The sequence below is a fragment of the Astyanax mexicanus genome, chromosome 1, assembly GCF_023375975.1.
Source record: "Astyanax mexicanus isolate ESR-SI-001 chromosome 1, AstMex3_surface, whole genome shotgun sequence".
Lineage (NCBI taxonomy): Eukaryota > Metazoa > Chordata > Actinopteri > Characiformes > Acestrorhamphidae > Astyanax > Astyanax mexicanus.
In genome coordinates, this window is record NC_064408.1 from 3,714,536 (window position 1) to 3,840,025 (window position 125,490).

At 38.1% G+C, this 125,490-nt stretch overlaps 1 protein-coding gene and 1 long non-coding RNA gene across 8 annotated transcripts; both read right to left on the reverse strand.

The window, feature by feature from the left end:
• Positions 1-11,993: 11,993 nt before the first annotated feature.
• nup214 (nucleoporin 214) lies at positions 11,994-116,860 on the reverse strand. Of its 7 annotated transcripts, none has more exons than XM_049465804.1 (37): positions 116,639-116,860; positions 113,876-114,071; positions 112,382-112,533; positions 110,764-110,962; positions 109,571-109,641; positions 109,415-109,475; positions 106,109-106,212; positions 105,072-105,178; positions 103,383-103,449; positions 98,334-98,460; positions 95,817-95,975; positions 94,032-94,506; positions 92,895-93,016; positions 92,119-92,222; positions 91,024-91,104; positions 88,692-88,841; positions 87,507-87,665; positions 84,800-84,903; positions 81,771-81,971; positions 79,939-80,024; positions 79,594-79,677; positions 77,811-78,056; positions 75,825-75,974; positions 74,132-74,237; positions 59,395-59,461; positions 55,576-55,630; positions 51,649-51,817; positions 48,843-48,913; positions 45,556-47,217; positions 38,353-38,420; positions 37,404-37,572; positions 35,297-35,449; positions 31,417-31,588; positions 24,759-24,907; positions 19,829-19,941; positions 16,182-16,215; positions 13,358-13,412 (listed from the first exon to the last, which is right to left on the reverse strand). In XM_049465804.1, exons 1-35 carry the CDS (start codon positions 116,678-116,680, stop codon positions 19,844-19,846), a joined length of 6,186 nt encoding a protein of 2,061 aa, XP_049321761.1. In that variant the 5' UTR covers positions 116,681-116,860; the 3' UTR covers positions 13,358-13,412; positions 16,182-16,215; positions 19,829-19,843. The 7 variants fall into 7 exon arrangements, 6 of the variants coding, with proteins under 6 accessions (XP_049321768.1, XP_049321761.1, XP_049321763.1 ...); XM_049465806.1 differs by having other exon boundaries at positions 37,404-37,569; positions 91,024-91,107; XM_049465808.1 differs by having other exon boundaries at positions 24,759-24,889; positions 91,024-91,107.
• Positions 116,861-119,105: 2,245 nt separating this feature from the next.
• On the reverse strand, positions 119,106-124,624 carry LOC111191421 (uncharacterized). The gene is made up of 2 exons (XR_007425020.1): positions 121,044-124,624; positions 119,106-120,709 (listed from the first exon to the last, which is right to left on the reverse strand). It is a non-coding gene; the product is annotated as an uncharacterized LOC111191421 (long non-coding RNA).
• Between the last annotated feature and the right edge of the window lie 866 nt (positions 124,625-125,490).

Sequence of the window (125,490 nt, forward strand, 5' to 3'; positions counted from 1 at the left end):
AAGAAGAAGAAGAAGAAAAGAGGAGAAAAGAAAATTTGAGAAGATTCAGTGAGACATCATTTGTGAAGATTTGACACTATTTGAGAAGAGAAGATTTAAGGAGATTTGAGAAAATTTGAGCAAAAAGAAGAAAACAAAAGATTCAAAAAGAAGAAAGAAGAAAGAGAAGAAGAAAGGATTGAGAAGAGATGAGAAGAAGAAGAAAAGATGAGAAAAAGAGGAGAAGAGAAATTTTGAGAGGATTCAATGAGATATCATTTGAGACTATTTGAGAAGATTTAAGGCGATTTGAGAAGAAGAGAGACTATTAGAAAAGAAGATGAAAAGAGATGAGATTTATTAAGACTTGAGAAGATTTAAGAAGATACAATTTGAACAGATTTGATAAAAGAGTTTTAAAAGTTTCGAAAAAGGGAGGATTTAAGAAGAATCTTTGCAAATCTTCGCAAAAAAGATAAAGAAAGAGATAAAAGAGACACTAAGATGTGAGATGGGAGTGTGAGAAAGGAAAGAGCAATCAAAGAGCAATCCTAGAATAATGATTCAAGAAGGTAAAGTTTGAGAAGATAAAATTAGAAGAGAAAGAGTTGACAAAGAAACAAAACGAGAAGATTTAAAAAGAGAAGATTTGAGAAGAGAAAGTTTGTTTAAAGAAGGTACTTGATTTTGAGAGATATCGAATCCCGAATAGGACCTGAATTCATCGCTTTAAGAATATTTGAGAATATTTGAGAAGATCTAAGAAAATTTGAGGTGTGAAGATGAAAAGAAAAGAGACGATTTAGGATGGTTTGAAAAAATAATATTCTAAAGAGATTTAAGAAGAGAAAATTTGAGACGAGAAGAGAAAAGAAGATTCAAGATGGTTTAAGAAAAGAAGATTTGCAAGAGATTTGAGAACAAGAGATTAGGGAAGAGAAAAATTGAGAAGATTTGAGGCTGTTTGTGAAAAAAGGATTTATTGAGACTTGAGAAGATTTAAGAAGAGAAGATTTGAGAAGATAAAATTTGAAGAGGAAGAGTTGACAATGAAAAGAGAAGATTTGAGAAGAGATTTAAGAAGAAAATGTTTGTTAAAAGAAGGTTTAAAAAGATTCAATAAGAGAACATTTGAGAAGATTTGAGACTATTTGAGAAGAAAGGATTTAGTAAGATTTCAGAAGGTTTAGGAAGAAAAGATTTGATACGATTAGAAAACATTTGAGAAGAGAAGAGAAGAGAAGAGAAGTGATGATTCAAGAAGGGAAGTTTTGAGAAAATAAAATTTAAAGAGTTGTTGAAGAGTTTTAAAAGTTTCGAAAAAAGAGAGGATTTAAGAAGAATCTTTGCAAATCTTCGCAAAAAAAGATAAAGAAAGAGATAAAAGAGACACTAAGATGTGAAGAGAGAGAGATAATGAGAAGTAGTGTAAAGTGTGAAGGTTTTCTGAAGATCTCCGGGACGCTCAGGGTCACGGTCTCGCTCCCGCGCTGGCAGAGAGACGGATGAGCCGGGGTTTGACTGCTGCCGGGAGTCAGGCTCCGTCCCAAATCCTACAGCCGAGGCTAAATCGAGACGCTGCCCCACGGGAGCCTTTCTTAAATAGGTTTACAGGCTCATTAGCATAAACATCGGCCATGCCGTGGCTCTGCACTGGTTTAGGATGAGCTTTATTTAGAACAGCAGTTGTGTTTTCTAAATCTAGAAGTTCAGTGGCTCCAGAGTGAAGTTATAAATGGTGGAGACGTTCCTGAGAAAGCCTTGCGTCCTTGATGTGTATGTTGTGTGTGGACGAGCATTATCCTGCTGAAAAAACGCCAGTTGAAAGTTCTCATCGCTCAATAGCAAAGACAGGATTGAAGTGCTCACCCAAAGGCCTCCATACGTGATTTTGAGAGTTATCAAATCCCAAACAGTACCTGGATTCACCGCTTTAAGATGATTTGAGAAGATTTGAGAAGATTCAAGATGGTTTGAGAAAAGAAGATTTAAAACGAGATTTGAGAAGAGAAAATTTTAGAAGATTTGAGACAAGAAGAGAAAAGAAGGTTCAAGATGGTTTGAGAAAAGAAGATTTGAAAAGAGATTTAAGAAGAAAAAAATAGAGGATTCAATAAGAGAAAATTAGAGACTGTTTTATTAGTAAGATTCAAGAATTTTTAAGAAGAGAAGATCCGAAAGGTGATGGTTCAAGAAGGGAAGTTTTGAGAAGATAAAATTTGAAGAGGAAGAGTTGACAAAGAAACAAAACGAGAAGTTTTAAGAAGAGAAGATTTGAGAACAGAACGTTTGTTTTAAGAAGGTACTTGATTTTAAGAGTAGATTTGAGATAAGAAGATAAAAAAAGAAGAGAAGATTCAAGATGGTTTGAGAAAATAAGATTTGAAAAGAGATTTGAGAAAAAAAGAATTGAGATTCAATAAAAGAAGATTTGAGAAGATTTGATTAATTTTGAGAACATTGGTTAAAAGAAGGTACTTGATTTTGAGAGATATCGAAAGCCAAACAGAACCTGAATTCATCACTTTAAGAAGATTTGAGGTGTGAAGATGAAAAAAAAGAGAAGATTCAAGATGGTTTGAGGAAATAAGGTTTGAGAAGAGAAACTTTGAGACGAGAAGAGAAAAGACGATTCAAGATGGTTTGAGAAAAGAAGATTTTGAAAAAGAGATTTTAAAAAAGAAAATTGAAAAGTGATAATTCAAGAAAGGAAGGTTTAAGAAGATAAAATGTAAAGAGGAAGAGTTGACAAAGAAAAGGAAAAGAGAAGGTTTTAGAAGGTCTGAAAAGTAAAGATTTAAAGAGTTTTGAGAAGAAAACGATTGAGATGATCTGAGACTATTTGAGAACAAAGGATTTAGTAAGACTTGAGAAGAATTAAGCAGAGAAGATCTGAAGGGTGATGATTTAAGAAGGGAATTTTTGAGAAGATAAAATTTGAAGAGGAAGAGCTGACAAACGAAAAGAGAAGATTCCAGAAGGTTTAAAAGAGAAGATTAAGAAGAGATTTGAGAAGAAAATGTTTGTTAAAAGAAGGTTTGTGAAGATTCAATAAGAGAACATTTGAGAAGATTTGAGACTGTTTGAGAAGAGAGGATTTAGTAAGATTTAAGAATTTGAAAGAAGAAAAGATCCTAGAAGTGATGATTCAATAAGGTAAGATTTAAGAGGATAACATTTGAAGAGAAAAAGTTGACAAAGAGACAAAACAAGAAGATTTAAGAAGGTTTAAAAAGAGAAGATTTGAGAAGAGAAGGTAGTTGATTTTGAGAGTTATTGAAAGCCAAACAGGACCTGGAATCATCACTTCAAGAAGAATTTTTAGTTGAGAGGAAGAAAAGAGAAGAACAGATTCAATGTGGTTTGAGAAAAAAAGTATGAAATGAGATTTGAGGAGAGAAAATTTGAGAAGATTTGAGACTATTTGAGTAAAACTTGAGAAGATCCAAGAAGTGATGATTCAAGAACTTTTGAGAAGACAAAATTTGAAGAGAAAGAAAAGTAGAGATTCAAGAAGGTTTAAAAGAAGGTAGAAGAAGAAAAGAGAAGAGAAATTTCAAGATGGTTTGAGAAAAGCAGATTTGAAAAGAGATTTGAGAAGAGAACATTTGAGAAGATTCAAGACTTTTTGAGAAAAAAGGACTTAGTAAGACTTGAGAAGATTTAAGAAGAGAAGATTTGAAAAGTGATGATTCAGGAAGGGACATTTTGAGAAGATAAAATTTGAAGAGGAAGAGTTGACAAATGAAAAGAGAAGATTTGAGAAAAGATTTGAGAAGAGATTGTCTTGATTTTGGGAGATATCGAACGCCAAACAGGACCTGAATTTGTCGCTTCAAGAAGATTTGAGATGATAAGAAGAAAAGAGAAGAGAAGATTCACGATGGTTTGAGAAAAGTAGATTTGAAACATATTTGAGAAGAGAAGATTTGAGAAGATTTGAGACTGTTTAGTAGTAAGAGAAGATGTGAGAAGTGATGATTCAAAAAGGGAGGTTTTAAGGGAATATCAAATTTAAAGAGGAAGAGTTGACAAAGAAAAGTACAACAAGGTTTTAAAAGGAGCAGATTTGAGAAAAGCTTTGAGAAGAGAATGTTTGTTAAAAGAAAAAGGTTTGAGAAGATCTGAAAAGATTTAGGAAACAGAAGATGACCTGGTTCCTTAATCACGACTGCTGATTAGCAGGTGATGATCTTTCACCAGGAGGTGCACTACCCAAAAGTAGCCTCTGAGAGAACCTTTACAGGAAGGACTTGTTTAACATTAACTTGACTGCCAGGTATTACAAAAATCCCCTCCAGCATGTTATAAAATTCAAACAATGCACATCCATGCTTCCTCAATCCTCAATCCAACATCAACAACATCAACCCTGATCACCATTAATAAAACATCACCACTGATTTATCTCATTTCTACTGAACCCTCCAGCATCACACGGATCAGGTTATCATCCGGACAGGGATTACAGAGATCTGGAGGGAGGTGAAGGATGGAGGGATTTACAGAGATCTGGAGGGAGGTGAAGGATGGAGGGATTTACAGAGATCTGGAGGGAGGTGAAGGATGGAGGGATTTACAGAGATCTGGAGGGAGGTGAAGGATGGAGGGATTTACGGAGGAGGTGGGGGCGGGCTCAGCAGCAGTGGTATACTGTGTGTAAAACGTTTAATGTATATTACAGCGGTTTAATCTAACAGCAGATTATCCTCATATAAAACACTGTATATACAGCTCAGAGTTTAGAGCTCTGATAGTATTTAATAGAAGCTCAGTTTAGTATGTCTGTACTGTACTACGCACTGAAAAACTAGAAATCACTTACATTTAAACTAGAGAGACACTGAATATTTGGCAACCAAAAATTATTTTGTAACTGATATAATTTGCCAATTTAAATTATTCGGTAACTGACATGATAGAGCAATCAAATTTTTCAGTAACTGGTATTATGCTGTAACCGACAATATTTGGCAACCAAAATTATTCAGTAAAAGTATTTTTCGGCAACCAAAAATATTTAGTATGTGAAATGATTTTTATTTTGACAATTTTTCAGTAATCAATATTATTTGGCAACAATAATTTTTCAGTAACTGAAATTATTTGGAAATCACAATTTTTGAGTAACTGAAATTATTTGGCAACCACATTTTTCAGTAACTTATATTATTTGACAACTAAAATTGTTCAGTAACTGATATTATTTGGCAACCACAATTATTCAGTAACTGATATTATTTGGCAACCTCAGTTTTTAATAACTGACTGGTTTTGGCAACTAAAATGATTCAGTAACCAATATTATTTGCAAACCACAATTTTTCAGTAGCCAATATTATTTGGCAGCCACAATTTTTCAAAAACGGATATTATTTGGCAACCAGAGTTATTTAGTAAATGATATTATTATTATTTGGCAACCACAATTTTTCAGTAACCAATATTATTTGGCAACCACAATTATTCCGGTAACCAATATTAATTGGCTGCCAAAATTATTTAGTAACCAATAATATTTGGCAACCAGAATTTTTCAGTAAGCGGTATTATTTGGAAACCACAATTATTTAGTAACTGATATTATTTGGCAACCAATTTTTTTTTAGTAACCAATATTATTTGGCAAACACAACTTTTCAGTAACCGAAATTATTTGGCAACCAAATGTATTTAATAACTGATAGTATTCTGCAACCAAAACTTGTCAGTAACCAACATTATTTGGTAGACAAAATAATTCGGTAGACAATATTATTTGGCAACCCAAATTATATGATAACCGATATTATATGACAACCACTATTAACCAGTAAGCAATATTATTTGGTAACCAATATAAATTGTCGATTTGATTTATTCAGTAACTGACATTATTTGGCAACCAAAATCTTTTCAGAAACCAATATTTTTCAGAAGCCAACCAAAAATATTTGGCAACCATATTTGGTTTAAAAAAGACTGAATAAAAAGACTGAATATTTTATGAGTGAATATGTTTTTTTTTTTTTTTTTTTTTTTTTGAAAGCAATACATTTAGATTATTTATTTTATGAAATGATGAAAAACTTTGAAATGTTTTATATATATATATATATATATATATATATATATATATATATATATTGTGTTATTGTGTTTATACATTTATAATATTACAATAGTCATGGAACAATAGTACATGAATGGATTATTAAATGTTACCTTAGGGGACGACTTTGCCTGTATAAGTTGTGAGGTGTTATCTTGTGAGTGAAGTTGAGCACTGGGGTCTATTGTAACTAGTTACTATTTATATGGACAATTTCAGCCAGAAGCCGCCTGTCACCATCATTACCCCCACTGTACTATTCACTGTGAGTTTCTACTGGTATAATAGATCATCACACAGTGGAAACTCAGTGTATTATGGGCAGAAAAATCAGTATTCCAGATATTTTTTCTGTAAGAAATGGACTGAGAGCTCCAGACAAAGATTTTCAAAGTCTTTTCATAAAGAAAAAAAATACGACTGAACTCGACAGGGTTTTCAAAGAAAAACTACATCCAAGCATTTAACAGTCAGAACAGAGAGAGACGCTGGTTTAAAGCTGAAATATCTGCAATAATTCAAAGCTCTCGACTGACAGGAGTGAATCTGTCTTACTCAACTGCTGTCAGAGCGTCAGGTGATGGATGGGTAGCTTTTACAGACCTGCAATATATATATATATATAATATCTGCTCTATCAGTTTTAGTTTATATATGTAACTTTTCTGTTGGTTTTCACACAGATGTGTCTCAGATATACCCTGAAATTAAAGCTCACAGTCTACACTTTGAACTCTGGTGTGAAACGGACTTGGGTTGTAGTGAAACGTGATAACAAGTACAAACTTTTATCAAATAGCCTCCACCTCCATTTACTCCCAGAATTCCCAAATAAAGCACTTTTAGCCGATGCTCCCAACAGGCTTACAATACTACTGATAGGAGCATAGAGTTACCCCTGCAAATAAATCACAATTTTTACACCATTAACAAACTCAGAGTAGCTCCACACTTGCTAAAAGACAATGCTAAAGCAGATGCTGCACACATTACAGAAGCACGGCTGTGTAAGGAGACAGTAGAGGAACTGGACTGTATTTCATATATTATTAAATTAAATTAAGTTTAAAACAGATACAACATCAGATATTTTTCTTTAAACAGTCTGTAATGCATATTATTAGGCAACCAAAATTATTTGGCAACCAAAATTTAGTGGCAACCAAAATTATTTATTAATTGATATATTACTGAATAAATATTTGTAAACAATCATTATTTGTAAACTAACATTTTTCAGCAACCAATATTATTTGGCAACCAAAAATATTGATTTGTCAGACATTGTGCTGTTCACACTACATGACTGATCAGCGACATGGGGTCACAAACTACAGGATTTCTCGTAGTGGGAAATCACAGATTCACCTCACAGCTCTCCAGAAACCCGTTTATCACGAGAACTCACCAGAACTAAACACACGAGAACTAGCGACACCAGGTCAGAGAATCTCTATAGAGGAGAATACGCACTTAAAGTGAGTTCAACATGAACGAGTTCATATGAAGCACCTGAGTAAAATCAGAGTTTATAAATATATGATCAGTTTTATACTACAATATATATTTATGTCCTCAACACAGAACTATATCACGTTTCAGCACTGCAGACATCATTATTTATCATCTTAAACTCCAGTTATAAACTTTTAATCATGTTTTACCTGTATCTCCATTATCACCAGCTCGCCAACCAATCAGCTCACAGTATATGCTTTCTCAGTTTTTTTTAGTTTAGATACATTATTCTACTTTCTAAAATGAGTTTAACAGTCATTTCATGATCTAACAGGGGAAAAGGAAATGGTCAGACAGGATATGCAGGAGATACAGGAGAGGGTGGGTTTTGGACCTGTGGTTCTGTCTTTCTCTGTAATTCCATTGGCTGTCTATATAGCCGCTGCTCCTGACTCCCAGTCTCCGACTGAGTCAGATATCTAGCATGCTAAATATTTGCCAGGTGTCTGCAACTGGTCGATGATCAGTCGGCCATGTCTCGACAAGCTTTTATTTATGTGGTGTAAAAAGTGTTTGCACCTTTCATGACGTCTTATTTGTGATTTTAGTCTTGGAATTCTCCCATGGAGACCATTTTCACCCATTTGTCTCTTTATTCTTATTATTGAATCATTAACACTGCTCTTAACTGAGGTGAGTGAGATCCTGCAGTTCTTTAAATGTTGTTCTGGGTTCTTTTTTATGGATCTCCTGGATGAGTTCTTCATGCCCTTTTGGAGTAATTTAGTTCGGTCTGCCGGTCACTCCTGGGAAGGTTCACCAGTGTTCCTTTTGTTTTCTCCATTAGTGATTAATAGTGAATCACTGTGGTTCTCTGGAGTCTCAAACCTTTAGAAATAAATGACTTTATAAACTCAGGTGTCAGAAACCACAGTTAAATTATGTAATAATAATAAAAATCTTAATTTGAAACCCGCATTTTGTGTTGGTTTTTATTTATTTGGGTTTAAACTTGTTTATTGAGCTAAACACAAACATGCAAAAGATCTCTCTGTCTGTCGGATTTCAGTGTAATTTAATGTAACAGTATTATATTATAAACTCGGGTGGAGCTGGAGTTATCTGGACGTGATGGTCCGGTTACGTCCTCTCCAGACTCTGGCCTGTGCTGACCGGTGGTCTCTGATCTCTGACTGTCCTACTGTATACAGCTCTGGATAAAATTAAGAGAGCACTTCTGTTTCTGAATGAGTTTCTCTGATTTTACTACCAATTAAATTCCCAAAAAGATACAGAGCTTTCAGACCTCAAATAATGCAAAGAAAACAAGTTCATATTCATAAAGTTTTAAGAGTTCAGAAATAATCAATATTTGGTGGAATAATCCTGGTTTTTAATCACAGTGTTTTTTATGCATCTTGGCATCTTGTTCTCCTCCACCAGTCTTACACACTGCTTTTGGATAACTTTATGCTGCTTTACTCCTGCTGCAAAAATTCAAGCAGTTCAGTTTGGTGGTTTGATGGTTTGTGATCATCCATCTTCCTCTTGATTATATTCCAGAGGTTTTCAGTTTGGTAAAATCAAAGAAACTCATTATGTATATATTTATTGCCATAAATTTAGAGAATTTCTATTGGTACATAATGAAATTCTAAAACTAAAAAAGTTAAGGACAAAATCAAAATTGTAACAATAAAATATGTTAAAACTTTACACAAAAAAAGATTGTATTTACCAAAAAGCATCTTCAATCTACTCAATACATGTTTTTATTAAGATAAATACTGTAATAGTTTTTATTAAAATTTTAAATTAAGTTTAACTTTTAAGAAAATGGAACATGATTTGGATAATAAGTAAAAATGTGTACCAGTGGATAATATTAAAATGTATATGATAAATACAACATAAAATAGTATAATAAGACAATAATGTGAATAAGAATGCAAATGTGTGTATGTAATTAAGTGTTTTAGGAAAAATAAAAATAGGTTATTTTAATATTAATATTAAAATTATTATATTAAATATTTAGAATATTTAGATATTTAATTGTTATATCTAACATAATTATTCTGCAATTTGAGTTTTTTTAACTGCAGTATTTCTTTAGTTTTATTGAGGGACAGTAAATGAGGATCTGCTGGACTGAAATAGCTCCTCCTTTCAGTATCAGCAGAACAAAGCATGTGATAATCAGTGGTGATAATAAGGGACAGGATGCTCTATCAGACGCCTGAGTGCAGAATGTGGAGCCATGTGGAGAATGCGCTGGAGATACGAGGTTTCAGCAGGTCACTCGAACTGGCCGGGACATTCCTGTCCGGCTCCATATTCCACACCAGCAGCAGCAGCAGCAGCAGCAGCAGCAGAGCGGCGAGATAACGACCCGGGTGATGAGGACATTCTCCATCACCACCCTCCCCCACATCCCCACAAACATCATCAAAGTCCTCCAGATTATAAAGGAACACATAAGGAATCATGTAGAAACTTAAAAAAGTGTTAAAAAACAAACTAAACTTAACTTTTAGCGGTTTCTGAGGCTGGTAAATCTGATGAATTTATCCTGTACAACAGAGGAAACTCTTGCTCTTCCTTTTCCTAGTTTAGATTTTTTCATTATAGTTTAATTTAATTTCGTTTTCTCTTTTTCTCCTCTAACTCAGTTAGTTTTAAATCATTTTTATAGTAGGTTTGATTAATACTTAGTTTTAGTTAGCTTTTATTAATTCTAATATTAGTTTTATTTATTTTTTTCCATATGTTTTGTTCAGAGGTGGAAAGTAATGAATTACATTTACTCACGTTACTGTAATTGAGTAGATTTAAAAAAAAATTAAGTAGTTTTTAAAATAGGTAATTTTACTTTTACTCAAGTACATTTTGACACAAGTAATTTACTTCACTACATTGTAAAACTCCTCATTACTGAGTAAAAAATAAAATGCTGGGGTAAAAAAAACTAATTGTCTGAATTAAAAAAAGAATTGAGTTTTGTTCTCCATGGCAGCGCAGCTGAACTTTTCCCAGCAGTGTTTATTATTAAGGTTAGCTGGAGAGACGCTGTGTAAATCAGCTGTGCTCGGGGGAACCGGTGTTCTGTCGAGTTATGCTACCCATCAATATGTGCTTCTTTACGGCACTGCGCATGTGCAGACCAACAGTTTTTTTTTTGTATGTTTTCATGTTTTTCATAATAATTCCTTAAGTTTTTATTGGAAACATTAAACAACCTGCTTAAATGTTAAAAAAAACATGTAAATAGCAGTTAAAGCATAGCAATGGCAAGTTAAAATATAATAATGACCTGTAAAACTATAAAAATACAGTTTATAGTCACATATATGACCATAACTTTTTTAAAAGTAAAGAAAAATAATGGATCATTAAAACCTATAACACGTGTTCTTGAAAATGTTTTATTGGGGGGGGGTCTGAACAAATACTGCCTGAAAGATCCAAATTATTATTTGGAATAATAGTTCATTAAAATATTTAATTTATGATTTGTACTTTTTTTTTACATTAAATAATTAAAAGTAACTATGTAACTTTTACTCAAAGTACATTTTAAATTGAGTACTTTTTTACTTTTACTCAAGTAGATTTTTAGATGGGTACTTTTACTTTTACTTGAGTAGAATTTTAGCAAAGTAAAGGTACTTTTACTTAATTACCATTTTCAGTACTTTTTCCACCTCTGGTTGTGTTATATTTGTGAGGTGCTGGATTCAAAAAGGTGTTTTTTAAAAATAAAACTCAACAAAATAAACCTTAAAAAAAAAAAAAAAAAAAAAAAAAAAAAAAAAAAAAAAAATATATATATATATATATATATATATATATATATATATATATATATATATATATATATATATATATATATATATATTCAGTTAATGTGAAACAACCAACCAACTGTCCACAAAAACAAGCAAGATAATATAAAACTCCTGAAGACAGAGCTCTAACTCCTGAAGACAGAGCTCTTCAAAGAGCACTTACTCTCCTAACACCTCTAACAAACTAACTAATTCTAACCTCATCTCCTTCTTCCTCTTCTCTACTCCTCTATCCCATTATTTCCCTCTGACCTCCTTAAGGCCCTATCTATAGATGCTTTATTTTTAACTTCTATTATTTTTGTACTTAACCTCTTCTATTATTTGCACTTCAATATTGTAAGTCGCTTTGGACAAAAGCGTCTGCCAAATGTAATGTAATGTAATGTAATGTAATGTAATGTAATGTAAAGTAATGTAATGTAAAATACAAAACATATTATGGTTTGTTTATAAATTTTGAATTGAAAGTGTGTCCAAACATTTTTAGCTGATAAAACATTAAATATATTGGGTTTATTCTGCCTGCAATCAAATAAAAGTCAAATAAAATCAGAAAACAGTGAAAAAAATAAAAAAACAAAATAAAAATAATTAAATAAACAGTACCACTGAGATTAATAGTAGCAGAGTTTATTTCCTCATATTTAAAATATACAGCCTGAACCAAAACATTCAAACATATCTGCGGCAAAACTCCTCCCATTATTATTTTTCAGCTCATTCTGTGTAAAAAATACACTTCTGTAAACCTCAAAGCTTTTTTTTTTTAAAAGTAAAGTTTTGGCTTTTTTTTACATTGAAGCAGAAACAAAACCAACCGCAAATCTCAATTTCCTAAATTGCAACTTCACAGGATTTTTTAATTTAGTGAAAGTTAATGCAAATACATTTTTATCCCATTTTATTGACTATTTTGGAGCATTTCTATTGGTCCGTTCATCGTGAAATTTGAACACAGCGTTAAGAACACTCAGACCAGCATTATGTCAAAAAGTGAAAGTGAAAATAATGGCAAAAATGGAGATACAAGGGTTTAGCAGGACAGAGATGAGAAGTAAACCTTAGCTTTTGAAAAGTAAAAAAAAAAAAAAAAAAAAAGCTCAACCATACCTTCAAAAAAATTGCTAATTGCTAATATTGCTAACAGCTAACGAAAGCACTAGTAAGCACTAACTAGCATAGCATTGCTAGCACAATGCTAATTAGTGCACAGTTTTCACATTTAACATTTGTGGCAAAAAATATTAAAACAAAATATATAGAGGAAAAAATATATTCTCAATATATATTTTTACGTCATTGCATCCAGTGTGGCCAGAATCAGCCATAACATCAAAACCACTGCAGGTAAATTGGCTAAAACTGATGTTTCAGAAAACCCCATCTTTTCTAAATATATTGACAAACATATGAAGATCTACAGAAATATATTGAGTAAATGATGAATATGAGGCAGGTGGTGCTAATTTTATGGCAAATTGGTGTGATTTCAACTAATATGGTTAATTAAATTAATTTTCGGCCGAAAGTATTACACATATATTTAGACATATAAAGATGTGCATAACACAAATATAGCTAAATACATTTTTGGCCCTAATTTGGTTGAATGAAATGTTTTTACACAGAGAAAGATGAACAGAAACAGGTTGTAAAAGTAATAAATGTTATAGTACTAATGTTATGGCTGATCTGTGTAATTATCTAGTCAATTAAATAATTGATAATATTGATAATATTCTTAAATTTTTCAAGTATTATAATGAGTTTAAGCAAAGCAAGAGTTATGAATGATCTTTTTATAAGCTTCCATTAGCTGTTAGCAACATTAGCATTTTGTTTTTAACTGAATTAACTACTAGTTTAACTATAAAAGTCCAACATATCGTCTTTCTGTCTGTTTTTCTGTCCGTTTACGCTGATTTTCGTCTATCTCTAAATGCTAATAATGAAGTGTGATGGTAGAAAGGGAGGAAACTGGCAGGTTGGTGAACATCTAGCTTCTCCAGCCTCCAAACGTCTGAGAGCCGGATCTGATATAATAAAAATAGAGAGAAAATCATTAATAAACACTGCTTTACTCTCCTTTAAGGTGCACCTATTGCTGACTCACAATGGCATGAAAAAGTTTATGCCCCCTACAGATTAGTAAATATAAAAAGCACTTTTAAAAAATGTAATTTTATTTATTAAAGGCAAAAAAAAAAACTGTACAAACCAATCTAGCACTGTGTGAAAAAAGTTTTTGCCCCCTAAATCTAATAACTTGGTTGTTAACTTAAAAACGAGTCTTTCACATTTCTGTGAAGGAATTTAGTTCCATTCTTCTTTACAGAATTGCTTTATTTTAAGATAATGTTTTCCTGTTTAAGATCATCCACAGCATCTCAATCATCCAGACTTTAACTAGACCTTTAACTCCAAAACCTTCATTTAGTTTTTAGTGTTTAATCCATTCAGAGACAGTGAACTTTTTTCTTGTTTGTGAGCTTTGGGTCATTGTCCTGCTGCAGAACCCAAGTAAAGTACTCCTGAGCTTGAGGTCAGTAAGGAACAGATGGACGGATTCTGATTCTCCTTCAGGATTTTCTGATAAACAGCAGAATTCCTGCTTCCATCTATTACAGCAAGTTCCTATTCCAGCAGCTTCAGATCATCACACACACACACATACACACACTACCACCACCATGTTTTACGTTTTAGTTTAGTATGTAAAAAGCAGTGTTTTTATCTTGCAATTCTCCCATGGAGACCATTTTCACCCATTTGTCTCTTTATTCTTATTATTGAATCATTAACACTGCTCTTAACTGATGTTGTTCTGGGTTCTTTTTTATGGATCTCCTGGATGAGTTCCTCATGCCCTTTTGGAGTAATTTCTGTCGGCCGGCCGGTCACTCCTGGGAAGGTTCACCAGTGTTCCATGTTTTTTTCTCCATTAGTGAATAATAGTGAATCACTGTGGTTCTCTGGAGTCTCAAAGCTTTAGGAATGACTTTATAACCTTTTCCAGACTGATAGATGATCAATGACTTTACAGTTTTCTCATCTGTAGTTGAGTTGGTTTAGATAGGGTATAATAATAATAATAATGTGTTGCTTTTTGTTTAGATCTATTATCTGCTTCATGTTGTCAGACAGATTCTATTATATAAGTGATTTCTTGATTCTACAGGTCTGTAATCAGTAATCAGGCCTGGTTGTGGTTAGTAGTAAAATTTTACTCAGCTTTACCAAAAGTGATTAATCACATTTAATTTATATAGGGGGAAAAACACTTTCACACAGGCAAAATTGGTTTGGATAGTTTTTTTCCCCTTAATAAATAAAATAATCATTTAAAAAGTGTTTTTTTATATTAACTCAGGTTATATTTGTTTGATATTATATATATATATATATATATATATATATATATATATATGGATGCAGGTTCATGTAAGGGTTCATGCTGTAGTAATACTACTAATAATAATAATGGTTAAGTGGGTAATCAGCCTCATTTTCTGAACTGAGAATTAAGGGCACTGCTGGAGTCTGGAGGGAATAAGTGTACTTACTGCAGAGCTGTGGGGAAGAGGTGTGTGTGTGTGTGTGTGTTGCACTACAGGCATTTCTGGTTCATTTACATGTATAATTGATGCTCTAAGTGTAAATAAGTCACATCCTCTATTGAGACACACTTACAGAAAGTTAAAAGTTTGTTAACCATTTCCTTTTTCATTTCATTTTCTTAATGTGATCCTAAAACTAGTGGCCCTAGATATTTCTGAACTCTATTCCAGCAGGACAATGCTCGTCCATATGCTGCTGCTGCTGTCTTAAAGGAAAACTCTGGGGTAAAATGGAGTTTTTACTACTTTTGTTGTAGTAAAACATGATAAAAGTACTTACTTTTGTTGAAAAGCACACCTCCGTTCTCCCACAGCATTCTGAGATACAGTGATTTTGTGCTTTTTGCCCAAAACTCTTTACAACAGCCAATTTGGGGCATAATTTACCCTGATAAATCGCTTTTTACACCGTTATCCAGCTCAAAGTAGCTCTAAACCTCATTGGTAGAATCCGGAGAGCCCTAACATTTAAAACGAGGCATTAATGACTTAAAAAGTGCTTAAATTAAGCTTATTAAAAAACAATATTTACACCGCATAACGCTACTAGCTTCAGCTCCGAGCGCCGCCATCACTGTACTGATAATGACCTAGACATATATATACATACATACATAGACTCCTCATAGTCTGCCTCCTGGCTTTGTTATTATTATAAGTGTATTAAACACCTTCCTCACTCTTAATAAATGCACTGGGTGCCGGCTGCTACGCCAGGAGGCAGGCTATGCGGAGTCTATGTATATATATGTCTATGGTCATGATCAGTACAGTGATGGCAGTGCTCGGAGCTGTAGCTAGTAGAGTTATGGGATGTAAACAGGTGTTTTTAATAAGCTTCTTCTGCACTTTTTAAGTTATTAATGCCTCGTTTTAAATGTCAGGGCTCTCCAGAATCTAGCAAGGAGGTGTGGAGCAATTTTGAGCCTGAAAAACTATGTAAAAAGCGATTTTCTGCCCCGAAGTGTCTGTTTTTAAGCATACTATTGCGTAGGGCTATTTAAGGTAAGTACTTTTTATCATGTTTTACTACAACAAAAATCACCAAAAGTCATTTTACACCAGAGTTCTCCTTTAAAAGCTTGCATTGAAGACACAGCAGATGCCTAAATTATAACCATTTATTGTTCCTGCAAACTTTTATCGTTAAATACTTGAGAACACACAAGTACGGCTGGTACTTACTGATTGGTGTTGTTACTTCCAAATCCTCCAAAACCTTTAAGACAAAAAAGCAAAACAAAAAAAACATACATTTCATTAACATTTTAAGAAAAAGTTCAACCAACAAAATGAACAAGGAAACTCAAGACAACAGGAACCAGAATAGATGCTGAAGATGTCTGTGGCAGGACTCTGAAGCAGAGCAGGAATTAATGACGGTGTGCAGAGCCAAATTACCAGTGTAGAGATTCACCCCGACACCAGCTGACACATCCCGCAGCATCACCCTGGCACAGTACCAACCCACCGTTCTCCAGCTCTCAACAACATCCCCAAACGCGAGGCTGTGAGCTGTACCTGCGTTCAGTTGTTATGAACACTACACAGATATGCTAAAATCAATGCTGATCAATTATGGGAGTGAGGTCCCATGTGACCAACACGAACCAGAGAACGAGAAGGTTTTGCCAAAGAAAAGGAGGTTTTGTTACAGAATGAAGAGGCTTTGTGAGAGAACGAAGTTTTACCAGAGAACCAGAAGGTTTTGAGAAAGAAAGAGGAGAACGAGAAGGTTTTGGCAGAGAACCAGGAGGAGGTTTTACCAGAGATGGAGGAGAACAAGAAGCTTTGCCAGAGAACGAGGAGGTTTTGTTAGAGAAAAAATAGGTTTTATTACAGAATGAAGAGGCTTTGCAAGAGAACGAAGTTTTACCAGAGAACCAGAAGGTTTTGAGAAAGAAAGAGGAGAACGAGAAGGTTTTGGCAGAGAAAGAGGAGGTTTTGGCAGAGAACAGGATTTTGCCAACAAAAGAGGAGGTTTTGTTAGAGAAAAAGAAGGTTTTGTTACAGAATGAGGAGGTTTTGCCAGACAACGAGGTGTTGCCAGAGAATCAGGAGGGTTTGCTAGAGAATACGGAGAACAAGAAAACAAGGATGTTTTGCCACTTAACAAGAAGGATTTGGCAGAGAACAAAGAGGTTTACCAGAGGAGGAAGTTTTGCATAAAAGGAAGAGGGTTTTCTAGAGAAAGAGGAGAAAAAGAAGGTTTTGCCAGAGAAACAGGAGGTTTTGTTAGAGAAAAAGGAGGTTTCGTTACAGAATAAGGAGGCTTTGCAAGTGAATGACGTTTTTCCAGAGTACGAGGAGGGTTTGTATGGGAACAAGGAAGTTTTGAAGAGATCAAGAAGGTTTTTCCACGAGAACACGAGAGTTTTTGATAAAGAAAAAGGAGGTTTTGCTAGAGAACGATGAATATGTTGCCAGAGAACGAGAAGGTTTTGCTAAAGAATAAGGTTTTGCTAGAAAACAAGGTTTTGTTAGAGAATGAGGAGCTTTTGTCAAAGAACCAGTAGGCTTTGCAAGAAAAAAAACCCCAGGAAATTCTGTTCGAGAACGAGGAGGATTAGCCAAAAAAGGATTAGGTCTTTGCTAGAGAAAGGTTTTGCAGAGAACAAGGTTTTGCCAGCGAAAGAAAAGGTTTTGCTAGAGAAGAGGAGGCTTTTCTAGAGAATGAGAAGGTTTTGCCAGAGAACAAGGAGGCTTTGCCAGTTTTTGCCAGAGAACGAGGAGGCTTAGCCAGATTTTGCCAGAGAACGAGGAGGCTTTGCCAGAAAACGAGAAGCTTTGCCAGATTTTGCCAGAGAACGAGGAGGCTTTGCCAGATTTTGCCAGAGAACGAGGAGGCTTTGCCAGATTTTGCCAGAGAACAAGGAGGCTTTGATAGAGAACGAGAAGCTTTGCCAGATTTTGCCAGAGAACAAGGAGGCTTTGCCAGAAAACGAGGAGGCTTTTGTGGAGAATTGAAGGCTTGGGGAAGAACAGCGAGTGGCCACACCTAGCATGCACATAAAGCCCATTCCCTTCATCCATACTACTACTCGCATTGCAAGCTCATCACAAGGATCAGCATCCCAGACCCAACCTCCACCAAGCTCGATTCTCAGGACTCACATGCAAAGCAGCCTGTTTCCCAAAATATTACACTTTTAACACACTGCCCTTTCTCTACCAAACTACCAAATATTCACCATGCTACACTTTTATCCACATATATTTCTTACCTACTCTCAGCCCTTCTTAGGCACAACCATTGACTGGATCTTTTGGTTATCTCCAACAACTCCTTCACGACCACCCTCAGCACACAGCCTCTAAATCTATATTCAGTCAGAAATCATGTGGCAGAATTTGCTATAAAACCCCTAGCACATACCTCTACTGGTCCAATACATGCTTCCCTCAGTTCCTTTCACGCATCTTCAAACGGAACAGCTAGCCCTATAAAATACACTATCAAGCCTCAAGGTTGCGACTGCAATGCACTTTGGGACCTGTAGTTTACTGCCTACATCTACTAAAAACCTCCACTCACAGGTGTTAGCCAATTTGCAGGCACTTTTCGAACACAGTGCTGGTTCTTCTTTATGCTGCCTCTTACGCACAAACATAAATACCCTATTAAAAATGAACAGGCATGTTACTAAATGCCCGATTATGTCTCCATGTGTAGAGCCTCTTAGATAAACTTACCTCACATGCCGAAAAGTTGTGCTTCAATGTGTCTATTCCTGCAGAGAGCCTATAAATTCACCCACCCACTCGCCAAGTTTTGTGGCACTGGAAGAACATTATAAGTAGATCTTCGTAGAAACTTTGCAAGACTCTCACCAGGTGATTATCCTGTACTCCACACTTTCCAATTTCATCCACTATCCCTGTTAACTCTGCCATACTGCTTTTGCTTGTCTTAATTCCACCTCTCATTCTCGAATAAACCCTGTAACCGTACGCCTTCTCTCTAGTGATGTGGCCTTGCTGAATGTTTTCCACAATTTACCTAATTTACTTCAATTGCCCTCTTTGCATCTCCAAAATTTCCCAGATCTTAGAAAGTCTAAAAATTAGCTTTAACTAGCCGTGCAATCTTACTATTTTAATCTGCTTACTATTGAAATCATGCTATTGTTCTCTATACAGCCGGGAAAAATGAAATTGCTGCCTTTATTACAGATATATCAATTTACTTATTTCCTTTCAGCTATGCTGCAAGCCTACATGCAACCACACTAAACAAGATCTTACCCTCCACACTGAGCAAGCTTATGGGATGAAAAATATCTCAATGGCCACATAATCCTTTTGGAATAAAAACTAAACTAAAGCCATTCATTTCCATTGAAACTTAAAAAAAAATCTGGTGCACTTTTATATACTCTATATGGAACTCCATTTGGTCCTGGGGCTGAGCTTGCTTTTGTACACCATACCTTCTAACCTCACTCTACATAGGGGAGCTAACATCCATTTTTTCACCTACTCCAGCCTGCTAGCCCCGTCCTCCTCTGTGTAAACATTCTTAAAGTGCTCCTTCTAACTTCTTCTTTCTTAAACAGATCTTTTACAGCACACTTCTTCCTTTACTTTGTAGATTCTGCTCTCCGCAATTTTACTAACTTACTTTTCAACTCCTCCTGCAATAACTCAAACTCAATGCCCTCTCTTTCTCCTCTCATTTCACCACTTCCACTGCTTTCTCAGTAGCCTTGATTCCTTAACACATTTTTCACATCTTGACCCTTTCCTTTCCTCTGTATTATCGATAACTTCACCTAACTTTGCTTGTTCCCTTTAAATCCTCCCACATACCTTTCAAATCATCATCAACACACCTCCATGCCATCTTATCATTTGCATCCCATCTTCCCTTGGTGAATCCTTAGCCCTTGGTATGTTGTGACCTTGCTCCACCCACACACATTGCACATCCACAACTGCTTTGCCCCTATAAAGTAAGAAAAATGCAAAATGTGATTGCTTTGTGGACAAAGAAAATAATGAGGGCTGACGGTGGACAGCGATGGCACTTGAAAAAGTTTCTCCAAATACCCAGAAGAAAGATACCCATATGAGAAAGGCAATCACGCCAAAAGAAAAGTTTTTTTATTGGCATATTTGCAGTGAGTATTGGGAAAACAGGTTGTTACGTTAAGAAATCGTCTCGCAAGACTCAAGCTCACACTGTGAGAAAACCGATTGTTCCTCGCGTCCGACTGCTCATTTGCATCTTGTTTGGGCAGTTTATTTTGACATCAATTCGCCTCTAACTCTGCACGACAAACGATGAAGCTAAAATTCGGACATAAAGTTTGGTTCATAAGATGGTTCAATGACTTGTCGAAGGGCACTTCCCATAGAAATGCTGACCAACTCTTATCGAAACTGACAAAGGTATGAAGACATTCCTGTACACTGAACTTTGAAAGCATTACTGAACAGGCGTCGGGAGGAGTGCACTTCCAATACTGCCCCCTTCATCTCTGGGGAAGCTGAACTGAACTACTACACACTGCCCCCAGTTAAAGCTCAAGACTACAACAAGGATTTAACAGCAAAGTTCCACTGCTTGGTCTACCAACCCCTTCAGCTCCTCGGCCTCAAATGACTCCAGGTCTCCAGGTCACCAAGCGCTGGCTATAGCCTGACCTTTTGGGCGTAGAGGCTATACTGGAACTTGTCGCAATTGACCACTTTCTCCAAGCACTTAATGCAGGGCTACAAAATACTGTGGGGGCTCAAAAAGGACCCATCACCAATGGACCTAGCCTGTAACCAAAAGGAACATTCGATCGTTCTCTCGATTTGCACCCAATTCCTCCATCCTTGCCTCCCAGACAAGCCAGACCCTTGTTGAAGTGGAGCCCAGAGGACGAGCTCAGAGGCAAATCCAGGCTTCCGAACCTTGAAAGCCCTCTTCACATCTGAAACGGTTCTGAAAAACCCAAACTTTGAAATCGTCAATAATCTTTGACGATTTCAAAGGTTCTTTGAACCAAATAACCTAGTATTCTTTAGTTCCCATTGTGAAGAAAGTTCCTGGTTACAAAACCTACTTTTGCTGGTGGCAACGCAGTGAACCGATTCAAAATTAGGTTTGAGAACCAGAATGGTGTCAGTTCCACGTCGGTGGAAAAGCGCTAAGAGAACGTGTAAAATCTTCTTGAGATGCAGTTGTTGTTGATTTCAAACTCAATCTTTGACTTTTCTGACCTTTTGAGCTTAAAATAGAATGTGTCCTGCAGGTGTCACATACGAAATACTGTGCAGTGAGCGCTCTCCGGATTCTAGCAATGAAGTGTGGAGATACTTTGAGACTGGACAACAGTGGAAAAAGTGATTTATCTTCCCTGTCTTACTCATTCTAAAAGCTTGTTTGGGCAAAGTGCACAAATTACTGGGTCTCAGAAAGCTGTGGGAGGGCTTGACCTCAAAGTATAACAGAGAGCTCTTTTCCACCAAAAGAACTGTGTTTTTTGAACTCAGTTTCGTTCAGGTTTATAAGAACCGTGGTGTTTTTCAGCGAACCAGCACATGTTTCCACTAGTTTTAGTGTAACCGTGAAAACTTTACATCATACATCATTAACAGAGGGCGTTGCAGAATGGTTGTGCCCACAGATGTCGTCACGGTTTGCACTGAAGAACCTATTATTCTTCGTTTCCCACTGTGAATGAATGTTTCTGGTTACGGAACCTACCTTTGTTGGTGGAAACGCGTCAAATCAGTTTAAAATTAGGTTTGAGAACCAGAACATTGCTGGTTCAAGTTCGATGGAAAAGTGCTAGGAGATGATGTAAAACCTTCTTGATCTTTAACTATTTTTTGTCCTGTTTGATCACCCATTCAAACAAAAAGGAAAATAAGACAATAACAGGTATTATTTTAGAGAGTATCCACCATTATCGATTTATTGTACAATAAATGGACACTACCTAAAAAATATTTGATAATCCAAATATTGTCCATTGTGTTAATTTGAATGTTTGTTCACATACATAAGAGTGAACAGTATAGCATAACATGACCAATGCTTCAATAAATAGTGTGGACTGCAGTAGGTGAGGAAAAAATATGTATTTTTCAAACTATTATACTATTAACATTTTGTCATTTGAATTTAAATGGTTTAAAAATGACAATAATATCGTTTATCGCAATAATTTCTGGGATGATTTATCATCTACAAAAAAATGTTATCGTGACAGGCCTACACACCACCTAGAAAGTAGTACTAATGGTAGAATAATGGTAGAATAAGGGTGAATAAGGGTGAATAATGGTAGAATAAGGGTGAATAATGGTAGAATAAGGGTGAATAATGGTAGAATAAGGGTGAATAAGGGTAGAATAAGGGTGAATAAGGGTAGAATAAGGGTGAATAAGGGTAGAATAAGGGTGAATAAGTGTGAATAAGGGTTCGTAACGTGAATTTTCAGGTTTATTCTCCACACTGTGTAAAATGGGCCAGCCTGCAGATTTATTCTGGGCTGTGAGCTCAGGGCCGGAGCTGAATGTGGGTTAATAAAGAAACCCACACTTAGTGCACTTCAGATATACAGCCGAGCGAGAGAGACAGACAGGGAGAGAGAGACAGAGGGCATGTTGGGTAATTGATATTTACTGTAGGCTAATAGGAAAAGCAGCGAGGCTTGCCCGGCTGTTCCTTTAGGGACTGGGCTATTCCTCTGGCAGAGCTTCACTCATGCTTATTATTTGTTTCCTCCGATTGGCTCATTACTGCTCGGCACAATGGGAGGCGTGAGAGTCGAGGCCGAGGCCAAATAATCCATAGAAAAATCTCTTCATTTAAATGTTGCTGAAATATAAGGGATGGAGGCTGTGGCTGACTCGCTATTCTACTTCATTTCCTGTGATTGATGGATTTAAACATGATGTAATTCCTCCTAATTACTGCTTGTATTTAAAAGGTATTTGTTGATGAGGTTTGTTTCCCAAATAGAAGTGGTCTCAGTTTGGATCTACTAAAACATGGTCTGCAGTGTGAAGACTCTTTTGTTCAGGAACAAAACAAAGATCAGGTTCAGACCAAATAAACAATAGAAGAAGAAAAAGAAAAGAGGTGTTGTGCTGAAATCCGTCTCCCGTTGGTGATGTGCAGGTGTGTTATGCAGCAGTATGGGTGAAACAGGTGCTGGTGATTCTGTATCTACTGTAACTGTAGATTAACTCTTACTTATAGACAAAAATAACAGGAATCCAAGAGGAACCTCTTTCTGTGTCTCTCTCAGTGTCTTTCTCTTTTCTGTGTGTCTCCCTCTGTTTCTCTCACTTTGTTTGTCTCTTGTTCCCTGTCTCTCCCTGTCTCTCTCTCTCTCTCTCTCTGTGTTTGTCTCTCTCTCCCTCACTCTGTTTTTTTGTCTTTCTTTCTTTCTGTGTCTGTAACTCTGTGTGCGTCTCTCTGTCCTTCTCTCTCTGTGTCTGTCTGTCTCTCATTCTGTGTCTCTCCGTCCCTCTCTCTCCATGTCTCTGTTATGTCTTTTTCTCTCTCTCTCTCTCTTTTTGTGTCCATCTCTTTGTCTGTTTCTTTCTGTTTTACTCCCTCACTCTGTTTTTTTGTCTTTCTTTCTTTCTGTGTCTGTAACTCTGTGTGCGTCTCTCTGTCCCTCTCTCTCTGTGTCTGTCTGTCTCTCATTCTGTGTCTCTCCGTCCCTCTCTCTCCATGTCTCTGTTATGTCTCTCTCTCACTCCATGTCTCTGTCCTCTCACTCTGTGTGTCACTCTATCCCTCTCTCCGTCTGTCTGTCTCTCTGTGTTTCTCTCGGTCTCTGTTTCTTGCGCTCTCTGTGTCCATCTCTTTGTCTCTGTTTCTCTGTCTCACTCTGTGTGTCTCTCTCCCCATGTCTGTGTCTTTCACTCTCACTCTCTCTCTCCATGTCTGTCTCTGTGTGTCTCTCTCTCCATGTCTCTGTCTCTCTCATTTTATGTGTCTCTCTCCATGTGTCTGTTTCTCTATCTCTCTTTCTGTGTCATCTATTTGTCTCTGTCTCTCTCTGTGTGTCTGTCTATGACTCCGTGTATGTCTGTGTCCCTCTCTCTCTCTGTTTCTTTCTTTGTCTCTCTGTTTCTCGCTCTCTGTGTGTGTCCATCTCTTTGTCTCTGTTTTTCTCTGTCTCACTCTGTGTCTCTCTCTCCCCATGTCTGTGTCTTTCACTCTGTGTCTCTCTCTCTCTCCATGGCTGTCTCTGTGTGTCTCTCTCTCCATGTCTCTGTCTCTCTCATTCTATGTGTGTCTCTCTCCATGTCTCTGTCTCTCTCATTCTATGTGTGTCTCTCTCCATGTCTCTGTTTCTCTCTCTCTCTCTCTTTCTGTGTCCATCTCTTTGTCTCCGTCTCTCTCTCTGTGTCTATCTATGACTGTGTATGTCTGTGTCCCTCTCTCTCAGTTTCTTTCTTTATCTCTGTTTCTCTCTCTCTGTGTCTCTCTTGGTTTCTCCCTCTGTCGCTGTCTTTCTTTCTCTTTCCCTCTGTCTCTCTCTTTATGTCTGTCTCTCTTCCTTAATGTCTAAATCTAAATCTAAAGAGAGGCCAAACTAAAAACTGATATTCTACAAACCAATCAGTGTTGAGTATAGTAAGACTCCGCCCATGTAGGTGGTGATGACAGGATGTAGTGAAGTTGTTTAGGGTCTAAATCACTAAAACTGAAACTAACCGGATTAAAAACAGTACAGAATACGACGTAAAACGTATATTAAACCCCCGGTTTGAGACTTGAATAAGTGATAAAGCTGTAATACTCACCTCCAGACGAGCCGAACGCTGAGAAGCCCACATTCTGGTTCTGAGGGGTCCCGAACCCGGATCCCTGCTGGGCGATGCTGCCGAAGGACGGGGCGGAGCTCTGGTTAGACATGTTGCCGAAGGAGGGGGCGCTGGGTGGGGAGGCAAATCTGCAGGTTAGAAAAACACAGGATAGGACGGTTCTAAAGGCAACCGAACACTACCTCAGTCAGTAATACAGCACTTTACTATCCATCAAATTCAAAACAGTTACAGGTTTACATCAAACAAACTAATAAACTATTCATTCATTCAAACACTTCATACACTTTTTAGGATCCAGTACGGTTTATTCAGTTCAGTATTTACCAGCTTCTACTATACATGATTCAATGACTACTGGACGTCTAACAGTATCAGAAATTCATCCCAATATTAATATTTTAGAATCCATGTATCAGCATTTTGTATTTTTATATACAGTACCAGTCAAAAGTTGTTTTTCATTGTAGATTAATATTAAAGACATGAAAACAATTAAAAATAACATGTAATAATTATGTAGTGAACAGTAAAAAAAAAAAAGTGTTATTCCTCTACAGTCCCCTGATCCAAAGAGAGAGAGAGAGAGAGAGAGAGAGAGAGAGAGAGAGAGAGAGAGAGGAAGAGAGAGAACAGCAGAGAGAGATAGAGAAAGAGAGAGACAGCAGGATACAGACAGACAAAGAAAGAGGGAGAGAGAGAGAGAGAGAGAGACAGATAGAGACAGCCAGAGAGAGAGACAGAGAGAGAGACGGACAGCAGGAGACAAAGACAAAGAGAGAGAGAGAGAGAGAGAGAGAGACGGAGATAAACAAAGAAAGACAGAGAGAGAGACAGACAGAATGAGAGATAGAGACAGGAAGAAAGAGAAAGACAGAGAGAAACAGAGAGAGAGACAGATAGAGACAGACAGACAGAGAGAGAGAGACAGAGAGAGATAGGGACAGCAAGAGAGAGAAAGACAGAGAGAGAAACAGAGAAAGAGACAGAGAAAGAAACAGGGAGACAGACAGAAAGAGAAACATAGAGTGACACAGACAGCAGGAGAGAGAGATAGACATATACAGAGAGAGAGAGAGAGACAGACAGAGAGATAGAGACAGCAAGAAAGAGAAAGACAGAGAGAGAGACAGCAAGAGAGAAATTGAGAGATTATAATTTTAATTTATTATAACAAATTTCTGATATTACTGATTTATTCCTTACTATTAAACATTTATTAAGTCGATACACACTTTTTTTTTACTTTTATTGAAAATGATCATTAATAATAATTGATAATAGTGTAAATAAAAATAAGTTCTGATGTTGGTAATTGTATGTTATCTTTCTTTTATTTTTTTATGTTTTCTGTTATTTGCTTTGGAGAGAGAGAGACAGAGAAAGAGAGAGAAAGAGAGAGAGACAGAGAGAGCGAGAGATCAAATGGAGTCAGGCGGCGAGGCTGGACAAAAATACCATTGACCTCTGACCCCAATATAGGAGCCAATATCTGTCTGTGACCTTGCTGTGTGCTGCCGGTCAGAGCGGCGAGTGCTGGAGCTAAACAGGGACACGGCGCTAAATCCAGCTGCACTGCTGATATCAGAGTGACGAGGACAGTTTTCCACCCTGTACTCGTTCAATACACAACTAAAACTGATTATACATCACTAACGACACGAGACACTTGACAAAAACTGCCCTTTTATACTTTATTCCATTATTTACTGTGATATTATAGTGATTTCTGCTCTAAATACTACTGTTTCAGGTCTTAAAGCAGCACTATGTGAGAATTGAAATCGTTTGCTCTTGGACTCCCCCTACAGGTGGGGTGAAGTTCCTTCACTTTCACTTCACTGTGGTAAATACAAATCACACAAATATAAAAGTGCTTTCACAATAACAGAACTTTATCAACATTCTACTCACACTGATCTGCATTCACAGGTAACTTAAATTAATAAGAGGAGTCATTTAAAGCAGCACTAGGTAGGATTTGCTTGATTTTTGAACTTTATAAAGAAGTAAAATTACAGCTTTAATCTCTCTGCAGCGCTGCATTGAGGTGTAATAGGAGGAATAGCGGTGCTCTCGTGTCTGTGCCGGAGCTCCTCTGAGCTCAAACCAGACTCTGTAAGTTTTCCGAGGCAGCCGCGACCAACGCTCACGAGAACTGCGACCTGCTTTCCGACCTTTAGTTCTAACAGTTCTACAAGGACTACTGGTTCATTCTTTACAAACTAACATACAGACACTCTAGCAGAAGCTGGAAAGAGACCGAATATGTCTGTGAAAGACAGAAAATGAGAAAGAGAAACTAAAATGCGCCTGAAACATTTATTACACTCTACAACTGCAGGGGGAGCCCACGAGCACAAAATCTCAATCCTACCTAGTGGAGCTTTAAAGGGACAGTCTGTAAGTTTTAGGAATTTGTGGATTTGGAGCCCTCTCTGGTGAGAATGTGTAACTGCACAGAGCATGTCAAAAAGCACTTTTGTTTTAATGCAGGCTAATGTGAATAAATTGCTTTGTTCATTTTGTTTATTCATTAAATATTGTCAAGATATAGAAGGCAATTACTGTATTTTTCGCACTATAAGATGTTCTTAAAATACTTTAATTTTCCCAAAAATTGAGAGTTCACTTCATAATCTGGTGCAACTTGTGTATAAATTCTACTAGTCAGGTATTAAGGAGCAGTTAAACCACTCTGCCTGAAGGAAAATCATAGGGACTTCTGCTTTAAACTATATTTTCTTACAAATTCACACTAAAACAACTAAAGCCTGGAGCTACACTAGGTCAGGAAAACACCCAAAGCCATTTGTGATGTTGCCATTTCACAGCCTTACAGTGTAGCACAGATAAAGTAGTTAGTAGTGAGAAGTAAGTACACCCCTCACATTTTTGCGAATACTTTATAATTTATTATTTACTGTATTTTAATGAGACATAACCACAGGAATGGAACTTAAATATACAGTAACTTATATCAGCTGACTCAGCTTCGACCCTGGGGAGGCCTGTTCTTAGAGAGAGTTCTTTGCCATGAGGTGGCATGTTGACTGTACTCACTTTTGTTTGATAATGTAGGGTGTTTTCGCTTGTGGTGAGAATGTGATACGGTCTTGATCCGATAATGCTATCAAATATACTCCTTTTTTATTTGAGCTAAACTGCTGATTAGGCACAGTTTAATTTGATATATTAGCCAGATAATATACTGTTATGAACAAACGCTGTCTCTGCTGCTGCTCTATGCTGTTTACACACTAAGCGTGTGGGATGTGCTGCGTTCACTGCTCACATCTACGCTACTCGTTCCATTGAAAACACAGAGCAAACCTACAGCCACCACGTGATACCACAACAACCACCTTGTAAAAATTTTTTAGTGAAATCTAGCAAGACCACAGCAATCATCTTGCAATTACCTTGCAAAACCAAAGCAACCACATGGGATACCGTATCAACTATCTTGCAAAGCCTATTATTGACACAGAAATACCATAGTAATCATCTACCTTGCAAAACCATAGCAACCACGTGGGATAGCATCACTCAATATAGCATCAAACCATCCAGCAAAATCCACAGCAAGTCCACAGCAACAACTTTGCAACTACCTTGCAAACCCATTACTACTACCTGGGATACCACTTTAACCATCTAGCAAAGCCTAGCAACCACCTAGGAATACCATAGCATTCACCTCACAATTACCTTGCAAACCCACAGCATCCACAAATGATACAATAGATACAATATCAACCACCTAGCAATACTAAAGCAATCAGTTAGCAACTACCTAGCAAACCCATCACAACCACCTGGGATACCACTGCAACCATCTTGCAACACCTAGTAATAACCACCTAGCAACACGTTAGCAGCCACTCAGTATCACTATACCAACCACCTTTTACACCACAGGAACCACAAAGCAACACTAATGCAATTTTACCTCAAATCAAGTCAAATATTTTGCTAATACTGATTGTTAGTCATTTTTATTGTATATTTATTCTCTAAATTATAAAAATGAATGTATTTAGCTTTCTGTGATTGTAGTATTTGATTCTGATTAACAAGGTCCCTGTTTGATTAGATTTCCAATTCGATTAGATATGGATTAATTTAGAGAAAAAAAAATAGAATTTAAGAAACTGAAACACAGAATCTGCTCACTATATTTCTTTCTGGCTCCCGTGTCAGACAGCTCTGACCAATCAGAGGAGCCGATGTACTTTGTGCGTTGGTTTATACGTGCGTTTAGGTTTGTGCCTGTGTGAAAACAAACCAAACATAGGGATAAACGCTCCAAATAAAAACTCATCAACTGATCCGGAACATAGAAACCATAGAAATGCTGTAGAAGGTCTGAATATCTGGATTCAGGCTGTGTGCAATCAAACACAGGCCTCCACAGACAGTTTCTTATCTCTCAGTGTGCGAGAGGTGTGTGTGTGTGTGTGTTTGGGCTGTAATCTGGGACCCCCTGCAGTACGGGGCCTGTGCCAGCGTAATCTGCAGTGCAGCCGGGCAGCACATGACCCTGGGATTATCTTTTTCTATAATCTAGCCCCCGCACCCACTGCAGCACCGCGGGCGGGCAGGACCGGCCCGACGCCTTCACGTGACCCTCCGGAGCGCCAGAGACGCGGATCAGAACCCGAACCAGGAGAATAATCCACTCCGGGATAAACAGCAGCGTCATCCTGGGGTTAAAAGGTCACGCTGTGCTCTGAAGAGGATGTAGGGGACGGGATAGTTACAAAACTACGCCTAGGTATCGTTAATAAATTTATGGTACCAATACCAAAACAATACTTTGAATTCACTGAGAGAGCTGAGAGAGAGAGAGACAGCGCAAGAGTGGGAAAGATTTTGCTAAATTGTTTGCAAGGTGGTTGTTATGGTATCACATGGTAGCAAGACCACAGCAATCACCATGTTAACCAATTAACCATGTTTCAGAGTCTATCCAACCAAGTGTCATAGCAATCACCTACCTTGCAATTACCTTGGAAAGCCATAGCAACCACATCGGGTACCATATCAACCATGGGATTGAGCAAGACCACAGCAACAACCTATTAACTACTGAGCAAACCTACAGCAACCACATGTGATACCCCTTTAACCATGTAGCAAAGGCTAGCAACCATCCAGAAATATTATAGCAATCAATTCATAATTACCTTGCAAAACCACAGCATCCACAGGGGATACAATATTAACCATCTTGCAAAGCCTAGCAACCACCTAGCAATACCATAGCAATCAGTGTGCAACTATCTAGCAAACCCATAACAAACATCTGGGATACCACTGCAACCATCTTGCAAAGCCTAGCAACCACCTAGCAACACATTATCGACCACCTTGTACACCACAGGAACTTTCAAGCAACATTAGTGCAATTGTACCTCAAAACAAGTGAAATATTCTACAGATATTGAATAAAAAGGAATGATAATAACAAGCTCTTTAAATTTAGCTTTTTAATGTTTGTTTAGTGGTATTGTTAGACATATTTACTGTCTAATTTAGTCTCTAAATTATAAAAATAAATGTCTTCAGCTTTCTGTGATATTTGATTCTGATTAACAAGTTCTCTTTTCGATTTGATTTCCAATTCGATTCGATATGGATTAATTTAGGGAAAATTCAGTTAAAATATCAGGTTTTCAGAGAACCAATAGTTTTAACTGTAGCATAATTAAAAATATTAGTTTTTACATGAAGAATTAATTCAAAGTTTGTCCCAAAATAGGCTAATTTTGAAGATCAATCTCAGGTTTATAGGAATGGAAACTGGATAAATCAAAATGAAGATCAATTTCAATTTAAAAAAAGCTATTTTTTAAACACAGCATTAGATTATTTCAGTACTGCTAGTATTTCAGTATTTGTACACACAGTAATAGTGGCTGCAGTGTGGTAAGTAAGCTGTTCTAATGAAATACTAAGGGAAAAGTGAAGATAAATATTGAAAATGGAGATTTAACACTTCTACTCAAATACCTGCCCCTTTCCAGACCAAAGCAAAGTAAAAATGATTGTTTAATAATCTGCTGAACACAGAATGTGTCAGTGCTGCGGAGGTGGAACAGCGTTCCTGCTGTTTTCATGTGGATCACATGGATTCTGCTCTCCTTCATAAGAGGATGAAATCCCGTCCTAATACATTTGATTTACCTCGCCATTTGGCCCGCTCTAAAACTTAATAGGCTTAAATTCTTAAATTCAGATTTTCCCTGCAGAAAAAAAACTAAATAGAAAAACAGAATGAAAAGAGTGCAATAATAAACAAAGTAACATTAAAATAAATTATAATCAAATATAATAATAATAATAATAACTTTAAAAGCCAATTTTCTGGGGTTTATGAAGAGAAAATAATCAGGATTTGTGTATTCTGGCTGTTTTTGGCTAAAGAAGCAGTGCATACTAAAATATTAAAATGTTGAGTGGAATTTTTATTTTACTCAGATTTTAAGGACTAGAAAATTCCTAATACAAATTTTAATACACTAGAAAATCTTTCCTCAAATGTGATTTGATTGAAGCATTGCAATATATTGAGATATACTGAATGTAGCCCCTGTATCTTGCCTAAACACAGTCCTACTGATGCATCATTTACCCGAATCCTCCTACGCTGGCTGCTGAGGTTCCCTCTCCGAACACTTTCCCCGGGCTGGCTCCCATCGGGTTATTAAAGCCTGGGCTGTTGCCGAATGTGCCCGTGGCGCCGAACGCAGGAGAACCTCCGAACGCCGGGGGACTGCCGAACACCGGAGCAGCTCCAAAACCACCTGCACAAACAGAGAACATGGCATAGTTATACATGATCTGGAATAAAGAAACTGCACCCAAATTTGAGACGTGGCTTTCTGAACTACAGTAGTTGGACAATGAAACTGAAACACCTGGTTTTAGAGCACAATAATTGATTGTGGTGACGGACAGTTCTGGTGGAAACAGGAGAGTTGAGGTGCACATTGAATTCTGCGTGATTTGATCAGCCGTGGTTTTATGTCCACAGTTAATCCTGTTGGATGTGGTTGGTCCTTCTTGGTGTTATGCTGACATTACCCTGGATACCGTGGCTCTTGATGCATCACAAAGACTTGCTGTCTTGGTCACAGATGCTCCAGCAAGACGTGCACCAACAATTTGTCCTCTTTTGAACTTTTGAACTGGTATGTCACCCATAATGTTAGTGTGTGCATTGCAATATTTAGAGCAGAACTGTGCTCTTACCCTGCTAATTGAACCGTCACACTCTTACTGCTCTTACTGGTGCAATGTGCAATTAATGAAGATTGAACACCAGGCTGCTCCAATTTAGCCATGAAACCTAAAATTCCACACTAAAATGATGACAGGTGTTTCAGTTTCATTGTCCAACCCAGGTATATAAATGAGTATGTATATAAATGAGCTGAGTCAGGGTGGCTGGGTGTCCTTGCTGGGTGAGTGCAGGGTTGGGTCCTGTGGAGCTGAATGGACGCTCGCGGCGCTGTGCGGTAGCGAGACGTCCTGTCGCTGTGTATTGACCGCTAACCCCATTCATGCCGGTCCCAGAGGGGAGGGGCTGTACCGAGCCGCTCTGAAATTACAGCCAGCATGGCGCACTCCCCCCCCCCCCCCGCACATCCCGGTGAATAATTGATCGAGCTAATGTAATTGGATTACATTCTCTGGAGCGCCGCCATTAATGGGCAGAAACGAGAGTCTGAAACAGCCATCAGCTGAGAAAGATGAGGATTTATAATGAGAAGAGCATCACAGCAGAAACACGGCTTCCCATAATCATCAAATAAATAATAAACATACTTCCTGATGTGCTGAACCTCACTGTTTTAGAGAATTTAACTGTTTATATTACATAAATTATTACTGATTATAACTAGCTGGCCTGTACTGTACCTGTTAGGAGTGGGCGATATGGCCATATCATTATTTAACATGATATTTTAGGATATTCCAGTTAGCTAGCTTGCCGCTAACATTAGTATGTTAGCTAGCTCGCCACTAATGTTAGGTAGCACGCAGCTAACCTTAGTTTTCTCCCCAGTAACAATAACTAGTTTGCCGCTAATGTTAGCTAGCACTCCTCTAACCTTAGTTTTCTCACCGTTAATGTTAACAAGCTAATCACGAATGTTAGCAAGCTCTCCGCTTACCTTAGTTATCTCCCTGATAATGTTAGCCAGCTTGCCGCTAATGTTAGCTAGCACTCCGCTAACCTTAGTTATCTCCCTGATAATGTTAGCCAGCTTGCCGCTAATGTTAGCTAGCACTCCGCTAACCTTAGTTATCTCCCTGATAATGTTAGCCAGCTTGCCGCTAATGTTAGCTAGCACTCCGCTAACCTTAGTTATCTCCCTGATAATGTTAGCTAGCTTGCCGCTAATGTTAGCTAGCACTCCGCTAACCTTAGTTATCTCCCTGATAATGTTAACTAGCGTGCTGTAATGTTAGCTAGCTCTTCTGTAACCTTAGTTATCTCCCTGATAATGTTAACTAGCGTGCTGTAATGTTAGCTAGCTCTTCTGTAACCTTAGTTATCTCCCTGATAATGTTAGCCAGCTTGCCGCTAATGTTAGCTAGCTCTTGTGTAACCTTAGTTATCTCCCTGATAATGTTAACTAGCGTGCTGTAATGTTAGCTAGCTCTTCTGTAACCTTAGTTATCTCCCTGATAATGTTAGCTAGCTTGCCGCTAATGTTAGCTAGCTCTTCTGTAACCTTAGTTATCTCCCTGATAATGTTAGCTAGCTTGCTGCTAATGTTAGCTAGCTCTTCTGTAACCTTAGTTATCTCCCTGATAATGTTAGCTAGCTTGCCGCTAATGTTAGCTAGCACTCTGCTAACCTTAGTTATCTCCCTGATAATGTTAGCTAGCTGGCTGCTAATGTTAGCTAGCACTCCGCTAACCTTAGTTATCTCACTGATAATGTTAGCTAGCTTGCCGCTAATGTTAGCTAGCTCTTCTGTAACCTTAGTTATCTCCCTGATAATGTTAGCCAGCTTGCCGCTAATGTTAGCTAGCTCTTGTGTAACCTTAGTTATCTCCCTGATAATGTTAACTAGCGTGCTGTAATGTTAGCTAGCTCTTCTGTAACCTTAGTTATCTCCCTGATAATGTTAGCTAGCTTGCCGCTAATGTTAGCTAGCTCTTCTGTAACCTTAGTTATCTCCCTGATAATGTTAGCTACCTTGCTGCTAATGTTAGCTAGCTCTTCTGTAACCTTAGTTATCTCCCTGATAATGTTAGCTAGCTTGCCGCTAATGTTAGCTAGCACTCTGCTAACCTTAGTTATCTCCCTGATAATGTTAGCTAGCTGGCTGCTAATGTTAGCTAGCACTCCGCTAACCTTAGTTATCTCACTGATAATGTTAGCTAGCTTGCCGCTAATGTTAGCTAGCTCTTCTGTAACCTTAGTTATCTACCTGATAATGTTAGCCAGCTTGCCGCTAATGTTAGCTAGCTCTTCTGTAACCTTAGTTATCTCCCTGATAATGTTAACTAGCGTGCTGTAATGTTAGCTAGCTCTTCTGTAACCTTAGTTATCTCCCTGATAATGTTAGCTAGCTTGCTGCTAATGTTAGCTAGCTCTTCTGTAACCTTAGTTATCTCCCTGATAATGTTAGCTAGCTTGCCGCTAATGTTAGCTAGCACTCTGCTAACCTTAGTTATCTCCCTGATAATGTTAGCTAGCTGGCTGCTAATGTTAGCTAGCACTCCGCTAACCTTAGTTATCTCCCTGATAATGTTAACAAGCTAATCACGAATGTTAGCAAGCCCTCCGCTTACCTTAGTTATCTCACTGATAATGTGAACAAGCTAATCACGAATGTTAGCAAGCCCTCCGCTTACCTTAGTTATCTCCCTGATAATGTTAGCTAGCTTGCTGCTAATGTTAGCTAGCTCTTTTCTAACCTATCTCCCTGATAATGTTAACTAGCGTGCTGTAATGTTAGCTAGCTCTACTGTAACCTTAGTTATCTCCCTGATAACGTTAGTTAGCTTGCCGCTAATGTTAGCTAGCTCTTCTGTAACCTTCGTTATCTCCCTGATACTGTTAGCTAGCTTGTTGCTAATGTTAGCTAGCTCTTCTGTAACCTTCGTTATCTCCCTGATACTGTTAGCTAGCTTGTTGCTAATGTTAGCTAGCTCTTCTGTAACCTTAGTTATCTCCCTGATACTGTTACCTAGCTTGTTGCTAATGTTAGCTAGCTCTTCAGTAACCTTAGTTATCTCCCTGATAACGTTAGTTAGCTTGCCGTTAATGTTAGCTAGCTCTTCTGTAACCTTCGTTATCTCCCTGATACTGTTACCTAGCTTGTTGCTAATGTTAGCTAGCACTTCTGTAACCTTAGTTATCTACCTGATAACGTTAGTTAGCGCCATAAATCAAATAAAGTAACTAAGTACTGAACTGAGCGAAGTGAAGCTGCAGTACAGGATGGAGGTGGAGGTGATGTGGGTGGTGCCGCTGTGTGATTGGTCAGTACCTGTTTTAGCCGGGGTGGAGAAGGAGCCGAAGCCCTGAGCCGCCACAGATCCTCCTCCAGCGCTGAACGTTCCCGAGGGCTTCTGTTCTCCAAACGTATTCGACCCGAACCCGAAGGCCTTCGCTCCACTGTTCCCAAACAGACTCGTACTCCCTGCACAAACACCATACATATATACACATATATATTTAATAAACCAGCATAAAAATACAACTTCTTACAAGTGCAAAAACACAAATACAAATACATCAAGCAAAAAACAGTGATATTTCTGTTTTCTTCCCAATAATTTATTTACAGATTTCATTCAAAGTGATATATATATATAACCAACTTTTATCTTACTGCTGATTAGGGGTGGGCGATATGGCCCATAAATTTAGATCACGATATTTCATGGTATTTTTGCGATAACGATACTCTTGGCAATATGACAAAACACTGAAGTTTTTTAATTTTGCATTTTGTTAGATTATATGAATTGCATATTAAAAAGTCAAATGAGTGCTGGGTGTTAATCTACACAGATTTCTCTCCTGAAAACTGTTTATTTAGGCATTTATTTACAGTTATCTTAGGTTCCTGAATTTCTCCAGCACTAGGTTGGAGCATAAGCATTAGCGGCTAACCGCTAGCATTTAGTGTGATTGTCCGCGCATGCTAATACTGCTGCAGCAATGCTAGTGTGGGTTAGCAGCAGGCTGCAGGCCAATAAAAATCAACTCCGAATAGCAAAAAGCTAACAGTCAGTGACTTATGCTAATACTGCTCCAGTGTCAGTGATGGAGAAACTTCACTAAAACTCCTTAAAACCTGACTGGTAGAATTCATACATAAGAAGCATCGGATTATAAGAAGCACTGACCATTTAAAAACGTTATGTGCACCTTATAGCATGAAAAATATGGTAGTAATACAGAATATTTAAAGTTACAGTTAATATTAAAGTTTTTTTTTTGCATGCGTCCCTTATGAGGTCAGATGAGGTGCAGAAGGAGAAATGAGGAAATGTATATTAATGTATATAAGCAGAAGATGATCACTCTGGGATTTGATGCTGCTGTTAGATATGAGGAGGAGTAATTTGAGATACAGTCTGAATGAAGTATTTAATAGAAAAGCTGATCCTGTGGAGAAAATCTAATCTTATGTGTTTAAAGCTGAGAAATTACTGCACATAATGACATCACAATGCAGGTGATAATCCTGCTGTTATATTGAATATTGTGATCATGTTTTGGTAGCAAGTCGACTTTACAACCAATATAGTGTCTACAAAACACTCAAACATGATACTGTACCAGTCAAACGTTTGAAAAGCACCTCAAAATCAGTATTTTTTCATTATTTAAAAAAAAACAGAATATGGTATATATATATATTTTTTAATATTCAAAGTAGCACCTCTTGCTTAGATTAGACAGTTTTGCACATCTCTGCTGGATTTTCTCAGTCAGTTTTATGAGGTAGAGTCACCTGGAATTCAGGCTTTCAGTTAACAGCTGTGCTGAACTCATCAAGAGTTAATTACTTGAATTTCTTGTCTCTTAATAAAGTGTTTGAGAGCATCAGTTAAAGTAAAGTAGTGAAGAGGTAGAGTTACAGGTATACAGTGAATATCTGAGTAATGTTCTAATCCAGATTATGACAAGAAGGAAGATGGGAAAAAATGCTATGGTGGAACTGGCACTCATCAGGACCGCTCCAGGAAAGGAAGACCAAGAGTTACCAGCCTCAGAAGCTCCCCAGATAAGAGCACCTAAATACTTCTTCACAGAGTATTTTAGTTTGTTTTTATCACTTTTAAGTTACTACATGATTCCTCATGTGTTCCTTCCTAATCTGGATCACTTTACTATTCATTTACAATGTAGGAACTGAACACCCACTCCCAAGCTTCACAGTTGGCTAAAAGGGGCATTTTTAACACAAAAAAATCAATATCGATATCCTATGAATCTAAAAATCTTTAAAATTAGTTTATTTTAAACAAACATAAAGCTTTATATAAAATAATTAATTAGACCCTACTTAAATTAATCTAACTAGAGTTAAAATAGAATTGAAACACATCAATTGAGGTAATCTCTTTGTGAAATCTCCTCACCCGGTTGGTTGGTTTGGCCGAACCCGCCGGTTGGGTTGGTTCCGAATGGGTTCTTGTTGGCGGCGTCTTCACTGGGTTTTCCTCCCAAACCACTGAAAAATCCTCCGCCGGTGGGGGCGGGGTTACCGGGCCCGGAGCCGAACAGACTCCCGCCGGACGAGGGCTGCTGCTGGAACACAGAGAGAAGTAGTTGCATGCTATGGTATCTCAGGTGGTTGATATGGTGTTTGTAATTGTATCCCAGGTATATTCTAATGCAACTGCTATGGTGGATACTCTGCAGTAGTTCCTAGGAAAACACTTGATACTTGCTTGTTCATGTGGTGTTCCTAAGCAGCTAAAATGGTATGCCAAGTGGTTGCTATGGTGTTGCTAAGTGGTTGCTAGCTGCATGCTATGGTATCCTAAGTGGTTGTTATTATGTTTGCAATGGTATCCAAGACAGTTGCTAAGGTGGGTAACCAGACAGTGGTTACTAGGATAATAGTGGATACTCTATGATTCTGGTGGTGTTCCACAGTGGTTGCTATGGTGTTGCTAAGTGGTTGCTAGCTGCATGCTACTGAATCCCAGGTGGTTGTTATGGAATTTAAGGTATAAGTTAAGGCAGCTGCTTAGTGGTTACTAGGATAATTATTACAATAATTGATACAAGGTGGTTTCTGTTGTGTCAGGTGGTTGCCATGGTGTTGCTAATTGGGTGCTTGTATGGAATCCCAGATGGTTCTTATGGTATCTTAGGTATATAAGGTATCCCTGGCTGTTGCTGTGGTGGGTACCAGGCAGTTGGTACTATGTAGTCCATGTGGTTTTCGCAGCTACTGTATTCCAGGTGGTTGCTATGGTGCAAGCTGCTTGATAAGGTAAGTGCATTTATTTGAATAAAACTCTGATTGATTGATTGATGTATTGATTGATTAATGTTGGTAAAGAACGTTCAGGGCGTTACCTGGCCGAAGACGCTGCCGCCGCTGGGCTGCTGCCCAAACACAGAGGGAGTTGGGGTGCTGCCAAACGCTGTGGGAGAAATTAATAAAAAAATAAAACAGACTGAAAATGATCCAGGAAATGAACTTAAAATGTATCTTTAGATTAATCTGCAGCAAAATGCTAATTTTTACCATAATGCAAAAAATATGGTATATACAAAATCAGGTGTCTCATAGATGATTTTTTGATTTCTAATGAACGTATGAAACTTATATTCATACTAAATAAAACTTTAAAATTAATTTTAAGAATATACAGCTGCAACAAAACAAAAAACATATATTTCTGACTATAAGGCGGACTATAAGCGACACTAGTAAGGGTGCTACATCGAAGTGAGCAAGGGTGTCGCCATGTTTCCCTTCTAATGGGGAAGCTGGAGGAAGCGTCTTTAATAACAAAACTGTAATTTTTAAAAAAAAAGGACATTTTCTGTTAAACGAGCTGGGTGTTAATCTACACAGATTTTTCTCCTGAAAACTGTTTATTTGGGTGAGTGAAGTGCTTTCGTTTATTTACAGAATTCCAATATTTTTTCTAAGGGTGAGTTTTCGGTGAAGTTTCTCCAGCACTAAGGCTGGGTGCCGCAGCAGCATTAGCATTAGGAGCTAACCGCAGTGCTAGCAGGACGTAAACGCTGCCCGATTGCGATACACTGAGGAAACCTGAGTGTTCCAGGTTTGTCTCAAGTAGCTTGTTTGAATGCGGTAAATCACCTCTGAACGGCAAAAAAGCTAGCGCTGCAGTTAGCGGCTAATGCTAATGATGCTGTACCCAGCCTTGGTGATGGAGAAAGTTGATTAAAAGGCGCACTGACAATTTAAAGGATTTTAAATGCACCTTATAGTCCGACAAATACTACATTAATGGTTATTTATTGTCATATCGCCAAAAATATTGATCGCAAAATTACCCTAAAATATCGTGATATAATTTTAGGGCCGTATCGCCCACCTCTAACCCTTATCAGTCTATTGTTCTTGGTTCTTGCTAACTTTTACCATCCTTTTAAATAACATTACACTCAGACACTTCCTTCTGGTTGTAGTGATGCTCTTATCTAATATTGGGCGATTTCCAAACTTTTGAATGACACTTTTGAATGTATGCATATAATACATAAACAAAACAAGCAACAGATTCAAACTAAACAGATAAATAATGCCCAGCTGTCTCCTCAACCTGCGGGAGAGAACGCCGAGAGAACCTAAATCTCTGTTAATGCAAAGAGGTGAGGAGGAGCACGCTTCCACAATCTGGACTAGAAGATAGTCTGAACATGTTTAACACTTTATTCACTGAACGGTTCCAAAACGTACCATTTCTAAAGCATCCCATAATATTAAACTGTTATAATCTTGGTTTGGTTAAACAATGAGAGTTCTGTATAAACCATAAACACCAAACAACCAACAGCTTACACACAGGCCAATTCCAAAACCCCAAAACTGTTACATCACAGTCTTGAGGGTGAATAGGTTAATAGTATGACCAACAACCTTAAGCATTGAGGAGGTTTTAGGGCATAAGGAGGCCGACTAAAGCAAGCAGCAACGTTGTTATATGGTGGTTGCTATGGTGTATGTTATAGTATCCCAGGTAATTGCTAAAGGGGTTGCTATGGTATATACTATAGGCAGTGATTACTAGTATAATAGAGAATGTAATCTGTGGTTCCTGTGGTGCTTCTAAGTGATTGCTTTGGTATGCCAGCTGCTTGCTATGGTATCCCAAGTGGTTGTTATGGTGTTAGTTTTAGTATCCAAAGTAGTTGCTAAAGGGGTTGCTATGGTATACACTAGGCAGTGGTTACTAGAATAATAGTGGATACTCTGTGATTCCTGTTGTGCTCCCAAGAGGCTGCTATGGTATGCCAGATGGTTGCGTTGGTGTTGCTTAGTAGTTGCTAACTACTTGCTACGGTATCCTAAGTGGTTGTGACAGTGTTTGTTATGGTATCCCAGGTAGTTGCAATGGTGTACCAGGCAGTGGTTACTAAAATAATTGTGGATATTCTGTGGCACCTGTGGTGTTCCTAAGTGACCGCTATGGTATGCCAGATGGTTGCTATGGTGTTGCTAAGTGTTTGCTAGATGTTTGCTTTGGTATTTCAAAGGGTTGTTATGGTGTTAGTTATGATATCCCAGGTTGTTGCTAATGTGAATACCAGAAAGTGATTACTAGTATAATAAAGGATCAAATCTGTGGTTCCAGATTGGTGCCTTGGTATGCTAGATGGTTGCTATGATGTTGCTTAATGGTTGCTTGATGTTTGCTATGGTATTCCAAGTGGTTATTATGGTGTTACTTATGGTATCCTAGGTAGTTGCTAATGTGGATACCAGGCAGTGATTCCTAGTATAATAGTGGATTTCCTAAGTGGTATTCCTAAGTGACTTCTATAGTATGCCAGAAGGTTGCTATGGTGTTGCTAAATGGTTGCTAGCTGCTTGTGATGGTACTCCAAGTGGTTGATATGGTGTTAGTTATGGTATCCCAGGTATATGCTAATGTAGTTGCTATGGTGGATACTCAGATCCTGCAGTTGTTCCTGTGGTGTTCCTAAGTGGCTAAAACTCAAGCAAGCACTAACACTGTTATATGGTGGTTGCTAAAGGGGTTACTATAGTGTACACTAGGTAGTGGTTACTAGTATAATAGAGGATCTAATTTGTGGTTCCTGTGGTGTTCCTAAGTGACTGCTGTGGTATGCCAGATGGTTGCTATGATGGTGCTAGGAGGTTGCTAGATGGTTGCTATGGTATCCCAAGTGGTTGTTATGGTATCTTTATGGTATCACAGGTATTTGCTAATGTAGCTGCTATGGTGGACACTCAGATACTGCAGTGGTTCCTACATTGTTATACATCTATGGAGTGGCTAAAAACTCTAAAACGCTACGCAATGTAAGCTCAGCTCATCATCAGTAGCTATTCCCACAACAGAGAGCTTATGATTCATTCGCTGTCCTCACGGATATGCCTGTGTTTCCCTTCCATCTGTCATCTGACACTACTAACACTCGCCATGGTGTCTGCAGCATGATAAACATTACCCCAAAACTGCAAAATATAACACACTATAATGCTCTATAATGTTTATATCATCCACACGCTTATTCTGACAGACTGTAATACACTACAGTAAGAGTAGGGGGCGCTCTATAATGCTCTATAATGTTCATAAGACCCACACGCTCATTCTGACTGACTGTAATTCACTACAGGAAACGACAGGGGCGCTCTTTAATGCTCTATAATGTTCAAATGATGCACAACACGCTCATTCTGACAGACTGTAATACACTACAAAAAGGATAACGGGCGCTCTACAAAGAATTCACAATAAGGAAACCTGCACCAACCCCTTAACAGAGCTCTGCCCACTAGATCAGTTAAAGAAGCCTGCTGGTTGAGAAAATCAGACAGTACACAGCAGCATTAGCCAGCAGACTTCATCTGAGGGAGGGATCTATACCTACTTTTCAAATTTTCAAATAGTTTTTAGATTCAATGTTTTTATTTAGAAGCATTTTGTTTTCACGAAAAATTACATTGCTTACAATTAAATTGCTTTGAATGATACAAATGCAATGAAGTGTGATATAAAGCATTAATCATAATCCAACTCAACTAAAACACATAAAAAGCAAAAACATCCCCAACCCACAACCCTCCCATGAATGCTGCATAAAAAAGATGGATGTACAAAATAGATCTTGGTTAACTTTAGTCTCCTTTGAGGTATAATATTAAAGGGGTCCAAATCTTGTCAAATAATTTAAGTTTATCCCTCAGCATGAACCTAATTTTCTCCAACTGTAGCGTATTTGTCATTTCTGCAATCCACTGCTTAACCGATGGTACTCCTGTGTGTTTCCAGAAATTAAGAACAAGTTTTTTAGCAGTAATTAAACTATAGGAAATCAACTGCTGCTGAGCTGAGGAGAGCTCTAGTAATACTTCAGATATACCAAATATGACGAGAACTGGGTCTGGCTCCAAGTGTACCGACAACATATCAGATAAGGCTGCAAATATGTTGGCCCAAAAGTTATAAATCTTAGGACATAATACATAGCTATGAGAGAGGGTGGCCTCCGCTACCTTACATTTATCACACAAAGGTGATATATCTGGAAACAGTTTGTGCAGCCTAACCTTTGAGTAATGTAGCCTATGCAGTATTTTAAACTGAATTAGACAGTGCCTAGCGTTAACAGAGCAAGAATGAATGTGTTCAAGACTAGCTTCCCAAACATCCTCAGAAATGTTTATGCCTAATTCTTCTTCCCATGCACTTTTGATTGATTCCATGCCAGGAGACTTAAAACTCTGAAACATGCTATACAGATAAGAAATCACCCTATTCATTCCTATTCCATGTTTCACACATTGATCAAGACTATCCAATTTTGCTGTAGCATAATCGGGCAAATACGATTTGATATAATCTCTAATCTGAAGATATTTAAAAAAATGGTTTCCAGGTACATTATACTTCTCTCGCAACTGCTGAAATGAGGCAAAAGTCCCAGATACATATAAGTCTCCAATCATGCGTAATCCCTGTTTTTCCCAAAAATTTTCAAATAGTTTAGAAAGTTTTGTGCTTCTATCGCAGTTGAGCATGAACTAGCCTTTTTGTGTTTTGCCATTCAGCACAAGCTAACACTAACATAATCTTATCATGTGGTAAATGCTCAGCGTGAACATGGGGTGTGGCCAGCAACAGTTTATTTGCATAAAAGTATCAAAGCCCTTAAACGGCTTGTTCTGAAACAGACTGAAACTGGTAAGAATAGAAGCTGGTGAGATGTATTTAAGTGAGTGATTTTGTGTGGAAAATGTAAATGCAATCCACAAGATACATGTAAATGTAATCCGACGAAATGAAATCCTGTGCTTTGTGATTTGCTTTTAATGGATGGATGAATGGACATTCACAGCTCCACACAGTAGAATCCAATGCTGTTGAGCTGATTGCATTTTAAGTGTAATTCTGTAACAAATTCAGTGTTTAGTTTTGCAAATGTAAATTCTTGTGTATTTTTTTTTTTATATATAAAGAGATCAAGTGCAATGAAACGTAATGCAATAGTAGTTTTGCATTAATTTTGGCATGTATTTTGCATCTTAGTGAGGAAAAGCTATGTATCTTGTTGATTGCATTTACATTTTTTCATGGTAGTGTTTGCTTTTTAATTTGGCACCAATTCCTCTCCTATTTTAACTTGTGCAAAAACGGGTGTAATAAGTTTTCTTAAAAAAAAAAAAAAAAAAAAAAAAAAAACTCAATTTGGTCTAAAATCTGGAAGAAAATCTCTTAGTTTGGACATTAGAGACTCTATAGAGTAACAAAAGCAGGATCAACTCTTTTTAAAAGCCTTGATATCTGAATAACTTTTCTAGTTTATCCGTAACTATGATAAACTGCATTGATTCAGTAAATCTGAGAGCAGAAGCATTTCCTCTACAGATCTGCATAATATTTCAATTAGTGAATTCCTCAGAGGACAGAATTCGACCCCTGAGGACCCCCGAGGACCCCTGATCTGAGAGTAAACAGGTGTAAATGGGTCTCTGTGGAGCCGCAGACAGGAAGCTGATGAGGCTCAGTGTCTGTCTGCTGCAGATCAGCTGTTCTGTGGGAGACACCCCCAGAGAATTCTGGGAATTCGTGGGAATGGACGAGCTCATCAGAATGCGGTCCACGCCCTCAGATTATACCCCCCCTGCCACCCCCGAGATAACACCCACAGCTGCCACCCTGCCGGAGGAGCTGGCACCTGCTGACCTGATATAGCCTGCATTCCCCAACCATCACATTCAGCACATAACTACAGCATACATTACATTCAGCCTTTAGTCTTCATCAGTTCATATCAACACACTAATTACCTTCATTAACCATTAGAAACAATGCCAAGAATTTACCCAAATTAATAAAAGACATGCATAGAATATATATGTGAATAAACTAACAAAAAGCTAAATGTTTATACCCTCAGTAAATCACTAATATAAGAATAAATGCAAATAATAGTTATAAAAATAAATATTTTTTTTGCAAACGATATTTTGTCGCAGATATTATGGCAAAATAAACAATATTGCTGGCATTTTAAGACCATTAAATGGCATTAATAAATATATAACATATCATAAAGTTGTGGGTATTACACCCATTTAAAGACAATAAACTTTCCATTCCTGTTCACGCACCTAATTTTTGAACCCGAAAAAGTTCCCAGCTTGAACCAATATATATATTGTTTACATTGCATTTATATATTGCGAAGTGCGGCGGCAGGGGAACTGTGGGTCCGCCCCATATCATGGCATGCAGCCCTGGTCTGTCCCAGCTGGTACACATTGGACCAGCATTAAGACCCTGCCTCAGCCTTCATTTGAGAGATACGCTGATGGTGACAGGAAGGTTGAGGCAACACGAACCTAAGAGACTCTTAGTTAAGAGTTAAGACTAGAGCCGCATTGGGCCGTTAATATATTTCTTTGAGTTGTGGGTATTAATGGAGGGCATTTTTCCTAATAAAAGGTACGTTCTGAGTTCACTCACTCCCTGTGTCTGTGTTTCTCTGTGCTTTTACACTAATAAGTGAATTTTGTGAGTGCAAACACAATGGACGATATCACGATGATTAAAATGATTGAGGTCATGTCGATGACTTAATTATTGTGACAGGCCTATAAATATATAATAAATGTTTTACACCACTGTTTAAACTTCGTGTAATTTTGTGATTAATTTTTCATCGAAAAGTGAAGCAAAAATACATTTAGGCTTTTTAAAAATGTATTAATTGCTGCAAAAAGTGGAATATTATTAAAAAAAATTATTTATATATATATATATATATATATATATATATATATAGTGGTATGGCCTATTAGAAGGGAAACAATAGACGTTCATTGGAAGTCCAAAAAGTATGGTAAGTTAATTGTAACATCTCAGTCCACATGCTTCTTTAACTACAGATTCTGCTTCTGGATCTCTCAGCTTGTCCAGAAATGCATGTGTAAAGTGTGTCCCAAGCGTAAATTACACTTCCCAACTGTAGGGGGAGCCCAAGAACAAGAATAAGTTTCAAAGATCTTGCGACACCAAAAAAAAACCAAAACACACAAATTCCACTTACCGGCTTGCTGTCCGAAGCCAAACCCAGACGACGTGGTGGTGGTAGTGTTGCTGCCGAACATCGACGGCTGTCCGAACCCGCCGCCTTGCTGCTGCCCGAACGCCGGCGCGGTGTTCTGCCCGAAGAGGTTGGTCCCGGTACTGGCTGCAGAGCTGGTGCTGCTGGCGCCGAAAGAGAAGGAGCTGGCACTGCTGGTGCTGGAAGATCCGAACAGTCCTCCTCCTCCTGCTCCGCCTCCTCCTCCTCCAGCGGCGCTGGAAGCCGGAGCGTTAGCCGGCGGGTTCGTCTGTCCAAAACCTGAACTCGCACCGAAAGTCGACTGCCCGAAAGTAAACCCGCTGGCGGAGCCAGCAGATGCCGCCGGCTGTCCGAACCCACCGGAAGCGCTGTGTCCAAAAACGGGCTTTCCAAAGCCAGAGGTCGTGGAGGCTGCACCAAAGGTGGAGGTGCCGAAAACTGGTGCGGAAGAAGTAGTGGTGGTGGTAGTGGCAGTGGGGGCGACGGTGGCGACGGTCCCTGGTTGACCGAATATTGGAGCAGGGGCTTGGGAGGCAGTACTAGGTGCTACCGGAGTGACGCTGGTGGAAGATGGTGTTGCTACACCAGCTGTGCTGATGACCGGAGTAAAGCTGGTGACGGATAACGTCGTACCATTGGTGGTAGTCACGATTGCTGGCTGGGCGAAGATGGAGCCGGGTGTGGTTGAAGGTGGCGCTTGAGCTGGAGCCAGAACTGGTATGGCAGGTGCGGTTGTTGCTGCGGCAGACGGTGCAGGTGCTGCTGCCGCTGCTGCAACTGGCGCTACCGAAGGCGCCACCAAAGCTGGAAAAGAAGCTTGTTCCAGATTAGCTTGGGTGGCTATTGGTGTAGGTGCTGGTGTAGACATTGGTAAAGGTTTAACTTCTGGTACCAAAGTCTCAGCAACAGCTGCTGGTTCTGCTAGTGTTGGAGGTGTTGGCGTGACGTTAAGAGCTGGTACAACTTGAGTCGCCAATCCATGGGTCGTCAACTGTTCTCCAGTTTGTGCTGCTGCCGCTTGAGGCTCTGGTTGGGAAGGTACAACAAAAGCAGTTGCAGGTACAGGTATAGGTGCGAGTTCCTCACCGACCAGTACCGGAGACGGCGTGGTTGCAGCTGGAGGTTCAGGGCTTGGTTCTAATGGACGTGCCTCCAGTTCAGGTGGAGGGGAAGGTCCAGAAGCTTGGGGTACCCTCGGTTGCTCGTTTGTAGACGGGATTTCCGAGGGCAGCGGAGTGGCGAGGAGGCTGCTGAAGGACGTAGGTGGAGCCGGTGAAGGTCCACCGGTGAAAGCCGGATTGGTGGTTAAAGGAGCTGCAGGTTCAGGTGGTTTTGTGACGTCAGTTGCGGCAAGTGGTATCGAACTTTGCCCGTTCCCAGATGCTGCAGGTTTTTGCTGAGGTCCGAACGTGAATGCGGCGCCATTGCCGGGAACTCCGAAGGTAAATCCCGGGAGGGTCACCGGAGCGTCACGGGCCTCCTCGCTCTGGCCGACCCTCAGGCAGGAGAAGCTGCCCAGGGTTTCCCCGCTCACTGCAGCCCTGGAGGAAGGTCCACCAGTAGAGGAAGCGGGAGGTTTTGGGCTAAAAGAGAACGGTGCTTCAGAAGAACTTAGGAACTTGCTTTCTGGACCCACATCTTTACCTGGGAAAAGATGGTGAAAAAAAAAACATGGTCTGAGATAAATTATATTATATAGAAGCAAATATATAAAATTTGATTTTTAGATCCAATAACTATCCAAAAACGTGGTTCCTGCATAAACAATGACCGATACAGAATAATAATAATAATAATAATAATAATTTACAGAGATTATTAGATAAATAGTATATACTTCAAAAACAGTACATAGTTAATACTTAACAATTTGTAGTAGATTCCAAATAATTCACAGTAGACAGTGAGTAAGCTATAGTAGATACTACATCACAGTTGACAGTACTTCAAAATGGTTACCGAACAATTTATAGTGGATACTGAATGATTCATACTGGATAGAGAACAATATATAGCAGATACTGAATAATTAAAAGTGAATACTGAATAATTCATACTGTATAGTGAATAGTGGATAGTGGATAATGAACAACTCATAGTGGATACCAAATAATTCATAGTGGATACTGAACAATTCATACTGGATAGTGAACAATGTATAGTGGACTCTGAATGATTAATAGTAGATACTGATCAATTCATAGTGGATAGTGAACAAATAGTAGCAAATTGTGTATAGTAGATACTGAATAACTACTAATAGTGGATAACTATTCATACTGGATACTGAACAGTGTATAGTGGATACTGAACAAATGGTAGCAAATTGTGTATAGTAGATACTGAATAACTACTAATAGTGGATAACTATTCATAGTGGATACTGAATAATTCATAGTGGATCCTGAACACATATTAGATAGCACATCATGTATAGTAGATACCGAATAATTCATAGTGAATATGGAATAATCCATATTGGATACTAAACAATCCAAAGTGGATTTCAAATCATTAATAGTGGACACTGAATAACTACTAATAGCGACTGAATAATTCATATTGGATACTGAATAATTCATAGTGGATACTGAGCAAATAAAAGTAAATACTGAACAATTCATAGTGGATACAGAACAACTACTAATAGCTACTGAGTGATTCATATAGGATACTAAATATCAAGTGAACAATGTAGAAAGCGGATACTGAATAATTCATACTAGATACTTAACAATTCATAGTGGATACCAAACAAATCACAGTGGATATCAAATTATTCATTGAGGATACTAAATAACTACTAATAGGTACTGAATAATTCATAGTGGATACTGTAAAACAATGTATAGTAGATACTGAATAATTCATAGTGGATACTGAACAAATCATAGTGAATACTAAACAATTCATAGTGGATACTGAACAACTATTAATAGCTACTGAGTGATTCATATAGGATCCTAAATAATTAGTAAACAATTTATAGTGGATACCAAACAAATCACAGTGGATATCAAATTATTCGTAGTGGATACTGAATAACTACTAATAGGTACTGAATAATTCATAGTGGATACTGTAAAGCAATGTATAGTAGATACTGAATAATTCATAGTGGATAATAAACAGACTGTAGAAGCATGTGGATGCTGGTTCAGTATATAGTGTATTAAATATTATTACAGCAGATAGAGTAATATATTATTGTTCCTTTATATTTATTATTTATGACGGACAGAAGATCTGTGGGTGGTGGAGATGTTTACCGTGAGAGCTGGAGGCTGCTGGGGGCTGAGATGTTGTGGAGCTCAGAGGGAAGGAGAACGGTGTAGAGGATCTTCAGACAGAGAATCACAGCAGAAATGTATTAATGTTATTAAAGTAACAGTGTGATTATTATATAGGTGCTGATATTACTGTGTGACTGTGTGGTATGTATTAATGTAATATAAACTGGAGTTATCTGCAGTAACAGTGTGATTATTATATAGGTGCTGATAGGTGTGTCGCGATATATATGTTATCGACTTATCGTACGATACATTTTTTTTAACTGCGTCGATAACAGCCATTGGGCGCGTGAGTTTGTTCACATGAGAACGAGTCGCGCTTTGCGTCTCACTCGCCGACAGCGACATCTATTGGTTAGGAAATGAGTGTAGTGGCAGGCGGAGCTCATCAAGGTTAAGAAGGTTTTTTAGAAGTCCGGATGGACTTACGGTGTGGGAGTATTTTGGCTTTGAGCCAAATGAGCGAGGAGAACCATCAACGCGAATCAGCCGGCATGTTGACTTGTTTCAAAACAGTGGAAACAAAGCTGAGATCTCATTTAAAGCCCAATTTTTCGAGCTGAATACTGAATATGAATATTATTGCTGCAGAGAGATCCTGCCTCAAGCCCCACAGAGTAAACATGCTGGTGTTCCTTGCTCTGAATTTGTCTGAGAGTTACTTTAAAAAAAATACATTTATAGCAAGAGCTCTGGGCTGCTGAACCATATCATATGGACACTTTTACATTACATTACATTACATTACATTACATTTGGCAGACGCTTTTGTCCAAAGCGACTTACAATAGTCAAGTACAATGTAAAATAAGTTTAAAGGTAAAAACATCTTTGGATAGGGATAAAAGGAGGTCAAAGGGGAGTAATAGGATAGAGGAGTGAAGGAGGGGAAGAAGGAAATGAGGTTAGAAGTAGTTAGTGTGTTAGAGGTGTTAGGAGAGTAGGTGCTCTTTGAAGAGCTCTGTCTTCAGGAGTTTATTAAAGATAGTGAGAGATTCTCCTGATCTGGTAGTAGAAGGTAGTTAGTTAGAGGTGTTAGGAGAGTAAGTGCTCTTTGAAGAGCTCTGTCTCTTCAGGAGTTTCTTAAAGATAGCGAGAGATTCTCCTGATCTGGTAGTAGAAGGTAGTTAGTTAGAGGTGTTAGGAGAGTAAGTGCTCTTTGAAGAGCTCTGTCTCTTCAGGAGTTTATTAAAGATAGTGAGAGATTCTCCTGATCTGGTAGTAGAAGGTAGTTAGTTAGAGGTGTTAAGAGAGTAAGTGCTCTTTGAAGAGCTCTGTCTTCAGGAGTTTATTAAAGATAGCGAGAGATTCTCCTGATCTGGTAGTAGAAAGTAGTTAGTTAGAGGTGTTAGGAGAGTAAGTGCTCTTTGAAGAGCTCTGTCTTCAGTAGTTTATTAAAGATAGTGAGAGATTCTCCTGATCTGGTAGTAGAAGGTAGTTAGTTAGAGGTGTTAGGAGAGTAGGTGCTCTTTGAAGAGCTCTGTCTTCAGGAGTTTATTAAAGATAGTGAGAGATTCTCCTGATCTGGTAGTAGAAGGTAGTTAGTTAGAGGTGTTAGGAGAGTAAGAGCTCTTTGAAGAGCTCTGTCTTCAGGAGTTTATTAAAGATAGTGAGAGATTCTCCTGATCTGGTAGTGGAAGGTAGTTAGTTAGAGGTGTTAGGAGAGTAAGTGCTCTTTGAAGAGCTCTGTCTCTTCAGGAGTTTATTAAAGATAGTGAGAGGTTCTCCTGATCTGGTAGTAGAAGGTAGTTAGTTAGAGGTGTTAGGAGAGTAGGTGCTCTTTGAAGAGCTCTGTCTTCAGGAGTTTATTAAAGATAGTGAGAGATTCTCCTGATCTGGTAGTAGAAGGTAGTTAGTTAGAGGTGTTAGGAGAGTAAGAGCTCTTTGAAGAGCTCTGTCTTCAGGAGTTTATTAAAGATAGTGAGAGATTCTCCTGATCTGGTAGTGGAAGGTAGTTAGTTAGAGGTGTTAGGAGAGTAAGTGCTCTTTGAAGAGCTCTGTCTCTTCAGGAGTTTATTAAAGATAGTGAGAGGTTCTCCTGATCTGGTAGTAGAAGGTAGTTAGTTAGAGGTGTTAAGAGAGTAAGTGCTCTTTGAAGAGCTCTGTCTTCAGGAGTTTATTAAAGATAGCGAGAGATTCTCCTGATCTGGTAGTAGAAGGTAGTTTGTTCCACCATTGGGGAACTCTGTATGAGAACAGTCTGGATTGCTTTGTGTGAGTGTTTGTTTGGTAAAGCGAGGCGACGTTCATTGGAGGAGCGCAGCGGCCGGGAGGTAGCGTAAGCCTTCAGGAGCGAGTGCAGGTAGGAAGGAGCCTGTTCTGTCATCACCTTGTAGGCGATTGTAAGAGCTTGTGTCTTTGGACACTAATTTGTGCCTTTGTGCTGTGTCCAGAGTTAAATTTTTTTTTAATTAAATGTAAATGTTGTTACTTTTTGTTGTTTTATATTTAGTGCAGAGTCCAGAGTGCTTGTACTTTATTTGTTTTAGTTATTTTGGACATTAAAATATTTGTATATGGAAGCCCAGTGTCTATTCTTAGTAATAAAAAGTTAGTTTAACTGTAAAATGGTGTAATAGTATTATTACGCTAGTATTTTATTACTGTGACACACTGTCTTAAAGCTCCTTTGGGTGCCCAGAAGCAGAAAAAGCATTTTTTTTTTATTCCCCTTTAAAATGACAATATTATCGTTTATCGCAATAATTTCTGGGACAATATATCATCCTGAAAATGTTGTTATCGTGACAGGCCTAGGTGCTGATATTACTGAGAGACTCACGGTGTGGGGCTGAAGCTGAAGGTTTTGCTGCTGCTGCTGCTGCTGTTGCTGTTGGGTTGTCTGGAAGCAGCAGGAGCTTCAGCTGGTGCAGACTGAACCGGGGTGAAGCTGGTGACCGGAGGAGAGAAGATGGAGCCGGGTGTAGCTGAAGGTGCTGCTGATGGAGGAACTGGAGAAGCATTTAATCCATTAATTCACTGTTAATTAAACACCTACTATAAATTAATCACTATCTACTTAAAATAATTCAGTGCTCACTATGAATTCTTCAGTATCCACTATGTATTATTCTTTATCCATCTTTATGAAATCTTAAGTATCCACTACAAATTATTCAGTATCTAGTATGAGTATACTGTCTATACTCAACTACTTATTATTCAGTTTCAACTACTAATTAAATAGAACCCACTATGCCTCCTTTAGTATCTACTACGAATTATTCTGTATTCACCACTTATTATTCAGCATTCATTATGTATTATTCTGTATCCACTACGGTGTACAGAATAATTCAGTGTAGACTATAAATTAGTCAGTACTCAATCTGTTTTTTTCTAGATCCACTATGTATTATTCAGTATAGACTATTAGTCAGTATTCATTCAGTTTTATTTTATATCCACTATGTATTATTTAGTGCTGACTATTGATTATACAGCATCGTGTGAATTGTTCTGTTTCCACTATGAATACTTAAGTATCGATTACAAATCGACTAAAACTACTAATTTTTCTATAAGTATTATTCAGTTTCGACTATTACTTGTTTAGTATCCACTACGAATTTTTCAGTATCTACTATGAATGATTCTATATCAACTACAAATTATTCAGTATTTATTATGTATGATTCTGTATCTGCTATGTATTATTCAGTGTAAACTATTAATTAGTCAGAATTCATTCTGTTTTATTCTATATCCACTATGTATTATTTAGGGTTGACTATTATTTATTCAGCATCTAGTATAAATTGTTCTGTTTCCACTATAAATTCTTAAGAATTGACTACAGTTTATTCAGTATGTAATACTGGTTTTGACTATTAATTATTCAGTATAGACTATTAATTAGTGAGAATTTATTTTGTTTTATTCTATATCCAGTAGGGTTGGGCGGTATTGAAGTTTTTTATACCGTTGTCAGATTATATGCCGGTATACGGTATTACCGGCGCGGGGGGTGGGGGGGGGTTTGTACCTGTGTGTTTTGATATTTTAGAATTCGTTAAGATTATATTTCCTTTAGCATTTTGAGCTATTTCATATCTATTTTTCTGTTTTTATTAAATGCCGCAGAGCGTTAAACGCGCGGATGATTTTTTTAATGTATATTATTTTATTTTTGTACCTGTGTGTACACTATTTATTTTTCGTTATTTTAGAATTCGTTAGATTATATTTATTTTACCATTTTGAGCTAAATTTAGTTACTATTTTCCTATTTCATACCTATATTTTTCTGTTTTTATTAAAGGTCACCTTCCGTCGTTTTTTCTTTCATTTTAAAATGTCTAGTTGTGGTCTCTAGTATGAAGGAATGACATGTGAGCCGTTTTTGTAAAAAAAAAAGTGCTCAGGTGTCTCTGTATAGCTCTTTTTTAATGGACTGTTTTAGGGGTGTGTCCAAAATGACCGGATTCCAGCTTTGCTCATGAATATTCATACATGCAAACAGCATGTAAATATCTCTCCTCTGATTGGCTAGGAGCACTGCGACGCCCCTCCACCGCTCTGCCGCTCACTGCCTCCCACCTCCTAACTGATGAGCGGTGATGTTGCGTCGCTTCAGCTCCGCCTCTGGGAGTTTCTCGAGCCAAGGTGGGCTGGTCTGTGAGTTTCTGCCTACTTAGGCAGAAAGATAATTCAAAATTCACCCGTTTTTCGGAGGGGGGGAGGGGGGATTTCTTTGCTTAGCTCCTGCAGACAATGGGGGCTGCAAAACAGTTTAATGTGCAGGTGTACACATTCAACTCGGAGAGACCTACTGTATTCCACAAAAAACAAGAAAAATCGGATTTTCGCGGAAGGTGACCTTTAAATGCTGCGGAGCTTTAAACACGCGGATGAGCTCGGGTTCAGTCTCGCGTTCACGCTCGGGTTCAGGCAGACAATCTAAACTCTAGTATGCAGAACTATATTATTATTGTTATTAATTTCCCATTCTTTTAAATAGCAGCATACTTTGATTTGTATTTCTCAGCCCGGACGAGACCCGGCCCGAGGAAAGTAAAGGAAAATCTCGGGTCAGTCCAGGCTCCAGGAAATAGTAATCTGTTTTTTAATACTATTTTTATTTTATATAAAGCTACAGCCTGATAATCACCATATAACAACGTATTACTGTTAACGAAAACGAACGAAATAACGAAAACTGAAAGTGAAATTTCCCCTTAACTGAAACTAATAAAAACGGTAATTAAAAGAAAAAAATAAAACGACTGAAATTACAGATTGAATACCCTAATTTTTGTGTTTGTTTATTTATAAGCGCTGTATCCACTACAGCAGCTTAACAGCGGGTGGTGTTGTGCCGTTTTTGCTCGCGAAGGGGAGCCGGGGTTCAGATGTCGGCAGCGAGCTTATATTTACAGCGCTGGAGCTAGCGGCGAAATAATGACAGAAAACCCTGAGTAAACTGCAGAATTCTGTACGGTATAAGAATATGAGCGCAAGTGACATAAAAAAAACTGTTTTGTAGAGAAATAGGAGATGAGGAATATTTAAGGAAACAGCTGTAACTTGGAGTAACTCACACTGAACACCCCATGCTGCAGGATAAACTGATAAATCTGATCATTTCGGTGGTTGGTTAGTTGTTAGGGATTTATTGCCACTTTAGCACAAATGTGGCTATTTGTGGCAATAATTTTGGTGAAAATTATGGTGAGTTTATTGAGTTTTTGCTGTATGATCTCCTCAGTGAGAATCCCCACCCCATAACCAATCAGGGAGCTCCAACTGCTTACCCCTCCTACTGCTCTTTCATTGTGGATGCGCAGAAAGTCCAGGTTTGGCACATCACGTGGTTAATATACCGTCACTATTTTACAATACCGTCACCGTATTTAAATACCGTGGTATACCGAAATACCGTCATACCACCCAACCCTAATATCCAGTATGAATTCTTAAGCATCAACTACAATTTATTCTATTTATTTAGTATGAATTACTCGGAATTCATAAAAAATGATTCAGGATTCACTTTTTCGACTATTACTTGTTTAGTATCCACTACGAATTTTTCAGTATCTACTATGAATGATTCTATATCAACTACAAATTATTCAGTATTTATTATGTATGATTCTGTATCTGCTATGTATTATTCAGTGTAAACTATTAATTAGTCAGAATTCATTCTGTTTTATTCTATATCCACTATATATTATTCAGTGCAGAATCAATTATTAAGCATCTAGTATGAATTGTTCTGTTTCAACGATGAATTCTTAAGTATTGACTACAAATTATTCAGTATCTAGTATCTAATTATTCTGAATCCACAAACAATTCTTATATATCCACTATGTATTATTCAGTTTTGACTATGAATTATTTAGTACCCACTATTATTCTATCATCTTTCAGTATCTACTATAAAATATTCTGTTTCCACTACATATTATTCAGTACAATCTATCAATTACTACTATAATAATTTAACATCCAGTATCAGTATGAATCTTTCATAATGTACTATAAATAAGTAAGTGCCTACTCTCATTAACTCAGTATCTTATATTTATTATACAGTATTGGGCTTTATTTATTCAGTATCTGCTATTAATTATACAGTATCTACTTTTAAACATTACGTATCTACTAAAAAACTGCATTAAACATTCTGAACAGTTTAGGATGATTTCTGCTACGTAATAAAATCAAGAAATATTAAGTCTTGTTCTGTGATCATACTCACCAAACATGAACGTCTGAGGAGTGGCTGTGCTCTCTGGGACATTTACAGCAGGATTCTGGGGGAAAATTTTATTATAATGATAATTATCATTATTAAACATGAAATAACATTTTAAAACATTCTTATAGCATAAAAATCGTATGACAATTTGTTTTCTTCACCCATTATGTTATATTATTTCAGCTCCACTGATCATATAGTTCACTCTGTAGTTGTATAATAATTACAGACTGTATTTCTGTATCTGTTTCTCTGTATATTTCATTATTATTCTCCTTATTTTCACCCTGGGTTCAATTTTTACTACTAACCACAACCAGGCCTGATTACTGCCAGACCTGTAAAATCAAGAAATCACTTATATAATAGAACCTGTCTGACAACATGAAGCAGATAAAAGATCTCAACAAAAAAGCAAAAACAAAGTCATTGATCATCTATCAGTCTGGAAAAGGTTATAAAGTCATTTCTAAAGCTTTGAGACTCCAGAGAACCACAGTGATTCACTATTATTATTCACTAATGGAGAAAAACAATGGAACACTGGTGAACCTTCCCAGGAGTGACCGGCCGACCGACCGAAATTACCCCAAAAGGGCATGAAGAACTCATCCAGGAGATCCCAAAAGAACCCAGAACTACATTTAAATATCTGCAGGATCTCACTCACCTCAGTTAAGATCAGTGTTAATAATTCAATAATAAGAAAACAACTGTAACAAATAGTTTAAGAAAAAAAGCATCATACTGAACGTAAAACGTAAAACATGGTGGTGGTAGTGTGTGTGTGTGTGTGAGATGATCTGGAGCTGCTGGTCTTTAACTTGCTGTAATAGATGGAAGCAGGAATTCTGCTGTTCTCTACCAGAAAATCCTGAAGGAGAATCAGAATCCGTCCATCTGTTCCTTACTGACCTCAAGCTCAGGAGTACTTTACTTGGGTTCTGCAGCAGGACAATGACCCAAAGCTCACAAACAAGAAAAAAGTTCACTGTCTCTGAATGGATTAAAAACTAAAAACTAAATGAAGGTTTTGGAGTTAAAGGTCTAGTACAGGGGTGTCCAAACTTTTTTTGTTGGGGGCCAGAAGGAGAAATATATTTGAAGTCATGGGCCACACTCTGTAATAAAACAAATAATGAAATATACCACTTTAAATAATACATTTTCCTGATTATTTCATTTACACACCATTTTACTTGACTTACTATCTTTATCTTTGACAGTGTTGTGTAAACTAAGATTTTTCAAATTGATGTTTAATTTCATGATGTCTCTTTATATTAAACTCCTTAATTACGGCAACTTTTTGACTCATTTGCCTTTTTTCTGCACTAGAAATGCGCACTCTCTCCGCTTTTATACTCTTTGTCCCCGTTTTTCTGCGCTAGAAATGCGCACCCTCTCCGCTTTTAGACTCTTTTGCCCGTTTTTCTGCTCTACAACTGCGCACTCTCTCCGCTTTTAGACTCTTTTGCCCGTTTTTCTGCTCTACAACTGCGCACTCTCTCCGCTTTTAGACTCTTTGGCCGTTTTTTTTTTGCGCTAGAAATGCGCACCCTCTCCGCTTTTAGACTCTTTTGCCCGTTTTTCTGAGCTACAACTGCGCACCCTCTCTGCTGTTAGACTCTTTGGCCGTTTTTTTTTGCGCTAGAAATGCACACTCTCTCCGCTGTTTTTCTCTCCGCTGGCCTGTTTTTCTGCGCTAGAAATGCGCACCCTCTCCGCTTTTAGACTCTTTGGCCTGTTTTTCTGCGCTACAACTGAGCACTCTCTCCGCTTTTAGACTCTTTGGCCGTTTTTTTTTTTGCTTAACAGCGGGCCAACTTTCATTCTATTTCTAAAATACCTCACGGGCCGCTCCAAAACAGGAAACGGGCCGCAAATGGACCGGCGGGCCGTAGTTTGGACACCCCTGGTCTAGTTAAAGTCTGGATGATTGAGATGCTGTGGATGATCTTAAACAGTTTTAGACATTTATGCTGGAAAATCCTATATATAAATATATTATATATATATATATACATACATACATACACATATATATACACACACACACCACAATTCCCACGTTGGTGTACCTCTCACAGGACAGGGTGGAACAGTCACACCCTTCTCTTTATTAAGCTTTGTGTTGTGTGAGCCGTCAGGTTGGAATTTCAGACGGGTCTGGGGTATTTCACATTACTGCTCCAGTGTCTCCTTACCCACCATATAACAGATGACGCTCTGCAGCCTCCTGTCTCACTGCTTTCTGCCTTATTGTGTGGTATCAGTAGGTTAGGGGCAGGTGTGTGTGTGTAAGGTACAGCAAAACAATGTAAAACATATGTTCTGGGTTCTTTTGGGATCTCCTGGATGAGTTCTTCATGCCCTTTTGGAGTAATTTCTGTCGGTCGGCCGGTCACTCCTGGGAAGGTTCACCAGTGCTCCATGTTTTTTTCTCCATTAGTGAATAATAATAATGAATCACTGTGGTTCTCTGGAGTCTCAAAGCTTTAGAAATGACTTTATAATCTTAATATCTAAGTGTAGACTGCAAGATAGAGATGGGAAGACTGCGCGAGTAAACGAGAGAGAGAGCGAGTGTGTCAGAGACAGAGTGAGAGAGCAAGACGACATGAGAGAGCGAGAGAGGAAGAGACAGAGCGAGAGAGGGTGAGACAGCATGAGAGATGGAGAGACAGAGCGAGAGAGGGAGAGAGACAGAGCGAGAGAGGGAGAGAGACAGAGAGGGAGAGGCAGAGAGAGAGCGAGAGAGGAAGAGACAGAGCGAGAGAGGGAGAGAGACAGAGCGAGAGAGGGAGAGAGACAGAGAGGGAGAGGCAGAGAGAGAGAGGAAGAGAGAGCGAGAGAGGAAGAGACAGAGCGAGAGAGGGAGAGACAGAGCGAGAGAGGGAGAGACAGAGCGAGAGAGGGAGAGACAGAGCGAGAGAGGGAGAGACAGAGCGAGAGAGGGAGAGACAGAGCGAGAGAGGGAGAGACAGAGCGAGAGAGGGAGAGACAGAGCGAGAGAGGGAGAGACAGAGCAAGAGAGGAAGAGAGAGCGAGAGAGAAAGCAAAGCGAGAGAGAAAGAGAGAGGTATCAGTAGGGAGGTATCAGTAGAGAGAGAGAGCGAGAGAGGAAGAGACAGAGCGAGAGAGGGAGAGACAGCATGAGAGATGGAGAGACAGAGCAAGAGAGGGAGAGAGACAGAGAGGGAGAGGCAGAGAGAGAGCGAGAGAGGCAGAGAGAGAGCGAGAGAGGAAGAGACAGAGCGAGAGAGGGAGAGACAGAGCGAGAGAGGGAGAGAGACAGAGAGGGAGAGGCAGAGAGAGAGCGAGAGAGGCAGAGAGAGAGCGAGAGAGGAAGAGACAGAGCGAGAGAGGGAGAGACAGAGCGAGAGAGGGAGAGAGACAGAGAGAGAGCGAGAGGGAGAGACAGAGAGAGAGAGAGGAATATACAGCGCGAGTGATTTATATTTAGGGCATGTCAGTGCGTCTTGCTATCATAACAACAGGAAAAGTACAACTTGCTCGTCTTGAAACAAGAAAAATACATGTAGTACTTCTCTTAATTAATCATGGGTGTGGTTAATTTTGGGCGTAAGGTGAAATAAACCAACCACGTGTCACTTGCTCATCATTCGCTTTAAGAGTCAGGTCGGATTGCTATTTTAACGGTGCAGCTACCTGGACGTGTTCAACAAACGCTTCCCAGCAGAGAAAACTGAGCCTCTCAGTTCTGTCAGCAGAATCCATTCAGTACTCAACTGTTGGAGATTGTGATTTAATACAGCAGATAATAACTAATAATTAGCTGAATTTAGCAGTACTCACTTTTTTGGCTCCTGCAGCGGCCAGAACCTGCTGAACCACATGAGCCGCAGGTGCAGGAACAGAGGGGCTAAATACACAAACAAAAAAAAGAGATAGAGAGAATATTTTAGTATTTTTATTGTATTAAAATGTGTACCTTCATACTACTCATACTAATCATACTAATCATACTGTACATATTATAAAGCAAACGTTTTAGAACACCCATTTGCTCTTTAGGTGCAGTCAATAATCGAAAAATGGTACAAAATCCAGTTTACAAAATTTCCCAGTAAACGGCAAAAAAAAAGTCATTTTAGTATTGTAAAAAACAGTATATTTTAAAAGTATATCATAAAAAAACTCAAGCAAGAGTGCGAGAGACAGCGTGAATAAGTGAGAAACAGTGCGAGTAACCAAAGACAGAGAGAAAGAGGGAGAGACAGCTTGGGACAGGGAGAGACAGAGCGAGAGAGCATGAGTAAGTGAGAGACAGCGTGACAGAGTGAGTAAGCAAAAGACAGTGTGAGAAAAGGAGAGACAATGTGAGAGAGCAATAGTGACAGTGCGAGAGCGACAGACAGAGCAAGAGAGGAAGAGACAGCGAGAGAGGGAAAGACAGAGCAAGAAACAGAGCAAGAGAGTGCGAGAGAGGGTGAGTGAAAGATGAGTGAACGAGAGGAGAGACAAACTAAATTAGCGAGAGATGGCATGAGACGGGGAGAGACGGCGCGAGAGAGGAAGAGACAGCGCGAGAGAGGGAGAGACAGCATGGGAGAGTGAGACAAAGCGAGAGATGGAGAGACAGAGCGAGAAAGAGAGAGGCAGAGCAAGAGAGGGAGAGAGAGAGAAAGTGAGAGACAGAGCAAGAAAGGGAGTGCAAGAGGGAATGACAGTGCAAAAGAGGGAGAGACGGCACGACAGAGCATGACAGTGCGAGACACAGAGCGAGAGAGGGAGAGACAGAGCGAGAGACAGAGAGGGCGAGCAAGAGACAAAGTGCAAGCAAGTAAGAGTCAGAGGAACAGAGGAACAGAGGAAGAAAGAGAGCAACAGAGTGAAAGAAAGTCTGAGTGTGCGAGGGACAGTGGGAGAGAGCGCAAGTGAGCAAGAGACAGTGCAAGAGAGTGAGAGACAGCGTGAGAGACAGAGGATGAGATGGAGAGACAGTGCAAGAGACAGAGCAAGAGACAGAGCAAGAGACAGCGCGAGAGAGGTAGAGACTTACTGCGTTTCATGCAAAGTATCAAAAATATAAAAAAAAAGTGAGGAACAGTGTGAGAGATGTGAGAGTGAGGAACAGTGTGAGAGACTGAGAGACAGAGGAAGAGACGGAGAGACAGAGCAAGAGACAGCGCGAGAGAGGTAGAGACTTACTGCGTTTCATGCAAAGTATCAAAAATATATAAAAAATTAAATAAAAATAAAATTCTTTGGGTATAAGGTAGTACAGAGACATTTTAGTTGGTACTTTTGTGGTGCCGAATTTCGAAACGCAACACTGCCCCTAACCTCCCCCTCCAGCATAACACAAATCGGGACGCCCTACCCCTAGACCTGCACTCGCAAAACAGAGGGGTATATCTGAGTAGTGAAATGGGACTGCGCCTAACTCACACTGACATTCAGTAAAGAAACCAATTAGAATCAGAATAAAAAAACAGACATACCAGCATTAACCCAACATCCCAGAATATTAACAAACCACAGCTTCATTACTGCAGAGTTTATTACCAATGTACTATACTATTACCCAACGTTACTGCTCACCATCTGCACTCACAAACCACACAAACACACCAACACACCAACACACCAACACACCAACACACCAACACACCAACACAACAACACAACAACACTACAACACACCAACACAACAACACTACAACACACCAACACAACACTACAACACTACAACACAACACTACAACACACCAACACTACAACACACCAACACTACAACACACCAACACAACACTACAACACACCAACACAACACTACAACACACCAACACAAACACACCAACACTACAACACACCAACACAAACACACCAACACAAACACACCAACACACCAACACACCAACACACCAACACACCAACACACCAACACTACAACACACCAACACACCAACACTACAACACTACAACACACCAACACAACACTACAACACTACAACACAACACTACAACACACCAACACTACAACACACCAACACAACACTACAACACAACACTACAACACACCAACACAAACACACCAACACAAACACACCAACACAAACACACCAACACAAACACACCAACACACCAACACAAACACACCAACACACCAACACTACAACACTACAACACTACAACACACCAACACACCAACACTACAACACACCAACACACCAACACTACAACACAACACTACAACACACCAACACAAACACACCAACACTACAACACTACAACACTACAACACTACAACACACCAACACACCAACACTACAACACACCAACACTACAACACACCAACACTACAACACAACACTACAACACACCAACACAAACACACCAACACAAACACACCAACACAAACACACCAACACTACAACACACCAACACAAACACACCAACACAAACACACCAACACAAACACACCAACACAAACACACCAACACTACAACACACCAACACACCAACACTACAACACACCAACACTACAACAATACAACACTACAACACACCAACACTACAACACACCAGCACTACAACACACCAACACAAACACACCAACACAAACACACCAACACTACACCCAGACAAAAGAGCTCAGCACCAAAACCGCGGGTGCAGATTGTGAGCTAAGCTAATTTGGAAACTGCCCTCCGGGGGAGTTCCATCCAAATATTCACCACAACATCACGACACACACATACACACACACACACACACAAACACACACACACACACACACAAACACACACACACACACACACACACACACACACACACACACACACAAACACACATACACACAAACACACACACACACACACAAACACACATACACACAAACACACACACACACACATACAAACACACACACAAACACAGAGTACCGGAGAGAGAGATCACCAAACACAGATACACAACTACTCATCACCACATCACTGTACACACCTTCATAAACACAAACCACAACTATATAACTGTAATTAACTCTATATAACATTAGAATACTAAACCCAAATAAACATTAATAAAGAATAAAGTCAGTGATCAGTTCAGTGAGAGTGTCTACCTGTAATTAACTCTATATAACACAATAGAATAAAACAAATGTTAAATAGAGTTGATTACAGGTAGATACTCTCACTGATCACTGACTTTATTCTTTATTAATGTTTATTCGGGTTTAGTGTTCTAATGTTATATAGAGTTAATTTTATAGGTAGACACTCTCACTGATCACTGACTTTATTCTTTATTAATGTTAAGGTTGTGCCGGGTTTAGCAGTGTGTGAGCTGTGCCGGCAGCGCGGTGCTGAATCAGTATGAGGAACGCATCAGTCCACTGACCAATACCCACAGAGCAGAGGACACCAGAGGACAGTGAGGAGCCAGTCTGCACACAGCCAGCCTTAAAAACACTGATCACTTCCTCACACTCAGCACCTACACACTCTTCCTCACACTCAGCACCTACACACTCTTCCTCACAATCAGCTCATACACACTCTTCCTCACACTCAGCCCGTACACACTCTTCCTCACACTCAGCTCATACACACTCTTCCTCACAATCAGCTCATACACACTCTTCCTCACACTCAGCCCGTACACACTCTTCCTCACACTCAGCCCGTACACACTCTTCCTCACACTCAGCTCATACACACTCTTCCTCACAATCAGCTCATACACACTCTTCCTCACAATCAGCTCATACACACTCTTCCTCACACTCAGCCCGTACACACTCTTCCTCACAACCAGCTCATACACACTCTTCCTCACAATCAGCTCATACACACTCTTCCTCACACTCAGCCCGTACACACTCTTCCTCACAATCAGCTCATACACACTCTTCCTCACACTCAGCCCGTACACACTCTTCCTCACACTCAGCTCATACACACTCGTCCTCACACTCAGCCCGTACACACTCTTCCTCACAATCAGCTCATACACACTCTTCCTCACACTCAGCCCGTACACACTCTTCCTCACAATCAGCTCATACACACTCGTCCTCACAATCAGCTCATACACACTCTTCCTCACAATCAGCTCATACACACTCTTCCTCACACTCAGCCCGTACACACTCTTCCTCACAACCAGCTCATACACACTCTTCCTCACAATCAGCTCATACACACTCTTCCTCACACTCAGCCCGTACACACTCTTCCTCACAATCAGCTCATACACACTCTTCCTCACACTCAGCCCGTACACACTCTTCCTCACACTCAGCTCATACACACTCGTCCTCACACTCAGCCCGTACACACTCTTCCTCACAATCAGCTCATACACACTCTTCCTCACACTCAGCCCGTACACACTCTTCCTCACAATCAGCTCATACACACTCTTCCTCACAATCAGCCCGTACACACTCGTCCTCACAATCAGCTCATACACACTCTTCCTCACAATCAGCTCATACACACTCTTCCTCACACTCAGCCCGTACACACTCTTCCTCACAATCAGCTCATACACACTCTTCCTCACACTCAGCCCGTACACACTCTTCCTCACACTCAGCTCATACACACTCGTCCTCACACTCAGCCCGTACACACTCTTCCTCACAATCAGCTCATACACACTCTTCCTCACACTCAGCCCGTACACACTCTTCCTCACAATCAGCTCATACACACTCTTCCTCACACTCAGCCCGTACACACTCTTCCTCACAATCACCTCATACACACTCTTCCTCACACTCAGCCCGTACACACTCTTCCTCACACTCAGCCCGTACACACTCTTCCTCACAATCAGCTCATACACACTCTTCCTCACACTCAGCCCGTACACACTCTTCCTCACAATCAGCTCATACACACTCTTCTTCACAATCAGCCCATACACACTCTTCCTCACAATCAGCTCATACACACTCTTCCTCACACTCAGCCAGTACACACTCTTCCTCACACTCAGCCCGTACACACTCTTCCTCACAATCAGCTCATACACACTCTTCCTCACACTCAGCCCATACACACTCTTCCTCACAATCAGCTCATACACACTCTTCCTCACAGTCAGCCCGTACACACTCTTCCTCACAGTCAGCCCGTACACACTCTTCCTCACAATCAGCTCATACACACTCTTCCTCACACTCAGCCCGTACACACTCTTCCTCACACTCAGCCCGTACACACTCTTCCTCACAATCAGCTCATACACACTCTTCCTCACACTCAGCCCGTACACACTCTTCCTCACAATCAGCTCATACACACTCTTCCTCACACTCGTCTTCATCACACTCTTCCTCACAATCAGCTCATACACACTCTTCCTCACACTCAGCTCATACACACTCTTCCTCACACTCAGCTCATACACACTCATCCTCACACTCAGCCCATACACACTCTTCCTCACAATCAGCCCGTACACACTCTTCCTCACACTCAGCTCATACACACTCTTCCTCACACTCAGCTCGTACACACTCTTCCTCACACTCAGCCCGTACACACTCTTCCTCACACTCAGCCCGTACACACTCTTCCTCACAATCAGCTCATACACACTCTTCCTCACACTCAGCTCATACACACTCTTCCTCACACTCAGCTCATACACACTCTTCCTCACACTCAGCTCATACACACTCTTCCTCACACTCAGCTCGTACACACTCTTCCTCACACTCAGCCCGTACACACTCTTCCTCACACTCAGCCCGTACACACTCTTCCTCACAATCAGCTCATACACACTCTTCCTCACACTCAGCTCATACACACTCTTCCTCACACTCAGCTCATACACACTCTTCCTCACACTCAGCTCATACACACTCTTCCTCACACTCAGCCCATACACACTCTTCCTCACACTCGTCTTCATCACACTCTTCCTCACACTCAGCCCCTACACACTCTTCCTCACACTCAGCCAGTACACACTCTTCCTCACACTCAGCTCATACACACTCGTCCTCACACTCAGCCCGTACACACTCTTCCTCACAATCAGCTCATACACACTCTTCCTCACACTCAGCCCGTACACACTCTTCCTCACAATCAGCTCATACACACTCTTCCTCACACTCAGCCCGTACACACTCTTCCTCACACTCAGCCCGTACACACTCTTCCTCACAATCAGCTCATACACACTCTTCCTCACACTCAGCCCGTACACACTCTTCCTCACACTCAGCCCGTACACACTCTTCCTCACAATCAGCTCATACACACTCTTCCTCACACTCGTCTTCATCACACTCTTCCTCACAATCAGCTCATACACACTCTTCCTCACACTCAGCCCATACACACTCTTCCTCACAATCAGCCCGTACACACTCTTCCTCACACTCAGCCCGTACACACTCTTCCTCACACTCAGCTCGTACACACTCTTCCTCACACTCAGCCCGTACACACTCTTCCTCACACTCAGCCCGTACACACACTTCCTCACAATCAGCTCATACACACTCTTCCTCACACTCAGCTCATACACACTCTTCCTCACACTCAGCTCATACACACTCTTCCTCACACTCAGCTCATACACACTCTTCCTCACAATCAGCTCATACACACTCTTCCTCACACTCGTCTTCATCACACTCTTAATCACACTCGCCTTTATCACACTCTTCCTCACACTCAGCCCCTACACACTCTTCCTCACACTCAGCCAGTACACACTCTTCCTCACACTCAGCCAGTACACACTCTTCCTCACACTCAGCCAGTACACACTCTTCCTCACACTCGTCTTCATAACACTACGACCAGCTGTCCACCTACACACACACTTACACGCACCAAAAAAAAAAAAAAAAGAACCAAGAAAATGCCCCCAATTTTCTGCTCTTGACCTCAGAATAACCAGCGCACAGCTGGCTCACATCCAATCCAGTGAGGACAGCTCTGCACTCTCAGGAAACAGCACCGTAAATCACCATCACACCATAGACACAGCAACACACAGCAAACTAAACCAGTTTCAAGATCTGTAAAGTGATGGTGGGGTTTGGTAGTTCATTGGACGGTGTGGCAGTTCACGTGTGGTATGGTAGAGGTTTGAGGTGTGGTAGTTGTTGGTGTGGTTTGTTAGTTCATGGTGTGATATGGCAGTTGTTGAGGCTTGTTATTTCTTGGTGTGGTATGGCAGTTCATGAGGTTTGGTAGTGCAAGGTGTGCTATGGTAGTGGTTGGTGTGGTTTGTTAGTTCTTGGTGTGGTACTTGTAGTTGGGGTTTTGTAGTTCATTATGTGGTATGGTAGTTGTTGGTGGGGTTTGGTAGTTCAAGGTGTGGTAGTTGTTGGTGGAGTTTGGTAGCAGTAAATAAGGTTTGTTAGTTCTTGGTGGGGTTTGGTAGTTCATTATGTGGTTTGGTAGTTGTTGGTGAGGTATGGTAGTTCATGACATGGTATGGTAGTTGGTAAAGTTTTTTAGTTCTTTGTGGGGTTTGACAGTTCAAGGTGTAGTATAGCAGTTGTTGGTGGGGTTTGGTAGTTCTTGGTGGGGTTTGGTAGTTCTTTGTGTGGTATGTTAGCGGTAAGTAAGGTTTGTTAGTTGTTGGTGGGGTTTGATAGTTCAAGGTGTGGTATGGTAGTTGTTGGTGTGTTATGGTAGCAGTAGGTAAGGTTTGTTAGTTCTTGGTAGGGTTTGTTAGTTGTTGGTGGGGTTTGATGGTTCAAGCTGTGGTATGGTAGATGTTGGTAAAGTTTGTTAATTCTTGGTGGGATTTGTTAGTTGTTGGTGGGGTTTGATAGTTCAAGCTGTGGTACAGCAGTTGTTGGTGGGGTTTGGCAGTTCTTGGTGGGGTATGATAGCGGTAGGTAAGGTTTGGTAGTTCAGTATATAGTATTATGTGGTAGTTCATTATGTGGTTTGGTAGTTGTTGGTGGTGTTTGGCAGTTCTTGGTGGGGTATGGTAGCGGTTGGTAAGGTTTGGTAGTTCAGTATATAGTATTATGTGGTAGTTCATTATGTGGTTTGGTAGTTGTTGGTGGTGTTTGGCAGTTCTTGGTGGGGTATGGTAGCGGTTGGTAAGGTTTGGTAGTTCAGTATATAGTATTATGTGGTAGTTCATTATGTGGTTTGGTAGTTGTTGGTGGTGTTTGGCAGTTCTTGGTGGGGTATGGTAGCGGTTGGTAAGGTTTGGTAGTTCAGTATATAGTATTATGTGGTAGTTCATTATGTGGTTTGGTAGTTGTTGGTGGTGTTTGGCAGTTCTTGGTGGGGTATGGTAGCGGTTGGTAAGGTTTGGTAGTTCAGTATATAGTATTATGTGGTAGTTCATTATGTGGTTTGGTAGTTGTTGGTGGTGTTTGGCAGTTCTTGGTGGGGTATGGTAGCGGTTGGTAAGGTTTGGTAGTTCAGTATATAGTATTATGTGGTAGTTCATTATGTGGTTTGGTAGTTGTTGGTGGTGTTTGGCAGTTCTTGGTGGGGTATGGTAGCGGTTGGTAAGGTTTGGTAGTTCAGTATATATTATTATGTGGTAGTTCATTATGTGGTTTGGTAGTTGTTGGTGGTGTTTGGCAGTTCTTGGTGGGGTATGGTAGCGGTTGGTAAGGTTTGGTAGTTCAGTATATAGTATTATGTGGTAGTTCATTATGTGGTTTGGTAGTTGTTGGTGGTGTTTGGCAGTTCTTGGTGGGGTATGGTAGCGGTTGGTAAGGTTTGGTAGTTCAGTATATAGTATTATGTGGTAGTTCATTATATGGTTTGGTAGTTGTTGGTGGTGTTTGGCAGTTCTTGGTGGGGTATGATAGTGGTAGGTAAGGTTTGGTAGTTCAGTATATAGTATTATGTGGTAGTTCATTATGTGGTTTGGTAGTTGTTGGTGGTGTTTGGCAGTTCTTGGTGGGGTATGGTAGCGGTTGGTAAGGTTTGGTAGTTCAGTATATAGTATTATGTGGTGGTTCATTATGTGGTTTGGTAGTTGTTGGTGGTGTTTGGCAGTTCTTGGTGGGGTATGGTAGCGGTTGGTAAGGTTTGGTAGTTCAGTATATAGTATTATGTGGTAGTTCATTATGTGGTTTGGTAGTTGTTGGTGGTGTTTGGCAGTTCTTGGTGGGGTATGGTAGCGGTTGGTAAGGTTTGGTAGTTCAGTATATATTATTATGTGGTAGTTCATTATGTGGTTTGGTAGTTGTTGGTGGTGTTTGGCAGTTCTTGGTGGGGTATGGTAGCGGTAGGTAAGGTTTGGTAGTTCAGTATATAGTATTATGTGGTAGTTCATGATGTGGTTTGGTAGTTCATGGTGTGCTACAGTAGTTCTTGATGTGGTATGGTAGTTTTGTTTGGTAGTTGATGGTGTGGTATAGCAGTTGTTGGTGAGTTAGGTTATCAGTAATTTTGGTTTGGTAGTGTTTGGTGAGATCAGGCTTGGTTGGTCTTGGTGTGGAACAGAAAGCTATTTGATGCTGCTACTCAATATATTTTAAAGCTAAATATAATATATTTATACTAATATGAAACAGGGCTGCAACGATTTTTTTATTTACTTAGAACTTTGTCAATTATTATATTTTTTTTATTACAAGGTAATTGTCAATTAAGTTATTACAAAAAATAGGAAGCTGAGATGGATGGTATGACAAAAAAAAAAATCTGATTAATCGACTAAATAAAGAAGATTAGTCAGTATTAAAATAATTATTTGAAGCCCTAATATGGGCATACAGTGCATAAACCAGTATAAATAATTGACACATTTAATTTTAATGCCATGTTTTGAGTTAATACAAACATTATCACTCTGTTTCTGTGCTTCACTCGTTCAGTCTGTACTGCACGCCCTTGACCATTTACTGTGGTTTGAGCTCGTGAGCGCCCCCGCCTGGCCAGCAGGCTCAGTGAGGAGCACCTGCTGGCGTCCGCTGCGGTATGAATTATTAAAGCGTGTGTATTAAAAGTGCATGTGAGCGGGAGGAGACGGCATTAACGGCATTAACACACTTCCAGCAGCAGCAGCTCAGCCAGCAGACGCTCAGGCGTGTAATACAACCCCAACAACCTACAGTTACACAACTCCACCTCAACACTGCGTCCAAAATAAACATCCTGATACTCAACACAGCTTCACTACAGAATCAGGGTCATAGAGCAGGGTTCATACACCTTTAACCTATACATTTACATCATTTTTTATTACTTTTTCATGCATTCCAGGCAAATTTTCATGACCAAATGATTTTTTTAAATATCAGTGAAGACAAGGATATTAAAACCAAAAATCAACTAAAACTATAATCAAAATTGTGAAGGGCTAAATTACTAAATTAGCTATGATTGATGTTTTTTTAGTTTAAAAAGATTTGTAGACCAAATTTTCATGACTTTTGCAAAAATTTCTAGGTATTTTTTAATTTCCCAAAACTTATCCAGGCCTGAAAATTACTATTTTCAAATTAAATGATTTTTCAGTTTTTTCATGACCGTATGAATCCTAATAGAGTCCATAAGACTTAAACTGTTCCTCTATTTTAATTTTAATTTTTCTAATTTATTGTGTTTATCACATACACTACCAGTCAAAAACGCATTTTTTTAAATTTGTATTATTTTTAAAAGAGTTGTTTATTCACAATTATTTTCGTCATGCCCTCTTTTTATTCATTGGTCAAAAAATTAATCAGTCTCTTCTATTGTAAGAAGGTAAGGACTGTAAAGCGCACTTAAATTCCTTAAATTTCCTCAAAAATCAATAAATCCGGTGCTCCTTATGTATAAATTCTACCAGTCAGGTATTAAGGAGCAGTAAAGCCACTTTAACATTGAAGTACAGACTTATACAGAGTGAGTTTTCAGTGAAGTTTCTCCAGCACTAAGGCTGGGTGCAGCAGCATTAGCATAAGCCGCTAACCGCAGTGCTAGCTCTTTTCGTTCAGAGGTGAGTATATCAAACTGTAGTCTGCGTGTTTACCACGTTAAAACAAGCTAAGTGGGACGAACCGCTAGCTCATAGCAACCTGGGTTACCACCCTAGGTTAGCAGCTAATGCTAATGCTGCTGCTCCCAGCCTTAGTGCTGGAGAAACTTCACTGAAAACTCACCCACAGACAAAATACAGGAAATCTAAGCTTACTGTAAATAAATGGAAGCGCTTTACTCACCCAAATAAACCTGTAATTTGTGTAGATTAACATCTAGCACTTGTTTATCTTTAAAATATATATATATATTTTTTTAAGAATTACAGTTTTGTTTGATTAGGTGCTTCCTTCAGCTTGCCCATAAGAAAGGAAACCTGGCGACACCCTTACTCACTTTCGATGTAGGCATCCTTACTAGTGTCTCTTATTAATGCACCTTATAATCTGGTGCACTTTATGCATGAAAATAGACCAGAAAATACACGTTCATTGATGGTGCGCCTTATAATCCGGAAAAACTCACACTCTTACACTCATTTCTCCATTACTCCAGAACCAGCAGACACCACTATATGTGGGATTTGAACACTGAGAATATGTTTAAATGCATAATGAGCTGATGTACAATGGACGTTGTCTTGTCCCTTATCTGGTGTGTTTACAGTTTTGGGTGTAGTCCGCTCCATCACACATTAATCGACTATTTTTATTTACAATTTATGCAGCATCCCAGCTTTTTATTTCATGTATTTAGTGTACTAACCTGCCAAATATGCACTACTCAGATTATTATATAGGATTGTTCTCACGGCATCAGTGTGTAGAACGCGCACTCTGTCTTTTCCTAGGTTTTTTGTGCAAACTGTACATGTTATGAGCATTATAGAGCATCATTATGTCATTATGTCGTTTGGCTAAACATTAGCATTAGCAGACATTAAGTAAATGACTATGTTGACTAATGGAAACGCAGCCCTGTTTCACTATTCCATGTCCTCGTGATTACGGCCTGATCCATCCTGATGTGAGTGATGTGCTTCAGAGATGACAGTCAGAGATACAGTCATCACCCATCTACCCATCATCCCTCTCTCTACCCATCATCCCCCTCTCCAGGGACTAATCCGGCCGGCGGCCTGACCTCATTTCACAGCTCAGCCCCGGACAGAAATCAGCCGTGATGCTGCAGCGGTGTGTGGAGGGGCGGTGAGGAGGAGCACCGGCGGGGGGAAAGCCTACCGTAGATGATGCAGCACAACTAACCACACCGAGAGAAACCACAGCACCGAGTATCGTTACCATAACGACCGCGGTACCATAACTATACTCACTATATACACTCCAAAAAACTCAAAACACACCACGCTTTACACTACAAACCATCACCTTACAGACTAGAGCAATTACATAACACACACAACAGAGAGAGAGAGAGAGAGAGAGAGAGAGAGAGAGAGAGACATAGAGAGAGAGAGAGAGAGACATAGAGAGAGAGAGAGAGAGAGAGAGAGAGACACACAGAGAGCGAGATGAAGTGAGTGAGTGAATGGAGAGTATAGTTTGAGTAATTGAAAGTATGTAGAGAGAGTACAGAGTGAGTATAAAGAATGAGAGTACAGAAAGAGCAGTGAGAGTAAGAGTACGTAAAGAGAGTAAGAGTATAGAGAGAGAGTATAGAAAGTAAGAGTATAGATGGTGAGAGTATAGAGAGAGTACAGAGAGAGTATAGACAGTAAGAGTATACAGTGTGAGTACAGAGAGAATAGGAGTAAAGAGAGTGAGAGTATAGAGGGAGAGTATAGAGAGTAAGAGTATAGATGGTGAGAGTATAGAGAGAGAGTACAGAGAGAATTGAGAGTAAGAGTATAGAGAGAGTATAGAGAGTAAGATCATAGATGGTGAGAGTATAGAGAGAGAGTACAGAGAGAATTGAGAGTAAGAGTATAGAGAGAGTATAGAGAGTAAGATCATAGATGGTGAGAGTATAGAGAGAGAGTACAGAGAGAATAGGAGTAAAGAGAGTGAGAGTATAGAGAGAATAGAGAGTAAGAGTAGAGAGAGAGTATACAAAGTAAGAGTATAGATGGTGAGAGTATAGAGAGACTACAGAGAGAGTATAGAGAGTAAGATCATAGATGGTGAGAGTATAGAGAGAGAGTACAGAGAGAATTGAGAGTGAGAGTATAGAGAGAGAGTACAGAGAGAATAGGAGTAAAGAGAGTGAGAGTATAGAGAGAGAGTATAGAGAGTAAGATCATAGACGGTGAGAGTATAGAGAGAATAGAGAGTAAGAGTAGAGAGAGAGTATACAAAGTAAGAGTATAGATGGTGAGAGTATAGAGAGACTACAGAGAGAGTATAGAGAGTAAGAGTATAGAGTGAGAGTAGAGAGAGATTATAGAGAGTAAGTGAGGGAGAAGAGTGAAAGTACAGAGAGAGTATTAAGAGTGAGAGTATAGTGAAAGAATTAAGAGTGAGAATATAGAGTATACAGTGAGAGTATTAGAGTGAGAGTATAAAGTATAGAGAGTGAGTAAGAATATAGTGTGAAATTATAGCACCAACCAACTGGTAACAATATGTATAGCTGAAAACAATACAAATCATTTCAGTGTCAAAATATGTTTAGTATACAAGTTAAATATTCTGAATTCAGTCCTTTGTTTAACCTTCTTTCCTAGTAAATATATATATATATATATATATATATATATATATATATATATACACATACATACACACACACACACACACACAACAATGCAACACTAGGCATGTACAGTGTGTTTATAAAGTACTGCGTTTAGCAGCAGTGCACAGTCACTACTGGTCTAAAACTGCTAAATGTGCTTATCTTGTAAAAACTGACTGTATGAAACTTTGAGTGCTTGATAGATGTGGGCATTTGTGGGTTTAACTGTAAAATTTGCATTATTTGTTACATATATTATTTACTAGGTGTTTATCGCCACTTATTTCAAAAACAGCAACTTTACAAGAGTGAGAAAAAGCTTCTAAACTTTCAATAGAAGTCAATGTAAAAAGATTTTATTAAATCTAATTTTGAAGCATTTCTTCAAATTTCCATTTAGTGTGTTGAAATTATGCAGTAAACCAAAAATCCACAAAAATGGAGATACCTGTTTTTCATTGGACAGCGACAATATATACAAGTGCATTGCAAAAAAAAATTGTAGATCATTAAAAAGTTACTTTATTTCAGTGACTCAGTTTAAAATGTGAAACTCATATATTATATAGATGTATTTTAATCGTTTTTTAATTTTATTTTATTGTTGATGATTATGAAGTTTACAGCCAATGAAAACCCAAAAATCAGTATCTAAGAAAATTAGATTATTATATAAGACCAATCTGTACTTTTGAGAGAGTGTGGGCAGTGTGTCAAGTCCTGCTGGAAAATGAAATCTGCATCCATCACAATGGTTTGGAGAGTCATGTCTGTCATCTGCTGGTGTTGATCCACTGTGTTTTATTATCAAATCTAAAATCTTACAGCACTTCATGCTTCCCTCTGCTGATGACAACTTCTATGGAGATGCTGGATTTCATTTTCCAGCAGGACTTTTGGTCTTATATAATATTTTAATTCTAAAAATGGGCACTGTAGTTACTATGGTGATAAAAAGCACAGACCTGATGACTGTAGAAACAGGCATGGGTGGACCTTTATCCTTCAGCTCCTGCACGTTCACCACCTGAGGAACGTTCTTCAGAGTCGACTCGTTCAGAGACGTTGGTGCTGCAACACAATACAGATTCATTATTATCCAGTAAACACAAATACAGGTTTTAAATATATAACATCAGTTTATAGTATATCAAATAGGGGTGCTCTATAATGTTCACATGATCCACATGCTCATTCTGACCGACTGTAATACACTACAGAAAGCATAGGGGGCGCTCTATAATGCTCTATAAGGTTTATATGATCCTCTCGCTCATTCTGACAGACTGTAATACACTACAGGAAACATAGGGGGCGCTCCATAATGCTCTATAACGTTTATATGATCCTCACGCTCATTCTGACAGACTGTAATACACTACAGGACATATAGGGGGCGCTCTATAATGCTCTATAATGTTTTAATGATCCACAACACGCTCATTCTGACAGATTGTAATACACTACAGGAAGCATAATGGGAGCTCTATAATGATCTATAATGTTCATATGATTCACACGCTCATTCAAATAGACAGTAATACACTACAGGACATATAGGGGGCGCTCTATAATGCTCTATAATGTTTTAAAGATCCACAACACGCTCATTCTGACCGACTGTAATACACTACAGAAAGCATAGGGGGCGCTCTATAATGCTCTATAAGGTTTATATGATCCTCTCGCTCATTCTGACAGACTGTAATACACTACAGGAAACATAGGGGGCGCTCCATAATGCTCTATAACGTTTATATGATCCTCACGCTCATTCTGACAGACTGTAATACACTACAGGACATATAGGGGGCGCTCTATAATGCTCTATAATGTTTTAATGATCCACAACACGCTCATTCTGACAGATTGTAATACACTACAGGAAGCATAATGGGAGCTCTATAATGATCTATAATGTTCATATGATTCACACGCTCATTCAAATAGACAGTAATACACTACAGGACATATAGGGGGCGCTCTATAATGCTCTATAATGTTTTAAAGATCCACAACACGCTCATTCTGACCGACTGTAATACACTACAGAAAGCATAGAGGGCACTCTATAATGCCCTATAATGTTCATATGATCCAGACGCTCATTCTGACAGACTGTAATACACTACAGGAAGCATAGGGGGCGCTTTATAATGCGCTATAATGTTCATATGATCCACAACACGCTCATTCTGACAGACTGTAATACACTACAGGAAGTGTAGGGGGCGCTTTATAATGCTCTATAATGTTCATATGATCCACAACACGCTCATTCTGACAGACTGTAATACACTACAGGAAGTGTAGGGGGCGCTCTATAATGCTCTATAATGTTTATATGAGCCACATGCTCATTCTGATAGACTGTAATACACTACAGGAAGCATAGAGGGAGCTCTATAATGTTCATATGATTCACCTGCTTATTCTGACAGACTGTAATATACTATAGGAAGCATAGAGGGAGCTCTTTAATGTTTAAATGATCCACATGCTCATTCTGACAGAATGTAATACACTACAGAAAGCGTAGGGGGCACTCTATAGTGATCTATAATGTTCATATGATCCTCACACTCATTGTGACAGATTGTAACACACTACAGGAAGCGTAGAGGGCGCTCTATAATGCGCTACAATGTTTTTTTTTACCAGGTCTCTCGCTGTTCCTCTGTCTGGTCAGAGCTGCCAGGCCTGCAGCCTGGGCGGCGGGGATAGCGGTGGTGGGCGGAGGTCCGTGCTTCACCGTCTTGGTTGCCAGGATGGTGCTGTCAGCGCTGTCCATACTTATCTTGGGAGGCACTTCAGAAAGAGAGATACAAACGTCAGTCTTTCACAAAACAGAAGAGGCTCATGCCACAACAACTCACCCAAGGGCATAACTGCTCACATTATGGATTTGCAGGAGAATTATTTTATTTATCTACTTTAATACACTTTATTAAGCATTTTGAAGATATCAGAATACAGAATATTGTTTAACTATTAGATGAGCAGCAAAAAAATTATGAATACCAGCGTCCTATAAATAATAAATATTTAAAAAGGAGCTTTTAAGAATCTGCTGATGCATTTTAAATCATTTCCTACATTTTTAATTGCTTTATAGCATTTTTACCGTATCATAACTCATAACTTAATTAGAATGTTTAAAGCACTGACGGCTGTTGTCAGCAGAGCTTCAGCCAGTATTTTCTTACTAGAAATCCGTAGTATGTTACAGAACTCTGTGTCCGTTTTAGACAGTTTTAGATTTCCACACCCAAGATTACCAGGTATAGAACATAACAGCATACAAACCGGCTGAACAGGTAATCACTGGGCTTCAGTAAGGTTTACTAACCATACCCAAGTAATTTAAGACCACCACTAGCGTAGTAAAGACATGCATTTTGGACATTGCAAACATATATGTTCACTGATCAGCTTCGTACAATGAGCTAAGACTTATTGTCGTTTGCCACTGTGTGTCAATCTGGCAACCCATGTAAGCTTCGCGTCTGAGACAGAAAACTCAATCCATTGTTTGGAAATTTAACTCCTGTAGCCATTCCACACACTCATTTGAGAGATGGATTTAAGACATTTTAAGGCAAATTTAAAAAAAAAAAAAAAAAACATTTTTTTAGCTTAATAACATTTTAAGATTTTTTTTAAAGAAACAGAGATCCTGAAAAATAGGAATTTGGCTGCAGTAAGTAAAAAGAAAAATATGGTGCAGAATTTAATGTAGACAACACCTTTCCAACTGTTAAGCATGGGGGTGGGTGGATCATGCGTTTGGCTTGTCTTACTAATAAATATCAACTAAATGTTAAATATGAGCAAATACCTAATGCTAAAAAAAAAATCACATGATAATTACTGATATACCCTAATCTGACCTAATCAGTTTTCCTAATACTGGATGTCCAAAATTTTCCTCTGGGATCAATAAAGTCTCTATCTGTCTGTCTGTCTAATATGACATGCCAAAATTTATGGGACAGCAGTGTGTAAACGAATTATGAAGTTTTAGTTCAAAGGGCGGACTAGGAACACAAACACACACATGTATATATTGTGAGGTGCTATCTTGTGAGAGAGGTTGACGCAGATGGAGGGGATATTTGCATTTTTGTCATACCTACATTTGTCAAGATTATTAAATAAACTTTAATATCTGGCAAATATAACCTGATTAAATATAAAAACACTTTAAAAAAAAAAACATCCAAACCGATCTAACCCTGTGTGGTGAAAAGGTGTTTGCCACCCCATTAATTAACTGTGATTAATCACATTTGATCAACTTTTCAGTCTGGAAAAGGTTATGATGTCATTTTTTTAAAGCTTTGGGACTCCAGAGAACCACAGTGATTCACTATTATTCACTAATAGAGAAAACACTAAAATGGAACACTGGTGAACCTTCCCAGGAGTGACCGGCCCACCGAACAAAATTACTCCAAAAGGGCATGAAGAACTCATCCAGGAGGCCCATAAAAAAGAACCCAGAACTACATTTAAAGAACTGCAGGATCTCACTCGCCTCAGTTAAGATCAGTGTTAATGATTCAATAATAAGAATAAAGAGACTATTCTAACTCATATTATTATTATTATTATTATTATTTAATGATAGAGAACTGTACTAACTCTGCACTCTGCTGAAGGGCGAGGGCTGCATGGGGAAGCCGGGCTGGATGGAGGCGGTGCGGACCACTGCGGGGTGGCGTGGGGTCAGCACCGGGATGGCCGGTAGCTCCTCCTCCTCCTCCTCCTCCTCAGCGAGTGCCAGCGGCTCCTCGGGCTCCTGAGACTGAGACAGAGACGAGGTGGAGCTGACGTCGTCCAGATCCTCGTAGTACTTGGGCGAGAGGAATGCAGAGCGCGACAGATTGGCTGAGAAAAAAACAAAATGATTTTTAATAATGTATATTTTGAGAGCTCTACGACATTAGTGTGTAAGAAATAGCCTTTCCAGGTTATTGAGTGTGGAATATGGAGCTAGATAAGCTTTTATTTCCTCTATAATTCCACATGTATTTCTTCACAGTTTGTGTAACTTTAGTATTACCATGTCTTTTGCACTATAAGGTGCATTTAAAATCCTTAAATTTCACTTTACATCGTCAGGTGCACCTTATGTATGAATTCTACCAGTCAGGTATTAAGGAGCAGTAAAGCCACTCTGCTGAAGTACAGAATTATACAGGAGTTTCAGTTTAGTTCTTCAGCACCGAGACTGGAGCTGTATTAGCATTAGTTGCTAACTGCGCTAAACGCTAGCTCTTTCATCGTTCAGAGGTGAGTATTTTCAGGCTGTAGCCTGCTGCTAACCCCAGCTAGCACTGCTGGAGCAGAATTAGCATTAGCTACTTATTGCGCTAAGCACTAGCTCTTTTACCATTTAGCACTTTTACCATGTAGCCTGCTGCTAACCCCAGCTAGCACTGCTGGAGCAGAATTAGCATTAGCTACTAATTGCGCTAAGCACTAGCTCTTTTACCATTTAGAGGCGAAGGTGAAATTTAAGGATTTTAAATGTACCTTATAGTGCAAAAGATATGGTAATACTACAGTTATACAAACTGTAAAGAAAAACATGTGGAATTATAGAGGAAATAAAAGCTTATCTAGCTCCATATTCCACACTCAATAACCTGGAAAGGCTATTTCTTACACACTAATGTTATCGCACTGTAGCTTGCTGTTAACTGCTGCTAGCACTGCTTGAGCAGCCTTAGCATTAGCCGCTTACTGCGCTAAGCGCTAGCTCTTATGCCTTTCAGAGGTGAGTATTTTCAGGCTGTAGCCTTCTGCTAACCCCTGCTAGCACTGCTGGACAATCATTAGCATTAGCTGCCAATCGGGCTAAGCGCTAGCTCTATCACCATTCAGAGGTAAGTATATTGGATTGTAGTTTGCATGTTTACTGTGTTAAAACAAGCTACATGAGACGAACCGCTAGCTAATATCGTCCTGGCTTACCGGAACACTCAAGAGTTCCTCAGTGTAGCAGTTAGCTGCTAAAGTTAATGCTAATGATGCTGCACCCAGCCTTAGCAGAAATGTGGAAATCTAAGCCTACTGTAAATCTCTAAATAAACAAAAGTGCTTTACCCACCCAAATAACAGTTTTCAGTAGAGAAATCTGTGTAGATTAACATGCAGCGCTCGATTAACTTTAAAATATATATATATATATATATATATATATATATTTTTTTTTTTTAAGAATTACAGTTTTGTTTATTTAGATTATCTTATGGCATGGCAACACCACTGTTCCTTACTAGTGTCACTTAAAATGCGCTTTATAATCCAGTGCACCTTATAGTGCGAAAAATTACAGTAATTTACAAAGCAGAACCTTTAAAAATACGTCCAATTGAGGCTGTACGTACTGATTACTATAAAGTGTTTAGTGTTGAGGTACCTGGAGCAGTAGAGCGGACAGGTGGAGTCTGACGCTTAGACAGGAAGTTCCTCAGCTGAGACTGTTTCACAGGAGTCATCTTAGCTGAAACACAGAACACTCACTTTTAATATTATACACTTAATTATATATAAGGCCTCATACTCTAATTTCTTCTTTAATTCTATTGTTTTCTCATTTATTAGGTGCATCATCACAAAGATTAACACAGAGAACCAAAGTGCAATTAAAAAACAATACTACAGCCCCCTCTAGTGCACAGTATAGGAACTGTAACTGGTTTCATGCCTTTCAACATGTATTATATATTAGTAAATAAAATATATACTGTGTAATTTATCTTACATGGTGATTTTGAAGGAGCTTTAGGGGCGGTCTCCAGGCTGGCCTTCACCAGGGCGTTCCTCAGACTCTCCAGCTCACTGTCCAAACTACAGAAAAACAACAGATTTCATTATATGATATCAGCACTTAACTGTTTTATATATGTTTTAGTAAAAGAAGACCACAAAAAATGGATAAATCCCAACAATATTCTGTGATTAATTGCGATTAATCACACTTGTTCCTAATACACAATTTATAAATGGATATTTCAACATCCCCAAAAAAATTAATACAAATATTAAATTAAAATATACAAAAATTACTTGCATTAATCACAGAATATTATTGCGATTAATCATTTTTTTAAACGACTGACTTTATTGATTATTGACATTATATTAATGATGTCAATCTCTTTAAAGTATTTGTATTAATCCCAACCAATCTTCTGATTAATCATGATTAATCACAGAATATTGACGTGATTAATCCATAATTTTTAATTATTACTGATCGACACTTCTAATCACAAGCAAACACACTTGTTTTTAATACCCCACACATTTAACAATGGATATTTCTATGTGAATAAAAACAATGTAAAAAAACAAAATTCATATTAGGGGAGTTAATTTCTTAAAAAAAAAAAAAAAATTGTATTAATCACAACAAACATGATTCATTGCGATTAAAATCATGACTCAAAAAAAGGTTCTGTGAAAAATGATAATATATTAAAGATTTTAGGTGAAGTTTTTTTTTTTAGATTTTGCTATTTATAGGTTTATGTTTGAGTAAAATTAACATTGTTTTTTATTCTATAAACTACAGACAACATTTCTCCCAAAATCCAAATAAAAATACAGCTCAGCGACTCGGTTTCAATACATCAGCTCACAGACGCCCTAGGAGTGATGTGGGGAAAGAGCACCATCTACTATATCCACTAGGGGTGTCACGATTCTCTAAATCCTCGATTTTATTTTATTTCCGATTTTAGGTTTACGATTCGATTTGATTCTTGATTTTCTTTTTTCTCTTTTTTTACAGCAGAGAGGCCTATGCCAGTTTTAGATTAGTCTATGGTCAGTCATTGGTTTGATTCATCAATTTTACAATCTCTTATTTCAAAAGGTGGGCTTGATATAAGTGATACAAGTGATCTGTAATACACCACATTAGGCACTAATGGTCAAATTTAAATAATTTAATTAAGATATATATGTAATGCCATCTAGTGGCTTTTTTTGGTAGCAGCAGTGTGCACTGTTAAAACAGCAATGTGCAACATAACAAAATAAATAATAAAAAATAGCAATTAGAGCCTTAACAAACTGTTAAACTCTATCCTACTATAACAGTTAAACATTAAAAAATAAGACTTTATGTTTTTTTCTTTAATAAAGATATATTATTAACTTTGTCTGAGAGAAAGATGCTCCTTAAGGTACCAAAACTATTAACATATTTGAGGCTAGACAAAACAACTGTTATTTTTATAATTTCAGGTTTTTCTTTAAGAAGATGAGAATGTCCACAATCTCTGGAGAAAGGGCTGCTCTTTGAGCTACAGTGTGCTGCGCCATTTGCGGGAGGGATCGTCGATCCTTTTTTTGACTTCGATGCTCGAGACCATGACATAATTTCGATTGATTTTGATGAAATATTGGAATCGTGACACCCCTAATATCCACCGAGAAAGAGCAAGGCCAATTGTGCTCTCTCAGGGCTCTGGCAGCTGAAGGCATGACCGGGATTCAAATCACCTGATCATAATGGAAGCACTTTAGAATGCTGAGATACTCGGCAGATACTAAAAAAAAAAATAATAATAATAAAACCCTGCTGACCCTCGTGTTGATGATGAAGATGAGGAGGAGGAGGTGGAGGCCGGCTGGCTGCAGGAGTTCCAGGTGGAGGTTTTGTTGTAGAGTCGGAGGCTCTGCAGATCTCTCACCAGCTGATCCAGCTTCTGCTTCTGCTGGTTGATGATGTCCATGTTGTTGGCCAGAGCCGTATACAGAGCCTCTCTCTCAGGAACGATCATGTGTCTGAGAAAAAGAACAGAAACGTGCATAGTTTAAGGATGCATTAGTGCTGGACGATATGGCCAAAATTTATATAACGATATATTCCTTAAATTTCGGTCGATACGATATAATTTCGATATTGATATAAATACTTTGAAGGCCTCAGAAAACTGCTAAGAAGCCCTGCAATCCCTGCAGCACTGCGAATTTAAATTATTTCGTATGGCTGGCATCAGATACCCTCATTATATGCACATCTATCTATCTATCTATCTATCTATCTATCTATCTATCTATCTATCTATCTATCTATCTATCTATCTAATGGAAATCTGTACCTACTACTGTCTGAAAATTTTATTTAAGACTTTGAAACCTCCTTTCACAAAAACTTTACTACTTTAGAAATAAAAGTAGTCAAAAAAAATCAATGCTCAATATTATTTGCATATAGCAAAATAATAACATGACATCCCTGTCAAACATAAGCCTATATAACTATTACCAATAAAAATATAAATTACAACAGAGGCCGAGCTTCTTATTCTTTGTGAACAAATTTAACAGATTAAAACAAGTGTTTCAACTAGGATATAGAATACAATAAGCCTTTATATACATAAAAGCAACAAGATTTTCCCGTCAAATAAACAAACCTACAGGCTCTATCAACTATGAATAACTTAGTTACAACATAAGCTATAAAAGTGCTTCAGTCAGTATAAGAAAAATATTTTATGTAGTAGAGTTGCTTGAAGTGGTGGAACAGTTTAGATGTATTAACATTACCGCTGCTGGTCGGCTGCACTCTCCGGCACAATTTGCAGCAAAGCGGCAAGGGAGCGGACCCGCGGCCGGCCTCGAGGATCCGGGGCTGACCGAACCGAGTCTACCTTAGCCTTGGATCCGCTCGTCCCGGCTCCGTTTGGCTCCAGCGCGAGACATTTTTGCTGCGTAGCGAAGCGGACCCGAGCCTAGCCATTTTAATCTAGCCTTGCCTAGCCTAGCCTATTTGGCTACGTGCCTGTGTGGTTACGTCATCACGCACTGACGTAGCCCAGCTACGGGGGCTGAATGTGTTGAGCTCTGGGGCGAGCTGACGCCAGTAAAAAACGCCTGTCCGTAACAGATTCTGTAAATAATACATATCGATATACCACAAAACTGATATCACCGTTATTGAAACATTTCTTATCGCGATAAATACCGATATCGAATTATTGTCCAGGCCTAGGATGCATAATGATATTAGTGCTGGACGATATGGCCAAAATTTATATCACGATATATTCCTTAATTTCGGTCGATACGATATAATTTCGATATCAATATAAATACTTTGAAGGCCTCAGAAAAACTGCTAAGAATCCAATGGAATGGAAATCTGTACAGTACTGTCTGAAATTTTAATTTAAGTCTTTAAAGCCTCCTCTCACAAAAACTTTAGAAATACTTTAGGAATAAAAAAATGGTCAGAATAAATCAATGCTGCATGTAGCAAAATAAAAGCATGACATCCCTGTCAAACATAAACCTATAACCTATATACATACTACCAATATAAATAACTTTACATTACAACAGAGGTAGAGCTTCTTAATAATAAGCAAACCTATAGGCTTTATCAACTATAAATAACTAGATTAGATACAACATAAACTACAAAAGTGTTTCAGCCAGAATAAGGAAGATATTGTGTGTAGTGAATCTGCTTGAGGTGGAGGAACGGATGTATTACTGATGCTGGTCGGCTCCACTCTCCGGAACAATTAGGAGCAAGCTGAAATCTGACGTTTATCAGACCTTTGAAAGCCGAACCACTGAATTAGACCTGCAACTAAACTATTTATTTAATCACTTGTGGAAGCGTCAGGTGCACTTTTCGCTTCATCGCGGGTGGATTTTAGGTGCGGACAGGAGCGGAGCCGACCCAGGTCTAGCCTAGCCTAGCCTGCTTATCTGGCTACGTGCCTGTATGATTGCGTCATCACGCACTGACGTAGCCCGGCTACGGAGGCTGATTGTATTCAGCGCTGCAGTGAACTGACGCCGCTAAAAAACGCCTGTCTGTGAATAATACATATCGATATGCCACAAAAATGATATCACCGTTATTGAAACATTTCTTATCGCGATAAATACCGATATCGAAATATTGTCCAGGCCTAAATGATATCAGGAATGAGTTCCAGTAACAGGAGTGATTTTTTTTTGGTCATAAATATCAATTACTGCAACATGCAATCATTTCTTTAAAATAAAGACTTTCTTGAGAGAAAATCAAAGGAATTAATTGACTTGCATTAGTTTTCATCTTCCATCTTCAGCCTAAAAACCTTGTAAAGAATTAAGTAAATCTGCCCTGAGATTGACCAGTACATGTTTGGAATAGTTAAGACTTTAAAAAAAGATTTAAAAAATATATGTTTAATATATGTTTAAATATATGTAGAAGAGTTATATTTAATATATAAATATTAAATATATATATTTTCAGTTTCAGTCCCTTTTAGATTAAGCCATTTAAGGGCTCTGTCACTTTTATGCAAATAAAAAAAGTGTGCTAATGGCAAAACACGAAGAAATTAGCTCATGTTTAACTGTGATAGAAGCACAAAATTCTCTAAATTATTTAGAAGTTCATACATCTCCCTCATCTGCTGACTTGACACAGACAGTAGGTACAGATCCCTCCCTCAGAAGAAGTCTGCTGCAGGCTAAACCTGCAATGTACGGTCTGAGGTTCTGATCTATCTACTGATGGATGATGACACTGTATTAGAGCTAAGTGGATATGAGAATGTGTAAAAGTCTCTCTCTCTATAAGAGGGATCAACCTGAGTACTGACCTCTGCTTCTTCTTCTTCTCCAGGTGTTTCTCCCACTCCAGATCCAGCACATCATTAACATCCTCCACAGCGAACTTCACGTACTGATACAGCTTACGAATCTCCTGTTAAAGAGACAGTGCGCACGCTATTGGTCAGAACTGTATAATTCTATATATAATTATATTCTCTTAAAACATGCATTGTGACGCAGTCACCTTTTACAGAGGATGACTCTTCTAATTTTAGAAGCTTTATTAGTTTTTTTAATTGATTTTCTAGCTCATGAAGACACTGAGATTAAAATACCAAAAGAGTGTGCAGATCTGTCCTCAAAGATTAATGTGATACTTAGAAGAATCTAAAATATAAGACATATTCTGGTTTCTTTAACAGAGTCATTAATCACGTGTTCCTATATAGCTTTAATATAGTCTTCAAAATTAAATTTACAGGGTTAAAATCATAAAAAGAAAGGTACTGAAATAGGTACTGTACACATGATTTAATAATCCATTCTCTAGTAAATGGTGGTCTCTGCTGGTCAGGTGCTGAACTGCAGGCAAATCCAAGCTTAAGAACTACAGCAGTTAGTACTCCTTTAATCTTTATAATAATGCTACATTAATTAACATTAAGTACAACAGTAATAAACACTGTTAAATACAGTGGTTAAATCATGTTTTACCTAATTACTAATTACAGGGTTCATACACGTTTTAAACCAATACATTTTCATGATTTTATCATGAGTTTTTCATGACCATATGATTGTTAAAACATCAGTGCAGACAATAATGTATGTAAAATAAAACCAGCTAAAACTCAAAAATCAACTAAAACTATAATTAAAACTGATTATAGCAGGTCTAAAATGATTCTGATAAAACTGCTGACATTAGGGCTGCAGCTATCAATTATTTTAGTAATCGGGAAAATCGAGTAATCGGACAAAACATATTTGTTTGCTTAAGGAGAAACAAAAATACACAAGAGAAAAAAAAGACATTTCACTTAATAATGAATGACCGATTGATTTTCTTTTTTAGATAAGTTAATTTTTTAAATCCACAACATACATTTCCAAACTGCAAACACAAATACAAATGAATAAAGTAATTCTTATCATTCTATAATTAGTATTTTAATAAATTAAGTTAAATTATTTTCAACAAGGATTTATTGTAAGTATCAAAACTATAGGGAATTAATCAATAAAAAAGGCTTAAACATTTGCATTATGTTGTGCATCTGAGCTTCTGAACAGCCAGTTCGTCTCACCAAGCTGGTGACATGTATTTATTTATAAATATATATCTCCTCAGCAATGTGTTTACTGATTACATAAAGCTTGTAATAAGTCTAGAACTTCTCTCTGTGGTTATAAACTAACCACATATATTCGACAGTATTCCTAATAATCAGCGCTCCACAGCGCTCTCTTTATTCTGTTATTAAGGTACATCAATGTTCATCTCATTGATTTGTTATAAGTTATATTAACCTTCTCTCGGCTCCACCATTAACGTGTCCTCGGCTGAGACGGGGCAGTTTTAAAAAACTTTCCCAGGTTTTTCATGACCGTCCCAACCCTGTAATTAAAGGGATAGTTCGGTATTTTTGACATGAGTCTGTATGGCATCATCATAACCAGTGTCGTGCATTCTCACTGACTTACCCCCCACAGCGTCCTGTGAGCCGAGTTCTTGTCCAGTTTAGGTCAAAGCGAAAGTAGTCCGGCATGTTTGCTGGGGTCAGGAAAATAACTCCTTTTTCTTCCCAAAGCAGTACGTGTTCAAAAGAGTGATTTATTTACATCACAAAAAACTAACCCTGCAAAAGTCACGCCTCGTAAATCACTTGGGTCCTACTTTCTCTCGTTCCATATCAATGCGCGCAGCGCTGCAACCTGACAGCTAGCCTACGTGTTTGGGTCGCTTTGTTTACTTCTCGCTTGTTGACGCGTGCGCAGCTCGCTGTCAGAATGACGCGCACTGATACGAAATGAGAGAAAGTAGGACCCAAGTGATTTACGAGGCGTGACTTTTGCAGGGTTAGTTTTTTGTGATGTAAATAAATCACTCTTTTGAACACGTACTGCTTTGGGAAGAAAAAGGAGTTATTTTCCTGACCCCAGCAAACATGCCGGACTACTTTCGCTTTGACCTAAACTGGACAAGAACTCGGCTCACAGGACGCTGTGGGGGGTAAGTCAGTGTGGATGCACGACACTGGTTATGATGATGCCATACAGACTCATGTCAAAAATACCGAACTATCCCTTTAACACTATCTAAGACATCATTAAAGAGGACTTTATTCTAAAGCTTTTGAACGTTGTAAATTATAATGAATTGAGAGAATAGTTGAATAGTTGTTGTAAAAACTCTCAGATAAAGATAAAAATCTCTTCAGCTCTAATCTTTTCAGTTTCAGTCCCTTTTAGATTAAGCCATTTAAGGGCTCTGTCACTTTTATGCAAATAAAAAAAGTGTGCTAATGGCAAAACACGAAGAAATTAGCTCATGTTTAACTGTGATAGAAGCACAAAATTCTCTAAATTATTTAGAAGTTCATACATCTCCCTCATCTGCTGACTTGACACAGACAGTAGGTACAGATCCCTCCCTCAGAAGAAGTCTGCTGCAGGCTAAACCTGCAATGTACGGTCTGAGGTTCTGATCTATCTACTGATGGATGATGACACTGTATTAGAGCTAAGTCTGACCTTGAGCTGCTGGTCACTGCGAGGATCCAGGGGTTTCTTGTAGAGGAGCTGCAGGTAGCCCTTATCCCGGTTCAGCTCTCTCTGAGCTCGGGCCTCCTCCACCCCCGCAAAGCCCTCCAGCAGGGTGGTCTTCAGGGTGCTGATGTCCCCATGCAGAGACTGAAACAACAATACAACAGAACAGATCATCAGTAACGGATCACAAAGCTTTAAAGTGTTCTTCCGCTAAAATCCTCTTTTTCTTGTTCTTTGTGAAATACAGCAGGTCTCTCTGAGTTGTTTATGATGCTGCACATGATGAAACTCTTCCTCAACCTCTTCCTCATTGTCTGCAGTATTTAGTAAAAGAAAATATTCAGAAAAATAAACGAGTCGATCAGGAAAAGCACCGTGTCTACATCAACCCGTGAATTAGTATTCCTGGCCCCACCCACCTCGGCTCGGGACCGCCCACAGGCAGAGCTGAAGCCGGGCAGCGACGCCGTCTCGTCAGATAGGAGCTAAATAACAGAGCTAGGAACAGCATGCAGTTCATTCCTGTGTTATTTGTGCGAATAACACATCAGTGTTTATATACTTTACCCAGTAATTCAGAGCTAAGAAACAAATGGTTAGAATTAGTCTATGGAGGAAAAACACCACCAGCCAAGTACAACTGAGATAGGTAGGTGTATGTTTAGAACAGTTCTGTTTACACTAGTTAAAATTACAAATCCACCCCTGGGTTTTTACGTTCTCGATCTGGACTACCCACCTCTGTGTTTAAATAGGATCTCCGGTGGATTTTGTGTTTTACAGACACTCTAAGACTAGGTCAGTGGCTGAACTGCACTTAGCAGGGCTTTATTACACATGTTGTAAAGTAACATGACATTGCAAAGACTGTTATTAGTGTAAAAATGTCTTTTTTTTTTCTCAACGTTTCTAACAGTTGTTCATCTCGCTGGTGAAATCCTACAAACCAATTAATATTAATATGAAGTACAGAGAGAGACTTCACCCGCACAGCTGATGATGAATGGATATAATAAAGTTCTTTAGTCCGTCACTAAACTTCAGTGTGAAACCGAATCTAAACGTACTATAGTTAACAGACATGAACCTTGACTCAGGTGTTAAAATGCCCTTAGTGGCCTCTGCCATGTATTTGTAACATAGTGAATTACTAATACTAATCTACTGTACCTCTGTGGTCTCTTTAATCTCCAGGGTGAACCCGTGCAGATCCTCGCTCTCCTTCCTCAGATCCCTCATCTCCTCAGAGCTGCCCACCCGGAAATCAGCCCGGTTACTGCGAGCCTTCAGCTCATCCATCTCCTTCTGGAAGTGAGCAATCTAAAACAACAGAAACCGAGAGATAAAGAAAATCCAGGAGTTTACTATCAAAATTATTGATAGACTATGTATTGGTATTAATATTACTCGAATTAGCCTATATTAAGAGCCGATCAGATCATATTCGGAAGTTAGGATTTACAGCAGGAGCTGTAAACTCACTCGTCAGCGTTGCCAGGGCTGAAGACCGGTTACAATATCTTATACACTAGGATAAAATATACATACTACAAGTTAAGCTAAAAGCTAACTGAAGCTGGCTTTTACTATCTCTTCTGCAGGCTAAAAGGTAGGCTAAAAGCTAGGTTACTATGTATTTCACACTAGCCTAAATTCTATACTAAAAGCTAGGCTAAAAGCTAAAAATTGCTGGGTTTTGCCTTTTCTTCCACACTAGGCTAAAAGCTAGGGTAAAAGACAGGTTACTATATCTTCCACACTTGGCTAAAATGTACACTGAAACTAGGCTAAAAGTTAACTGATGCTGGCTTTTACTATCTCTTCTCCACTGGGCTAAATGCTAGGCTTAAAGCCAGGTTACTATATCTTCCACTCTAGGCTAAAAGCTATCCTTAAATCTAAGCTAAAAGCTAAATGACGCTGGCTTTTACTATTTCTTCTGCACTAGGCTAAAGACAGGTTACTATATTTTCCACTCTAAAATCTATTCTAAAAGCTATGTTAGAAGCTATCCTAAAATCTATACTAAAATGGAAAATATGCTGGCCTTTACCATCTCTTACACACTAGGCTAAAAGCTAGGGTAAAAGACAGGTTACTATATCTTCCACACTAAGCTAAAATGTACACTAAAACTAGGCTAAAAGCTAACGAATGCTGGCTTTTACTATCTCTTCTCCACTGGGCTAAAGGCTAGGCTTAAAGCCAGGTTACTATATCTTTCACACTAGGTTCAAATATACACTAAAAGCTAGGCTAAAAGCTATCCTTAAATATAGGCTAAAATCTAACTGACGCTGGCTTTTACTATTTCTTCTGCACTAGGCTAAAGACTAGGCTAAAAGACAGGTTACTATATCTTCCACTCTAGGCTAAAATCTATTCTAAAAGCTATGTTAGAAGCTATCCTAAAATCTATACTAAAATGGAAATAATGCTGGCCTTTACCATCTCTTCCACACCAGGCTAAAAGCTAGGGTAAAAGACAGGTTACTATATCTTCCACACTAAGCTAAAATGTACACTAAAACTAGGCTAAAAGCTAACGAATGCTGACTTTTTCTATCTCTTCTCCACTGGGCTAAAGGCTAGGCTTAAAGCCAGGTTACTATATATTTCACACTAGGTTCAAATATACACTAAAAGCTAGGCTAAAAGCTATCCTTAAACATAGGCTAAAATCTAACTGACGCTGGCTTTTACTATTTCTTCTGCACTAGGTTAAAGACTAGGCTAAAAGACAGGTTACTATATCTTCCACTCTAGGCTAAAATCTATTCTAAAAGCTATGTTAGAAGCTATCCTAAAATCTATACTAAAATGGAAATAATGCTGGCCTTTACCATCTCTTCCACACTAGGCTAAAATGTACACTAAAACTAGGCTAAAAGCTAACGGATGCTGGCTTTTACTATCTCTTCCGCACTGGGCTAAAGGCTAGGGTAAATGTTTTGTACTAAAATCTATGCTAAAAGCTAACTGACGCTGGGTTTCACTATCTTTCTCTCTCTTTCACACTATGCAAAAAGCTAGGCTGAAAGACTTTAGTATATCTTCCACACTAGGCTAAAATTTATACTAAAAGCTGGGCAAAAAGCTAACTGATTCTGGCTTTTAGTGTCTATCAGAATTATTGATAGACTATATATTGGTATCAATATTTCTCTAATTGGCCAATCTTGAGAGCCGATCAGATCACATTCGGAAGTTAGGATTCACAGCAGGAGCTGGAACTCACTCGTCAGCATCGCCGGGGCTAAAGAGTAGTTTTTCACAGTTTCTAAAAACTCAAATTTGTGGAGTATTTTAACTCCACTAACCAGATAACACCGCTCTCGACAGCACATCTTTCAGCCCATACAGTGAGCAGCAGAGCTAACAAACACCACTAACTACACAAAGCAGCAAACATTCAAAAATAAACAGCATTTTATCTCTGAATAAACAGCTCTTTTAGCTGTGTTTCTACTTTAAGCTGCACAGTGTTGGACGAGTGACTCACCTCCTCCAGTATTCCAACCATTACAGGATCAGCATCTTTCTTCAGCTGCAGCGGCTTCTCCACAGGCTTCACTGAGACGGGCTGCTTCAAAATAAAAAATAATAAATCATTAAAACTTCCACTCGTCTGAAATTTATAAGACTAAAAGCCATCCTAAAATCTATGCTAAAAGCTAAATGGTCCTGGGTTTTAACATCTCTTCCACACTAGGTTAAAAGCTAGGTGTAAAGCTAGGTGTAAGGCTAGGCACAAAACTAGGCTAAAAGCTATCCTAAGATCTATGCTACAAGCTAAATGATGCTGGCTTTTACCATTTCTTTCACACTAGACTAAAATATAAACTAAATGCCATGGTTAAAGCTATGCTAAAAACTAACTGATGCTGGGTTTTACCATGTCTTCCTCATTAGACTAAGGACTATACTAAAAGCTATGCTAAAAACTAACTGATGCTGGGTTTTACCATGTCTTCCTCATTAGACTAAGGACTATACTAAAAGCTATGCTAAAAACTAACTGATGCTGGGGTTTACCATGTCTTCCTCACTAGACTAAGAGCTATACTAAAAGCTATACTAAAAACTAACTGATGCTGGGTTTTACCATGTCATCCTCACTAGACCAAAAGCTATAGTAAAATCTATGCTAAGAACTAACTGATGCTGGGTTTTACCATGTCTTCCTCAACAGGTTAAAAGTTAGGCTTAAATTTATTTTGTATCTTTCACACTAGGCTAAAATATAAACTAAATGCTATGGTTAAAGCTATGTTAAACTAACTGATACTGGGTTTTACCATGTCTTCCTCAATAGGTTAAAAGTTAGGCTTAAATCTAGGTTATTATTTCTTTCACACTAGGCTAAAATAAAAACTAAATGCTATGGTTAAAGCTATGCTAAAACTAACTGATGCTGGGTTTTACCATGTCTTCCTCACTAGACTAAAAGCTACGCTAAAAACTAACTGATGCTGGGTTTTTAAACATCTGAGAATGGCCTCACAGTTCACATAACTTTAAAACTCAAGAATGCACTTTTAACTTCACAATCACAGATTTACACAGCGGATGGTTAATATATAGAAGCAGTATAAACCTGTGGAGCTGCAGATGGAGCTGTAGATGGAGCAGATGGAGGTGTGGGAGTTGCAGTTTTCTGCACAGCAACAGGTGGAGTACTGGTCTGAACTGGTCGGGTCACTGCATGGACAAAAACAGAGACTGTAATTTTCTAATTACAAACAAGATCCTGCTTAACTGCAAAAAAAAAGCACAAAGTTGCCACGAACAGTAGGTACAGATCCCTTCCTCAAACGAAGTCTGCTGGCTAATCCTGCTGTGTACTGTCTGAGGTTAGCCAGAGTGGCTCTATACACCAAACGTTTTCAGCTGATTCACAGAAAACAGTTTTTAGGGGAAGCCGAGACCCAAGTGGACATTAATGTCCCCTATAATGATACTCATATTTTGAGAACAGCATAATATACCGTGTTTTTCGCACAATAAGGTGCATTTAAAATCCTTTAATTTTCCCCAAAATCATCAGCGCACCTTATAATCTGATGCACCTTATAGTTTCAGTGAAGTTTCTCCAGCAGTATTAGCATTACGTGCTAACTGCGCTAGCCCTTTGGCCATCCTGAGGTGAGCAACATTAGCATTACCGCTAACGACACCCCTGTTCCTTACAGGTGTCGCCTAAAATGCATCTTATATTCTGGCGCGCCTTATAGTGTGAAGAATACAGTATATAGAAATATATATAAAAAATACAATATAATTTATTGCAGTCATTCATGGGACAATATATAGTTAATTAAACCAGTTATGGCGACAGGTGTGAAAGTAATAGAGTGTATGTGTGGTGATTACCTGCGGTGGGCGCTGGTTTGGTGATGCTGAACTGTGCGGTGGGCTGGGAGCTGATGATGGGTGTGGAGGAAAAGGGTCGAGCTCCAAAACCTCCCGCCGCTGGACCATCTACTGCCAGAAACCTGCAGATTTACAGAGAAATACATAAATATATCAACATCTAGCTTCATTATTACCTTTTATAGCAAGCACTTGTATAAAACTAATGCCAATTATGTATAAAACATCAATATTAATATAATATCAAAATAAGAGATAAGAGATAAGAACAAAAATAGGTTTTAATCCAATCTATTTTATTTTTGTACGTATGAGAGAACTGTACAAGAGTCCATGTATAAGACATATTAATATATATTTATTTACATTGTCTACAACTACATTGTAGTTTAAATAATGTTCTGTTGCTTTAAATACTTTGCTTTTAAAGAGTCTAAAAATAAATGACGGCATACTTTTATGTTGTTTATGTATTGGTTTTTCCATTTTAGACTCTCTAGTTCCATTCAAACACTCAAACTAGCAAAATTATAGGTTAAACTGTAGCTATATATAATGATGGGACGATCCACTTTTTTAAGTTTGATCCGATTCGATTTAAACTGATATAAAACTGCCGATACCGATACAAATACCGATACTTTAAGTTTATTTATTATTAGTACTATGATTAAAGTCACAGCCCTTTGAAGAGAAGACACAAGTGCATTTATTATGAATGCATTTCAAAGTCATTTATTTGACACACTTTATATACAAACACAATAGTTTTCTTTCAAATTAAATATTTTAAAAATGCATCATTAATGCAGAGAAAACCTCTGAAGAGTTTGAACTACTAAAACTACTTAAATCGTGATAAAAACTGTCTACCTGATTATTAAACAGTGGAAGGTCATTAGGGGTAGAAATGGGCAATATGGCAGAAAAATGATATTATGACATCCCATGGTATTTTCATGAGAACAACTGGGGATCATTTAAACGTCTGGTGAAATAAACCAAATGGTGGAAAAACAGCACTGAGGGATATGTTGTGTAATAGTGAAAGTAAGAGCTTTGCCACTCTTATAATGCAGTGACAGGAACTCAAGGGATTCTTTTGAGAATCTTTTGGATGTTCTGGAGAAGACTCACCTGTCGTTGAGGTTCATCCTGACGTTGGGCGTGGCCGGCTCAGGTGGGGGCTTCAGCACCGTGATTGGTGAAGCCGTGGCCACTCTCTGAGGGGGAGGAGCCGGGGAGCTGGAGGTTTCTGCGGGGGGTTTGATGACAGGAGCGCTGAAGGTGAAGGTGGAGGCGGATGGAGCGCTGGTGGGGGCGGGGGCAGGTTTGGGAGCAGCAAAAGAGAAGGTGGAGGAGGAGGCGGAGTTAAAAGAAAAGAGGGAGGGGCCTGTGGAGACTGGGGCGGTGGAGGGGGGGGCGGTGTAGGCCGGAGGGGGTAGGCTGAAGGACATGCCGAAGCTGGAGGAGGCTGGAGCCGCAGGAGGGGCGGAGGTGGCGGCAGGGGGCGGAGCTACAGGGGCGGTGGTGGGGGGCATTTGGAAAGAAGAGAAAACAGATGGAGGATTGGACACAGGGGGTACATAGGCTGGTGTAGCGGAGGAGAGCTCTGGAAAGATACAAAACAATACGTAAATACGTATAATAAAGCAAAATAACCATATACAAAATGTACATTCAGTGAAGTGAAAAAAAGTATTTGCCCTCTTACAGGTTTCTTATCAGAGTAAAAATTCACTTTATAAGCAGATTTAAATGATGATTTTATTTATTACAGGGAAAAAAATCTCATCAAAACCATCTAAACCTATGAAAAAAATACAGTAATTACTCCAAAAGGGCATGGACAACTCATCTTGAAGGTCAAAAGAACTGCAGTTAATCTGAAAAATTTAAGTATGACAAAAAAAAGGAAAAACAAACAAAAGAAATCTGTAGAGGGGGGAAGCAAATACTTTTTCACAGTGTTGTAAGTATTAAATACATTTTTGTAATCATATTAATCATATTATATTTAATAATAGCTCTTAATATTGTCCGTGTTCTGAAAAACAATCTCCTCCTGTTTCTGTTTATTGTATTTAGTACTGCATATACAGTATATTTCTCTATACTTTCTCTGTTACAGTCCAGGTAATATATTTACATATTCAGTTCTGTGTATGCAATATATTTTTGTATAAGTAGTAAATGTCACTGTGTATTAAGTATATGTACACTCCTGTATATGTCGTATATTGTGGCATTACATTTTTGAATGTAGCATATTTTCTAAATATTTTTCTCTATATATGTAGTATATTTCGGTATATCAGGGTTTATACGCGTTTTAACCAACAAATTTCCATGATTTTTTTCATGACTTTTCCAGCCCTTTAAGGCAAATTATCATGACCATATGATTTTTAAAACATAGGTGCAGAGATGGACAACAAAAACAAACAAAATAACTAAAATTATAATTAAAATTGATTATAGTAGGTCTAAAAAAAATCAGATAAAATATTTTTTTGACTTTTCCAAAAATGTGTGTATTTTTATTTTTCCAAAACGTATCCAGGCCTGGAAATGATTATTTTTTATTAAATTCCATTACTTTTCCAGGTTTCTCATGACCAAATGAACCCTGATATATGCAGAATATTTCTGCATATTCAGTTCAGTACATAGCATACTCGTATGTTTAGTTCTATATGTGTAGTGCACAATTGTATATATTTATAGTATATTTAACTGAATTTATATATGTTTAGTCTACTTCTGCATACACTGTAAACTTTATGTACATTTGGTGTATTTCTGAATGTTTTGTACACGTATTCCTGTATAAACACAGAATTTTGTATATGCAGTATTGATTTGTGTGTATGTATTTATTTATATGTTTCTGTATGCAGTATAGCTTTAGCTTGCTCTCACTGGTTAGCGGTGGTCTCTCTCCGTCCAGGGCGAGGCTGCCGGCGGCCGTTACCAGCTGTCTGACTCCAGGGTTGAGGTTTATGAGGGAAAACGGACACAGAACTCCGTCAGTGGAGAGAATCAGCAGCGTCGGAGCCGGCGGCAACTTCTTATCATCCGCTGCAGGTTAAACACATACACAAGAACTTCAGCAAACGATCGTAATGTTCTACCAGCACGTCTGCAGCTCTGGGTTAAAAACGTTTTAGAATAACTCTGCTGAGGTAAATGTATGATTATAATAGCACTACATAGGTAAATTTATGATTAAAATAGCTACACTGAGGTAAATAAATGATTAGAATAGCTCTACTAATGTAAATATATGATTAAAACAGCTCTACTGAGTTGAATGTATGATTGGAATAGCACTGTTGAGGTAAATTTATTTGGAATTTTAGAATGCCCCTGCTGAGGTACATTTGTGGTTAGAATGGAACTGCGGAGGTAAATACATGAATAGAATCGCTCTACAGAGTTAAATGTATGATCGGAATAACACTACTGAGGTGAATTTATGATTAGAATAGCGCTGCTGAAGTAAATGTATGATTAGAATAGCACTGCTGAAAATAAAATATGATTAGAATAGTACTGCTATAGTGAATATATGATAGAATAGCACTGCTGAGGTAAATGTATGACCAGAATAGCACTGCTGATAAAAATGTATGATTAAATTACAATGGCAATATACTGATGTAAATGTATGATTAGAATAGAACTGCTGATGTGAATATATGATCAGAATAGCACTGCTGAGGTAACTGTATGATTAGAATAGAGCTGCTGAGGTAAATCTGGGATTAGAATAGAACTACTGAAGTAAATGTATGATTAGAATTGAACTGCTGAGGTAAATATATGATCAGAGTAGCAGTATTAAGTTAAATGTATGATTAGATTAGCACTGCTGAGGTAAATTTATGAATAGAATAGCACTATTGAAGTAAATGTATGATTGGAATAGCCTTGCTGGGGTTAATATATGATTAGAATAGCACTACTGAGGCAAATGTATGATTAAAATAGCACTGCTGAGATAAAGTTATGATTGGAATAGCTGAATAGGTCCAACATTTTGTCCAGATTTGATTTTGAAAATCTGATCCATAATATTTTCTGCATTTTTAGGTTTGTGTTTAAAAGTGTTGAACGGTTGTTGAGTGCGTGTAAAGTGCAGAAATGCAGTGATTCAGAGTTGCAGCAAACACTTTCACAGCGCTGTAGATAACACCACGCTTTCGCGCGAGAGAACCTGTGAATTAATCTGTATTCTGAGTCACGACAGACTCAGTCCTGCAGTTTTCAGATATTGTGATGAACGAGGAGAATGATGGAGCTCTTTAGCCTTCTGTTCCTCAGAAAAGATCATAATCAGGATTCAGTCTAGACTACTGAATTACCTGCTGCGTCTGGCTGCACAGAGATAAGCCTAGACTTAATTTATTCACACTTTCTCACAATATAAAGAAAAGTAAGAGTTTTCACACATGAAGGTCCAGACTATTCTGGACGAAGACTGATGTGTTACGCTGTACACTGTACTGTATTTAATCCAGTTAGCACTGATTAGTTTCACACTGTAGTTTTGTGCACTAAACAGTTTTACCATATCATGTCATCATCACCTTTATGGGCGTGAGAGAGGGATGAACAGAGCGAGTGAGCACGAGACAAAGCAAGTGTGCAAGAGACATAAGTGAGAGTGGGAAAGAGAGAGCAAGTGTGTAAGAGACAGTGAGTGAGCAAGAGATAGAGCAAAGGAGCGGGAGAGTGAAAGAGGAAGAGACAGAGCGAGAGAAGGAGACAGAACAAGCGAGCAAGAGAGGGAGAGACAGAGCGAGCGAGCAAGAGAGAGCACGAGAGGGAGAGACAATGTGAGTGAATAATAGAGCGAGTGAGCAAAAGACTGCGCAAGTGAGCGAGAGAGAGCATGAGAGGGAGAGAAGAAGAGACAGAGCGAGTGAGCGAGAGACAGCTCAAGAGAGTGAGACTGCGCGGGTAAGCAAAAGAGGGAGACAGAGTGAGAGAGGGAGAGTCAGAACGAGCGATTGAGAGGGAGAGAGAGCGAGTGAGAGAGAGACAGAGCAAGTGAGGGAGAGACAGAGCGAGTGAGCGAGAGACAGAACAAGCAATTGAGAGGGAGAGAGCGAGTGAGTGAGCGAGAGACAGAGTGAGCGAGTGAAAGAGGGTGAGGCCGAGCGAGTGAGTGCAAGTGAGCAAGAGACAGAGCAAGTGAGTGACACAGTGAGAGAGAGACAAAGCGAGTGAGGGAGACACAAAGCGAGTGAGGGAGACACAAAGCGAGTGAGTGAGAGTGAGTGAGCGAAAGACTGCGCAAGTGAGTGACAGAGCAAGAGAGGGAGAGAAGAAGAGACAGAGCAAGTAAGCGAGAGACAAAGAGAGAGAGGCAGAGACAGAACGAGTGAGCAAGAGACGGCGCGAGAGCAAAGGAAAAGCAACAGAAGTGCTTACATATGTAGATTTCTCCTTGGCTGGTGTAGTCGATGGCCACGCCCACGGGCAGCGTGTCATCATTACTGAGAGTGACGGGCAGCTCCCCTCGGGCTGCATCCTCCAGCACCCACAGCTCCCAGTTCGTCTGAGTGAAAACCAGATCATATATAGAACATATATACATACAGTTATAGTTATATAATAAATACAGACTGTTTCTCTCTATACTTTATTATCCTCATTATTTTCACCCTGTTCTTCAATCCTCAGAACCCCACAGGATAGAAAACCACCACAGATCAGCTATTGTTATTATTTGGATGGTGGATCATTCATTATTCTAATGAGGTAAAATTATAGATACTAAAAGGATAGATAGTGTAAAATTCTTCTGTAGAAGTTGAAGTATCAACTCAAGTTTTTTACTCTTTAAGTAAAAGTACTGGTTTTAAAACTACTTAAAGTATAAAAGTAAAATTTATGTAAGAGGAAAAAGTAATGCCATTAAGAACAAAAGCTTGGGGGGTAGTCCTACAGTGCACTACCCCCCCACTACTTCTCTACATCCAATCACAATCAGATTCACTCTATCTGGATGGAGAGATTTATCTGAATAGGGGATTTATTGAACGATGAGAAGCCGGAATAAAAAATGAGCTGAAATGAAATAGGAGTAACAAGGCTATTTTTATTAAAATGTAGGGAGTAAAACTTGAGGGACACCATGCTGGCTAAGGTGTTTAAAAACTCCAGCAGCACTGCTGTGTCTGATCGTTTAAAAACTGTGTGAAAGGAGAAAAACTATATATATATATATATATATATATATATATATATATATATATATATATATATATATATATATATATATATATATATATATATGTATATATATATATATATGTATATATATGTATATATATAAATATATATACATATATATATATATAGAACTTACAATATATATACACTACCTTTCAAAAGTTTGGGGTCACATTGAAACGTCCTTATTTTTGAAGGAAAAGCACTGTACTTTTCAATGAAGATAACTTTAAACTAGTCCTAACTTTAAACAAATACACTCTGTACATTGCTAATGTGGTAAATGACTATTCTAGCTGCAAATGTCTGGTTTTGGTGCAATATCTACATAGGTGTATAGAGGCCCTAGGGCTGGGGCGGTATTGATTTTTTATAACCGCGGTAAAAAACTAACGCATCACCGCGATATTGCGGTTAACCGCGAGACCCCAAAACACCCCCCCCCCCCCCCAAAAAAAAAAAAAAAAAACACCACAAATTTATTGGTAACAAATCTTTATTCTTCAAACCATACAGCCTACATACAACCTCTACATAAACCATAAATACAGCATAACAAGTGAACATATGCTGCCTGTATAATTCGTCATTGTACAGCTAACCTGTCTTTTTCCGAGCAGACTTTTTGAAGGAGGAGCTTGTCCGCCTCCCACTTCTCCATCCATAGATCTATTTTAGGGCTGGCCCGAATAGCGGTTTTGAGCTCAGGATATTCGGCAGTAATTGGTAGCGAATATTCTAATATTCGTTTAAAAAAAAAAGACGAATTAATCCACAGCAAAATGTTCCACTGACCCCGAAAAAAATATATTTCTCACCCCTTTCCTCGGGCCGTTCGGGCTCAAGGCTCAAGAAGTCTGTGATAGGCGTCTGTTTTTTTTTTTATTCACACTCTTCTTATTTCTCATTAAATATCTACTAGATACAGATTATATCTGTACAGTATCATTTATTTCACTTCCCTCCTGAATATTTGGAGTGCATTATGTCTCCTTATGTTGTGTAGTTATGTAGTTTTCACCCCAGAATTTCTGCTGCCTCACACCAGGCTTCGGCTGCATCGCAGGGCAGGAGCGCAGCTGCGTTACGGCTATTTCGTTTGAATTGTGCAGTGCAGAGTATTACAGATTTTGTATTTTTGCACTTGGGCTATTAGCTCAATATTAAATATTTCGTTTGTTTATAAATTATTTTATATTCTTAAACCCTGTTAAATTATATTTGATTGGAGGAAATTAATTCAGACATCATTTCTTTTTTGTCCCGTTACCGTTCCGCAAAAAAAATCCCGCATCAGCCCGCCACATACACAGTTTTGCCGCACCTGCCCCGCGGTCCTAAATAAATTTAATAAATTACATTTAGTGCTTAAAATTAAAAAAAATATTTATTAAAACCGCACTGAATAGTGCGGTCACGTTTCTTACCACATTACAAAAAAAAATCGGTGTGTGTGTGCGCGTGTCGGTCCATTCTCCGCTCCTTTTTTGTGCTTAGGGTTTTTTTGTTGCGTGCATGAGAATCACTGCGTGATTATTACAATTTTCTTAACTATTTATTATGTGCTCCCACATCCTCTGGATTGATTAAACTCCTGTTCCCGCCAATAACAATTCAGTTCTGTCTGTGCCGCAAGATATCCTGACGGGACCCGCGTCATATAATATGTTGATTAAAATGTCGTGACGTTAAGAAATCGGCTCGCAAGAGACAACCGACCAAAAAAAAGACATTAGTTCCATTTTAAAATAATAGAAACCTGTCCTTTATGTTTGACAATTTTTGTTTCACTTTACGTGTCCTTACTCATCTGAAGTCTATTTATCTGAACTGAGTTTTATATGGTTATATTTGTAGCGGTTCTGAACTCAGTTCCGCGTGCTGTGAAAGAGACAAGGCGCAGCGCATTTTACCTCAGACTTGGTCAGATAACAACATTTCAGTAAAGATGGTGGTTATAGTTTTATATCATTGCTTTGCTGTTTGAACTGCACTTCAACCAACCTTACTATTTTTACCAAGACTAAGGCGCAATGCCGCGCGTTCTCCGCGGTGCTCACGCAGAACAGCCAGCAGCCAGACAATGAATTAATATATTTTACTTTCTCAAAATGTAACCACGGAACACCTTACATGGCTCTATGGTTTACCTTGAGGTGGGTGAATTAGTTTGATGTGTTGGCGAGAGGTGCAGACACCACTTTCCGGCAAATCTTGCAGATGATTCTCTTCTGTTCTGAGTCTTTTTCTTCCTTTTTTCTCAACTTACTGAGCCTGCCCTGTAGCTTCCATTTCCGAGCCAATATTAGTGCTGCTAATCTTCACTCTCTTCAGCAGCCTCAATGGAGACGAAGTGAGCAGGAGACTCCAGAGCTGTTCTGACCTCAATGAGTACCACGCACCGCGTTTTGCTTAACCCATTCGCTGCCGCGCCAGTGCAGCGGCAGCACAGATAAATGACCAAAATGTTTATATTCGATATTATGAATTTTGAGATCGTTTGACACCAATATCTATCGCGATCAAAATATATTTGATATATTGCACAGCCCTATAGTGTAGGACTTACACTTGACATATTAATACTGAATTCACCACAGTTGTGCTTATATGGAGCATTTTACTACCGCTCAAAATGCAGTCAATCAGATTTGACAGCCATTAAAAAATGCGGTAATGACGGTAATGAGCTCATCACCGCGGTGACGTCCCATAACCGCGGTATTGCGGTAATAAAATTATCGTCACAGCCCTAAGAGGCCCATTTCCAGCAACTATCACTCCAGTGTTCTAATGGTACAATGTGTTTGCTCATTGGCTCAGAAGGCTAATTGATGATTAGAAAACCCTTGTGCAATCATGTTCACACACCTGAAAACAGTCTAGCTCATTACAGATGCTACAAAACTGACCTTCCTTTGAGCAGATTGAGTTTCTGGAGCATCACATTTGTGGGGTCAATTAAACGCTCAACATGGCCAGAAAAAGAGAACTTTCATCTGAAACTCGACAGTCTATTTCTTAGAAATAGAAGGAAATTGCTAAGAAATTGAAGATTTCCTACAACGTTGTGTACTACTCCCTTCAGAGGACAGCACAAACAGGCTCTAACCAGAGTAGAAAAAGAAGTGGGAGGCCGCGTTGCACAACTAAGCAAGAAGATAAGTACATTAGAGTCTCTAGTTTGAGAAACAGACGCCTCACAGGTCCCCAACTGGCATCTTCATTAAATAGTACCCGCAAAACACCAGTGTCAACATCTACAGTGAAGAGGCGGCTGCGGGATTTTGGGCTTCAGGGCAGAGTGGCAAAGAAAAAGCCATATCTGAGACTGGCTAATAAAAGAAAAAGATTAAGATGGGCAAAAGAACACAGACATTGGACAGAGGAAGACTGGAAAAAAGTGTTGTGGACGGATGAATCCAAGTTTGAGGTGCTTGGATCACAAAGAAGAACGTTTGTGAGACGCAGAACAAATGAAAAGATGCTGGAAGAATGCCTGACGCCATCTGTTAAGCATGGTGGAGGTAATGTGATGGTCTGGGGTTGCTTTGGTGCTGGTAAGGTGGGAGATTTGTACAGGGTAAAAGGGATTCTGAATAAGGAAGGCTATCACTCCATTTTGCAACGCCATGCCATACCCAGTGGACAGCGCCTGATCGGAGCCAATTTCGTCCTACAACAGGACAATGACCCTAAACACACCTCCAAATTGTGCAAGAACTATTTACAGCAGAAGCAGGCAGCTGGTATTCTATTGGTAATGGAGTGGCCAGCGCAGTCACCAGATCTGAACCCCATTGAGCTGTTGTGGGAGCAGCTTGACCGTATGGTACGCCAGAAGTGCCCATCCAACCAATCCAACTTGTGGGAGCTGCTTCTAGAAGCGTGGGGTGCAATTTCTCCAGCTTACCTCAACAAATTAACAGCTAGAATGCCAAAGGTGTGCAATGCTGTAATTGCTGCAAATGGAGGATTCTTTGATGAAAGCAAAGTTTGATGTAAAAACAATGTTATTTCAAATACAAATCATTATTTCTAACCTTGTCAATGTCTTGACTCTATTTTCTATTCATTTCACAACGTATGGTGGTGAATAAGTGTGACTTTTCATGGAAAAAACACAAAATTGTTTGAGTGACCCCAAACTTTTGAACGGTAGTGTATATACACATACATACCGGACCTATATATATATATATATATATGCCCCATCATCACTGGCGGAGGAACCAGCTCTGTTACCTTGTCCTCCTGTTTGGCGATAACGCTGACTTCAATAGAGGCGGCTGAGGCAGCGAGGACCAGATCCCTACAGGAGGAGCAGAGATCACAGAAATCATTAGTCTGACTTACTGTTACTGTCTGAGATTGAGACAAAGGCTTTCTCTATTAATGTTCATTAACAGCTATAATTATGGCAAACATTTTATAATTATAATTGTCATTACGTACACATGCAGAAACTTTGTGTGTTCATTTACGCTTTGTTTTTGACTTTTTGACATAATAACAATCCAATATTCTTCAAAATGTATGTTTTTGTACAAAAACTGTAGGAATACACTGAAATAACTTTGTGAAAAATGCCCCACCCAAAAAAAGGTTAAGTTAACAAACTAAAGATTTTATAAAACAATACTGTACTGTACTGTGTTAGATGTTTGATGCTCAATAAATATTTTTTAATTTAACAGTTTTGTAATTGTGTAATTATTGTAAAAGGCAAAAATGTATTTACTTAATCTATTTAATTTAAACAATAGTGGAAAACAGGAGCAAAATGTTTGTATTTAGTGTTTGATATTCGGCCAAACATTTTTGTTAAGCATTTTGTTACGTTTTGGCAAAAAATTGTATCGTTTCTTACATATGTTCCAGTCACAATTTTTGCTTCAGAGTCTGAGTGATCTGAGTATTTATCGATACAGAGCTCCGGTCTGATAAAAAAAAAAAAAAAACTAAATTTAGACAAAAATTGTTGTCTGTTATTTTTAAATATATTTTTGATTATTAAAATAATATTAAAACATACCATTTTATCACAAAAATGTGTTTGTTAAAGCCTTATAAAAACAATATCACAGGGGCTGTGAGTGGATCAGATCGGGAATTGCAGTTCATGCAGCTTGCCATCAGCTGCCAGAGCACCGAGAGAGCACAATTGGTCTTGCACTCTTTCTGGGTGGGTACAGTACAGTAGATGGCACTCTTCTTTCCCCTCATCACTCCTAGGGTGATGTGGATCAGCACAAGGCTGCGTCTGTGAGCTGATGTATAAGAACTGAGTCGCTGCTGAGCTTTCCTCTGAGCGTTAGCGCTGTGATGCTACTCAGAAATGCTACAGCATCAGCAGCAGTTCATAAAGAGTCGGAGTCTGACTTTACATGTATCGGAGGAGGCATGTGTTAGTCTTCACCGTCCTGGTGTTGGGGCATCACTAGTGATCGGAGTTGTGTGTAATAATAATTAAAAAAAAAAAAAAAGAATAATAATTTAAATCACCAGTACAAAAATCAAACAGTGCATGCATGTATAAACCATGTGACCTACCAGTTTTTAAGCTTTTAATAATGTATATTGTGTAAAAGTGTAAATGAAAGAATCAGAATTAGCAAAAAATATATTTAATTATATTTTTAATATTATTCATGGTTTAAGCTGCTTAAAAAATTAAAATCATAATTCATATTTTTTAAATGCCGGCATTTCTCAGTATTATTAGGAAGAAGACAGTAATAATAGTGCAGTGTGGTTCAGGCCTGGCAGACTAGATTTATACTAGTCTTTTATACATATTATTTTACTGTTATTATAATATCTTAGGGTAGTTTGATGCTTTTTAAATGAGAAAATTGTTATAATGTTCTGAGTTAATGTAGAAAATATAATAAAAAATAAAAAATTTCATCTATTAAAAAACTGCTATCTTACCAGTCTTCAATGTGGCACAGGAAGTAGTGGTGTTCTCTCTCTGTGCACGAGCCGTAAACCAGATCTCCAAAATTCAGGTATTGGTCCGGCCTTTTCTCATCCTTCTTCTGCATTAAAATGTACATAAAAATTTTGTGAAACAGTGAAATAATAGAAGTTCAGAAACCCACCAACCACATCCATAATTTGAAAAGTTAGTGATTTTCAACATAACATTTTTGTGTAAAGTACAATATAGAAGTAAACCGTTGATTTTAAAGGCATTTAAATGAAGGTAACTTCAGACAATAGCCTAGGAGAGTCTGCATCTATAATAAATAAGGTTTAAATAAACTAAAAAACATGCATTAAAGTATCTGTTCATCAGTTTATCACAGTTCCTTTGGTTCTCCAGTCAATAAATTCATTCGTTCATTCAGTGTGCATTAATATTATCCTTCCTACTACAGTATTAATATATTTAAAAGGGTTATAGTTACTGTTCTTGAAGTTTTTTTGCACCTCGTATCCAGAGTTTCAGGGAGTTTTATCTTTTATGCTGAATAGAGAATGAGGTGTACTTTTCTGAGCTGTGGATCGATTGCGTAGTTTTCTCTCTTTTTCAATAACTGCGAATGTTTTGGTCATTTTTCTGTTGTCAATTTTATTTAGATAAAAACACTCCTACGGTGAAGAACAGCAGCAGAAGCTCCTTAGATAAAGTATTGTTCTCATATTTCTCTCCAAGCAGGACAGAGCGAGACGAGTGTTTGACTACACAGAGCTGATCTTCTGTCACTCTGTCACACTTCTGTGTTAGCTTGTTATGCTAACTGGCTAGCTTTAGTTTAGCTTCTTTGGTGATGCTGTTTTACGCTACGTTTGCACCTCTAGAGGTACGGCGGTATGTGAAAAACACATACTGTAGAGGAAATTAAAACAGGTATGCCTCCCAGTACTAATCCAAACATGAGAAAAATGGATAAACTTTGGATAAAACCAGAAAATATGCACCACAATGCTCGTGTTAATTCGTAGACAGTCCTAGAAAGACTCACAGGAAGTGAAATGACGACCAGATCAGGAGGCGTCACCGGAGATCCATCAGCCGCTGCGTACGCCACCGCAAAGTTAAAGGTGCTGAGCCACAACACATCCAGCACTGCACAACAAACACAACAGATCACAAGTGATTTATACAGACAAGTACTATCACCAGCATTCTCTTATTTTATATAAAGCTTTATTTTATATAAAGCTATGGCGTGATAATCACTGTTCCTATTTTACTTAATCTTATTTATTCTTAACTTTTATTTTAGTTCTTCTTTTAATTTTATTATTTCCTTTTTTATCTTTTCCTTATTTTATTTTCATTTTATTTATTTTTTATTATTATTATTATTATTATTATTATTATAGTTATTATATTATTATTTTTAATAGTTTTGTATTATTGCTTTTATTTTTGTTAGTTCATTTATTTATTTGAATTTTTATTGTATTATGTACGAGTTAGTTTTAGCTAATTTTAACTCATTTTAGTTGTATTAGTCTTACTTTCTTTTGATCTTAATCTTTTGTCAACTAAACCATACTTAATTATAATTATTAATTTTATTTATTTTTATTTTATATTTCTATATTTTATTCTAATTCTACTTTTATTTTTTTATCTATTTTTATATTTTATTTACTGCTATTTTACAATAATTAAATTTAGCTTTTATTTTCTCTGTCATGTCAATCCCTGTTACTGTAAATGCTCGGCTACATGGGAAATGAGGGCTGCCCTCAATGTACATTCGAGTTAAAATAAAGATTGATTGATTGAATCACAATAAAGTAAAATAACAAATCAAACTGTGTTTTAAATTAAAAGTGGCACAAGTTAGGATGTTGTAACTGTTGTAATGCGCTGTTCTTGTGTTTTACATGCAGGCTATATGCTTAAAATAAATACGATTTGTTTGTTCAGAAAGTGTTTTATATTCTTAAACATTGTTAATTATATTAGAGTAGAGGAAAGTCATTGTAAATTATGTTCTTGTTCTATTTCGGTTTAATGAGCCTTATTGTTGTTTTTGTGTTTTTCAATAGGCTATATGTTTTTAAAAATGTGCTTGTTCGGAAAGTGTTTTACATTCATATAAACATTGTTGTTAATTATATTAGAGTAGACGGAGAGACCGGTTGTTAAGAAAAATTGTTCTTAAATAATAGGTCTATGCTTCTTCAGTGTTGCAATGTTAATTAACATAATTCTGAACAGATTTCGCTTATTCAAACAGCCCGAAAATGATTTCAAAAAGCTCAGTTTTAACGCTTACACTTACTAAAAAAAAAATGTTGGGTTTAATTCAGGCTCGGGCTCAAAAGGACAGTTTATGGGTCGGGCGGAAAGTGCACGGGCTCAGACCGGGTCTAAGCTCTAAAGCAGGGGTATTTAATTAGAATTCAGTTTGGTTCAGTTAGAGAAAATTTTGCCAGGCCAAGATCCGGACCGTCGCCATTTTTAACTTGTGTTATGATTCAGTATTATATCCTGTATACTGAAGAAGCCTATATATATATATATATATATATATATATATATATATATATATATATATATATATATATATATATATATATATAGTAGTTCTGTCAGTGTTTTATTAATATCATAAACAATTGAAAGACTGAAAAACTAGTATATTTCAACAATATGTATTGTTTTAAATAGGCCTGTCACAATAATTACATTTTCAACCTATCATAAAATAAATGAAAACACCCTCAATAATTTAATTTATCGAGTCTATTAGTGTGAATCTGTATGTTAACTTCGTTTCAAAATGCTATATTTATTCTATTTAATTTTATTTATATTAGATTTGCGCCTGCCTGTCATGACATACAATAACATAAATGAAAAATCATATTGTACAATATATGGAGAAATGTTTGCTGAGAAAAAAACAAAACAAAAAAAAAAAACCAGATGTTTTATTTTATTTAATATTATTATTACTGTATCAGAGTTTATTATGTTGTGGGTAAAACTGATGGGGGGAGTTGACGATGCTTTTTGTCCTCTTGGGGTTGCCGTAGTTTTGAGGCAGGGTTGTTTTGGGAGTAGAGAGAGAGTTTTTTTCTTGATCAGGTGGAGTAAAGTGGAATATTTTGCACTCTTGTCTCGGTTGTTTCTCTTTAATTGCTCTAAGTAACTCCGCTCGGTTACATTAAATATGTTAATGTTAATATGTTTTATTTTATGTAATATGTAGTATTTTAATGTTTTTTTCTGAATTAGCCTTTTTCGCTTTATTCTCTGACTCCACTTCTCACTGTGTACTTCGCCTGTGATTGGACAACATCTGGGTCCGGACCCGGACCGCGGTCCGCCTATTAGTGACCTCTGCTCTACAGCATTGGGGTCAGCACAATACCACAACCAGCAGTATCACCATTCTTAAAGGCTACACACCAGCCATTATACAACAGTTAGTTCCAACCTCACAATCTGATTGGTTGAGAAGTGTTCTAGCCGTGCTGATATATGTGATAACATCACGGCCTTCTCAGACTAAACCCATATCACTCCGCTGATGCGTTGCCGAGTAACAGCATATACACACAGGACACCCGCAGCAGCGTTAGCTTAGCACAGGCTAGCGCTCAGCCGTGGCACGCTCGCCCACAGCGCTGACTCGTCTTTTGTGGAAAAAAGGGAAAGAAAATCGCTCGGCTAATGCCGTCTGAGAGCCAGAACGCTAACCAGCCAGGCTAGGCTAAGCTAAGCTAAGCTAATGCTGAGCTAAAGCAAGCTACACTAACCTAACCACAGTCCAGCCAGCTAGCTAAAACCACTAACACCACCCAGCAAAAACAAGCAGAAATGCTCAAAAAAACACGCAGCTTTCACCTGAAGACGACTCCACAGAGCAGGAGAGGAGAGTATTAGCGTTATTTCACGCTCCTAACGTACCATCTTCACTTATTCCCAATCTTACTTTCAAGCTAACTTTCGTGGTGTTAGTCTGTATGAACCATACACTGTTTTGTAGTTTCAGTTCTGTTACAGTTGTGGTGGAACTACTTTTTGGCGGAAGGCTCAGTCCATATTAAAGCATATTCATTCTGAATTTCTTAAAGTTTTTGATTTATTTTCTTTATTCATTTTGTGAAAAAAGAAAGCTGTTGTATAAAAGCAATAGAACACTGGAGGGAGTGTGTTATCACAAATAACATCACGGCTGTGATAATCTACTCGCCTTCAGCACGTGCCTACGACCGGATCACAGCCGTGATGTTATTTGTGATAACACACTCCCTCTCGTGTTCTATTGCTTAAATATAAAATAGCCTAAGCTGTGTAATACCTTTGACGGGGTCAGTGCTGTAGAAAGGAGCACAGGGGATCACTTTCTTCTCCTGCAGAATCTGTAAACACAAACATACAGCCAATCAGATCAGACTGAGTGAAGTGGAGGTAACAGGCTGCATCAGTAGACTGTAACTGAAAGAGAGAGACTTACGGGAGTGTACTGAACCACAGTCCCGTTCAGCTTTCCTGCAGCAACCTGCTTCCCTTTAGGACTCCAGCAAACTGTGGAACACACAATGATTCAACACAACCATTAAATAGAGTTTCTGTATCCCTAAGATACTGGTATGACCTTATGAGCTACATGGTTCATACACTTTTTAACCAATACATTTCCATGATTTTTCCATGACTTTTCCAGGCGTTCAAGGCAAATTTTCATAACCATACGATTTTAAAATATCAGCGCAGACATGGACAATAAACCAAAAATTAAATTGATTATATTAGGTTCTCTCCAGCCTGGAGAGAAATATGAGAACAGTACTTTATCTGAGGAGCTTCTGCTGCTGTTCTATGTTATATTAGGTTTTTCAGGATCGTACGTACCCTAAAGATACAAAGCAATCATTGAACACATTTTTAAAGATAAAGATACTTTGCAAACTTAAAATTAACCTGAAACAAACATTTGTTCATGTTTCCAGATACCTTAATAAAAAGTTTCACATATTATATTGCTATACTTCCCACAATACTTTAAATACTGACTCTTGTCAGACTAGACTGTTCACAACTTTAAACCTGCTTTTATTATTATTATATTATTATTTTATTAACAGTTTATAGAAAACAATAGATCTATTGAATCAAATAAAAATAAATAAAAATTAGCTTAAACCTATACATTTTTAATTAGCATGGCTAGCATCGGCTGGTCCCTTTTCAGCACTGAGAAGTTATAAATAATTTTTTTTTTTTACAAACATCTAATATATGTTATAGGCTCTAATGTGAACAAAATATGGGCCTACAAGTTTTGTTAATCACTGCATTCTGTTTTTACTAACATTAATTTTCACTTAACATAACATCTCAATCTTACGCAATTCATTAGGACAAAAAAAAATATAAAAAATAAATAAATAAATAAATTGGACCTATTGCCTTTTTCCTTTTCCAGCATACAGTAAATATGCAAAAGCATCGGCTCTTACAGATGATTCCAAAAAATGAAAAATAAAATACATAAATTATATATATATATATATATATATATATATATATATATATATATATATATATATATATATATATATATATATATATATAGGCTAATACAGATGTACAGATATAATTCCCAGTCTAATCCATCTCTGTATGAGTAATGGAGAATAAACTCACCACAGGTGATTCCCACAGTGGCAGGAAGCTGTGCCACCAGCGCAACGTCATTTATCACATCCAGAATCATCATACTGCCGTCAGACAGACAGGCAGCCAGCTTAAACCCGTCCACCGGGCTCCACTTCAGGTCCTGCACTGCAGTTCCCAGCGCAGCCTCGGGCTTAAAACTGGCAAACGGACGCTTCTCCTGTCTGGCCTGCAGGAAAGATGAGCGTCATTGCAAAAAGAAGTATTAATAAACATTAGACCTAATATATTTTATTCATATCTAACAAAACAACATGTACTGAACTGATTATTAGCCTTAAGGACAAAAAATCCATGTCTTCAGCCAACTGCTTGCAGGCTTTCTTGTGTGTCAGCTTCAGAAGAGGCTTGTCTCTTGTTAGACCGTGCTTTGCAGACCCGAGTTGATGCCTTTTGCCAGGTTCATACTACATGATTGTAGCCCAGTTTTTCAGTCACCTACAGTTTTTTGTTTATTGCAGACAAAAACGCTGTTCAGAGGGAAGTCGGGGATCTCTCTGTGCTCGTTTAGTTGCATAATGTGAACTACAGCCGTCGCCGACTGATTGCCAACCAGCCGCAAACGACTGGCAAATATTTGGCATGCTAGATATCTGACTCAGTCGGCGACTGGGAGTCAGGTGCAGCGGCTACCTACTGCTAATGGAATTCAGTAAAAAGAGAAAGAGAGCCACGGGTCCAAATCACATCTCCTGCATTACCAAAGTCGTTTATAAAAGAGTCACTTTCTGTCTTCCTGTTATATCAGTAAATCACTATTAACTTCTAGAGTGAGCCCACAAGTGAATCCTTTAATAATGGGGGTGAATGGAGCTAAAAACTAAAAGTTAAAAACTTTCAAATAAAAATAATAATGACTTCTTGTTCTGAGTATTTATGTCATTTTAGATAAAAGAAAATTGTTTTTTAATAATAAAGCAAAGAAAGCGTGGCTGTATATCTCAGTTTATCTACAGAAAACAGGTTTTACACTGTAAAGCACTAGCATTACCGCTACTCTGAGCTGATTGGTCGGCGAGCTGATAATATTGTTTATTTAGGTGAGTAAAGCTCTTGTGTTTATTTACAGTAAGTTTTGACTGAAATGGTCGATAATGCAGAGCTTACAGCGCAGCTACAAACAGAGCAGTAATGGAACTATTTTAACTGGTGGAGTTTTTAGAACAAAACTGATCATATTTTCTCCTCCTCTTTAACTCAAAATCTTTCAATAAACAGTGATATTGGAACTGTGGTATAATCACAATAATACACTTGAGGTTCGTGCTAGAACGTGTAAAACTAGTAATGATCTACAGTACTTGGCCTGTGGCTTCGTGCCTACCACCGCAGCACAGCAGTGCCAATATTACATGCTATAGCACAAACATCGAGTGTATTATTGCTTAATTATTTGGTCTTTGAACTAAAACTGAGCAACGAAAGTGCTTTTTTACCATTTTTGGTCCAATACTTTTGGTTCCTGAATATTTAAAAATTGCAATATTTTAATAGGGCTCTGACTGCAGTATAAGCGGACACTAGCTGGACTAGCTGAACAGTCTAGGTGTTATTAAATGTTCTGCCTCTCTTTGTTGTGTGTATTTACCTTGTTGAAGAAGGTGCGGACGTCGTAGAAGTCCATGGTGAGAGCGGCGTCCTCGCCAACCCCACACACAGACAGCGTGAGCTCATCACTGCTGAGGGCGAGGTGGTGCATGGGCAGATCCACACTCAGCACCTGACACTTTACATTCTCCACTGAGGAGCAGAAACAGAGGGATATCAGCCAGGATTCACCAAAACTAGACATTCAGATACTGCAAAACACTGCAGACAATCAGATTCAACCTGCCTGGTTTAAACAGCAGCAGAGTTTCTGAATATATCTACACTGATGGGTGTTCTGGAAATGAGGTGTGTTTAGGTACATTTCTGGTATATTGCTATCTCTATCTTGGTAACAGAAAACACAGGAGCTCCACTGACTGTATAAAACCCTGACAACAGTCGAAAGTCAGACGTTCATCGCTATCTTTGCAACACTGTAACAGTACACAAACACAACTTTTACATCAACAATAAACAGAATAGTAAATAAAATAACATTGCTGTTCCCGTAAATGAGCTGCTGGAGCTCCTTCACAGAGTCAACCAGCAGCTCAGTTTCCTCTGCTGAGAAGAGTTTGTTGGACACGTCCAGGTAGCTGCACCGTTAAAATAGCAATCCACCAAAGTCAGAGCTCACTTGACTCTCTTAAAGGGAATGATGAGCAAGAGACACTTTAAGCCCCAAAATTAACCACACCCATGATCAATTGAAATACTTAGTACTGTATTCTTCGCACTATAGGGCCCATTTTAAGAGACACAATAAGGAAGCACTAATTCAGTAGGTAACAATATTAAGTAAAGCTAAGCTAAGTAAACAAATCTGTAATAAAAAAGACTTAATTTTAAAGTTTAATGAGCACTGGATGTTAATCTACACAGATTTCTCTCCTGAAAACTGTTTATTTGGGTGATTAAAGCTCTTCTGTTTATTTACAGTAAGCTAAGGTTCCCAAACTTCTCCAGCACTAAAGCTGAAGCATTAGCAGCTAACCAAAAGAGCTAATGCAGTTAGCAGGTAATGCTAATGCTGCTCCAGCAGTGCTAGCCATGGTTAGCAGCAGGCTACAGGCTGATAATATTTGCCTGTGAACGGCAAAAAAGCTAGCGTGGTTAGCAGCTAATGCTAATACTGCTCCAGCCCCAGTGCTGGAGAACTAATTACTTCAGTGGAGTGTCTTTACTGCTCCTTAATACCTGACTGGTAGAATTCATACATGAGGAGCACCGGATAATAAGGCACTCTGACGTTTTTTGGAGAAATTAAATGATTTTGAGTGGGCCTTATAGTGTGATAATTGTGCATGTCAAGCCGCGCAAGGTGTACTTTTCCCGTCGTTACGATAGCAAAGACACAATGACACGCTTGCTCGCTATAGACCGCTAAAACAGGGCGCAAAATCTTAAAACCTTTCTCCAGCCATTAGAACTGAAGATGGCTCCTCAGGCTGCAGATAGATAATTCAATCTAGTAAAACCGATCAGTTCTTACCGATTTCATTAATGTTTCCATCCACTTTCGCGGCGGCGATGATTTCCCGAGTCAGATAAACCTTCAGAGTTCTGTCCAGACCCACAAACGTCACGCCGAACTTATTAGAGATCGCCAGAAGACCAGAGCGCTCCTTCTGCAGATCATCAGGAGAATCAAACACCCGGATCTTCTTCATCTGACGAAACTGAAAATCCTGTTACAGAAATAGAGATTAATTAACTTATTTATTAATTTAATTTAATGTTTTATTAATCTAACTTTAACATGCTTTTATGACTACTTTTACTTATTTTCTTTATTAATAACCCAACCTTTTTAATATTACTGGGTTTTTTTCTCTCTAATCTTTAGATTTAGTTATGTATTTTATTTTTGTTATTATTATTAGTATTTTTTTTGTCTGTTACTTGTATTATTAATTGATTTGGCAATAATGTATGTAACTACATTCATGCTAATAGAGAGAGAGAAAGAGAAAGAGAAAGAGAGAGAGAGAGACAGCCATGAAGAGATGTAGAGTAGTTTTCTGATTTAAATTTTTATTTAAAAAAATGCAAAATAAAAGAACAGCAAGAAAACTAGGCTATTGAGGTAAAACATTTAGAAATCTGTTAAAAGTCAGTAATAAAGTCTAAATGGTAAGAAACATTGATGCTGTTGTAAAGTTGTAATTGTTAATAGCACAAACCTAGGTAAAATGCAATAAATATTGAATAACGGTAATAAGTTTACAAAATGACACACAACTAATACACTGAAAAAAAAATTGCAACATTTGTCCCAACAACATCTAAATATGTTGAGTGCAACATTTAGACAACACTGATAAAACAGTGTGGAACATTCAGACAATAGTTCAACATTTAGGTAATATTGCTGCAAAAAAAAATCTGTGCAAGATTTAAACTGTTGCTAAAAATGAACAACTCAACATTTAGACAACATTGATAAAAGAGTGCAACATCTGGATGACATTGTTTCTAAAACAAACAGTTAAACATTAAGACAAATGTTGTTACTAAAAATAAAGAACTCAACATTTAGACAAAATTGCTAAAACAGAGTGCAACATTTGGACAACGTTGTTACTTAAGCATAAACTGTTCCACATTTAGACAAACGTTGCCAAAAAATAATTGATTCAACATAATAAAACGACTGTGTTAGAAAGCTGACAATATTGAGAAAACATGTTTTTGCTGGCTCACTACTTAGCGTTAGTTCAACATGAAGAAAACGTTGCTTAAACAACAGTTCAATATTCAGACAATGTTTTTGATTAAATAAACAGTGATGCACTAAGAAAACGCTGATAAAATAAACCGCTAAGCATTTAGAAAACGTTGTGTATAAGAACAGAAAGTGAAACTTATAGACAATGTTGAAACTTAGCAGTAAGAAACTAAACAACGTTGTGACAACTAGCAAGTAAGCTAGCGTAAACTATATTCTTAAAGGACGTTTAGAAAACGTTATTAGTGTAGTTTTTAACAGAAACTAGAGTAGAAAACATCAGTAATTTTGTTATTAAAAAGAGCTGATATTTAACTAAACGTTTAGCTAACTAGCTTAGCTAACTCTGTGTGTATATATATATATATATATATATATATATATATATATATATATATATATATATATATATATATATAGCAGGCTAGGCTAGCTCAGTTTTTTTTAGTTAAAATTAGAGAGATTATAATAGTAAATACAGGTATATGAGCTCCAGAAGATTTTAACCAGTTTAATAATGATTAATATACTTTATTAATCTCAGACAGAAGCTGTAGTACACTGTAGTTTACAGGAGTTATGAGTCTAATAAAACATTAACAATGCAACATTTAGATGTTGCACGTTTAGACAACATTGATGAAACATTCAGACAACGTTGCTGATTAGTCAAACACTTCAACGTTTCTATAATATTGCTACAAAAAAATCTGTGCAACATTTAAACAACGTTGTTGCTGAAAACCTAAACCGTTCCACATTAAGACAACATTTTTGCTAAAAACAACTTAACAACTTAACATTTAGACAACGTTGAAAGAGTGCAACATCTGGACAACATTGTTCCTAAAACAAACAGTTAATCATTTAGACAGATGTTTTTGCTAAAAATAAACAACTCAACATTTAGAAAACATTGCTGCAAAAAAATAAGTGAAACATTTTTTTCACTGTTGTCTAAGAGTGCAACATTTGGACAACGTTGTTGCTAAAATAGACAATTTAACATTCAGACAATATTGTTGCAGTGCAACATCTACATAACGTTAAAACAACGCTGTAAGAAAGTTGACAACATTGTGACAACTTCATGTGTAACTACTTAGCGTTAGCTAAGTTAGCTAACGTTTGAAAGTGCGTTACTATTATTAATAAATAATAAATGTTAGTTAGACGTTTAACTAGTAATACAGTATCAGTGTAGTTTTTAACAGAAACTAGTGATAAAAACATTGATAAATGTTTATTTCAGATTTATACGATTAATAAGAACTGATATTTAGGTATAAGTTAAGCTAACTAGCTAAACTAGGCTAGGCTAGCTCAGTTTGTTTCAGTTTAAATTAGAGAGATTATAATAGTAAATAGTACATATATGAGCTCCAGGGGATTTTCACCAGTTTAATAATAATTAATACACTTTATTAATATCAGACATAAGCTATAAAAGTTGTAGTTCACAGTAGTTTATACAGTATTTAGCTGGATTAGCATTAGCTGTTAGCTGTGCGCGCGCTGTAACTTTACCTTCATATCCCGCTCGGGGATCGGGTACTGATCATCCCCCATATTCCCGCCGTTCAGTAGAGCAGCCCGCAGTACCCGGATCTACAGGATCTACAGGATCTACTGGATTATTATAGAATTACAGATATTTCTCTCTGTAAAAATAGAATTATCAGCTCCTCATTTCTACACTACACACACTGCAGCCATGCGAACACACACAACTGCGACAGCGCTCACAATACACAATAAAAGTCCTCTATCGCTAGATAAAAGCGGACATTACACAATAAAAGTCCTCTAACGACGCATAAACGCGGACATTACACAATAAAAGTCCTCACTCATCCGCTAAAAGCGGGCATTATACAATAGAAGTCCCCTATCATCTGATACAGTTTCCTTTCTTCATAATAAAAGCTTCATTAGCACTGTGTTTTTTTAATGGAAGCTATTAATGCATCTCAATTATTAAAAATATGATTAAAAAGTGACTTTATTTCAGTAGTGAATATAACTACTGCTTACAAGACAAAAGCCTTCATATATACAAAATAAAAGTCCTCAAAGTTATACTAGACATGTTGAAGATTTGTATTTATTTTTTTAATCATTTGTTTAATTTTTCTAGAAACGTTACATTTTACTCGCATTAAATCTTTTAATATTTAGGATGGAAAAACATTGTATTATTATTATTATTATTATTATTATTATTATTATTAAATGTTCACTTCAAGAACACAAACAAGAATATAAACAATACATAACACACAACACACATAAAAAAGAAGATAAACATAACAAATTGAATCAATGTTGAGTGTGCACAAATGAATCAATTTAAACTCTCAGCATATCTTATTCTTAGCTTATTTTATTCTTTTAAACCATTAATTCTTATTAATAACTTATATACTGAATTTAATGGCCCTTATAATTATAACAATTATAATAATCATAATATTTGTTTCTAACTTTTGTAGTTACTGTAATTGATATTCTTCCAATTACTTAAAATATCAGCTTGTTCATAACAAGTAAACTGGCTTAATATTTTATAGCTTTAATTAGTTATAAGTATCTTAGATTTGTGGTTGGTGGAGTGGGTAAATGCCAGTGTTTCAAGGTGCCTCTGTGTCTATGTTACCTTCTGGCTCTATTCATTTAGATATGCTGTTATATTCAGATCTGCTGGAGTCATTAGCCACAGTTCTATTCCTATAAACTAACAATAAAGCATTATACATTCTCAAAGCAATGTAAATCCAACATCTAGTAAAAAAAAGTGTTCCCTGGACAGTAGATGCAGTTACTCCAACAAAAGCAAAATAATTTTTTTTTGGCATATTCCACTGAATCTGTGCCATTTCTGTCTTCACGAAATTACATGTATAAATGTGCACACAAAATAACTTTAAAATACATTTTATTATTGTACACTGGCCTAATTGCAAAAGTAAGATATGTAATTAAAAACATTAATAAAAACTACTTAGAACAATGAATAAAAATAGCATTTTATACCTGTTACCCCACTCTCTAACTATAAACTTTACCATGAAATATAATTATTAAAATCATTCAGAGATGTATTTTTTTGCATTGTTGTGTGACTCTAAATCCCATCTATGCTTAAAAATATATTTTCATAATAAATTCATTATTTTAAGGTTAAAATACACATTTTAGTTGTGTCACTGTGTTGTGGTTTCACTCAGTCCTGTTACTGTAACACATTACCCTGATCATCTGAAACATCTGGAACATTCTACAACAGGAAGTCACATCTACAACAGGAAGTGACATCTACAATAGGAAGTTGGTTCTTCTGAAGAATAAAATTCCCGAAGTTCCCTCATTAGTTTTTCTGTATATTTGATCTTATTGTAACGATGACTGAGGAGCTCAATCTCAACACTCAGTCCTGTTACCTAAATTAATTCTTACATCTTATTGGTTTATTTTTTTAAATAGAAATTTTGGAAAAAATCACTAGAATGTGCTCAGTGTGCTTACGCTATTGGCTATAATTCTAGGCTAAAATCTCATTCCTGTTACTTTCAGTCCTGTTACTTAAAACATAAGTAACAGGACTGAGTGCCAGTAACAGTAGTGAGTGCCAGTAACAGGAGTGAGTGCCAGTAACAGGAGTGGGTGCCAGTAACAGTAGTGCGTTCCAGTAACAGGAGTGAGTGCCAGTAACAGGAATGCGTTCCAGTAACAGGAGTGGGTGCCAGTAACAGTAGTGCGTTCCAGTAACAGGAGTGAGTGCCAGTAACAGGAATGCGTTCCAGTAACAGGAGTGAGTTCCAGTAACAGGAGTGAGTGCCAGTAACAGGAATGCGTTCCAGTAACAGGAGTGAGTGCAAGTAACAGGAGTGAGTTCCAGTAACAGGAGTGAGTGCCAGTAACAGAAGTTGAAAAAAGATAAAAAATGACCCTTTTAATACCCTACATTTCGTAATAATAAACAACACAGGAAACGTTTTTGGTGAAATAAGGACTTTTATTAGAAAGCAGTTTTTTTTTTCAGTATTGCATTTGAAAAGGAATTAAATCACTTGAACTACACAACTTCAACCCAAACCAGAATCTGTCGTTGGTGGAGGAAATCGATTGGCTGATAAAATGTGAATGATTTAGTCGTATCAGGATGTAGTCGGTGGTATTTCACGTTTAAAGTCTAAAGTGTCGTCTGAAGTCGTAAACAACGTTTTTTTTTTTTAAAGGACTTACGTGTTTCACACTTTAAAACTCTGAAGCACATGTACTGAATTATCTCATTCACACAGTATTGCCATACTGAAAGAAGCCTGGCCGCTAAAGGTAGTTAGCCTAGAACGTAACGTAACGTTAGTTAGCCTATAGGCTATATCGCTAGCTAGCTGTTTTACACCCGTGGACTAGCATTGTCTTGCAGGTTTTTACAGTAACTGTACATAAGCATGGACAGCGCAACGTCTCTCAAAAGTCTCTTAAACATAAAGCCACCACAAGTCTAGCGCCTCTGCTGGCTGGTTGCAGAATGACGGGTAGCTCCAACCATTCCCATATGTTTTAATTACATAAAAAAGCCCCGCCCATTTCCCATCTCACATCAAATTTCTCTATTCTAAACTGTCTTTTTCTCTCCAGTATCCAACAATTCCAACAGTGTTATTCTTCTATATTGCAACAAGTAGGCGGGGCTACATCATCAAGTGATTGACAGGCGGCAGCCTTGTCTAGAACAGACCAATCACCTTTATTATAGGGAGCATCCAGCTAATGTTAGAAAATGTTAAAAGAATGTTTAGCAACCTTTTGAAAAGGTACCAGAAATGTTAACCTGTAACGTTACGGAAATGACGTTCCAAGAACATTCTGAAAACTTGTGACGTAACAATGGTTTGCATTAAAACGTTATTAGACCGCTTCTCACATAGCATTCCCAACTAGACGTATACCAACATTAGGGAAATGTTAAAAGTTAAAACTAAATAAAAACTGGACGCTTTGAAGTGTCGTTAACTCGATGACGTTACAGAAAGTTCAAAGCAATAAATAAAAAGATTCTAGAAACATCCAGAAAATAACATTCTAAGAACGCTAAATGTAACGTTCAGAAAACATTCTACTAACCAAAAGTTGTTAGCTTAAAGGATAAACTGCTTCTGGTACTTTAGGCTACACTGTAAACTCAATGCAGGCGGTCTGAGACACTTGAGATTAGTCTGGAATAAGGGCAGAGACTCTGGTTGCAAATTTGTCAACATGGCGGACATAGCATTAGCATTAGCATAACGTTAGCATTAGCTGTTGGTACCCAAAGCAGGTTGTACAGGGATACAGTAGGCTAACTTTAAACAACTTGCACAAAGAGACACTAGCAGAACCTGCATTAGCTTTGTAGAAACAAGCAAAGCCGGAAAGTTATGCTAATATGCTAATACTTCTCCAAGAACATTACTGTATGTTGGAATTTTCCAACAGTATGTTAACGCTAGCGGTCAGTACCGAAAGCTAGTTATAAATCGATACAAGAGCTTAACTTCAAACAACTGGTTCAGCATTCAGTCAAAATACGACCAAAATAGATGCTTGGAGAACCTGCATTAGCTCAGGAAAATTTGCAGTAGCTTAGCTAGCTAGCTAAGTTAGTTAGCTAGCTTGCTAAGCTACGGGCATGGTCTGAGAGAAGGGGCAGGGCTACCAAATGAGTAGGTTCCGAGTTCGGAGGGGAATGGAGCCAAGGCGTCCATGCTTATATACCGTCACTGGAATTTTGCAACAGTACGTTATTGCTAGCGGTCGGTACCAAAAGCTAGTCATTAGCGCTAGCGGTCAGTACCAAAAGCTAGTCATAAAACGATACAAGAGCTTAACTTCAAAGAACTCGCTCAGCATTCAGTTAAAATACAACCAAAATAGACGCTTGGAGAACCTGCATTAGCTCAGGAAAGTTTGCAGTAGCTTAGCTAGCTAGCTAGCTAAGTTAGTTAGCTAGCTTGCTAAGCTACTGGCATGGTCTGTGAGAAGGGGCATGGCTACCAAATGAGTACGTTCCAAGTCCGAAAAGGCGCCAAGGCGTCCATGCTTATATACCGCCACTGGATTTTTGCAACAGTACGTTAGCACTAGCGGTCGGTACCGAAAGCTAGTCGTTAAGCGATACAGGAGACTAACTTCAAACAACTGATTCCCCATTCAGAAACGACCCAAATAGACACTTGCAGAACCTGCATCAGCTCAGGCACGCAGAAATCAAGCCAAGCTAGAAGGTTTGCAATGGCTTAGCTAGCTAGCTAACAATGCTAATACTTCTACTAGAACGTTAGTGCACGTTCCTCCTCCGCTTGTGTGTTTTGTAAACTCAATGAAGGCAGTCTGAGACTACAGTATGCTTGGGCATGGTCTGGGAGAAAGGGGCAAGGCTACCAAATTAATACGTTCCGAGTCCGAAAAGGCGCCAAGGCGTCCATGCTTATATACCGCCACTGGATTTTTGCAAGAGTACGTTAGCACTAGCGGTCGGTACCGAAAGCTAGTCGTTAAGCGATACTGGAGACTAACTTCAGACAACTGATTCCCCATTCAGCCAAAAAAATGACCCCAGTAGACGCTTCTTAAACCCGCATTAGCTCAGGCACGCAGAAATCAAGCCAAGCTGGAAAGTTTGCAGTGGCTTAGCTAGCTAGCTAACAATGCTAATACTTCTGCTAGAACATTAGTGCACGTTCCTCCTCTGATTGTCTGCGCTGGAGCACATGGCCTGGAAGGTTTGCCCGTCTGTTACCTCACAGGTAGATTTCGCCAACCTGCACCCAAAAAACGGTGAGGTCACTAAAGTGCTGACATCATTTTCCACGGACAAATCACACAACACACGCGTCCCAGTACCCCGCATAGTACCCCGCCAAGTACCCTGCACCCGGTACTGAACCCAGTCCTCCTGGATTCATATTGGTTTATGCTGAGGGGCCTGTGAACGTCCAGAAAGCTGCGTTCACTTCAGCTAATTTTAAAACAACCATGAATTAACTAACAGTGATTAATCAAAAATTAACATTTAATTTGATTCAATTCTTCATTTGTATGAATGTATGATGCTTAAGTCAGTCTGAAAATAAGAGAAAACAAAGAAAAGAGAACAAAAGAGGAATACTAAAATGGATTAAGCAAATTGTAAACAGTACAAGTAGTGCATGATTTCAGTCATTTTTATAAAAGTACACTTTTTAAATTAGTTACAACATTCAAAGTGAGAAAATCTAATTGGTATAAAGCTGAATCTAACATTCTACACCTGAAACTTTATCCTTAAACATTCAGAAATGAATTCTAAAAGAGTTCCTAATATGACAGAATTGATTCTAGCATGCTAAAATCGACTGCAACATTCTAAAATCAGTTCTAAAATAGAAGCAAATAAAATATCATGCCAATTCTACCATTCAGAAATCTGTACTAATATTCTAAAATCAAACCTATCAGTCCAAAATCAGTCCTAGCATTCTAAAATTAATCCTAAAATATTTATGTTAAAATTGATTCTAACATTCGATCCATTCAAAAATCTATCCAAGCGGTTTAAAATCAATTACAGCATTCTGAAACCAATTCCAAAAATGTTTGTTATACTATAATCAATTAGAAGATTTGATATTGATAAGAGTTTTATTAGAGTATTTTAAAATTATTTCTAACATGCTAAAACCAAATGCAAACTCGTGTCTAACCTGCTAAATCAATTTTAACATAAAGTGTTTATTTTACTTCTTTTTAGAAAAAAAAAGATTTTTAAAAACTAAAATCCTGACATTTTGAAATCCATAGGCCCATGCTTAAATCCCTTTAAACAGGTTAAAATTGATTTTAACCCTCTGCTATGAATCCTACCATTATAAAATCAATATTAACATGCTAAAACCAATTCAAGCGTTGTGAAATGAATTCTAACACGGTAAAATCGATTGTGACAAAGCCAATTTTAAAATTTTCACCTTCTAAAATAGTTAGAAGTGTAAAATTTAACGTATTTTAATCTGAAATTGTTGCATAGCTGCAAGACCCTCAGCCCAAACCAATGATGAATGTGAGGAAAGCGCCTCCCGCTGGACACAGACTGAAACTGCATCCTGTAGGGTTTATCCCCTAACACTCCTCAAACCAATCACACGAACCACGCCCCCCCACTGAACCACGACAACCAGGCTGTGCGAAAGTAATCACACCCCTCATTAGTGCCAAAATATTTAGAGACCATACAGGTCTGATACAGGGAGTAGCATCGACAACCCTAACACACACACACACACACACACATTAGCCTGACCCGCATTAGCTTCAGACAGGGTGGCGCTACCGCTAACAGAGCTAACAAAGCTAACAGAGCTAACAGAGCTCAACAATCATCTTATCCACATTCTCTGTGAGCCTGAGCTCAGCAGCTAGTGCAACATCTCAACCCTCTACACCCACTTACAGCCCAACAAACCATCAAACAAACCATCAAACAATCAAAGAAAGAAACAAACAAACGGGATAAACAGACCTAAATACACACAGCAGTGCAGGGATATCGCAGGCACACATATTACATATATATACACACATAATGTAAACAACAAAAAAATTAAAGGGAAGAAAAAATAGTAATAATAATAAAAAAACACATTTAAATCACTTCTTTGTGGATCGGTCGAATAGAAATAGAACAGACCATAATATTAAATACAAATTAGCCCCAATGTGTTGCTCTTGTATCCTCATTTTTGCCATTTTTTGTACATTCTGGCATAATGTCAATCTTGCAGTAGTTCTTATACAGCTCTGAAAAAAAATTAAGAGAGCACTTCAGTTTCTGAATCAGTTTCTCTGATTTTACTATTTATAGATTTATGTTTGAGTAAAATGAACATTGTTGTTTTATTCTATAAACTACAGACAACATTTCTCCCAAATTCCAAAAAAAAAAAAAAAAAAATACAAAAAAAGATGCAGAGCTTTCAGACCTCAAATAATGCAAAGAAAACAAGTTCATATTCATAAAGTTTTAAGAGTTCAGAAATCAATATTTGGTGGAATAACCCTGGTGGTTTTTAATCACAGTTTTTTTCATGCATCTTGGCATCATGTTCTCCTCCTCCACCAGTCTTACACACTGCTTTTGGATAACTTTATGCTGCTTTACTCCTGGTGCAAAAATTCAAGCAGTTCAGTTTGGTGGTTTGATGGTTTGTGATCATCCATCTTCCTCTTGATTATATTCCAGAGGTTTTTAATTTGGTAAAATCAAAGAAACTCATCATTTTTAAGTGCTCTCTTATTTTTATTCAGAGCTGTATATACACATATAATGTGAAAAATAAAAGGGAAGAAATAATAAGCCAAACTCTTGTATCTTCATTTTTGGCAATTTTTGTACATTCTGGTATAATAAGAATCTTGCAGTAGTTCTTTATTTTGTGTTTAATAATAATAAAAAAAAGAATATATATATATATATATATATATATATATATATATATATATATATATATATATATATATATATATATATATATATATATATATATACAGTACCAGTCAAAACTTTGGACAAACTTATTTAATGTTTTTACCTTAAAAGTTGTTAAACAAACCATAATACTCAGTTTTCAGCATTTAGGTGCTCCTATCTGGTCCTAATGAGTGCCAGTTTCATCATAATGTTTTTCACTGTCTTTGTAACTGCACTTAAGGGGAACTTTTAAAGTTCTTGGGTTCTTGAAATGTTTCATATTATTATTTAGTTCTTCTTATAACATGGATTAGAACATTAGTCAAATAGAGCTATTCACTGTATACCATAAACTTAACAATATGTTAAGAGTGTGTCCAAATTGTTGACCTGTATTGTATATATATATATATATATATATGGTACATTTGGACAAATTACACTTTTTTGTGTAATAAAAGTGACACATTTTTGTGTAAGTTTTTTTAAGTAAGTGAACAAATCCTTTTTCTGCACCTTTTAAACACAATTTCTGTTCATTAAATAATTTGAATAATCAATAATTAAACAGTAACTGTGTATAATAGTGTGTAGAAGTGTGTCTCTATAGAGGATGTCTCTTACTTTTACATCTAGGTGTGCCTTTCACAATATGTATATATCTAAAACAAGACTTTTAGGTCAGAATCTTCAGATTTCCATTAATTAATTAAATACACTACAGCCCATTTTTGACCAATTTATGTGTATCATTCAATAAATCGTTAATAACAGTGCTATTATTACATTTTCTCAGCTTTAATCACATTTAATCCTGTTAAATCACGATTTTCTTACTGTACATGAGCCGTAAACTACGTGTGTAACAAAGGCAGCCAATCAGAACAGA

Excerpts from the sequence above, each read along its gene's own strand:
- nup214 (XM_049465800.1), bottom strand. The coding sequence starts at position 116,680 with ATGGGGGATGATCAGTACCCGATCCCCGAGCGGGATATGAAG. Across the intron at positions 93,017-94,031 it reads AGGATGAACCTCAACGACAG|GTTTCTGGCAGTAGATGGTC; the intron begins GTGAGTCTTCTC and ends GTAAATCTGCAG. Across the intron at positions 74,238-75,824 it reads GAGGAACAGCGAGAGACCTG|CACCAACGTCTCTGAACGAG; the intron begins GTAAAAAAAAAC and ends ATTGTGTTGCAG.